This window comes from Notamacropus eugenii, chromosome 2 (assembly GCF_028372415.1).
Source record: "Notamacropus eugenii isolate mMacEug1 chromosome 2, mMacEug1.pri_v2, whole genome shotgun sequence".
Taxonomy (NCBI): Eukaryota; Metazoa; Chordata; class Mammalia; order Diprotodontia; family Macropodidae; genus Notamacropus; species Notamacropus eugenii.
Genome location: NC_092873.1, coordinates 107,825,202 through 107,969,380, shown reverse-complemented (window position 1 = coordinate 107,969,380; position 144,179 = coordinate 107,825,202). Strand labels below are relative to the sequence as shown.

The 144,179-nt window shown below is 39.2% G+C and overlaps 2 protein-coding genes and 1 long non-coding RNA gene across 4 annotated transcripts; 1 reads left to right on the top strand and 2 right to left on the bottom strand.

Moving 5' to 3' along the window:
• Positions 1 to 34,571: 34,571 nt before the first annotated feature.
• Positions 34,572 to 86,647, bottom strand: CDC5L (cell division cycle 5 like). The gene is made up of 16 exons (XM_072642318.1): positions 86,315 to 86,647; positions 83,814 to 83,917; positions 81,262 to 81,423; positions 73,429 to 73,556; positions 72,358 to 72,457; positions 70,798 to 71,016; positions 67,569 to 67,713; positions 63,005 to 63,193; positions 60,435 to 60,583; positions 58,882 to 59,044; positions 55,103 to 55,267; positions 54,270 to 54,350; positions 52,772 to 53,017; positions 47,562 to 47,759; positions 35,720 to 35,932; positions 34,572 to 35,030 (listed from the first exon to the last, which is right to left on the bottom strand). Exons 1-16 carry the CDS (start codon positions 86,357 to 86,359, stop codon positions 34,926 to 34,928), a joined length of 2,412 nt encoding a protein of 803 aa, XP_072498419.1. The 5' UTR covers positions 86,360 to 86,647; the 3' UTR covers positions 34,572 to 34,925.
• Positions 86,372 to 99,730, top strand: LOC140526254 (uncharacterized). Its single transcript, XR_011974296.1, has 2 exons — positions 86,372 to 86,505; positions 99,512 to 99,730. It is a non-coding gene; the product is annotated as an uncharacterized lncRNA (long non-coding RNA).
• Positions 95,517 to 120,114, bottom strand: SPATS1 (spermatogenesis associated serine rich 1). Of its 2 annotated transcripts, XM_072642319.1 has the most exons (7): positions 119,943 to 120,081; positions 115,417 to 115,564; positions 108,754 to 108,872; positions 107,118 to 107,273; positions 101,767 to 101,887; positions 97,861 to 97,923; positions 95,517 to 95,820 (listed from the first exon to the last, which is right to left on the bottom strand). In XM_072642319.1, exons 1-7 carry the CDS (start codon positions 119,986 to 119,988, stop codon positions 95,670 to 95,672), a joined length of 804 nt encoding a protein of 267 aa, XP_072498420.1. In that variant the 5' UTR covers positions 119,989 to 120,081; the 3' UTR covers positions 95,517 to 95,669. The 2 variants fall into 2 exon arrangements, with proteins under 2 accessions (XP_072498420.1, XP_072498421.1); XM_072642320.1 differs by lacking the exon at positions 97,861 to 97,923 and having other exon boundaries at positions 119,943 to 120,114.
• Between the last annotated feature and the right edge of the window lie 24,065 nt (positions 120,115 to 144,179).

The window sequence follows — 144,179 nt, the reverse complement described above, 5'->3', positions numbered from 1 at the left end:
GATGCAAAAAGAGACAAAAGGCAGTCAGTCCCTACCATCAAGGAGATTATAATCTAGTGGGAAAGATGACATGCAAACAAATACACACAAAGTAAGTTGGTATTCAATCATGTCCAACTCTTCATGACCCCATGGACCATAATGGTATACCAGACCCTTTTGTGCTCCACTATCTCCCAAAGTCTGTCCCAAGCTCTTCTATGACACTATATATCCATCTCATCTTCTGTCATCCCCTTTTCCTTTTGTTTTCAATCCTTCCCAACATATAGGATAAATAGGAAATATTTAATAGAGGAAAGGCACTAGAATTAAAAGGCATTGGGGAAGCCTTCCAGAAAAAAATGGGATTTTAGTTGGGACTTAAAGGAAGCCAGTAAAGTCAGTAGTCAGAGTATAGGAGGAAGAGTGTTCTAGGCATGGGGGCCTGGATGAATTGTCTTGTTCCTGGAACAGCCAGGAAGTGAATGTCCCTGGATCGAAGTGACATGAATAAGGTGTAAAAAGACTGGGCTTTGAATGACAACATATTTTATACATGATCCTGCAGGTAATAGGGAGCCACTGGAGTTAATTAAGGGAATGATGTGGTCACACCTGCACTTTAGGAAAATAGCTTTAGTGGCTGAATGTAGTATGATTTAGAATGAGGAGAAAAAGCTAGTAGCAAGACCTACAAGTCATCACAAGTGCTTAAGTCAAGGAGAGAGCAGACTGGAACAGAAGGGAAAGAGTCATCACATGGCAGGACACAGAGGTGTCAGGACACCAAGGGCACTGGGCCAGGAAAAGGGAGGGGCTGGTCCCGCCTTGGCCAAAAGCATCTGCCAAGCTATATGATAATGGTCTTGTCCACAGGCAAATCCAGATCCTGGATCACAATCACTGGAGGAGGAAGGGGATTAAGCTTATTTCACTCAAAGAAGAAATAACAGCTCACCTTTCCACAGTAACTTATTCACCATAACCTGGTCCACGAGGTGAGTATGGCCACTGTTTTTATTCACAAGAAGTGAAAATTACCTGGAGAGGTTTGAAATGACATATCCAAGGTTGTAAATCCAGGAGGGATTCCAGGGGCCATCAATCCAAACCACCACCACTGCCATTTTATAGAAAAGGAAATTGAGGAAAGAAATAAGCGTATAATAAGTGCTTGCTATGTGCCAGGCACTGGATTAAGAACTTTGCAAATATTATCTCATTTGATCCTCACAACAGCCCTGGCCGATTGATACTATTATTATCCGCATGTTTACAGTTGAGGAAACTGAGGCAGGCAGAGATTAAATGACTTGCCCAGCTAGTAAGTATGTGAGGCAGGATTCCAACTCAAGTCTTCCTGATTCCAGGCCCAACACTCTGTTCACAGTATCACACTGAGGGCCAGGGAGGCTAAGGGATTTCAACCTAGAAATGAAGAGTGAGGGCCAAGATTCAAGGTCCTGTTGCACTACAGCCCACCAGCACACTGTCAGAGAGAATGAGACAGGCAAAGAGACAAAGACAGAAACACACAAAGAAAGAGAGACAGAGATAGAGATAGATACAGATAGAAGCAGAGAGAAACAGACACCTAAAAATGGAGACAGAAAGAGACAGAGATAGCCACAGACAGGCAGAAACAGAAAGAAACAAAGAGAGAGAGAAAGGCAGAGAGAGAGACAGGGAGACAGAAACAGAGACAGAGAGAACCAGAGACCAAGAAACAGAGAGAGACAGAAAGACAGAAAGAAACAGATACTGAGAGATAGAGAGAAAGACAGAGAGAAACAAACAGCAACAAATACAGAGACACAGAGACAGAGGGATAGAGACAGAGAAAGAGACAGAGATGCAGGAAGAGACAGAGAAACAGTTGCATAAGAGAAAGAGGACAAGAATGAAAAAAATAAATAAAAGAGGAAAATAGATGAGAAAGAGAAAGAAATGGAGATAAAGAGAGGGAGAGAACAAAGGAAAGAGAAGAGAGAAGGGATTTTTTCATCACTGTAATGTTGGTAAAGCAAACCACAGTGTTATGGAACAAGTTAGCTCCCTTTGTTACTGGGCCAAAGACGGCCCCTCTGGTGCAGCAGGGGCACAGCCTACTGGCCAAAGCTGGACTTGTCCTTCAGATCGTTGCATGCAAGCTCTTCCTTCCAAAGCTGTGCTCGCTGGAGGTCTCCTGTCATGTGTGTTCGTCCATCTTTGCCGAAGAAGACCATGCCATCAGAGAAATAATGACATGACTTGCTCCTGTCATCTACAAAGGCAGAAATGGCCCTTCGATTCATCAGTTTGCTAACGTGCCCTGGGTCATCAAGCAGAGGACCTTATGTCTAAGGCTGAGACTCACTGGCAAGGGAGTTACAAGAATGAAGTCTGACAGGTCAGGGTCTAGACTGGCCCTGAAAGTAATTCTGAGGAGTTACTTTCCAGAGATCATGCTGCCATAAGTCATGGAGCAGGAGTGATTGGCATGCTGGAAGGAAGGAAATGAGTCTATTAAGTGCCTACTATGTGTCGGCATTGTGCTAAGTGTCTTTTACCAGTATCATCTCACTGGACTCCTGCAATAACCCTGGAAGGTAGATGCTATAAACATCTCCATTTAGCAGCTGAGAAAATTGAGAGAATCAGAGGCTAAATGATTTGCCCAGGGTCACAAGATTAGAAAATGCCTAAGGCTTGAATAGTGCAGTGGAGAGAGTACTGGGTCTGGAGTCAGGACTCACATCTTTGTGAGTTCAAATCTAACCTCAGACGCTTAGTAGCTGTATGACCCTGGGCAAGTCATGTCACCGTTTGCCTCAGTTTCCTTCTCTGTAAAATGAGCAGGAGAAAGAAATGGCGAAACCATTCCAGTATCTTTGCCAAGAAAACTCCCAAAAAGGGTCACAAAAGTCAGACACAACCGTAACGACTGATAATGACAACAATAACTTCCTGACTCTAACCCCAGCACTCTGTCCATGATGAATATGAATGCTGACACACTCACACACCCTCAGCAGCACAGTTATATGTGTTGAATGAATAGTGACAGTCATGAAAACCACGGGACATGGTCCAGACGAGTCCATTTGGACTCCTGGAGTTCAATCACATAGGAATCTCAATTTCCTTACTTGTAAAAATGAGGTTACATTGTTGCTCTGTAGATTTAGGCCTGGAAATAAATCAGATGTTACAAGTATGTATTAAGGACTTGCTATGTGCTAGGCGCTGGAGACACAAAGTAAAGAAGATATGTTTGGCAGTTGAATGGGGGAGGAATTAGAGTAGGGACAGGCTTGAGATGGGAGACCCATGAAGAAGTTATTGAGATAGCCCAAGTGATGAGGGGCTGCAGAAAGGTGGTGGTTGTGTGAATAAAGAGAAAGGAAGATGTATATGTGTGTATATATACATACATACATACATACATATATAAAACTGGGGTGCGCCCTTACCAATAATAGGAAAGTGAGGAAGAGGTGAGGGTTTGGGGGGAAAGAGAATGAGTTTTGGAAGGGATCTTAGAGGTCACCTGGTTCTACCCAGGTGATAAGAAATATATACATGTGTATATATACATATATATATATACATAATGTGTGTATGAGTATTCTCATCTTATAAATGAGAAAACTGTGGCCAGAGAGAAGTTAAGTGACTTACCAAAGGTCACAAGTGTAGTGCCAGATTTGAATTTCAGTCCTCTGTCTCCAAACCATTCTGTTTTTCATTCTAGTATATTGTCTCCCTACAGTATTAGATGACTGCCAAGGTCTCCTCCAGCTCTAAATCCTCCTGCCTATTACATAGATGTTGTTCTTGTTCATGTTTCAGTCATGTCTGACTCTTCATGACCCTGTTTGGGGTTTTCTTGGCAAAAAATACTGGAGTGGTTTGCCACTCCAGTGACTTACCCAGGGTGACACAGCTAGTAAGGGTCAGAGGCTGGATTTGAACTCAGGTCCTCCTGACTCCAGACCCAGCACTCTATCCAATATGCCACCTAGCTACTTATTTACATACATATAAAAAACATTAGTCAGTCAGGGAAAACCTTGGTCAATATGATGATGCTTCGCACTCCCCAGTCTTGGACTTCCAGACTGAAACACAGCACAACTGACAGACTTTTGATCTGGGGAGGGGGAAGGAGATGTGTTCCTTTTCCTGTGAGCCATGATCAGTTAATGATGTCTTGCAGGAGAGACCCAGGCTGAGCCACATGTGTTTGCCCTAAGGTTTTTAGACCTCAAGTTCCTCATGTTTTCTTTCTGAACACAGGGCAGATAACTAGAGCTTCCTAAGGATGAATTTCCCCTGCCTAGCTTTCTGGGGATTGACAAGAGTTCTTGCTCAAGCTTATGGCATAGATAGACATGAAGGGAAAAATGCTGAGAGTGGGCTTCTCAGTCTTGAGAGTCACCTGGTGGGGAAACCAGTGGTGTGTTTGCCGTTGTTTAGTCATTTTATAGTCAGGTCTGACTCTCCATGATCCCATTTGGGGTTTTCTTGGCAGAGATACTGGAGTGGTTTGCCAATTCTTTCTCCAGCTCATTTTACAGATGAGGAAACTGAGGCAAACAGGATTAAGTGACTTGTCCAAGGTCACACAGCCAGTAAGTGTCTGGAGTCACATTTGAACTCAGGAAGATGAGTCTTCCTGTCTCCAGGCCCAACACCACCTAGCTGCCATTTAGTGGTATGCTGTTAAGTGTTTAAAAATTAACTCTTAGGGGGGAGGAATGTATGGAGGATACATAAACTTAATCTGCATTATTAGCATTTTTTCCATCACTTTCTTCAGTCTAGAAGATCTAGAACCAATAAAAATAAATCAAGCCCTGATTCATAGCATTTGCCAATCTCCAAGATGTAAATGCTCACAATTAAAATTTAATCACTGGTTCTCTCAAGCTAGTTTGAGCTGGTTCCAATACACCCAAATTTAAAAGTCTGGGCACACATACACACACACACACACATACACACACACGTGTATACACGCATTCTTCTTAGGGGGCAGCTAGGTGGTACAGTGGGTAGAGCACTGGCCCTGGAATGAGGAGAGCCTTAGTTCAAATTCAGCCTCAGATCCTTACTAACTGTGTGACCGATTGCCCCCAAAAATAAAACAACAAAAATGCTTCCTACACAAAGAATAGACTCACTCTACAGCCAAAGAATTCGAGCTGTGCCATTAGATACCAGGAGACTCGGACCTGCCAACTTGCCTGACTATTGCCTTGAGCTGCTCACATAATGCAGGCCCAAGGAAAGGGCAGTGTCCTAAAGTATGTAGGTGTCCTCTGGGAGTGCTTTTTGTCTTTCTGGACCTGTCCATGGGCCTCGGTGAGCCCTTTGCATGGTAAGTAGCTTTTGTGAAAGTGAAACAAAGGCTTTCCCATACCCAGATTATATATTGAGAGCCTAAACTAGGAGTGGAAAACCTGCAGCCCCCGGGCCACACGTGGCCCTCTAAGTCCTCATGTGTGGCCCTTTGACTGAATCTAAATTAGTTTGTTCAAGTGACTTACCCAGGATTACACAGCTAGTAAGTGTCTGAGGCCACATTTGAACTCTGATCTCCCCAACTCCAGGCCAGAGTTTTATCCACTGCACCACCTAGCTGCCTCAGGGGAGAAGTATTCAAATTCCAGTTTGTCCACTTACAGCTCCTGTGACCTTGGGCAAGACAAAAGCCCTCTGAGACTCAGTTTTCGCTCTAAAGAAGGTAATATCTTGGCTGAGCTGCCTGCCTTCCGGAAATGAAGTAGAGTACCACGCAACGGGACTTTTGTTGGCTACCATTTCCCATGGAAATACTTCAAAACTTTTTCCCTTGGAACATTTTTCCTTGTAGACAGTGGTATAGACAATACTACTATCAAAGAAAGCTTGTGACTTTTTCTTTCTAGCCCTAAGTGGGCAGAAAGGAACCAGATATTACATTGTCATGCCCTAGTAGGTAGAGAATGAGATGGGAGATGGTGGACATGACCACGTCATCTTGCCTGGGTCTCTGTGAATGGGCTCAGATAGTGTGTTTGCTAATGCCTCTGTCTCCAAGTCAGTATGGCCACAGAGGGAGCCCTGTCTTGAGACAAAAACAGAAGAAGAGGTGATGATATAGTAGAAAAATAACTAGATTTGTCACCCCAAAGCATGGGTTCAAATCCCAGTTCTCTCATCTACTCTCTTGTGTGACCTTGGATAAAACATATCCCCAGTCTGAGCCTTGGTTTCCTCCTTTGCAAAATCAAGGGATAGCTAAGGTCTGACCTAGTTCTAACACTCTGTGATCCTACAAAGCCATCAGAGAGCAAATTGCTTATTTGCACTTTTGAGGTCAGCTTTACATTTAAGGGGAGTAAGTCCAGATTAAAAGAATGGAGAGAAGATCACTGGCTTAAAAATGTCTCCCACAGATGCCCAAAATTCCACCATTATTAAACTAATTCTATCATTCTAATTTTTATTGTTTGTAAAGTACTTAGCACGGTGCCTAGTGGATAGTAGGAGCTTAATAAATACAGGTTCCCTTCTCCTCCCCCACCTTTTGCAGTGCCAAGCAGATTTAGAAAGTCCTCATGCTCTTTAAAAAACAACCTCTCAGTTTCCTTTCTGAGCTGCCACTATCAGCAGTTTCTGCTCCCTTGAACCTTTTTACTTTTATCACCTTTCAAAGACTCCTGAAATCCAAAAGCTGACCCAAACTTCTTCAGATATTTCTATATATTTTTGTTGTTGTTGTTTCTAACATAGAATGTTAAATCTAGAAATTACCTTAAAGATCATCTAATCCCTTCACTTTACACTTGAGAAAGATGGGGCCTAAAGAGATTAAGCCCAAGGGTGGGGAACCTGCAGCCTCAAGGCTCCATGTGACCCTCTAGATCCTCAAGTGTGGCCCCTTGAATCTGAACTTCACAGAATAAATTCCCATAATAAAAGGATCTAGAAGACCACAAGTGGCCTCAGGGCTGCAGGTTCCCCACCCCTGGATTAACCCTTAGGTCAACAGATGATAGAGTTGATAGACTTGAACCCAGATCCCAATTCAAAATCCAGTTCTTGTATGATTACATTTGCCATACAAGCAAAAGAAAAAGGCACTAAAGATAGAAGCTGCCCACATCCAGAGCTAAGCTCAAATATGGTAAATGTAGGGAAGAGAGCAGAGAGGGAGGCGGAAAAGGACCAGGGAGCAAGTAGGGGCCACATTATTCCGTGGTTCACTGACTCACATGCAGTTGGTCTCTATTTATAACGTAGCAAGTGGATGTGGTCATTAATTTTCTCTGGTGAGCCAGAATTGGAACCAAAGTATGTGGCCCTGTGCTTAAGAACAGTAATGATCAGGAAGGCGGGAACTGTGGTGTTTAAGAGGGAGAACCCAACCGGAAGAGCAAAGTGTGGGGAGATGATTTTTGGTATTTTGGTCTGAGTTTTCCAACCATGAAGACACATGCTTTGAAAGCCCGCCTGGCAGCATGGCACAGTTCATCAGGCAATCATTTTCTGGAGTGGAACAGATCCTGTAAGGCTGGACAGATAGTGGTGTTTGCCAGGCCAGATCAGACCTAGAGAACTGGGCTGATTCTTTCTTGTAGGCACCTTGACTATAATTCCAGTAGCTGCCTCTGGATGGATAAGGGCACATCATTTCAGTCATGTGCAAATCTCCATGACTCCATTTTGGATTTTCTTGCTTATTCTTCCTCTAGTTCATTTTACAGATGAGGAAGCTGAGGCAAACAGGGTGAAGTGACTTGCCCAAGGTCACACAGCTAGGAAGTGTCTGAGGAAGAATTTTAATTCAGGTCTTCCTGACTCCAGGTCCATCACTCTAACCTCTGTATCACCTAGCTGCCTCCAGGAGCAGAGATCCTAAATCTGGGGGATATAAGCAAATATGTCTTCTGTACCAGTTGGGGCTGGTAATGCTCTCTGAGAAGCCTCTTCCTGCATCATCAACATCTTCCCTCAAAGTTCAGATTTTTCTCTCTCCAAAATCTTTGATGTTTTGCCAAATTTCATTTTTCTTTCTTTTTAAAAATTCTTTGTTACAAGAGATAACTTGCTGAATAGGAGGAGGGATGAGGGATACCTTTGAAGTAAAGGTGATATAAAATAAAAGATAAAAATAGAACTAAAAAAGAAAAAAATCAAGTACCACCTGGGAAACGCACAACCAAATGAAAAAAGAACATGAGTTCTTATCTCTGTCACCATACACAGTGTAGACCACTGCTAAAATAATCTTGACCAATTCAGGTTGGGCCAACATTTGTTACAAGAGCTAATCTGTATCACAAGGTAATGCTATGAGACAAAAACCTTGAATCCTATCCTTAACAATGCCTACTGTCATTTTCCTAAGCATTTCTTGGCATATTTCATTTTTACTGGTTTTACACACCTGGCAATCACCGTCTCTACAGTAACACTCTCCACTTGGGGACCAGTCCACAATGTGATTTTGCTTCCATAGGTCCTGCTCTCACATTCCCTCCCTGGAAGTAAAACATTCAGGGGAAGGATACTCTGCTCAATTATTCATAAACGCTCAAGAGAAAAGGACCCTACTCAATTATCCAAGCATGCTCACTAGACTTCACCTATACCAACAGATCCAAATCCCCCTTCTAAAGCTTCTTCCTGTCCTATATGGAACCACTCTGCTCATACCAAGGCCTGAATTGGTCCAGTTTCCCTTACGTTTTCTCACCTTCTTTCGTTAATCCGCATAAGGATATAGGGCATAGGCACCTCACTGTGTACCTCACAGGGGTTTCCACAGCAAATTTTACTAGGGCTCCACAGGACATTTAAAATTTCCAACCTCACCACTTAATAAATGGAACTATTCTGTATCTCTTCTGATGTATAAGTGCCATGAAAACACACTACAGGCACCCTGAACCAAAAAAGTTTGGAATTCTCTGGTACAGACTCATAAGGAGAGGACAGTATCCATTAATACCAACAGTCCTCTATTTACTCTGTCCTACTATTTTCCACCATAACTGTCTTTTTGCTGTTTTTGACAAGGAAATCCCTGCCCAAAAACCTGATCTCCAAGACTCTTTACACAATTTGCTGTCAGAGTCTCACAACCTCTGATTGGCAGGGTGTTCCAATTGCCAATAGAGGCATACGCAGGAAAATAGAGATGGGCTTAGAAGGTGTTAACAATGGACCTGGTAGCATAGAGTAATCCAAGACATCAGGCAATTTACAATCTAGCCCAGTGCACAAGACTCTTTAGAAATACACACAGCACAAGGACACACAGAGAAAGCCTACAACAAAGCTAACCTATAACAATTATCATTCTAGCTCTCTTAAGTTTTTATATGGCGTTGGCAGATATATTCAGAGTGGGAGAAGGCCTGGTGCTCCATCATTAGCAGATACTATCTTCCCAACCTCACAACTCAACCACCCTCTCTCCCTAATTGTTTAGAATGTGAGGGGGACAGCTAGGTGGGGCAGTGGATAGAGCACTAGTGCAGGAGTCAGGAAGACCTGAGTTCAAATCTCACCTCAGACACTTGACACTCACTAGCTGTGTGACCTTGGGCAAGTCACTTAACCCCAACTGCCTCATCCTGGGTCATCTCCAGTCATCCTGATGAATATCTGGTCACTGGATTCAGATGGTTCTGGAGGAGAAGCGAGGCTGCTGACCTGCACAGCACTCCCTCACTCAAAGCAAAGTCAAGTGCAAGTCGTGTCATTGTTTCTCTGTTGACATGGTCTTCTTCGGCAATGAAGGATGAACACACACAGAATGTGAGGACAGGGGCTGTTTCACTATTTTTCTGTGTGTGTCCTTAGCACTTAGCACAGGGCCTTGCACATAGTATGCACTTAATAAATGCTTTATTCATCTATGTATTAATTGATTAATCCATGTATTAACGAATTCATGTATTCATTTATCAACACAGCTAATGAATATCTACTATATATCCATCATTGTTCTAAAGACCTTAATTTAGAAAGGCCAAGGTGACCCATTACATCCCAGGCTATCTGAAGTCATTTTGACTTTTCTTGGCACTGGACTTTGATGAATCTGGAAGAGAGAATGAGGCTGCCTCACTCAAATCCACTTCATGTGCATGTCAAAACATTACCATCATGATGTCATTGGTGCTCTTTGGAAACAAAGGGTAAGCAAAAATAAAGCAGCACACAAAAGGTATGATATGGTCCCTACCTCAGTGAGCTTATAAAATTTAAGTGAGAAAATCAGATGCATGTATGCATGAAAGAACTGTAGAGGGAAAAGACCACAAATGGTTGTTGATAATCCAGAGGGAACCCTCTGTATTCTTTAGGATTTCAGAGAAGAGAAGGATCAGTGAAGGCTGGACTAGTCATGAAAAGATTCCCAATGATGCAATAGATAAGGTTCTGGTATCTGCCAACCTACCCATACTCCACATTCATCATTACAAGGTCATGCTGCAGGATTGTGAGTATCACAATTGGGAGTATTATAGAGGGCATGGTGGCAAAGTCAGAAGATGTGAGTTCTAGTCTCACCTTGTTTCATCATTGTCTGATCTCAGTTCATCCACCTCATCTTTCCAAGTCCTAATTCCCTCATCTATAAAAATGGGAACATTGATACCAGCTTGCCCATCTTCCAAAGCTATTTGTGAGGAGCAACTAAGAGCATAAAAACCTGTTCTGAAAATGTGTAGGGGCCATCCCCAGTCACCTAGACCTATGTCTTGCCACTGGACTCTGATGTCTGGAGGAGGGAGTGAGGCTGATGATTCTACACAGTTCTGCCTCACTTAAATCCAATTCACTTGCAAATCAAGACATCACCCTCCTGATGTCATTAGTTTTCTTTGGGAACAGAGGACAAATAGTAACAACAAATCTGAAAAACATAATATGCTGTATAAATAAGAGACTTTGAATGCTTCACAGCAGGGACAAGTTGGAGATACCCTTCATTCTCTCTTGTCACCGTCTCTTAAGATGAAAGCAAGACCTAGTAAGAGAAGGTTCATAGGACCATAAGTCTACAATTGGAAGGAACCTCAGAAGTAATCTAGTAAATACACACACACACACACACACACACATCTTAAATTTACAGATGAGGAAACTGAGGTCCAGGAAAGTGAAGATGACTTAACCACAGTCACACAGGTAGTAAACATCAAAGGTAGAACTTGAAGCCAAGGTCTTTGGACCTCAAAGTTATCTCTACAGGGCTTCTCACCATCCTCCCTGTATCACTCCTCCAATCCTGCCATCCCCCGCCTCCAGATTGCTTAGTCTGCAAGTTAGCCTGGCTCCCCCTGACATCCTTCTCAGACAATTAGTCACACTAGTGGCCCAACTCAGCTCAGAAGCCAAAAGCAAAACTCTTTCCAGCTGTTAGCTGCAGTGAGCACTCCTCCACCTCCACAGATGTGGCCAGCCAGTTCTTCCTCCTTACTCCTGTGGCCACAGAGAGAGAAGAGAGAAAGGAAAGAAGGAAGGACTGGTGGTCAGGGGACATAATTCCGTGGTGACTCTGGCTATGCCTTGCAGTTCCTTTGGAGAGTCAGGGGAAAGACAGATGGTCAGGTACCAAGCATTTTTGATAGTGGAGTGGACCATGACTCAGACTAGGGAGGATGGTTGGTGGGGGTGGAGAATGAGAGCAAGAGGATGCTGAGTTAAATGAGTCAGTATGGTGATATTAGGTGCCTGTAGACAGGCAGGCAACTAGTCAGTGTGGGAAGATCACTGTTGCCTGACCTTGGACCTCTGAACTCTAATACAGAGAAGCAAGAACACTGCTTTGGAGCCAGAGAAATCAGGTTTGAATTGTGACTCCATTACTTTGCACCTTGTACATTTGAGCACGTCACTTTCCTTCTTTAAAGCCTCAGTTCCCTTCTCTGTAAAATGAGGGGCAGGTGGAGCTAGATGAGCTCTGAAGTCCCTTAGGGCTCTGAATCATAATATGATCCTCTTGTCCCTCAAACTGTGCCCAGGACAGGTGCCACCGACCACTGAATCCTCAAATCCTTGGAATAGAAAAAACTTCAGAGGTTCCCTACTACTAGTTACCCCTGTGGACATAATCTAAAATTGGAAGTAGCATTGGGAAAAGAAAAAGCAGACCAAGAATCTAGAAATCTGGGGTAGCCCATATTAAGTTCTGGGTTATCCTTATCCAAACTCCCAGTCCCATTCTACATCCTTTCATATGGTCCTAGGCATATGTCTGAGAGGTCAGAGGTCTATTACTATTAGGGGCTTGAGGGTCCACTGGGGCACTTCCTCCAAAGACTACCAGTTGAAAATCAGTTTTGGTCAGCCAACCTTAAGTAGCTTTTAGAAAAGAGTATATACTAAGATGGTGCATGAAGAATAATTAGTACAAATCGCCCTTCCCCCAACACACACACATACACACACACACACACACACACACACACCTACACACCCCTACACCTGTAACACTCCCCTGTAAGTATATACAAAATTCAGAAGAAAGTGGGTTCAACTTTAAAGACTACATGTGGCAAAAGAGTAGCCCACATGGGAGTATTTTCTCCCATTCGTGAGGTGTGCAAGAAGTTCCCCTTAAAAATTATTTCTTTTCTATGCTTTTTGTACAACCATCAGTCTAGTTTGTCCTTGGTTCCTGAAATGGAGACATTCTAACCAGCTAATGTGAGGATTAGTCTAAGACACTGAATAGAAGATGGAAGATATAGAATTCTCTGGTGCCTTTGAGACTGATAAAGTCCTTCTCCCATAAAGCAGTGAGGAAGAACTGGGAAAGGCTAAGAAGCTGAGACCTCTTCTTCTCCTGGGTAGTTCCTCTCCAGAGATATGCTCTTGCTTTAATTTCTTGAAATCCCGTCTCTTCTCTACTTGCCTGATAATCTATAGACTCTGCCTGGGAAATGGTCAAGTTTCCTCTATCTAAACACAAAGTTGTTCCTGTTCAAAGGCCTTCTAACATTTCATCTCAGGCCTGCCTATGAGTGATAGATTGAGACCACCTTTACCCTGGATTCCAGCACCCACTTGATCTTGTATTACGTTGAATAAGTAACTTCATCTTTTCTGGCCTTCATTTTCTCATTTGGTAAATGAGGACAACGATGCCCCATAATTGGACTTAGTTATGAGGATTCCCTGAGAAGTATAAAATGTAATGCCTCAGAAGTTAGAGAAATTTCCTCTTTGTCTACCAAAAGGTTGGCACACCTCCTACCCCCACCCCCATTTCTCCTCCTTGGTTTTGATCCAGATAGAGGAGAGGCCAAAGTTGCAACTAGAAACCCTCTCAGTCTTCCATTATGGAAGAGAGATTTTGCAAGTGGTGCTCTTGAAGAAAAGAGAACTGTGTTCTATTTACAACAAATGTTTAACCTTGAGCTACTCATGGTATTGGAGCATTTAGAACTAGAAGATACCTCAAAGACTAGCTCAAACTCTTCATTCTAGAGATGAAGGAAATGACCTACTAGTCATTTGCCTGAGGTTAAATAGAGATCAGCTGGAATCCAAACCTAGGACCTCTGATGTTAAACCCAAACCCAGAACTCCCACGTTGCCTCTTTAATGCTTCAGAACTTTAGGTTTGCCCTTCTGTTAAATAAAGACAACATCTGACTTGAGTATCTCACCCAGTTGTTGGAAGGATCCAGTAAGATAAAACATGTTAAAATGTTTTGCAAACTCAAAAGGTATCAGATTTTATAAGGTTAGAGTAATGGTAGTGTTGGACTGGAAGCTCAATTCCGTGTGGACAGTCTCGGGCAGGTAAAAGTGGGACTTCTAAATCTTAGAGTCTTACGAGGCCCTCCATGAACAGCGGGGGTTCGAGAAGGTCAGACCGAGCTAGCTCGGCTAGCTCGGGTATTTCCGCCTCTCCCCCGGAGATACCTGATGGGTGGAGTCTCCCTGCCCTCGAGGTCGTCCCGGATTGGAGCACACCTAGTTACCTAACAGCACGGTATTGAGATGCAAACTGTGTGGCTGAAGATTAAGTAGGATTGAGGAAGCCTAAAAGCTCTTTTAGCACGTGTGGAGCCAAAGAGAAAAGTAGGGCTCCGCTTCTTTTCTTTCCTCTCTCCCCTCCCCCTCTCTCCCCGCTTGTACTTCTACTTCCAATCCCTTAAGCTTAGCCTTCTTAGGAAATCTCCCCCTCTTCATCCTAAGAAAGAAGACTCCCTGCAGTTGTAACCGAAACCCTGTAATAAAGCTCAACCCCTGTTTGACTCTGGAACGTCCTTTCTCTCATACGTGCATCCGGCGTGGCCAGCCGAAGACCTCGGGAGGTGAGGTAAGAAAGACTCGGGTAGCCCAATACAGGCCTCTAGGCTTGGCATGGTAGTACTGGTCATAGTTTCTCACTTCATTCACCTGCTTCCCATTTCCCACTTCCCCTGCTCTCTCCCCTTACCATCACTCAGACCCTGCCCTGTGGTGATAACCTCCAGTGCTAGCCACCCTCTAACCCACTACCACTCAGACCTAGGCCCGAACCCCATGACAACATGAAAAAATGGAGAGAAACCCAGTTCTTCCAAAGTGCTCAAGACAACACCAGATGAAGTTAGAAAAAATCACAAGTAAGCATCTCCATCCAATCTAAAGCTTGAAAATGAAAATATACCCAGAGATAAACAGCAGAGATGCAAAGAGTTACAAAACAGATACCTGCCTAAACCCTAGTATAGGGATCTGAAGCCTACACCCTCAGGAAGAGGAGCTGCACAAGAAAACACATGAGCAATCAGAAGAAAAAGACCAACTGACAAATGTGATAAAGAAATACTATGGATTAAGAGGAACCCAGGAGACAGAGAGAGATAAAAAGAGTAGAACTCTACAATATATACTAGTGGGGCCACAGGGAAAGAAATTACATCAGCCACAAGGGCAACATGAATGACTGGAGGAACTAAGCTGAATGATTTTAAAATGAAACTAGAATTAAAATAAGAACTCTGGATGAAACAATTGGAAAGATAGTAAATAGTTAGAAGAGAAGGCAGAGATCCTTACCCAAGCCATAGATTTCCTGAAAACCAAAGAATGGGACAATCAAACCTAAATGGTTTTATAAGATGATAAGAGCTATTCAAGCAACTAAAACATTGGAAAAATAGAGGAAAATGAAAGATATCTACTAACAAAAACAATGACCTGGAAAATAGGCCCAGGAGAGAGAATTTAAGAATCAATGGACTTCCTGAAAACCATGACCAAACAAAAACCCTGGATACCATTTTTCAAGAAATAATAAAACTGCCAAGATCTGTTAGAACTAGAGAACAAAATGAAAATAGAAAGAACTCATTGATAACCTCCTGAAAGAAACCATAGTCTGAAAACATACAGGAATATAATAGCCAAAATCCAAAACTCTTAAGTTAAAGAAGAAAAATAAAAATACTGCAAGTAGCCAGAAGAAAACTGCTAGTTTGATTTTAAGTTAATTACCAACATTAAAAATTAAAGAGCAGAACTTATGACAAATGAAAAGGAAAAAAGGAAGTCTTTAGAAATTGTTTTGTCCAAGTATATGCCAGGTTTTTTTTTTTACAAATTTTTATTTGTATTTTTTTACAGAATATTTACAAAATGGAATATTTACAAAAATGGAAAATGCCCAGGTTAATGAAATAAAATAGAAAATGTAAATAGAAAAAGATAATGAGCAGAAAGAATTCTTCAAAACAAAGACACTTACTAAGATGACATAGTAAGAACAGTTTTTATATAAACATATAAACATATAAACCTGGAGCACATACCCTCACATGGTATCATTAAAAGAGTGAACACAAATTTAAAGTACACACTGGTACCTGTGAGACACATACATAGACACATATGGCCAAAGAAACTCTTGACTCTGGTACTCCTGGCTTACTTTCTTTTCTTGTGGAGTCCTCCTGCTGCTCTCCCCTAGGCACTATATCTCTGCTGGGGAAGTTGTTCAGCTCAGTTCCCTTGCCCTCTGCCTCTCTACAGCTCTACTCCCTACTGCCAGGGCTCATTCTCCCTTGAATTCAGGTTTGGCTGTCTTCTCTACTGTGAGGGGCAACATTCCTTGAAGCTGCTTCCTGACCCAACTATCTCTCAACTAACTATCTCTCTCTGCTCTACACTGGATGCTGTGCTTCTTACAAAGTCATACATTGCGTCCCAGTATCAGAGAGTTGGAGCTGGAAAGGGCCTTTGCTCCACTTCAAAATACCATGGCAATGGTGGGAAAAGTGAGAGATCCATGCTTCCCTCTGATAGAGTTGGAAGGGTCATATGCTTCAAAGTTGCTTCCTACCTGGATTATGTGTCGAGACTGTCAAACTCAGTTTTTAAAGACCACCAGGGGAATGGCCTATGTTTGGGAAGCAAGTCAGTCAACAAATACTTACAAGTTCCTCCTGTGTGCTAGGCACTGTACTAAGAATTGAAGATACAAATAAAAACCAAATTTAGACCCTGCCTTCAAAGAGTTTACAATCTAATAGGAAAAGACAACTCACAACACGAAGATGAAAAGCAGCAGAAAAGGAGTTGGGTACCTAGTGTGGGAGAAGGACGAAGGGGTGTAGCCTGACTCAAGAAATGGAGAGATGGCTGGTCTAGGAACTCTCCTTAAATGGCATTTTTGGGAGGAATTCTCCACTCTCCACCCTCCAGTCAAAGGAAAGGAGATGCCTCTTTAATTCCATCAGAAAAACTTCACATTTTGCAAGGGCATAGACATCTTTGTTCTTCATTTAGCACATTAATAGCTCATCTTTGTTATCTGCCCCTAACTTTCTATGATACATTAGTAGGGTTGGAGAGAAATCAGAGGGTCAGGGACCAACTTCTCCCCCACCCCACATGCACACACACACATACACACATACACAAACACACACACACATGTAAAGTATAAACAGCCAGAAATGGGGCTTCTGAATTAAAACCCATTATTCTCTCCAGTCAACTAGATAGCTTCAACCCTATAGCAAGTTTCCAGTATAGTTCAGAAGATGCAACATCCACATATTAACAAAGGGATAACAGATTTCTTCCATCCTTTATAATAATAACTCACATTTCTTTAGCATTCCAGGACTTGCAAAGCATTTTCCTCAAACAACCCTAGGCAATGCAAGTATTATTAGTACTCATTTTACAGGTCAGAAAACCTAGACCCAAAGAGGCTTGGCCAAGATTAAGTAGCAGAGGAAGGATGTAAACCTAAGTGTCCTCTGATTCCAAATCCATTTTTCTTAATGTTACATTTACCGTGGTCACCTCATTGATGGAAAATGTCCATTTCCATGCAATGCTAACTGCCCATGTGTTTCCAGAGTCATCTATCATCTCACTGTGCTGCCATAGCTGGAGATAGGTTTCTTGTGTTAGAGAACTGGCAACATGGAATATTCTGGAGCGGGCTAAATGCCAAAACAATTCTAACAATGTCTGATGTTTGAATTCCATTTAAAATTAAACACACCTGCCTCTGGAGTCTTTCCCTCAATCTATCTTCTCTTAAAGGGTGGCAGAACCTATTGTCTTAGAAAAGGGAGGGGTATTTATTTGACTTGCTTTGGTAATTCATCAAACAAGTATCAGCAATGTCTCTGGGTAGCCCTTTAAAGGACAGGTAGATGGCACTGTGGATCAAGCACAATCAGGAACACTCATCTTCATGAGTTCAAATCTGGCCTCACACACTTACTAGTTGTATGACCCTGGGCAAGTCACTTCACACTGTTTGCCTCAGTTTCCTCATCTGGAAAAAGAGCTGGAGAAGGAAATGGCAAACCACTCCAGTATCTCAACCAAGAAACCCCTAAATGCGGTCACAACTGAAATAACTCAACAACAACAACAAAAAGTCCTTCAAATCCATAGGTAAGCTTCAGAAACAAAAACACTCTTTTAAGATTTGTAAAAAGGAGTGGTACCCAACACTACAAACATACTAGGGATGCTGTATTTACCACTACAAAGGGGTGAGGACCCAAGGAAGGACCAAGCTAAATGGCAGCATTTAAATTCCCTATCTTCTTCCCCTCTTTCCATTCTTCCAGAACCCATGATTTAATCAATGTGGATACTCCCTCCACTACTCAGACTACAACTTCTCTGTACCTCAGCAGGACAAACCTTGCCAATATCCCAGGAAATCAGTGTTGGAAGGGACCTACAACAGTGGAAACCATTTAGTCCAAACCAAAGCTATACACACTGATGAGAGAGAGAGAGAGAGAGAGAGAGAGAGAGAGAGAGAGACAGAGAGAGAGAGAGACAGAGAGACAGAGAGACAGAGAGAGAGAGACAGAGAGACAGAGAGAGAGAGAGAGAGAGAGAGAGAGAGAGAGAGACAGAGAGAGACAGAGAGAGAGAGAGAGAGAGAGAGCTGGAAGGGACTTTAGAGGTCATTTAGTCCAACTGCCTCATCCTATAGATGAGGAAACTGAAGTCCAAAGAAGTAAAGCAATTTGCCCAAGATCATACAGATTATAACTATTATCACCAGGGTTCAAATCTAGACATATGACTGCCATGTCTCACTCTTTACTCAGAGTGAATCACAAACACTCAGCCCCTTTCCATATGAATTTGTGTATGGACATAATTTCCTAATTTTATAAGTTGCTGTGGCTGAAGTATTAATCCAGGATCCAACTTGGTAATGAGCCCTCTAAACTTATCCAAGCTGGTCTTGGACAACAGCTATGAAATCCATCACTAGATTCATATCTGAAGTTTCTCCATCTTGGTAGAACTTTCCAGATCTTGAGTTCTACTAGCTTTAGCTTAGAGAGCACCAGATCACTTCTAGACCATAATGAGGCATCAGAGGAGGATGTGTCCTCCTCTACACAGCTATCAAAGTGATCGTTTTAAAGCATAATTTTGACCATGTAATTCTCCTCGTCAAGAAGTTTCAGTGGCTTCTGGCTGTCTGGAGGTGAAAAAGCAAGCTCCTCATTTAAAGCCTTTCACAATTCAAGTCCAAGTTGTCTTTCTACACCAATGGTGTCAAACTCAAATGAAAAGGGATCCCTGCCAGTTGTATATGACTTAGAAAACCTTAAATTAACACTATCTAAACTGTTGCATTTGTATTTATTTTGTTAAATATTTCCCAATTACATTTTAATATGGTTTGTATATAGACTAATTTTACATGACTCTTCTGTTGCAGAAGCAATCCACATTTTTATGGTAACTAGCCCAGAATATATATGTTAAGAGAGTCAGCATGGACAGAGATCAAGTATCTTGTGGTAATTGTGGTAGTGTGAGGGTGACTCTGTCAAGAAATTGGGGAATTTCCCCCTACTGTGAATACTAAAAGTTCCATAAGAGGCCCAGAAGAAAATGCATGGTAAGATAGTTTATGATGCACCTGTCTTTATGCACCAGCATCAGTGCCCTTAGCAGGTGTATTCTATACAGCATGGTGGGAGCAATATCCTAACCTCTACCACCATGCAAGTTGAGGTAGTTTTTCCTTAAAAAATATTGCAGGGGGCAGAGCCAAGATGACAGAGTAGAAGGACAGATATGCTCTAGTTCTCCCCCCATAACCCATAAAATCCTTGTGAAAAATGACTCTAGAGCAGCAGAAGCTACAAAATGACAGAGTGAAACAGATTTCCAGCCCGAGACAGCCTGGAAGACTGATAGGAAAGGTCTATCACACCAGGCTCAGAGTAGAGCACAGTCCAGCCTGGACCACGTAACACAGATAGGACTGGAGCAAGTTTCAGGGCACAGAATCACAGGTAGCAGCGATGGTTCCCAGATTTCTCAACCCACAATGCCAAAGACAACTTCAAAGGTCAGTAAGAAAGCTCTTTAACCTGGGTGAGAGGGTGGCCCCAGTCTTGGATCCAGAGCAAAAGCAGTCACTGCAACTGCAGCAGCAGCATTCACATTTGAAGCCCTTGGCCTAAAGATCCTGGGAGAATTAAGCAGCTGATATGGATATCAGCCCTGAGTGGCAGTCCTGGGTTGAGGAGGAGCCCTGGCGTGGTGGAGCTGGTGGTGGCTGTGGAGAGGGAAACCTACTTGTAGTTCCAGTACAAAAAAAAAAATGCTTATGGGTTGCTCACAGACAAGAATTCAGGCCAGGAGAGAAGTAAACTCATCTCCCTTGATTGTGCCACCTTGGAGAAACTGAGAAATTACAGGTCCCTAGAGATATCTCAGAGAACAGCTGCACAAAACCTCTGAAGCCTATGGTAGTATACCCTCCACTTGACAAAGGACTCAAAAATCAAGTAACTGACTGGGAAAATGCCCCAAAAGGGGGAAAAAAATAAGACTATAGAAGGTTACTTTCTTGGTGAAAAGGTATTTTCTTCCATCCTTTCAGATGAGGAAGAACAAAACATACCATCAGAGGAAGATATCAAAGTCAAGGCTTCTCCATCCAAAACCTCCAAAAAATATGCAATGGCCTCAGGCCATGTAAGAGCTCAAAAAGAATTTTGGAAATCAAATAAGAGAGATGGAGGAAAAATTTGGAAGAGAAATGAGAGAGATGCAAGAAAATCATGAAAAGTGAGTCAACAGCTTGCTAAAGGAGACTCAAAGAAATGCTGAAGAAAATAACACCTTTAAAAATAGACTAACCCAAATGGCAAAAGAAGTCCAAAAAGCCAACGAGGAGAAGAATACTTTAAAAAGCAGAATAGGCCAAATGGAAAAGGAGGTTCAAAAGCTCACTGAATAAAATAGTTCTTTAAAAATTAGAATGGAGCAGTTGGAAGCTAATGACTTTATGAAAAATCAAGAAACAATAAAACAAAGCCAAAAGAATGAAAAAATAGGAAACAATGTGAAATACCTCATTGGAAAGACAACTGACTGGGATAATAGATCCAGAAGAGATAATTTGAAAATTATTGGTCTACCTGAAAACTATGACAAAAAAAAAGAGCCTAGACATCATCTTGCATGAAATTATCAAGAAAAACTGCCCTGATATTTTAGAACCAGAGGATAAAATAGAAATAGAAAGAATTCATCAACCACCTCCTGAAAGAGATACCCAAAGTAAAACTCCTAAGAATATTGTAGCCAAATTCCAGAGTTCCCAGATCAAGGAGAAAATATTACAAGGAGCCAGAAAAAACAATTGAAGTATTGTGGAAATACAATCACAATAACATGGGATTTAGCAGCTTCTACACTAAGGGATCAAAGGACTTGGAATATGATATTCCAGAGGTCAAAGGAGATAGGATTAAAACCAAGGATCACCTACCCAGCAAAACTGAGTATAATACTTCAGGGGAAAAAGTGGAATTTCAATGAAACAGAGAACTTCCAAGCATTCTTGTTGAAAAGACCAGAGCTGAATAGAAAATTTGACTTTCAAATACAAGAATCAAGAGAAACATGAAAAGGTAAACAGGAAAGAGAAGTCTTAAGGAATTCATTAAAGTTGAGCTGTTTACATTCCTACATGGAAAGATGTGACTTGTAACTCATGAGACCATTTCCAGTATGAGGGTAGATAGAGGGAATAGAAATGTAGGCATGTTTGGATATGTATGTGTTTATTATACATGTGTAGGTATGTATATGTACATGGATGTATGCATGTATGTATACATGTGTGTGGTTGTATACATTATACATATGTATATTATATGTATTATATACATAACATATATACATAGACAGAGGGCACAAGGTGAGCTGAATATGAAAGGAGAATACCTAAAAAAAATAAAATTTACTGTTGAATAGAATGTACTAGGAGTAAGAAAAAGGGAGAGATAGAATGTAACAAATCATCTCACATAAAAGCAGCAAGAAAGAGCTTTTACAATGGAGGGAAAGAGTGGGGAGATGAAAGGAAATAATTGAGCCTTACTCTCATGGGATTTGGTTTAAAGAGGAATAATGCACATTCAATTGGATATGGAAATCTATTTTACCCTGCAGGTAAGTAAGGGGGAAGGGAATAGGAGAGGGAACGTAATAGAAGGGACAGCAAATTGGGGAAAGGAATAATCAGAAGCAAACACCATTGTGGGAGGACAGGTCAAGGGAGAGAATGGAATAAATGAAGGGCAGGATAGGACAGAGGGAAATGTGGTTAGTTTTTTACAGTGTAACTATTATGGAAGTGCCTTGCATTGTTATACTTGTATGACCTGTACTGAATGGCTTGTTTTCTCAATGAAGGTGGGTGGGGAGGGAGGGAGAGAATATGGAACTCAAAGCTTTAATAATGAATGCTAAGAATTGTTTTAGCATGCAACTGGAAATTAAGATATACAGGCAATGGACTATAGATATCTATTTTGCCCTACAGGAAAATAGAGGGGAAGGGGGATGGAAGAAGGGAGGACAAACTGGAGGAAGGGGTGGATGGGGTGCATGCTTTCCTGGGGTGGGGATTGGGGAGAGATGGGGAGAAAATTTTGAATTCAAATTCTTGTGGAAGTAAATGTTGAGAACTAAAAAGCAAATAAATTTAAAATTTTAAAAAAATTTAAAAGGTATTACAGCCATCTTTGAGATTTGATTGGTTCAGGGCATTAAAGGCTCAGACTGTAAGCATCACTTTCTGGTCAGATGAGGAAACAAAATAACCACAAGGAGCCACAAGCAAGGTTCTGATGCTTGACTGGCAGACCACAAAGCACAAATCATGCTGGGAATTTTACTCAGCTGTGGATACGTAAATCTTTTTTTGTTAGCTGTTGAATCACCTACATGTTTCTCATTTCATTCCAATATCAAGCATAAACTATCAGTGAGATGGCCTGAGTGGGGCCCAGCCAAGAACACGGAAGAAAACCATTTATAACTGATCTTTTATATCAGAGTTTTTAAACAGTAAGATCAATCCAATGATGGAATGGATGCCTAGTGACGTAGTAAATTCCTACTCAATGAATGTTACAGAAAACATTCCTACGTGAGATGGGATGTTGGGTCCCTCCAAATCTAAGATTTTACTATTTCTGTTGTCTCCTCATTGATGTTTAAAGAAAAATCATAGGACTTCCCTGCCTGCAAATTATCCATGTTTTCCCTCTAAGATTAGTTAGTTATTCTTGACTGTAAGCTATATCTTTTGCTTTTGGAATAGAATATCCCAAAATCTTCCTTAGGTTATAGTAAAAGTTGTTAAGTCTTGTTTACTATTCACTTTGGTTAATCAGTGCTTGAAACTGCTTCTTTCTTGGATGCTTGCAGCATTTTTTCTTTAACATAGGAGCTCTGTATTTTGGTTATACTATTGTTGGGACTTTTCCTTTTGGAGTTTCTTTCAGGAAGTGGTCAGTGGATTCTTTCTTCACTTTGCCTTCTAATTATAAGAGATCTGGAAAGTTTTCACTTGTGATTTATTGAAATATAATGTCCAGATTTTTTTAAAATCAAGGCTTTTAGGAAATCCAGTGATTCTTAAATGATCTCTTCTTGATCGGTTTTACAAGTCACTTGTTCTTGATATTAAATATCTTATATTTGAAAATATTTTTTCAATTTTTTTTATTTTGTTCTGCTGTCTCCAAGAGTCATTGATTTCTGTTTGGTCTATTCTAGTTTTTAGGAAGCTTATTACTTGACTGAATCAAGATAAAAAATGAAATAAAAGTTCTGGAGGAAAGAATTGGAAGGAGAATAAACAGCTTAGAAGAGAAATTATTACATTTCCTATGGTGAATTGTGGTCAGTGATCTTTGATGCTAACATTGTAATTGTTTTGGGTGCCACAAATCAAATCCATATAAAATTGCAAACAATCAATAAATGTTGCATGCGTTCTGACTGCTCCACCAACAACAATACTGAAATTGGGCAAAACTGATAACTCTCCAATGGCCTCTAAGTGTTCAAATGAAAGGAAGAGCCAATCAATGCTGCAAACTTCATTGTCATCTTATTTTAAAAAACTGCCACAGTCACCTCAACCTTCAGCAACCACTACCTTGATCAGTCAGCAGCATCAACATCAAGGCAAGACCCTCCATGAACTAAAAGGTTACTCCTTACTGAAGACCCAGATGATAGTTAGCATTTTTAGCAACAATATTTTAGATATATTATTGCATACTTAATAGACTACAATATAGTGTAAACGTAACTTTTATATGCACTAGCAAACCAAAATATTTGTACACAATATTGACTTTATCGTGGTGGTCTAGAACCAAACCCTCAATATCTCCTTGGTATGCCTGTATACACACATTTTGGTGAATAAATACATCAACCTCAACAGAGAAATATACAGGAATGAGGGTGGGAGAATGAGGGAAAATAATACTGAGTAGTGAATAGTTAAAAGCAAAACAAATCTCCTGATCCTCCATTAAAATGGAGGAAGAAAATAAAAGAATTGAATCTAAGGCGGTACTTAGTTTGCCTCGTAGACAACTGAGAAATGACTACATGAATTATGATAAAAGAATGTAATGGAACATCATTGTGTCATAAGAAATGATGAAAGAGATGACTTTAGAGAATCCGCAGTACTGTCAACTGATGAAGAGTGAAGTGAACAGAACCAGGAAACCAATTTATATAAGAATAGCAACTAAAGAAAACTAGCTTTGAAAGACTTCAGATCTCTGATCAACACAGTGACCAACCATATCTCAAAAGAGCACCTATGCTGAACCTCTTGACAGAGAGCTTAGGACACAAGGAACACAAAGAGGCACATCTTTCTGTAAATGACCACTGTGTAGATGGATTAGTTTTGCTTGACTTGTATTTATTTGTTACAAAATATTTTTGTTGTTTCTTTCTCATGATTTTTAATAGGATGGGGAAGGGTAGCAATAATGATGCCAACCTCCCCTTCCCCCCAAAAAAGCCATTGAAACATTTTTAATGAACAAAAGAGAACAGAAAGAAGTTCAGAAAGTAACACAGACAACTAAGACAGTTTTAAAAAGTAACATATAGAATTCATTATATACCCTTTTTTAAGGAGAAAAGGAAATAAGCATTACTAAGTGCCTTCTCTGTGCCAGGCACTGTGCTAAGCGCTTTACAGATATTATTTCATTTAATCATCACAACAACCCTCCAACGTAGGGGCTATTATTATCTCCATTTCAGTGGAGAAAACCAAAGCAGACAGAGGTTAAATGACTTGCCCAGGGTCACACAGCTAGTAAATGTCCAAGGCTGGATCTGAACTGAAGTCTTCCTGCCTCCAGCTTTCTATCCACTGTACCACTTATGTTTATGTGCCTCTAAAAGGCAAGCAGTATTAAATGGAGATTTACTGTTTCTTAGAGAACATTTTTGAGTGTGTTCTGCTGTGTTTATAGAACTGCTCTTTCTTTTGGTGTTCAAGTTCAGAATAAAAAATAAAAATGAAGAAAAAATGAATATTAAGTGGTTTTGAGAAGGAGAACACTAGCAGCTGGTGGGAACACGGAAGCCTTCATGTAAAAGGTGGTACCTGAGCTCAGTCTTGAAGGAAGCTAGGGGTTCCAAGAAATGTCAGTGAGGAGGGAGGGCATTACAGGAACGGGAGACAGCCCCTGCCAAGCCATGGAAACCAATGATGGAGTGGCCTGTGCTCAGAACAGTTAGTAAGCCAGCATAACTAAATTGCATGGCACAGCGTGCAGAGGAATATATAAGCAAATTGGAAAGCTAGAAAAAAGCCAGATTGTAAAGAGTTAACAAAGCCAACAGAAGGAGTTTATGTTTGATCCTAGTCTAGGCAATAGCCATCTTTTCTTCTCTTCTTCTTACTCATCTCTCCCTCCCAATCTGTTGCCAATAGAATTTATTAAACATGTATTTTACACATGGCACTATTCTTATGTGAAGATCTTAGTTACTCTAAAAACATGCTATAGATGTTAGTACAGGTGTACACAGATCACAGGTCACTATCCTGAAGAATCATTTACACTACATACAACTATGTTCACATCTACATCATGTTTTAGAGTCCTTTACATAGCTACAGCATCAGGTATACAACAGGTGCTTAATAAATGCTTCTTGACTGAATGAATTTATATAAATTATCTCATGCGTCCTCACAATGAGCTTGGAAGGACAAAGCTCCTATTTAAAAAATACAAAGATTCATTGCTGCTTTTTGTTTTTATGTTAGTAATTTCTCCTTCTCCTTCTCCTCTTCCCTCTCTCAAATGAACTTTCCCATGTAACAAAGTGAAGCAAGGACAGCTGATATTGTGATGGAGTCTGACCAGACATCCAGTATACTGAAGGGTGAAAATTAACATTCCCATTTCACAGATGAGGAAACTGACATTTAGGTCTATTTTATAATTCTCTAAGCTGTATTACAGTAGCCTAGGTTCAATTGAACTCAATATTTTTTAAGTGACTATTGTATACCAAACACTGTTCTGGTTGCTCGAGATAAAGAGACAAAATACTACACATTTCAAAGAACTTACCAAGTGAATGATATAAGGTAATATATTTATATATAAATTATATATAATATATAAATATGTAAAATATATTTACATAATAATTATAAGGTAATAAGGACAAAAGAGGGGTCCAGACAGAATGTTCTAGACAAATCTGAAAAGGAGAAAATGGATTTCAAATGGGGGTGAAGGGTGGAAAGAGAGGGTAGAGACAGAATGGGGGAGAGAAAATGATAGAAAGCAATAATGCCAGTTTTAGAGTTCAGAAGACCCAGATTCAAGTCCTGGCTTGAGAAACTTTCCATGGAAGAAATTCTTCACACCAATAAAAACCACTGGATTAGAATCCATACACACAGGGGATAAACTAGAAGTCTTCCCAGTAAGAACAGGTATGAAAGGATGTCCATTGTCACCATTGTTATTCCATATTGTATGGGAAATCCTAGCAACAGCAATAATAAAAAGAAATTAAAAGGATCAGAATACAGAATGAGGTGATAAAACTATCTCTTTTTGCATTTTATATAATGATACTTTTAGAAAATCCCAAAGATCCAACTTAAAAGTTAGTTGAAGAAATTAATAATTTTAGCAAAATAGCAGAATAGAAAATAAATCCACATAAATCATCTGCATTCCTATATATCACAAACAAAATTCTTCAAGAAGAGATAGTAAAAAAAAAAATACTCCATTTAAAATAACTCTAGGCAGCATAAAATACCTGGGAGTACACCTGCCAAAACAAACCCAGGAACCATATAAACAAAATTATTTTTTTAAAAACTTTTCATACAAATAAAATCAGATTTAAATAATTGGAAAAAAATGAATTGTTCATGGGTAAGCAGGGCCAATATAACAAAAATGAGTCTTACCCAAACTAATTTATATACTCAATGCCATCTCAATTAAATTACTAAAAAATATTTTACTAAATTAGAACAAATAATAACAAAATTCATTTGGAAAAAACAAATAGTCAAGAATATCAAAGGAAATTTTAAAAATGGAAAGGAAGGGGGTTTGGTAGTAGTACCAAATCTTAAATTATATTATAAGGCAGTAATTATCAAACCTATCTGTTACCGGCTAAGAAATAAAAAGGTAGATCAATATAATAGAGCAGACATACAATTTACAGCAGCAAATAAACATAATGACCTTGTATTTGACAAATAAAAAGACTTAAGATTTTAGGATAAGAATTTATTATTTGGTAAAAATTACTGGGAAAACTGGAAAGCAGTCTGACTAAAACTAGGCATGGACCAAAATCTCACACTATTTACCAAGATGAGGTCAAAATGGATATATAGATATAAAGAGAGATTTTGCAAGAAAATTAGAACATGGAACAATTATTTATCAGACTTATGGAGTGGCAAATAATTTATGAACAAACAAGAGACAGAGCAAAGTGAAGTATAAAAATAGATAATTCTGATTACTGAAAAGGTTTTGTACAAATAAAACAAATGTATCCAAGATCAGAAGAAAGGCAGAAAATTTGGGGGGGTGGGGATTATAGACAATTTATCAGATAAAGGTATCACATCTAAAATATTTAAGGAACCTTGCCAAATCTATAAAAATATGTCATTCCCCCATTAAGAATATGAACGGGCAGTTTTCCAATGAAAAAAATCAAAACAATTTACTGTCATATAAAAAAATACTCTAAATCATTAGAAATACATATTAAAATGACTTTGAGCTATCATTTTTATACCTACAAGATTGGTGAAAAGGATAGAAAGGGAAAATAACAAATGTTGGAGAGAATATGGGGGGAAAAAATGAGCCACTAATTCATTGGTGGTGGAATTGTGAACTGATCCAACCATTTTGGAAAGCAATCTGGAATTATACCCAAAGAGTTAATAAACTATCTATAGCAGGGGTGAGGAGCCTGCAGCCTCAAAGCCACATGTGGTCCTCAGCTCCTCAAGTGCAGCCCTTTGAATGCATCCAAATTTCACAGAACAAATCCGCTTAATAAAAGGATTTGTTCTGTAAAACTTGGACTCAGTCAAAAGCCCACATCCAGGGACCTAGAAGGCCACAGGTTCCCTGACCCAGAAATACCACTACTTAGTCTATTTTCAAAGATGACTAGGGAAAAAGGAAAAGAATCTATATGTTCTAAAATGTTTATAACAGCTTTTTCTTTGTGGTGGCAAAGAAATGGAAATTTCAGGGATGCCCATCAATTGGGGAATGGCTGAACAAATTGTGGTATAGGATTGTGATGGTAGACAGTAACAGCAATATTGTTTTAAGAACGACTTTGAGTAAGTTATTTTGTCTACTATAAATACCCAAATTAACTAGAAAAGACATATGAAGATACTATATGCAGCCAGAAAAAGAACTGATAAATAGAAGTGTGTATAGAATAATTTTACATATCTATCTATCTAGATAGATATACACACACACCTATTTGTGTCTAATGGTAGCCATGGGGGGAGGGGGGGGAGAAAAAAGGAAAAAAAAAGAAATTTACATGACAATTTTGCTTTTTATTTATAGCAAATTTGTGCATAGTAGCTTTGCAGTTTCATGCACAATCTTTTTTTATTATATTCTGTTATGGAAATGCTTGTTTTATTCCATAAATTAAAAATAAAATAAACTTTTAAAAAAGAATACATACACATGCGTATACAAATATATATTTATATATATGACATATAAATGTACACATGCATCTACATTAAACATGTGAATATACAGACAGACATACTTATGCATTTCTATATTTGGAAGAATCTGGCAGTGCTGAGAATCTTAATTGGCACATTAGAAAACCCTGTGTCTTTGGAGGCATAGAGCTAATATTTTCCCCTGCCTCTCCATCAAAATGCCAAATGAATTGCACTCTGTCTGTCAGACCAGTAACAGGGAATGACTGTGCGAGCTGGTTGGCAATCCCCCTGCCCGCCCCAAACTTCTCCCAAGTTTTCCAGGCCCAAATATTTCTAATAGTGGTGCTTTCTCATTCTAGGTTATAATCACAAGGCCCTCTGGGGAAAAAAAAGCTTCCAGTATAACAAATAGTCTACGGAGAGGTTTCATAAAATCGCCTTTAAAGACTCTTTGCAGTCAACTATGCAGCAAAATGAAGTAAGTATCATGTTGATTTGAATAAGTTATCACGTGTGCCCCACCCCCAAATCCTGGGCGGGCTGTGAAAAGACACGTTTCACTGGTTCCAAATAACGGACAAATTGTGAAAATAATGAGGGGTCTAAAGCAAAGAGCTCAGTGGCAAAATAAGAGGCAGGAAGAGCTCTGCAGTGAGCAGAATATTAATCCTCAAACCTTCCCATAGCAATGGAGAGAGGAAGCTAGAAAAGCAGCTCTCCTTCATTCTGACACTCACCTCTTGGAGAAGGCTCTCGAGGCCACTGAAGTCTGCGGTGAACTCAAGCTTCAGAAAGCCACATCTGGCAACAGCCAGCACAATCCCTGACTCTCAGGACCAACCTTTGCCTATCCAAGATGAGGTTGTCTTGAAAGACTATCCTTTTTGGCCCCCACCTTGTGAATAAATGGTAGCCTCTAACACCTCTGAAATCTAGCTTCATTCAACTGAAACTGCCCTCTCTGAAGTTAACGATAGTCTCTTAATTGTCAAATCGAAGACTTGTTTCAACCCTCACTTACCTGCTTGACATTTCCCCCATTTAATATTGGTTGCCACTCTCTCCTCTCTGGGCTCTTTGACCTAACCATACTTTCTGTCTCCTTTGCTGATTCATGATCTGTATCATGCTCATTAACTGTGTATACCAAGGGTCTGTCTTTTCTGTCTACACTCTAAAGTTGGGATCTCTTCAGCTTCCGAAGGTCCAATTTTCCTGAGGCAGATGACTCCCACTTCTATATAGTCTGCCCTGGTCTCTGAGAGACTCAACATAAAACTGAATGCACTGTCTTTCCTTCAAAACTACTGCGTTTTTAGACAACCCTATTACTTTCTATTTTTCTCAATAAGCATTAATTTTGTCCCTCACTCGTACCCAACTTAAAACAAAACGCTCCTTTTAACATACATAATTAAGTAAAACAAGTTCTCAAGTTGTCCATGTCCAAAAATGTCTCATTCCGCATCTTGAATGCATCAGGTCTCTGTCAAGTCTTTGCTTGCTGTTAACCAGTTTCTTAGCTTCATCATTAGTGTTTTCCTATTCCCATCATCCCCCATTCCCCCCTGCTTCTCAACCTTGGTGTCATCCATACCATTCCTACAGAAAAGGCTGATAAGAAATCCCTCTCATAGGGATCTTCTTTGGATGCTGTTGCGCAGGTTCCCAGCCTTCTCTTGTAGCCTAGCAAGTATTGGATACCTCTCCACCGGCTGATTTCACATCTTCCTTAAAAAAAATCAATTTGGGAAGTAAATTCCTTCAACCTATTTAGACTTTCAACTTATGCCAGCTCTCATGGTAATGCGCTAAACTTGCTGCTTTCCGTTTCTTCAAACATGTAACTGGCCTGGAACCCCACTTCTTAACTGGAAATTGCACTCCAAGGCTGCCAACAATTTCTCAGTTGCTGAAACTGAAAGCCTTTTCTCAGTTCCCTCCAGGTGCTTTTAAACTGTCAGACACACCTCCTTTAAAGTGCTCCTTGTCCTGGTTTTCATTTGATCCATCCTCAGTCACCTTTGTTAAATTGTCATCTATCTTTTTGCCCTTAAGTGTATTTCTGATGAGAGTTGGAGAGATAGGGGTAGAGGAACTCCAAAGCTGGAGTTCCCTGCATGGGCCATCTGGAGAATTCATGTACTCAAGCATTCCTGAGGTCAAGGTAAAGATTTATTATGCTTTTCAGCAGGCAAGAGTTCTTAGGGAACCTGCAACCTTAGAGGGGTACAGTTAAAGTTTATATAGGATATTCCATAGTAAAACATGTGCCAAATACGCTAACTAGGTGATTCAGGGTGGGATTAGGGAGTGGTTAAGGAGTGGTTTGTTCTTAAAAAACATGTTCTTAAAAAAACATGCACTTTTAGTATCTACTGTGGAGGTATTTTACCCAGAGCTCATCAGGAAATAGCTCAGGGCGGGAGGGGGGGGAGGGGGGAGGGAGCACGACATGGAGGTGTGGTTTTAGGCCTGAAACATCACTAAGTCAACTAGCAGTCAGGGCTGGCTCAGAAGTACCAGGTTGCTCTCATCAGCGTCTTGCTGGACAAGATAAATGTAAGGGAGTATACATACATCTAAGTCTAGGATACATATGATTGGTCAATGAGTAGTAAATGTCATTATGATCCAGTGCACAGCCCATTCAGTTAGTACACAGCTGGTTCAGACTAATAATTCTATAGATGCAACTGGCTGTTCTATCAGTAACGGAGATAATAGTTGTTGCTGGGGCAGGCTGTGTTTTTGGGTTGGGAAGAAACTGCCTGGGACAGTGTTTTGAGGCTAAGGAGAAATGTGATTTTTAAAGAGAAATGTGACTTTAGAATTGGGGTTCAAGCACATGCACCCAAGCACCCCATCACTTCCAGGCTCTGTCCTCAGTATTTTAAAATATGTATTTTACCTCCTTATCACTTCCTCTTCCATATACACTAAGACAACTGAAACACTGCCCCCATACAAAGCAAAATTCAATTAATCAACGTAATAGCCATGCCGGACAACGTATGGCTCAGTCTATACCCATCTGATGAGAGGAAAAAGGTCTGTTTCAGAAAGAAATTGCCTGGGATAGCGTTTTGAGGCTAGGCACTGATCTGGTGGTGTATATCAATCACTGTCACAATTTGGACATATTTCAAAGTTGTTTTCCTTTACACTATGGTCATTGTGTATTATTAGATCTGCTTCTTTTGCTGTACATCAGTTCATACATGTCATTTCAAGTTTCTTTGAATTCTTCCTACTCATCATTCCTTAAATAGCACAATGTTCCCATTGTATTCATACACCAGAATTTGTCCAGCCACTCCCTAATCAATTGGCACATGCTTTGCTTCCAATTTTTTAATACAAAAAGTGCTTACATCAATATTTTTGTATATCTAGGATGTTTCCCTCATTCCCTGACCTTGAGGTATATGCTCAATAGTGGGACAAATTCTACCTACAGCTCAGTGAATTTTCTAGTATAGTTTCAAACTGCTTTCAAGTTAACAAGTATTTATTAAGCACCTGCTATGTGGCAGCACATGGCTCAGAAGCAAAAAGTGAGGCTGGTGACCTTGCAGCCCTCCCTCACTCAAAACAAACTGCAAGTCATGTCATCACTTCTCTGATGTCATGGCCTTTTTCGAAAACGAAGGATGAGCACAACCTGTGAGTAGAGGGAGCTGCCTGAGTGGAGACCCAGCTAGCTGGGTAACCCAGCTCATCCTCTCCCTTCTGTCTCCCTCTTCTCCTTCCTTTGGGGTTTACTGGCTTGATGTCCTTTTTTCCATCCCTTCTTTTCTCCTTTTTTCCTTCTTTCTTTCCCTCCCTCCCTCCTTCCTTCCTTTCTTCCTTCTTTGTCTTCCCAAAATCTTAAATCCAGTGCACTCTTTGAAACTCATAGGTTGGACAATAGGTCCCTGCCCAAGCTCCACTTAGATAGCTATCTTAGAGTGATTATCAATAGTAACAGTTTCTCTTTTCCTCCCAGTTTGATTTACTTATTTTTGCTTTGGCTCATTAAAAGGGCCATTCCCTGGCTACTTCTGAAAGAGGCTTACTCATTCAATGGGCATTACCTCCCTCTAAGTGAGTACCTGAAAAGGCCTAGCCAAAAAAGGCCAAAGTCTCCATTGCATCCTGGGCCATCTCCAGTCATCCTGATGAATATCTGGTCACTGGATCCAGATGGCTCTGGAGGAGAAAGTGAGGCTGGTGACTTTGCACAGCCCTCCCTCACTCAAAACAAAATCAAGTGCAAGTCATGTCATCATTTCTCTGATGCCACAGTCTTCTTCAAAAATGAAAGATGAACACACAACTAAGCGCCATGCATTGTGCTAAATACTGAGAATACAAAAAAAGGAAAAAATTGCATCCCACCCCCCAAGGAGTTCACAATCTAACTGGGGAAGACAAAATAAAAGCAAATACATACACACAAGATATACAAGATAAATTGGGGGTAATCAGAGGAAAAACACTAGTCAATTAGCACTTATTAAGCATATACTACGTGTTAGTATGTGCCATAGGCACAGTACCAAGTGCTGCAGATACAAAGAAAGGTCAGACAGTCCCTATTCTTAATGAGCTCACAATCTAATTTGAGTGTAATATCACCTATTCTAACACTAGTATTAACGAGCACTGGGAAAGGCTTCCTGCAGAACGTGTGATTTTAGCTAAATTTGAAAGAAGCCAGGGAAGTCAAAGGGTAGAGATGAGAGAAAAAAAATTCTAGGCATAAGGGACAGACCATTGAAAATCGATGTAATCAGGAGATAGTGTGAATGAGAAACAGCAAGGAGACCAGCGACATGGATCATTGAATATGTGGAAGAGAGTGGAAGTATTAGGTTGGACGGCTTTAAAATCCAAACTGTTTTCCATAACAACTGGACTAATTCAAACACCTCCACAGTGCCCTGGTGTTCCTCCATTCCCATAGGCTCTCCAACATTTACTGTTTTCACTTTTTCTGTCATCTTTAGCAATCTGATAAGCATGAAGTAAAACCACAGAACTGCTTTAATTACTTTAATCTATTGGGGAATGGATCTCGTTCTCAATCTTTTTCTTGTTCTCTATCCTCCCTTGGTAATCTTATCAGCCCCCAAAGAATTACATCTCTGCACAGATGACAGCCAATTCTATGAATCCAGGCTTAATCTCTACTCTGAACTCCACTTGCACATTATCTACGGACTTGTAGGCATCTCCACCTGGATATCACACTGGCATCTCAAGTTAATATGTCAAAAACAGAACTCATCATTCCCCCTCACACCTCCCTCTCTCCATTTCTGTTGGCACCAGATTTGTAAACTTGGAATCCCCCTTGACTTCCCTCTCTCTCAGAACCACCCAATATCCAAGTCTTATTTGATCTGCCTCCACAACCCCTCTCTCTCCCATTCATCACCCTTTTCTCTCCTCACCACACCAACTCCAAACAACTAGAATGGCACAGAGTATTTAATAAACATTATTTTTAAAAATTAATGAATATCTGACATCAATGAAGGCACAATAATTCTCAAAAACTTTACAGTTAATTTTTATTCAAGAATTTACTCACAGGCAACACATTTAAGAATACTTAAAAATAAAAAATATGATTTTTAAAGGTCAAAACTAAAAAAAAAAAATTTAGCAATATTGCTAAAAAAAAATGATGATTCTCTTAATAAATTAACCTCCAAAAATGCTTGTGAAGTCAGAGTTTATACACAGAGAATCAGATGATAGAATCCATTCAAAACAAATAACAAATGAAAAGTCACAGACAACAGGCAAATGGGTTTGATGAACATAAACATCAGCATCATTCTTCCAGAGGATGGAAACCAGCATCTAACTCTTTCTATAACAAAATGCAAATGATGTTTCAATATTTTGACTTTAAAGTCTCTTTCTCCAGCAGCAAATCTGCATATCTTTGCTGAAGTTCCTTTTCTCTTTCTTGCTGTCGCTGGACATCTTCTTTTAGACACTTAGAAAATAAAAACATGAAATAATTGTTTAAGATTTAAACTATCTTGTGAAATATTTCAAAGCACCACCCAATATCAATAGTTGATATAGTTGAACAACTTACAAAGGAAAAAACACAAATTAATAATCACTTGTCAAAATGCTCAGCCTTCCTCAATAATCAAAGAAATTTATACTACTCTCAACCATTTAATTTTTAAGTCCCTGTTTCTTCAAATGTCTGAGACACTATCTCATACCCACAAAATGTAAGAAGGAAGAAAAAAGGAAGATAAGAAAGATGGAGGAGGAGAAAATGTTAATTTCTTAAAGATTTTTACAGCAGTATTATTCATGACTGCCCAAACTGTAAATAATCCAACGTCCAATAAGGGAATAGCTAGATAAATTGTGGTATGTTAATACAACAGAATATAATAAGAGATGTGAATGATACACAGAAATCTGGGAAGACACTTAAGAAATAGTACAAAGCAAAAAAGCAGAATTAGAACAATGGAGTACACATTAACCACAACCATATAAAAGGAAAATAAATATAGGCAAGGAAAGCTGACAAAGTCTCAGAATGCCTGGTTTTTAAGGAAATTTTATGGGCTGAAATTCATTTACTCAAATATAAATAGTTATAGTTTAATTCATTTCAACACTCTTCAAGATTAAGGTAATCATAATGAACAATATTACCTCCAGCCTCCTTGGAATTGCTGAATCCTCGTGTTTCTTTAGCTCCTCAAAAGTACGAAGCTCCAAGTGAGCTTGCTCAATTTGGTCCCATAAATCATTCAACTGTTTCATTAGTCCCATTGCTCGAGACTGGTAACCACCAAGCAAAATTTTCATCTTCTTTTCCATTTTTGCAGCTCTCTTAGCTTCTGTGGTCATGTGACCCCTATTTATCTGAAAAGAGACCATCACATCAACAAGTGAGAATAACTGACTAGGAAGATTCTTGAGATCACTCCATCTTAGGTCCATCCTAGATTTCATATCACTCATGGAAGTTTACACATAAATTTTAAACAATCTTATTTATCATGACCTTACCATTCACCATGACATGGACAATGTAAAGAGTTTTAGGGGATGCAATATACATGAAAATTCTTGGACAGATGGGTAACAATCCTATTCTAAAAAGACCCTTCGGCTGATATCCTAAAACCTACATAACTAACAGTTATCTGCTCAAGACACCTATCTCCAATGAGGACTGTGAACTATCAATTTATTCAAAATGGCCTCACTTCACAACCAGGTTTCAAGGGTTCTAGCATAATGGTCTTCACTACTGATAAGAGTAACCAACAGGTGAAGGTACTGAAGACATCATCAACACCCTCCCAAACAACAGCTAAACTGAAAACCACGTGTCAATTGTTAATATTACAAAACTTGTTATTCCTTGACTTGGGAGGAAAATGGCAGAAGACAGAGACACACTGCTCACTAAAATTATTTTAAAGTGAATTTTTAAAGTGAAAAAATCTGCCTTTCTTACATCACAGGTTTACTATGATGATCAAATAATTGAGATGTGACTATAAAAGTAATGAAAACAATTTTTGCACACCAAGATTTTTACACACTCAGATAAATGCTCTCCACTTCAAAGTTCCATTTACTTATTCCAATAAAACTATCATAATTCAAAACATTTTGAAACTTTTTTTTATAGAATTACTTTCAGAGCCTACACTATATTATTTTGAAGATCATCATTAATGGCACATCTGAGGAAGGATTTCATTTCTAGAACTAAAGTGTCAGAGGAGTTTGTACTTTATTCTAGCAGCAACAGTGAGACACTAAAGTTTCTTGAGAAGGAGCACAGCATAGTCAGACCTCAATTTGGCAGCTGTGGAAGATGGAATGGAAAGAGAACATCACTAGATGCAGGAAGACCAATTAGGGAGCTAATCAAGAAATATTAATTTGATTAGGGTCGTTAAAGGGGTAGAACCAAAATGTTTCCTTTTAGGGTTTTGACTAACATCAAGAGACTGTAGGTGTTGACTCTACAACTTGACTAACCTATGTTCAGCACCATGAAGTGCCCCTGGAAAAATTCTTTTCAATACTTGAGCCCACAGAAGAGGCTTTCTTCTTACTCTTTTCCTTTAGAACAGCATGAAATAAGGCAGCAAAGGAAATCTGCTTATTTTCGTAATACTAGAAGTCAAAACTGGAAAATTATGATCAGTAAGTCCAATTCAGGCCACCCTGATCCCCAAACCACTGCAATATGATGACAACAAACTGAATTATGCTTTCTAAAAAATTCCTTATTCTCAGATATCCTATGGCTTAGATAGATGTAGCATTTAACATGTTGATGTATCTGTTTTAGTGGACATATGGATTTGCTTGTTGTTTTAGGCTATTTTCATGGAAAATATCAAGGAGTGTTTTCCCAGAGAGCATAGCACAACAGATGCCAAATTAAATAAAGGGTAAAAGTTCACCTCCCCAGATTCTGGCTTTTCAGTACTAAAGGTATATTAGAAGTTGGAGAGCCAGGAATAAATGCTTCGATATAGCTGCCAAGACAACTCAGTGGTGCTCAATTACAACCACTGCCACCTCCATTTGAGAACAGTTAGACACCAGTAGGGTGTATTTTCTTTTGAGTAATCAAGTGCTTCATCAAGCAAAAGTACAAACAGCTACCAAAACCAGTGCTTGGTCTGCTAAGGACAAGGGAGTGCTGTGTTACTACCTAAGAGCTAAATTTGTAAAGTGGGCTAGATTTTCCTCTACATTATCACTTAATCTATTTAGGTAAAATATTTTAGCTTCAAAAAATAAAGGTTTGGAAGATTATGTCTGCCAAAAAAATTACTAAATATATTAGCAAATGATGAATTCTATAAATAAAGGATAGTAAACATGAAAAAATGTTTAGACATTTAAGACTGCCTATATCTTTAAAACTTTAAGCACTTCTGAAGTCATTTAATGGATGCTTTTGTGAGCCAGGCCCACCTAAACAAAAGCCACTCCTAGAAACAGCAGTAGTAGGTGAAAGTCTTGGCATCTGAGACATAGCTATGGATGCCTATATTGTTAAAGGAAAACATGTTCTGACTTTCATCCATGCTACACTTACAGAATTCATCATTTGCTAACACATTCAGTAATATATGTACACAAATAAATGTGTTCTATAAGCAAGGCAAGACAGACAGACAGACAGACAGACAGACACACACACACACACAAACAGAGGAGCTGTTATTTTATTTTGGAGGCAATGGTGATCTGTTGAAGCATCTTGAGCAAGAGAGCAGCATAGTCAGACCCTGCCTTTAAGAATATCAATTTGGCAGCTGGACTAGAAAAATAGAGAATACATAAGCTATTCTACTTTCGAAGCCACTTAAAAGGTCCAAATGTAACTCAATGAGAGAACTATTAATTTTGGACAAGCTGTTTTCTATCAGAAATTCTAAAAACTCACATTCAATTGTTTTGGTTTTTTTTTCTGATTTCTTTCACCATCTACCCATTCTCTATCCCAGAATGGAGGATGCTGTGCAACTTAAAGACAAATCAGGGAAAGGTTATTACAGGTAAGTTTGTAGAGAGAGGGTGGGGGTGTGTGTGTGGGTGTGTGTGTGTGTGTGTGTGTGTGTGTGTGTGTGTGTGTGTGTGTGTGTGTGTGTGTATGAAAATTAATGACTGGAAAGGAGAACGGGAGCGTGTTGCTTAGCACCCCCATGTTGGATAGTCATAATGTACCTCAATTATTCCACCTGACTAATGGGTACATTCTTTTTTAAAGTGAATACCATGACAAAACGGCTCTGTATTTTGAAACAATGGGCCATAGTAAATTACAACAAACTCTCTACAATTAATACCATACAAATGCTTTCTATAGTCCCTGTCAACAGCTGTCTCACTTTAGCAATTTTGTGAACTGTGTACTTCACTGAAGGAAAGATGTATCCACTTAAAAATATATGGACCATCATTTGGTTTCAAAGGGTAAACCAAAATTTAAAATGTGTTTTACATATTGCATATTTATAAGTTACTTCTGTAGTGTGCCACAAAATTGCTTCAAATTACTTAATTGCTTCTAAAGTTATAACATAAGGCAAATACAATTCTTCAAGTTAAGAGAACTTATTTCAACTAATGAACATACAGGTAGACTTTAAATAACCAGAAACTTTAAAAATTTGGTCATCCTGGATGAGGGGGTTGCCATTTTACAAACCAAAACATTTTTATTTTATTTCAGCTGTTTCAGGACTGAGTTTGAAAAAGTTATTTTCTATCATCCAGTTCTTTCAGTCATGTCTCATTCTTCAAGATTCCACTGGAGGTTTTCTTGGCAAGATACTAAGGTGGCTTACCATTTCCTTCTCCAGCTCATTTTACAGATGAGGAAACTGAGGCAAACAGGTTACATAACTTGCTGAGAGTCACACAGCTACTACTAAGTGTTTGAGGCTGGATTTGAACTCAGGTCTTCCTGACTCCAGGCCTAGCACTATATCCATTGGGTCACCTAGCTACCCATATAATTCAAATGACACTCCCCTATTTCCCTAATCAACGTTATTTTGCAAAAATATTCACAATATATTATCACCAAGCCTCACCAAAAGGGGGCTGCTGGCTAAAACCTGAATGCTGTCTGGCTCTGGGAAAGCTAGATAGAATAAATTCCTAGTGCTCTATACTTGGCAAAAATAAAAACAAAAACAAGAACACCAGGAAACAAACCCCAGTTCTAAACCAGAATAAATTCTGATGAGCAAGAAACATTCCAAAGGTGATTTTTTAAAATAAAGATAACTGATAGATTGACTGGGAACCTCAGAACCAGAGACCGGGCTGCCACCAGCATGGAGAAGTCAGGAAAGGCTCCTTATGGTACCCATGGAATTAATTGCTTCCTATATACCTTCATTTGTAAAACAAGGAGGCTGGACTAAAATGGTCTCAAAGGTTCATCTGGGCTCTAAATCTATCTTATAATCTATGTTGAAGTACCCCAAACTGTTTTCTCACAACCAACAAACATTAGGTATAAGTATGCCTGGGTTTCCCCTGCCTTTGTAAAAAGAGAATTTCATTTTTCCTCAGTGACTAAGGGTAATCATTATGAAGACCAACTGTTAAGACTGTCCTATACCACTATGGATTATCTGCATTCACCAGGCCCAAGCTACTGTGCTTCAAAGGATCTTGTGCCTGCTTCCTGAAGTCTCCCTGGCTCCCAGCTGCTATCAGCATGCCTTGTCAGTCAGTCGAAACAAACAATAGGAGCCTGCTGTCAGAACTGCAAAGAGAAGTCACCATGGTTTTTATTCTGCCACCAAAGGGCAATCACACTTGGAATATCCAACCCTCACTCTTCCCAAGTCAAATGTCTCAACCTCCAAAAACAAAACCTTTAACTCATCTACCAAAAAAATAAAATAATAATGTACACACACAATTTCTTTTTTAAATAGTGGGAGTTTGAGGAAGAAAAAAGTCTGAGCCCATGTCTTCTTTTCCTCACCCATCTAAAGAGATTCTGAAGTCATAACAGACTCCCATTTCATTAATAGCTCTTCTAACTCAGAAGCATGATTTCTGATGAAGTCCTCATTCATTATGTCCAGTTATGAGCCAACACTAGACATGTCAAACTCACCATCTGGCTGCAAAACTCTTCAGTGCAAGAAGCAGATATAAACATAAATGGGGAATGTTTAATAAAATAAATAAAAATATGAAACCATATAATGTTCATTTGTATTTTTCTAAGTCAGTATGTAGCTGCAGGGATCTGTTTCTATTTGAATTTGACACCAATGATCTACACCTCAAACTGGGTACCCCATGGAGGTTTCTTAATCTGCAAGTAAACCTGCACTGCGAATCATCACCATATTTGAAATGCTTGCATATTACTTCCAAAATATGTATATGTTATTTTACCTGTATTCAAAATACAAATAAACATTCTAAATCAAACATGTAACTTCTGGCTTGACTGTATTGTGATCTGTTTCATAGTAAATTAGTTCTCCAGAACTGTACGATTCTGTCCTAGTCAGAGGCATCGTCACCTCACACACTTAAGAGTGCACATTCATTAAATGCCAAATGAAAAGATTATGTGCTTGCAAGTTTATCATTACTTCTTGAACTGAGAGGGAGAAGGAGAGGGAGGGAGAGAGTAGGCAGGAGGGAAAGAGGGAGAGAAGGAAGAAGGGAAAGAGAGTGTGTACATGCTATAGTCTATAGCAGATCTGGGTTATTGGACCACAGCAGGAAGTCCTTTCTTCAGGTCCTCCTACTTACTCTTCCAACCTGTTCAGGAAAGAGATTCATAGGAAGGGGGCTGCTAGGCCTCCTGGCACAGTAGTTTTTATGAGCACTAAGCAGAGGAAATATCACAATGACCCATTCATACAAGAGGAAAACTTGGGGAATACTACATAATATTAAGGATAACCCTCATGCTCAATAACTGCTCATGAGTAATTAGGGCAGCTTTTTATATTCTGGTAACTTCTACCTGTAAGAGTTAACTCACCTATACTGTTGAGTCATTTAACAATTCCCAAATCACCAGTGATTTTAATAATTTCTAAACTACTACCATACATTTAATGCCAAAAATTACACCTAATTTAGCTTGAGCTTTGTAAAAAAATCTCTGGCTCAAAACACTGAGCTATGGGTTCCAAGAAACTACAAAAATAATTTCTGGAAGATAAATTTTGAAAGGAAGGAAAAATAAAGAGTAGACAACTAAAATGGTCAAATACAAGGAAAGAAGAACAAATTGTCTTTAAGAGTCAATTCCAAAAGTTTTTTCATTATCTTCCTGTTTGTCCAATTTAATTAAAATAAAAAATTCTAGGGAACCATGGGTATTTTGTATGTAACGCCTAACCCACTATATGAAAGATCATGTCATGCTGAAAAGCAATATGGAGGAAAAAATTTAAGAAACTCATCTTTGCTAAATACAAGCTACATGACACAAACTACATGAAGACATTTACTGTGTCTCATTATCAATGCTACTACACTGAGGATATCAGTGTGCCAAGTCTTCACAGATGACACAAGTGGCAAATGGTCCTTGCAAGAATGGCCCCATCTAGCACACCACGAAGCTAACAACCATCTAAACGCTTTCCCTAGTTTTCAGCTGCTCAGTGGAATTTTTTCTGGAGAATGTTTCTGACTTTGTAATGAAAGCCAGAAGAGAAATAGGATTCTTTGTATTCTTTGTGCAGCTAATTTTGCTAGAGAAGATTCCACAAAGCAAGACGTGCCCATACAATTCAAAGACACCACAATGGACTGCTGCCTGCATTATCTGCAGTCTTACTTCTAAGAACTCAACGCTACATAATATGTCTTCTATAAATTGACCTTGACAGTAAAACTCTGGGAGAGGGATCACTTCTGGACCTATTTCCCACCTCTAAGGAATGACTTTCCATTTTTATAACTAACATGACAAAATTTACTTTTCAGCCAAACTCCTTCAAACAGCAATTCAGATTTTCTTTCAAGTCCTATTAAATTTAAGGACTAGACCTAAATTCTGACTATTAATCTCATTTTAGCATGTATTGGAAATTATTTCACTGAAAATTATGTTCAATGATACTTAAGAGTCATACTTTCACTTAAAGTGAACTTGCTTTTGACTGAAAATGGTCTAAATCTAATTTTAGTTTCCTTTCAAAAAAGGTAGCATTTTATATGAGAAAGTGTTAAATGTGAAAAGATTTTCCAGATAACTGACGTATTTACTAAGGTAAATGACATTTGGCAAAAAAACTTATAAAAATGTATTTATGTAGGCATTAAACATCTCAGATAAAAACATGACAACCAAAGTCTACAGGGAATTAACAATGTATTCGATTATCCAGCAGAAAAATGATAAAAGATTCATTTGTGTTTATAACAATGGATAAAACATAAAAGTGAAAAGTCACAAGCCGTTTTCAAAAAGACAAAATGCAAACTATACACTATCATCTGTAAAACTAGAGAAAATCACTAATAATTAGAGAAATGGAATTTGATAACTTTAGTTATCACCTATCAAATTAACAAAGCTGGAAAAAATTTGTCAGAAGGCCTATGGGAAAACAGGCAACACTCACAGCTACTGGATCTAAGAATTGATTCAACTGTTTCTGTAAGACAATTTGGAATTACTTAACAAAAAACCGTTAGTAGTTCATACCCTTGGACCCAAAGAGCTTACCAAAAATAATGAACAAAAGCTACTGAATAGCAATATTCATAGCAGCATAACAAAATAGCATTACTCTACTATAACAGACAATGAATGTGAATATTCCAGAGAAACAAGGGAAACCCTAAATAAAGAAATGCAGCATGAAGAAAACAGAGCTAAACTAAGAATATACACAATGCCTACTACAAAGAAAATGATTATAAACAACCCTAAAAGGCAGTCAAATAACACAATGATTACACATACTGTCGTGCTCAGTTGTTTCTGCTGAACTACATTTTTTTCCCTTAAAAAAAATTTTTTTTAACCGTGGCTAGAAGAGTAAGTATATATGGAGTAAGTATATATTTAGAAATCAATATATCAATACTGAATGTCAAAATAAGATCAAAAAGTAAACTTTTATTAGATCAAAGAATTTAATTTTAAAGATATCTGGTAGAGAAAATGGAAATTGTTCAAAAGTCAAGAAAAGGTCTTTTCCTGAAGATTTTTTTATACAGAATATTCTTCCAAAATTACTAACTCTATCAATAGTACAGTAATGGAAAATTTTAGCTCCTGGAAATATATACCTTTAAGGATTACCCACAAATGTTCATCATATCAACATCCAACTGGCAATTCTTTCTGTATCTTCCCTTCAAGATCGCAGTCATGTAGAAGTAAAATTGTCTATATTTAAAATTTCACAACTCATCATCTGAAATACTTATTTGCTACTATGAAATCAGTGTCTTAATAAATAAGATGAAGAATACTCGGCTATCTACTCGTGCATCACAAAATTACGTTTAGAATTCATATTGGGGGGAAGAAAGCACAGTAAATAAGACAGAGAGAGAAACACCACAGTCCTTTAAAAAAAGGACATAGTAGCTAAATGACTGTACCCACTGCCAAACTTACATGTAAACTACCTTAATGCACCCAAATTAACAGTAAAATGAAATCCACAGGAATACACTAGAAACTTTTCTAATAACAATGGGAATGAAGCAAAGATGTATACTCATCCCACAATTATTTGACAAAATTCTAGAAATGCTAGCAACAGTTAGGCAAGAGAAAGAAATTAAAGGCATAAAGATGGGTAAAAAGAATATAAAACTATCTCCACTTGCTGATTATTTGATGATATATATGGAAATCTAGGTAATCAGCAAAGATACTAATTAAGACAATTAACAGCTTCAGCAAACAAAATAAACCCTCAAAAATCAACAGCATTTCTACATAATGCTAACCAAAAGCAAAAATAGAAAGTGTAACCTCATTCCAAATAACTACAAAATGCACAAAATATCTGTGGACCAACCTACCGCAGACCACAAAAGACTGATTTGTATGGATCCAATTACAGAGCGCTCCTTAAAGAAATAAAGAGCAATTTAAATAGCGGGAGGAATATTTATTGCTCATGGCTAGGTTGTACCAATATGATAATAAATATAAATGTAATAAAAAGACAACAATATCCAAATTAAATTGTACCTTTAACGTCAGACCAGTCCAACTACTGAGAGGACACTTTACAGAACATGATAAAATAAGAAGATTCATTTAGAAAAACAAAAGAGCTAGAATATGAAGGGAAATGGTTGAAAAGAAATAGGGATGAAGAAGGAATAGCACTTCCAGACCTCAAATCATACTATAAAGCAGCAGTCATAAAAACCATGTGGTATTGGTTAAAGAACAGAGAGAAAGATCAATGGAACAGACTAGATAAGGGAGAATCACAAACAATGGAACTCAATAACTCAGTATTTGATAAAATGGAAAACAAAAGTTACTTAGGAATCTCCTTATTTGGTAAAAATTGCTGAGAAAACTAGAAAACAAACTGGCTGAAATTAGGCTTACACCAACATTCATACAATATTCCACAATACATTCTAAATGCATATGTAAAGTTAATATTAAAAGATCACACTATAAAAAAACTGAAAGTGAAACAGATCATATGCCTCTCATAGCTATAGGGTGGAGATATATCTTAACTAACCAAGAGATAGTGACAATCATGAAAAATAAAATATATAACTTTGGTTATATAAAACTGAAAACTTCTGCACAGACAACATCAATGCATCTCAGATAAGCAGGGAAGTGACTGAATGAGGAAAAATCTTTGTATCAAATTTCTCTGATAACAGTTTGGTATCCAAGATATGTAAATAATTAATAAATACATGTAAGATTAATGGACATTCTTCAACAAGTAGTCAAAGGATAAGAACAAATAGGATTCAACAGAATTGCAAAATATGCACAAACACATAAATGTTCCAAATCACTATGGGAAATGCAAATTAACCCTGAGGTTTTACTTCACACACTGAAAACTGGCAAAAATGACAAAATATGGCAATAGTCAATGTTAGAGAGGTAGGTACACTAATATATTACTGGGAGAGTTGTGAAATGTACAATCATTTTGGAAAGCAATTTGGAATTATACAAATAAAAATGACTAAAATGTTCAGAGCCTATTAAGCAGCGAGTCCATTACTGGGCTTACACCTCAAAGACACCACTGGTAGGAGGGAGGTCCCCATACACAACAAAGGTTTTGTTACAGTAAAGAACTGGAAATGATGTTAATGCTCATCAGTTGGGGAATAGATCAACAAATTGTGGCACATGAATGTTATGAAGTATTACTGTGCTACAAGAAATTATGTATGTGATTAATACAGAGAAGTATGGAGAGATCTATATGAATTGATGCAGAGTGAAGAAAGCAGAGCCAAGAAAATAATATACACAGTGACTACAGCAATGTAAATGAAAAAACTGTTACACACCAAAAAATCAAAAGTAAAAGTAATAAAATTACGAAGATCAAAAGGGAAATATAAATGAAGATATATGAGGGATCACCCCCAATGCACCCCTTTGTGGAGGTGGGAGGGACACAGGTATTAAACACTGCACATATTTTCAAACTTTTTCAATGTACTGATCAGTTGTGCTGATTTTTTTTCCTCTTTGAAAAATTACTCTTTGTTATATGGAATGGCTCTCTGGGAGGGAAACAAAGACAGGGAGGCATATGGGGGACAACGATGATGATGTTAAAAAACAAAAGATATCAATAAAAATTTATTTTTTGAAAATGAAGTGGAAACAATAGAAGATACAGTTCACAGATCAACCAACATTTTCCTATCACTCTCATTATAAAGTGAAAACAAACACAGAGCAACAGTACACCCTACTGGAAGATATTAAGTACAGCTAAAGTATTGAGTTAAACCTAAGCAATGAAGACCTCTAAAGCATGCTCTAAAGAGAATCCCTTCACGAGGAAACCAAACTCGTGCCTCCCCCACCCCCATACCCACCCTGCTGGATCAGAGCTCTCTAATTTTAAGTTTGGTGGTTGAACAGGCAACACCAAACAGGAGTCAATATACATGCTTTTATGGAAAACAGATCATTTAAGACTCAGAACAGTTTTCAAATGAAAAATACACTGCTGTGATTTTACTTCCAAGAAATAAAATTGTTAAACTTGCCCAGTGGAAAAAATAATAATCATCTCAGCCCAAAGAAGTAAATCCTGACGTTCTAATTGTGGAACACTTATTCCTTCCTGTGAGCAATCTGTGACTCTGAGGTCTCAGGAAGGCGCACCACTACGACCCTCACAAGCAGCCATTCTGCCATCCCGCAGTTGGCACACCCCTGGCAAAAAGCCTACGCAGCTTCCGGAATTCAAAACATTCAGCTTATATAAAGAAACCACATGCTGCTGAAATTCCAACTTATTTCACAGACATGTAAAACCATTAAGCCATAACCCAGGTAAAGCATCTCTGCCCTACCACTATACCCTAGAGTTTGTGTGAACCACTACTAGCAAGCGAAGGGAGCAGTTTTTCAACTGGCGCTGGGAAGCAAGCCCCCTAAGCACAGACATTTCCTGTAAGAGGAAGTACATGATCCTTGAGCCTAGAGGAGGGCTTTACATTGGCCCTCAGAGTGTCCAGAGTTAATTCCTCTCAAACCCAAATGCTACAGACTTATAATGGACCTGGGTAATACCCTGAGGTCCCATCAATTTCTCTGTATAATTACTAAGTAAGGCCAAGGAGGATTAGGAAACTATTCTGCTTATTTCTCTTTGGCATCTATTAGCGTATGGGCATGATAACCTGTTCTAAATTTAAAGCATACTAAATTCTCTTATTCTGAATCTTTCAGTAACACTAAGATCTGGCTTACTAGGGAAACAGCATTATAAAAAAGTCACATTTAAATAAGAGGAAAAAGGATACCAACCTCAAGTCTCTTTTCAAGTGATTCAATCCTGTCCTTTTTGCTCGCCAAGTTGGCTCGTGTGTATCGGCTCTGCCCAGGTAGATATAACACTTGACTGTAACACTCTTCCCACACCTGGTTATAAGCTTCATTTGACAGCTCACCATGGCCCATTCCTTGTTTTACTACTTCCATCTCCTGTGTCAGAAGGTCTTGAGCCTGTTTGTGGTAATAATTTAAATAAGAATGCCATGAATACTTGCCGTCACCAAGTTTATAATGAAAACTTTATTAAGGATTAGGTTTCTAAGGTAAGGCAAAACTTGGTAGAAGAAACTATGTAGCTAGACAAAGTGAACTAGGAGGTCTGTGAGGTCATACAGATTGGTGATCAAAAAGTTTAGTCAAATGCCAAATACTATCCATGTTCCCTTTTCTTCCCCTTTCTCCCAAATCCTTTCCCTTCATTTATGCCTCACAGACTCCAACAAATACTGTGAATCAGAGCCATGTTGTGGGGATTTTGTTACTGAAACACGGTTCCTTCTTTAGGAATACCCTCTAGGCTATCAGACAATTGAGTCAGGCACATAGAACAAATTTTAGTATGCTCAGGCTCTCCTATCAACTGTTCTGAGAGACTAAGGAAATCTGCCCAACTCCATCACGGTGCACTGCCAAAAGGGCAGTCCAGACTGATATATTCAAGTCTACCTTTGCCTCATGGCCTTTTGCCAGCACAATATATTCCTGATAATAAACTGGCAACTGTCCTTTGAATATTGTAATAGGCTTTAAATCTTGCTGGTAATGTAGGAAAATAAATACAAGCCAAAAAGATTTTGGATCAAGGGAAAGTGATAATCATATAAAACTCATATTTAAAGCAAAATAACAGAACACATTCAGAGTATGTCATTATTAAAAACATGGTCTATTTAGTTTTTCTAAAAGCCTACTTTTTCCTCATTACACTAGCTGAAAATTTTGCCACCATATTTTACAGGGCAAGACTCTCTGGACTAGGTCAGTTTTCCTCATCTGGAAAGTAAAGGAAGAGACCTGGATTCGATGATCTTGAAGGCTTCCAGGTTTAAAAATCTCTGCAGCTAAAAATAAGATTAAACAGCTAAGTGGGGGGAAATCTTTGCAGCCACAACCTCTGAGAAAGGCCATTTCCAAGATATATTAGGAATTGATTTAAATTTAAGAATAAGAACCATTCTTCAACTGATAAATGGTTCAAGGATAAGAAGAGATAGATAGTTTTCAAAGGAAGAATCTAAGCTATCAACAGCCATAGAAAAATGCTCCAAATGGCAGAACCAGAACTTTGTACACAGGAACAACCACAGTGTGTGAGGAATTTTTCTGGTAGACCAAGTACTTCATTGCAAAGCATGGACTTAAAAAATTTCCAATGGACTCAAGGCAAAACACCTTCCACGTCTAGAGAAGAATTATGGGATTGGATTGCAGATAGAAATAGACCGTTTTATTTTGTATTATGTTTTGTTTTGTTTTATGGTTTCTCCCATTTGTTTTAATTCTTCTATGCAACATGTATTTAATAGGAATGTACATGTAGAATCTATATAAAATTGTATGCCACGGGGAAGGAATGAGGGGAAGGGAGGGGAAAAAATCTAAGCTACACGGAAGTGACTGTTGAACACTGAAAACAAATAAAATAATTTAATTTGAAAAAAAATAAAAATAAAAATGTTCCAAATAATTAATGATTTTAAAAAACACAAATTAGCAACTTTGAGGTTTCACTTCATACCCATCAGACTGGCCAAGTTAACAAAAATGGAAAATGACAACTGGGAGAGCTGTGGGAAAACAGGCACATTAATACACAGTTGGAAAGAGTGAATTAATCCAGTCTATTCTGGAAACAATGGAATTATGACTAAAAAGGTTAGTCAATGGGGCATTCCCTTTGATCCAGAAATATCACCACTAGGCCAATACTAAAACAGATTAATGAAAGAGGAAAAGAACCACTGTATTCAAAAATATTCATAGCAGCCATTTTTGTAGTAGCAAAGAACTAGAAACCATGAGTTGGGGAAGGACTAACTACACCAAGTATGGTACATGAATGGAATAGAATGGAATGGATTACAGAATACCATAAAAAATGATGAAAGGGATGGTTTTGTTGAAATCTGGGAAGACTCTGTGAACTGATGCAGAGTAAAGTGAGAAGAACAAAGATAACAATTTATGCAATCACATCAGCACTCTAAAAACTCTGAAAGACTTAGGAACTCTTATCAACACAACGACTAGCTATGATTTCAGAGGACCAATGATGAAACATGCCATCTACCCTCCTGACAGAGAGGTGATGGATTCAGGGTAGGAGAATCTGTTCTGTTTGACTATGTATATCTGTTATAAGAGTTTGATTCTGTTTTTCTTTTTTCAATTAGAGACCATTCAATTAGGAACCATTTTTGTTCATTGCAAAAAATAAAATTTAACTGTCAAAAAAAAAAGACATACAAAAAAAATTGTTTCATTTTTAAAAGGCTCTTTCAGGTTTAGCTATTTTATAATGATATGATAAGGAGTCTTAAGATGTTAAGCTAGAAAGACCTTTAAGAGAGCATCTAATCCCAAACTCTCCTTTTATTTAAGAGAAAATGTCAAGAGTGATGTGGTTTACCCAAGGTCACACAAATAATGAAGAGCGCAGCCAGAACTCAAAGTTGGGTTTTCTGACCCCCAGGTGCAGTGTTCTTTTCTCCTACACCTCACTACTACTAGCCTACCTGCCATTTACCCAGACTTGATCCTACCCGCACTGTTTCCTTCCCTAGCTTTCACCACTGTATCCTTACCCATCCTTTTGAAGGCCTGCTCAACCACCATCTCTGCCAAAAAGCTCATCTGATCCTTCAGATTAAAGTCATTATTCTCTTCTTTGAATTATTTTGTACTTTATACAACACTTTTACAAATAAAACTTTCTCAAATTTTGTGCTGTAGCTATCTGTGCTCATGTGGTTCTCAAAGAGCTGTGGAGTCAGAGGAACTGGATCCAAATCATACCCCTGATCCTTCCCAATTTCCTCATCCATAAAATAAGGGTAAGGAGGGCTGCTGGGGGAAGGTTAGACTAAATGACCTCCAAGGCCCCTTTGAGCTCTAAATTGTTTTTCACAGCATTACTAGACTAGTGGATTATGGAACTGTTAGAGACACTTGGAAGTCTCATGAAAGCACAAAATGGAGAGGTGCGGGCTAGAGGATAATACACTTTGGTAAATTGGAAACCAAACAATAGTGTTGCTTAATGACTGATGTTATCAAGAAGATTCCTGTTCAAGATGGTCTAGGAGTCCTATGAAGTGACTTTTTAACTCTTAGATTCCATGTATATTAAAACTGTGTTCAATATCACATGTGGTAAAAACTCATAATTCAGCTTTTCTGATAACTAAAGCAGAGGCTCAAATTTACTACTACATAATCTATATAGAATGAGTTTACTAAAGAAATATAAGCAAAGAGAAATTATTTTCTCAACTCTGAAAACAAAGGGCTTCTGAAACACTAGTGAAGTGGTACAGCAACAGCAAAAACAAAACACAAAGGATGCCAAGCCGTCAAAAATAGTTCAGAATAGTAGGTTCTCATCCTTGCTGTACCAATAAGTTGTGTGACCTTAAGTCAGTCACAACCTTTCTAACCTTCAATCTTCTTACCTAGAAAATTGGAAGGTTGGACTAGACAGTCCCAAAGATCCTTCCAATGTGAACATTCTATGTTCACTATATTACAACTAAATTATACTATTGAAAAATGTATTAAAAATATAAGTCCTCCCCCCAAGAACCTTTACTAGTCGACACTATTAGCCAAAGTTGTATTAATTTACACAATTCATTTCTTCTCCTCACTTCTCTCTCTTCCCCCTTTATGATCTTTACTCTAAAAGGAGGTAATAATTACGTAAGCCCTGGATCCCTGATCCAACTCTCATCCCCGTTTATCACAAAACAATGACTTAGAGTAAAACAGCAATCAGACCAAAATTAACTAGAATCTATTTCTCATAAAATTTCTCCCTTCCTTGGTCCAAATCTATGCTAAAAATGCATCTGAAACAAATTTTAAGCAATTATAAAGACTCTATGACAGGATGTTTCCAGCTGAAGAGAAAAGAAAGATTATCTGCAGGGTGAGTAAAAAAAGGAAGTGTTTAAAATTCAGAATTTCTTTCCAAGTTGCAAATAGGCCCTAAATCTTAAATACTCTGGGACTAGGGAAAAAAAGGTTCAGGCCCAAATGCAGTTATCAACTAAATGGTCCACTGCTTCACCACAGAGTTGGGGAGCATTCTCAAAGACAACTACCACTACTAATCAGTAAACTACCAGTAAGCAACAAACATTAGAGAAAATGCTTTCTAACTACCATCCTTCTCCAACTGTGAAAACTGACTGGATTTTCTTGGGCACTCTGAGAGGTTGCCACGCCTAACAATGATTATTATGTCAAAATCAGGAAAAATAACTAAGGAAAAAAATATGGTTTGGGGGATTAGGAGGAAAGGGAAAGGAAGGAATAGAAAAGATTCATTCAAGGAAGACTGGATTTTTTAAATTTTCTCTTCAAAATGGATAGAGAGAAGAAATTTTAGAAAGCAAAATTACAAAAGCTCTGAATTAGTGAGGAATATGCTAAAGAATATTTCTATGTACTTACCTTCCCTATCACTCTGAATTAATAATATTTTATTGAAAGCCAAACAGCAGCACTATTAAAGCCCAATAACCAATGGCAGCTGTAATTAAGATGACAACTATACCATCATGATGAGTCATGCCAACAAAGTCATTATTTTATCTGATAAAACTGCTGTTCTCAAAGACAGAAAATTTTCTTAAATTTTGTGACATGCATAAGCTTTCTCATCTCCTTGGTCAAAAGCACCTAGTTAAAAAAAAAGTTTTAACAAACTCATGAGCCCAATTCTGTTGTCTTTGTTTGTTCTAACAAGGGGTAGGACAACAACAACTGGACCAAAAAAGGTCCTAAATGGGATAATAACAAGCAGTCTACATCATAAAACAACTTTCTCTTTATGCTTATAAGAACACATAGGTTCTGAATTTTTCAGTTGTTGGTCATTGTGTGAAATGATCAAAATTCATCCATGAGACACAGGACATAATTTATATCCCTGATATAAAAATATTCCAGTTAAACCATACCTTCTTCAGTTCATCTTTGGAGAATTTCTCATAGGGGTTGTGTTCCAAGTAAGTTATGTGCTCAGTACTGTTACTTCCAAATCCCAGAGTTTTCCCCTTTTTATTTCCAGCTTGTTCTCCATAAGGATGATGCAGAAGATCATAATGAAGCATGGTGATCATCTCTTTTTTAATTAGTTCTTCACTTTTCTGTAGGTCTGTTAATGGTGGTTCTACATTTAAGGGTCTTAGGATAGTTTCATTTACCTAAAATTTTAAAAATAAAGGAACTGACTAAACAAGTCAAATACTATTCAAGTTTATAAAGAAAATTAATGCTGTTATTATTCTAGTGTAAATCAAGCAACAAATTCTTTCCAATTTTAAAGTATTTCTTCACTTGTATAATTTCTGAATGTCAATGAAATATATTAGACTAAGTTGATAAGTACTGTCAAAATTGCCTAAACCTCTAATACAAAAATATAATAATGTATATGAAAGTAGATAAAATTATATGGGCCAGGTAAAAGGATCAATCATGTGAAAAGGATGGATATTTACATTCAAAGACTTATTAATTCTTTCAACAAGCATTAAGAAATTACTATCCACCAAACACTGTGTAGACACTGGGATTACAAAGACATAAAATGAAACATTTCCTTTCCCTTGAGGAGCATATACTCTCTTAGGAGAAAACAACATGTATATGGAACATTTAACACAAAACAGATATAAAATAAATACCAAGTAATTTTCAGAGCTTATATATTCCCTTGCGAGAAAATAATATGCATAAAGCAAATTTATGACAAAACATATTCAAATTAAATATCATGTAATTTCCAGGGGAACAGAGAGTAGCAATTGCAGTGATCCTGTGAAAGGCAACATAAGAAGTGAGATGTGAAAGAAGCAGGGATGCTACAAAGCACAGATGAGGGAATCAGTCTGTGCAAAGGCAAAGAGATGAGAGAAAGCTGAGTATGAAAGCGCCTAGGCCAATTTGGCTAAAAAATAAAGCACATGAAAGAGAGCACTGTGCACCGAGCTAGAATATAAAGCACATGAAGGACAATACCATGCAAGGAGCCTGGAAAGGCAGGCTGGAGTCAGATTGTGAAGGGGAGTCTGTATTTGATCTCAGAGACAAGAGGGAACCATTGGAGCAGCCTGGGCTTAAGGAATATACATTTGGTAGTTGTGAAGAGAAGGACTAGAAAGGAGAGAGACTGGATTTAGGGAGACTAATTAGGAGGCCCCTGCAATAGTTCAGGAGAGGTGATGAAGGCCTAATCTAAGGTGGTTATAGAGAGAAAAGGGGACAGACATAAGATATGGTGGAGAAACAGAATAATAATTTGGAGACGGACTAGATAAGAGATGTGAGGGAAAGGAAAAGAATCAAAGATGACTCCAGGGTTAAGAATCTCAATAACTCAAAAGATGGTGGTGCTCTCAAAAGAAACAATTTATGTTAGGAAAAGAGAAAGATCAGGTACCATCAAAGTCTTACCTCTGAAGGTCTTGGCAGATTCTTCTGAACAGCTTTGTGCATTCGTTTTAATTCCTTAACACGTTCTGCATCTCTGATAGCCTAGAATATTTAAGAATACCCATTAATTCAAATACACAACAATCTGACATTTCCTAATAAAAGTGAATTTAAAAGAATCACCGGTTAAGAGATACGCTTACTTAGCTTCCAATCTCTAAAGTTATAGAAAGCATTCTAGGTTTGAAGAAAGGAAATCTCTGTCATGTTCTCTTAAGACAGTTAAGCCATAGACATAAAACCACATTTCCATATATGTTTCACATTTCTGAGACTAAGGATGTCCTTCCATTGCCTAGAACATTTCCCAAACTATTCTGAATCTTCCATCTATTAAACATTCTTTCCCTTCCTGAACAACAACCACAAAATTCTAATTTTTCAGGAAAGAGACTTGATAATTTCCATTGTCCTCTTCTCTTTCACCTCAAAAAAAAAAAAATCTTTAAACTGAATCACCATTTTCTCTTGAGTCAATAAAGACAGGAATCAAGCCACATCTCCAACCTCAACCCCAATCAAAATGCCATAAATGTGAGCAAAAGACCACTCATAAAGATTCATTTCAGTTTCTAAAATGAGAGGATATCCATCAAAGTAGACAGAGACATCATAAAACTATCCAAAATGCCACAAAATAGAAATAAGAAAAGATTTAAAGATAGGATTTTCTACTATTTTCACTCCCAAACAAACTCCCTGAGGAAAAGTCCAGTTTTCCAACATGAGGGCCAAGGGACTTCTTAACCTGGGGAACATAGGCCACAAACTTTATTTTCTTACAAAAATGTTACCTGTTTTCGAGCATCTACATCAGCAGCATCTTCTACATAAGTTTCATCAATCTCACGGTCTTCTAGCTCCTTCTCAGCATTTTCTGGTAGAACAATCTCAAAGTCATTCTTAGGAGCAGGAAGGCCCATCAACCCTAAACGGAGATGCTCACGAGATTCTCTCTCCTGTTGAAAATAAATGAGGCCTTTTGAAGTCTTACATGAATTAGTAAATAATCAAATTCAGTGTGAGTTTCTCCAAATAGTTATTAATTCAATGTTTACTTGATGAATAGGGATTTCCAACCTCTTAAGGATGTCCTTAATCAGAACATCCTGGATATCATCTATAAAGAGATGATAATGGAACTCATAGGAGCTGATGAGGTCAACAAGTAAAACTGCAGAGAGAGGAGAAAGCGAAAGAGATGGGAAAGGCTGAAGTCCAGGACAGCCTTGGGATACAATCCCAGTTGAGGGGCAGCATAGAGTACAAAGAATACCATGGAACAATATCCTCTAAAATACTACCACACCATGGAGGGCTACTATCAAATGTGAAACACATATCTGAATTTTGAATGAAAATCTGATATTATTGGATTATTCATAGGATAAAGCTAATGAATTATATTAGAAAAGGAAACCTACTTCCTATCTTTTAGATGAAAAGAACTCAACAAGACTAAAGCTATGGCATGGTAAGATTATAATTTAAAAAGTCTCACAGTTAGAACTGAAAACAAAGCAGAGACATAAAAGGAAAACTACTTTGATAAATTAATGCGATCAAAATTATGGGTAAACTAATAAGTACCCCAAAATTACTACATTTCTAAATTCATTCTGTGCCATCAGAAGTAATCACTTGATAAGCAAGTACAGGTAAGCTATAAGAGACTGCAAAGGGGACCCAACCAAAGAAATAATCAAGTGAACTTGGAAGGCAGAGTTGGAAACTATTTGTCTGTATGTGTGCGTGTATGTGTGCGTGTGTGTATGCGTGTGTGAGAGAGAGAAAATAAACATTTATTAATCACCTATTACATGCCAAGCACTATGCTAAGCACTGAGAATAGCAAGGCAAAAGACAGTCCCTGCCTTCAAGAAACTTACAATCTAACAGGAAAGACAACATGTAAACAACTATGTAGAAAAAAGCTATATACAGGATAAATTGGAAATAATCAACAGAATGAAGACATTAGAATTAAGGGGGATCAGAAAAGGCTTCCTGTAGAAAGTAAGATTTCATCCAATGTCATGAGGCCACTGCAGGGGGTTGGAGGATGGGTGGGGAGGAAGTAAATTATAAGGAAGGTGGGGGGCAGCAGGGAGGAGGAGTTGGGAGACACACTAGGTTATGAAGGGCTTTGAATGCCAGAGAATTTTATATTTGATCCTGGGAGTTCACTGCATGACATGGTTAAATCTACACTTTAGAAAGATCACTTTGACATCTGAATGGATGGACAAGGGAAGGGGGAGACTTGAGGCAGGCAGAGCTACTAGCAGGCTACTGCAATAGTCCAGGTGTGAGGCAATGAGGGCCTGTACCATGATGGTGGTAGTGTGAGAGAAGAGAAGGGGGCATATTTGAGAGATGTTAATAGGCCTTAGCCACAGACTGAATAGGAGAGGTAAGAGAGAATACGGAGTCAAGGATGATGCCTAGGTTGTGAACCTGGGCGACTGGGAACACCGTGGTACCTTCAACAGTAATCAGCAATTTGGGAAGAGGGGAGGCTTTAGGGGGAAAGATGAGTTCAGTTTTGGACATTATGAGTTTAACTTGTCCACAGGACATCCAGGTCAAGGTGTCCAAGATGCAGCAGGAAATGTGAGACTGGAAGTCAGCAGAGAGGTTAGGGCTGGATAAGTAGATTTGAGAATAAACAACACAGAAATGATCATTGGATCCACAGGAGTTGATAAAATCTCCAAGTGAAATAATATATAGGGCAAAGAGGTCCAGGGCAGCAGCCTGTGGAACACCCATGGTTAGTAGGTCCGACCTGGCTGAAGATCCAGCAAAGAAAACCAAGAAGGAATGACCATATAAGGAGAAAGAGAAGCAGGAGAGAGTGGTGTCCCAAAGATCTAGAGAAAAGAGAGGAGCAAGAAAAGAGCGGCTAACAATGTCAAAGGCTACAGAGACAGTTATATTTGACAATTAAAAGATCGTTAGTAACTTCTGAGAGAACAGCTTCAGTTGAATGATGAGAACAGAAGCCATACTGTAGAGTTAAGAAGAGAGTGAGAGGAGAGGAAATGAAAGCACTTACTGTAGATGGTGTTCTCAAATAGGTTATTCACAAAAGGCAGAAGAGAATATGGGACAAGAACCCAGGCACTGAGTAGGTGCTCTGACACCTTCAGCCCTGCCTGGCTCAACTGGGAAACAGTTTTAGCTGATGAGATCAGAATCTAAACTATAGATTGTTAAGAACAGGGTGAGAAGGAAATAAAGGTTTTCCCAAGAAATTTAACCATAAAAGGTAGGGGAAATGTGGATAATAGTTAGGGGAGATGGACCAAATGAGGGTTTTTTGAGCATGAAGGAGATGGAGATATGGGCATGTTGGTAGGTAGAAGAGGAGCAGCCAATAGACAGGGAGAGTTAAAAGATAAGTGAGAGAGAGGGGATGATGGAAGGGGGGATCTGCTGGAGAAGATGGGATATAATGAAATCACTTGTGCAAGTAGAGAAGCTTGATTTGACAAGGAGAAAGGCCACCTCCTTCCTGTGATTAGGGGTGAAGGAGATGATAGTGGCAGAAGTCATCTGAGTTATGTGAAATGAGACAGGTGAAGAAGAGGGAGCTCTTGGCAAATGGCCTCAAACAAAATATAAAACAAGGTTTTCAGCTGAAAGGGGAGGGGGAGGGAAACTATGGAGGGATCTGAAGAGGGAGGAAGATTTGAAAGAGCTCCTGCGATGAATTAGGGAAGCATAAAAGGATTACCTAACCATAGTGAATGCCCAGTTGAAGTCATATAACCTAAATTGTAATGGACACAGGCAGCAGGGTTGCATGATTTTCTCTGGCTTTGTTCAACAGCACATGTGTAGGATTGAAGGCAGAAGATGCTGAGAGTGATCCAAAGATGAGGCTTGGCAGGGCAAGTTGGCAATAAGGAAACAAGGTATGCAAAAGAAGACTCTGTGTGTGTGTGTGTCTGTGTGTGTTTGTTTGTGTGTGTGTGTGTGTGTGTGTGTGTTATTTTGCATCACAGAAACAGAGACTCTAGTTTTTAAAATTTCTGCATAGCATGTCACCAAAAAATATCACAGATCTTATTGGTAAATATTAAGATAATACAACCCATCATTTGAGGCAAAATTATGTCAAGATTAGGCCTCTCTTAAAATTATTAAATGCAGAAACCGAGAAAAAAGACAACTAAGCAATATAACACATAAGACAAGAAAACAACTTTAAACAAAACATAGCAGTCAAGAATGTAATGGACAAAAGGTAAAGTGAAACCCAAACAGAGAAGATATATCATTACCCATAAACAACTGGTATATACTACATTATACACTGCATACTTTAGTATACTAAAAAAAAAAAAAGATGGAGATGTTCCTGTTCCAATTCCTTCAAAACATTTTTCCTCTCTGGTTTCTAAGTGTAGATTTTGAAATATATGTGACAAGATTTGGGAAAGAGAAAAAAGTCGCATTTTATATGTTTATCCAAAACTTTACTACTCACAAGCACCAAATGATGAAAGATGAAAGATAAAAGATGAAAATTAAAAAGATGAAAATGGAATCTATGCTTGTTTCTTACCATCTGCTTCACATATGAGGGATCATTGTAATCCGCCAATCCCTCTTCAGGATTTATGTTTAGTTTGTCCCTTAGAGGGGTTCTGCCTGGGGTAGTGCCAACAACTGGTTTAGGAGTCATCCCACCGCGAGGAGTCAACCCCTCAGCTCCATGAGAAGGAGTCCTGACAAAATTAAAAAACACAAGTAATACCACAATCTCACACTGGTAGTGCTTTCAAAGTTCTTTCCCAGATATTATTTTGTAGGGAAAAGGAGAAGAAAGAAAAATCAGTATGTGCAAAATTCAAGTTTCCCTTCTCAGTGTGAAACCAGCCTACAGGAAAATAAAGGTTAGGTTATGTGATTAAAATTACTGTTTCCATTTTTAACTTCTAATTAACAACTTAAGGAAAGTTTTTAAAATAAAAATGAAGTAAGATTTACACTGTTACCCAAAAAAATGCAACATGTTATAAGTTTCTGGTAGCAAAATCTTATATTCCCTGAAAATGAGAAGATTATTCCCTGAAGAATATTATTTGCTGCCTTACAATCTTTAGCTGGGGAGGCAAAAGATCCACATATGAAAAGCGGGAGTAACAACTCTTCCAAAACCTTTCACAAAAGGTTGATGCCAGTTATCTGAGGGGGGACAAAGAACAGCTGATAAGAGAGCTGGCCTTGGAGCCATTACAAAGAACTGAGTTCAAGGATCACTTCTGCCACCAATGGACCGCATGATCAGGTCAAGTCACTTAAACTCTCAATGCTCTAAGCAACAATCTAAAACTATAGCAGAAAAGATGCTGGTCTTAATTAGGAGCTCATCTAGGAGCTCCTTGATTAACAAAATCATAGGTCTGATCCTTAATCCTGTAAGGTTGCAAGTGTCTTGTGTGCTTGCAGAATCTATCATCTTACTAAGTTGCAATAAATGGAAACACATTCCTTATGTCAGGTAGCCAGTAGCATAGCAAATACTTAAGTTGGGCAAAATAATCTCAAAAGCAACTCTAATGAAACACAAGTTCAAATTCCTTTTAAAACAACACACACTTATCTCTACAATCTTTCACTGAATTTTTCCTCCCTTAAAAGACAGTAACAACCTATGTTTTCAGAAACGTGCTGCCTCTTCTAATAATAAGTACCCCTGCACAATCCTGGACAGGATTTGAATCCTCTGAGATTCAAAATTCCCAATCTGTAAAATGGGAGCAATGATACTTGTACTACCTACCTCCTAGCTGTTGTAAGGGAAGCACTTTATCCACTGTAATGCACCAGAGATGTATAAGCATTTTTGGGTAATTCACTTAATATCTCTTCCACTTTAGAAAAAGGAAGTGGCTACCAGAATAGAATAAGACACTTCATAATTAAACTCTGGAGGCGTTATTTATTTATTTATGCATTCCGGTGTGTGCAGAAACTAGGAAGATGAAAGCTAAAGGGGATTTCATTTCATAGAATGTTTTCATTTTGTGTCTATCTCAATAAAACAAACTGTCTAATCCTCAGGATTCAGGGTTTTTCCCATTACAAACTTGTCCTGTGATGTGCTTACTGTACCTGAATGGGGTAGACAAGACTGTGTTTGGCGTCTGGATGATCTGTCGTTGAGGAGTCACACCAGAGAAGTCACTCTCATGCAATGGTGTATTAAGACCACCTTTCAGTGGGGTGTCCACATTAGTAAGAGCCATCAAGTTCTGTGCTTCCTGTTTAACAAGAAGGTTAAAGAAGCACGTTTCAAACAAACGTTTTAGGCAGTATGAAGACCCTTTAGAAGAGATATATTTATATGATGCATACCACCACGTTAACACTGTTATGGAAATGAACAATTCCATCAAAATCTTCTTACCTAAAACAAAGAGAAACTAAGAATCCTAGGATGTGACAGTGTTGAGTATTTAAGTATTTTCTTTCAATCTACTACATAGCACATCAGAAATTCTGCAAATATGTTTTACCTTTCAAGTCATGCCTTTGTGCCCTATTCTATAATAATTATAAGCCAAAACCTTTATTAGTTGCCAGTCCACTTTGTAAAGATGCAAACATATTAGCAATTCAAGTGTCCTCATGAATTTGAAAAATCAGAAGATCTACATTTTATTCCTCACTCTGGCTTCGTTTATTTTACCGCTCTTTTTTGACCACTGTCAAACAGGTGATATACTTACTACAGCCCAGTCAAAGTGGTCTCCTGGCTGCTCCTCCTTCCTAGAAGGCACACCCTGATCATATCTGCTCACTGGATACAGATGGCTCAGGAGGAGAAAGTGAAGCTCGTGACCTTGCACAGCCCTCCCTCACTCAAAACAAAGTCAAGTGCAAGTCATGTCATCATTTCTCTGATGTCATGGTCCTCATCGAAAAACAAAAATGAACACAACAACCCTGATCACTTCTACCACTCAGAATCCCTTGTTTCCTTCAAGACCGCCCTCAACATGAAGCCATTCCTGAATCTTTCAGTAATTAGTTCCTTCTCTCCCAAAATTACTTTCTTTCTTTGTATAGACTCTTTGTACACTTATGGACACGTCTCCTGATAGGATGTCAGTTCCTTCAGAACAAGGTTCGTATCATTTCTGTCTTCATATCCCTGCACTTACCAGTGACTGGAACATAGCAGACATTTAATAAATGCTGGTGGATTAATAAATTTTTAAAAATTTTGATGAACCTGGTAATTTTCTACCATCCTCACTTTACAGATAACCATGTTGGAGTTCAACTGCAATCTGTGTAAACTGTTAAATCAATTCAATTCAAATCAATAAGCATTTGTTGTCTACAGATACAGACACAAAAATCAAACTGTGTCTGCACTTAAGAAGCTTGCTTTTTATTAGGGAAAATAACATATATAGATAAAATTAAATACAAAACATGTACGAAGTAATGTCTGAGTACTAGCAAACAGGGAGATTGAGAGGGGCTTCCTTTATGTGGCAGTATTTGGGCTGGGCTTTAAGGGAAGCTAAAGAGTCTAGGAGGTCTGCAAACTTAAGAATCCCTAGACTAATCATTGCACTTTTAATTTTGTAAAAATAACCAAAACTCAACAGGCTGCCCACTGACAGTTTCCATAACGTAGGCAATATACATTCTTACTCCACTTGAGTTTTTCCTATGTTGATCATTAAAATAATCTCCTTTCGAGTGTCCATGGAACTCATTAAAAATTCAATGTAGTATTCAGAGTTCAATGAAATCACCATGAAATCATCTGCAAAGAGAAATATAACCAAAGCATATGTATGTGAGCCAACTGGCTACAGGAGGGCCTCTAAGGATGGAATCTGTTCTACTAAGTCTTGCTCTCAGTCAAATGTTTATTTGTAATAATAAGAATTTTTTGAAAACAAGAGACTCTTGTATTCTCTATACTTAATTCAACTACATGACTAAAGATCTGTTATAAACTGTCATCTATGAAACAATGACTTTTTTATGTTTTCATCAGAGATATCCTCAAAGTATACACATACCATTCATTACAATAACTAAAAGAAATTTCATTCCCAACTTTACAGATTCTTCTAAGATTCAAAATGGCTAAGTAACTTTGTAGAGGTTATCCTGCTAAAAAAAAATAATAAGTGGCCAGAGATTTGAATCTAGAGCTCCCTGACCCCTGGCCCATATTCCCAACACTCTACTGCCCCTCCTCAGCAAAGCCACAAATGCTACAAGTGGTGGGTCAAAAGTAATGGATAAAATCTATCAGTCTGTATATTTTTAAATTATTAAAATAAGTGTAATCATTCAAAAGACACAACAGAACAAAGACTTTAGTTCATTTACTTTAAGTAAAATGGATTAAAGGAACAGAAATCAAAGTGGTATTTTTCTTTTAGAAAGTGAAGTTGAAATAAAAATCATCTTTTTAAATTAAAATTAATATTTTAATTAATTAAAATTAAATCCTGAAATAAGTAACTTTCTAATTCTTAGCTTGAATTAGACAACAGGCAAATGTCTATTAAACTATGATCCCAAAAAACCAACTCCAAGCTACTTGTCCAAAAAGGATATTAGTTTTTTAAAAAGTATCATGCTCTATTTCATGATATAAAGCTATGTATCGTGTATTATTACGCTGCACAGAAAAGGATAAATGTACTTACCTGTAGAATTCGATCTTGGGCAGCTGGAGTTTTGGGTGTCCTCAGAGCAATACTATTGTTGGTAACATTATACTCAGACAAAAGAGTACTGGAAGCAGAATTCATTATGCCAGATTCCTCTGCTGTCTGACGTGCAATTTCACTTGCTTGGCCAACTTTCACAACTTCCTGAAGTTCTGCATCCGAAATCTGGAAGGAAGTAATCAACGATCTAAGTAATATTCTAATCCCAAAACTGATACAGCTTGAAATTTACAAGAAGGCAACATGAAAGCAAACAGGATGTTTTGTTATTATTTTACCATTACATCTTTCTAAAAAACTGTAAACAATTGAGAATTTATGGGTTTAGGCAGATTTTTATTTTATTTGAATATAAATTTTACTAATGGTTCTTATATCTACAATAAGTTTTTTTAAGTTTAGCTTTAAAAGTTTTTAAATGATACCCTCCTAAAAATGCTTAATACATTAATATGCTTCGACTTACACATAAAAGTTTTAAAGTTATCTAACCCACAAGCTCTTTCATTTCATAGATGGGGAAACTAAGACAGAGAAAAATAAAATGACTTGGCCATTCACTCAACTAGTTAATGGTAAAGACAGTATTAAAACCCAGGAGTCTTTATAATTAGTCTGAGTACTGCAAGAGAGTCTGAATGATGAAAACACAACTGAAGTATTATTAATTTGCCAAAACAGGATTTTTTCCTAAAATCCTGAGAATCAAGTAAAAATAAATATATACACAAGACAAGGTTAAGGAAACTTCAGAAATGGAAGTCTATTTTTCAGCAATTACAAAGGCATTTCATCAAAACTAAAATTCTAATGAATTCCAAGAAGAGAACTACAGGGAAAGCCTCATTACAATGAATGACACTACTAATAGTAATTCACTCTGTCTTCTGTTTTAAGAAGGAACACAGCATCACAGATTTAGAGTGGATGGAACCTTAGAGGTTATTTGGTACAAAAAGAACCGAGGCCCAAGAAAGGTGAAATGATTTGCCCCATATTGTCTAGATATTAAGAAGTAGCATCTGTATTCAAATCCATCTCCTCTAATGCCAAAGATAGCACTCTTTCCAATGTATCACACTAAAATATGTCAAAGCTAATTCATGTTCCTGCAGCCAGCTCAAAAAACTCAGTGTGGGGGCAGAGCCAAGATGGCGAAGTAACAGCACACTTTCTAGAGCGCTTGCCCCAAGCTCAGCCAAATACCTGTAAAAAATGGCTCTGAACAAATTCTGGAGCTGCAGAACCCACAGAATGATGGAATGAAGCAAATCTCCAGCCCAAGACAGCCTGAAAGGTCACCGGGAAGCATCTATTGCGCCACGCTGGGAGCAGAGCACAGCCCAGCATGAGCCATACCAGCGCATACAGGACCTGAGCAGACCTTGGAGAGACCGAATCTCTCACACCTGTGGCAGTTTGCAGACTTCAGGACCCCAAAACGCTGAGGACAAATTGGAAGGTCAGTGGGGAAAAAACCTGTGGGATCTGCGTGGGAGAGTGGAGTGGACCGGCTCCAGTCCCAGCGTAGCAGAGTGGGGAGGGGTGGGAGGAACCTGCTGCAGCCACAGCAGTAGCAGGGGCAGAAACAGCGACTGTTTCTAGAGCTCTAAGCCCACAGATTGGGGGGGAAATTGAGTAGCTGACAGTACACACCCACCTCCATTAGAGGCAGAGATCTACCTTCACAAAGGGCTCAAAAGGCAAGTAAATGGCTCAGGAAATGAGCAAAAAACTGAAAAAAGAATCAGACTACGGAATCTTACTTTGGTGACAAGGAAGAACAAAACATGCAAACAGAAGACAAAAAAGTCAAAGCTCCTCCATCAAAAGCCTCCACAAAAAATATTAATTGGTCTCAGGTCATGGAAGAGCTCAAAAAGGATTTTGAAAATCAAGTAAGAGAAGTAGGGGAAAAATTGGGAAGAGAAATGAGAGTGATGTAAAAAAATTATGAGAAACAAGTCAACTGCTTGCTAAAGGAGACCCAAAAAGTGCTGAAGAAAATAACACTGTCAAAAATAGACTAATCCAAATGACAAAAGAGATTCAAAAAGCCAATGAAAAGAATGGCCTAAAAAGCAGAATTGGCCAGATGGAAAAGGAGGTCCAAAAGCTCATTGAAGAAAATAATTCCTTAAAGATTAGAACAGAGAGGATGGAAGTTAATGACTTTATGAAAAAACAAGAAATTATAAAACAAAACCAAAGGAATGAAAAAATAGACAATGTGCAGTATCTCATTGGAAAAGCAATTGACCTGGAAAATACATCCAGGAGAGACAATTTAAAAATTATGGGACTACCTGAAAGTCATGATCAAAAAAAGAGCCTAGACATCATCTTTCATGAAATTATCAAGGAAAACTGCCCTGATATTCTAGAACCAGAGGGCAAAATAAATATTGAAGGAATACACCAATCCCCTCTTGATAGAGATCCAGGAATATTGTAGCCAAATTCCAGAGTTCCCAGGTCAAGGAGAAAATATTGCAAGCAGTCAGAAAGAAACAATTCAAGTATTGTGGAAATACAATCAAGATAACACAAGACCTAGCAGTTTCTACATTAAGGGATTGAAGGGCTTGGAATATGGTATTCCAGAAGTCAAAAGAGCTAGGATAAAAACCAAGAATCACATACCCAGCAAAACTGAGAATAATACTTCAGAGGAAAAAAATGGTTATTCAATGAAATAGAGCACTTTCAAGCATTCTTGATGAAAAGACCAGAGCTGAATAGAAAATCTGACTTTCAAACACAAGAATCAAGAGAAGCATGAAAAAGTAAACAGGAAAGAGAAATCATAAGGGACTTACTATAGTTGCACCGTTTACATTCCTAATGGAAAGATAATATTTGTAACTCTTGAGACTTTTCTCAGTATTTGGGTAGTTGGAGAGATTATATACATATAGACAGAGGGCACAGGGTGAATTGAATAGGAAGGGATGATAAATAAAAAAATAAAATTAAGGGGTGAGAGAGGAATATAGTAGGAGGAGAAAGGAAGAAATGGAATCGAGCAAATTATCTCTCATAAAAGAGGCAAGAAAAAGCTTTTTCAGTGGAGGGAAAAAGAGGGGAAGTGAGAGGGGAAAAAGTGAAGTTTATTCTCATATTTGGCTTAAGGAGGGAATAACATGCACACTCAATTTGGTATGAAAATCTATCTTACACTACAGGAAAGTAGGGAGAAGGGGACAAGTGGGGTGAGAGGAAGGATGATAGAAGGGAGGGCAAATGAGAGGAAGGGTAATTAGAAGCAAACACTTTTGGGGAAGGACAAGGTCAAAAGAGAGAATAGAATAAATGGCGAGCAGGATAGGATGGAGGGAAATGTAGTCTTTCACATGACTTTTATGGAAGTCTCTTGCATAACTACACATGTATAACATATATCAAATTACTTGCCTTCTCAGTGGGGATGGGTGGGGAGGGAGGAAGGGAGACAAGTTGGAACTCAAAGTTTTAAAAAACGAATGTTAAAAATTGTTTTTACATGCAACTGGGAAATAAGAAATACAGGTAATGGGGTAGAGAAATCTATCTTGTCCTACAAGAAAATGGAGGAGATGGGGATAAGGGAAGGAACAGGTGTGATAGAAAGGAGGGCAGATATGGGGAGGCGGTAATCAGAATGCATGGTGTGTTGGGGTAGGGGGAGGGGAGAGATGGGGAGAAAATTTGGAACTCAAAATCTTGTGGAAATGAATGTGGAAAAATATAAATAAATAAATAAAGTTTTAAAAACAGAAAAAACTCAGTGTGCCCTGCCGGTCCTTTCACTTGATTCTCAGAATTTATTTTTTTAAATCCTGCACTGACAAATTAATAGTACTTTAGTTTTCTTTCCACCATTCTAGACCATCTTCAAGCATTCCTCCATTTACTCTAGTTTCACCAATCACAATTAGGCTGAAAAGCTCCTGGTCCCTCTGCCTCATTCTAAACTGACCATGCAGAGAAGGAACTTTATAGGGTTGAAAGATGGCTGTATGGGGGTTGTTATTTTAAACAAAACAGGATTTTCCTTGGTGCTACGCTGCATTTCTAACCAATCAATCCCTCAGATGAAATACCTCAACCAGAGGCAGGAAGAATATGGGGGAAGTCAATAGAGCCAGCAGGCCCATACTCCAACAAAATGAAAGCACATATTCAGTTTCCTTTTCTGAAGGCAAAAGTAAGGCAAAACACTTTTCCAAGGATTCAAACCATGTTCTAAGGCAGTCATAGCATTAGCCAGGTTTGGATCTACTGTGTAGAAGTACCTAAAGTCAGAATAGACACTAGTCTTTCTAGGGATCTTAGCTAGAAACAAGTAAATGTGTTTCTAGGGCTGAGCAGACACCACAAGATTGTGTGGTATAATACAGGAAGTTCCACCACTCTTTGCAGGAGCCTCCAAATTTAATGAGACAATCCATAAGTAAAGAAAAATAGGTAAAATTCAGGGAGATTTCACTATGAATATCTATCATAAAGGATGCATACATGCAATGGTTAACATAACGAAAAAAATCATTTTGCAATTTACCTGAGGTGCAGGAAGTACTAATTTGCTTCTCTTTTTAGTAAATTCTGATACTCCACTGGTTTGAAGAATAGCTGATGGCAAATCAGATTCTTTTTTTCTTTTCAAATGTTGTTTGTCTTTCTTCCTATCTCTACTTTCTTTTTCACTGTCATGAAGTATAGCAGAGAGAAAAAAAGAGGGAGAAAAGGAGTTATATAATTTCCCAATTGAAGAGTGATACCAAAAGATTGGCTGCCAAAAATCAAAAAAGTCAGGAACAACTTTTCCTAAAATGCATTGTTCTCAAACATCTAGTCAAATCAAGTCAATGAGCATTTCTTAAGCACCTGCTACTTGCCATGCAGTGTACTAAGAGTTGGAGGTACAAAGGCAAAAAACAGTTCCTCCCAAGGAGCTCACAGTCTAATCCAGATAGAATAGTCTTCTACACTTATTTTAGAAAACAAAAATCAACCAAAACAGAAAATGAGCAAAACAAAAAAATTTTGTCACCAAAAAAAAAAATGTAATAGCACAAATGAACTGAAAAAGCTAAAATGCCACAAGGCAAGAATGTTCCCATAATATACTCTCAAATGGATTTTTTTTTTTTTTTAGGAGGGAAGAAGGTCTAGAGTTATGATTTAATTGGGCAATGCAATTCCTGAGGACAAAACTCCATTTACCAATTTGGCATTTCAACAACTATTCCAACTAACTCTTTTACAACATGGACTTAGATAAGTGACCAAAAAGGTAAATGACTTTCCCAGAGTTACAGCTGGAAGTAGGACTTGAACCCATGTCTTCTTGACTCCAAGGCCAGCTTTCTAGCCATTATTCAATACTGTCTCTCTTGATAATTTCTTTAAATGTGTCATTTTAGCAAGAACTATGCTGTCAAGAAACACATAAGACCAAATAAAAATAATGCTTGGGAAAAAAAGAACAGAGGAAGAACTCAAGCTAGAACTAAGAGATACTTAAAAAAGGGGGGATATTGGGGGTAGACTAAAGATGTATTGCTATTGCTCAGTTATCTCAACTATGTCTGACTCCTCATTACCCCACTAGGGTTACCTTGGCAAAGATACTGGAGTGGCTTGCCATTTCCTTCTCCAACTCATTTTACAGGCAAGGAAACTGAAGCAAACGGTGAAGTGACTTGCCCAGGGTCACACAGCTAGGAAGTGTCTGAGGCCTGACTTCAGGCCTATCCAGTGCACCACCTAGCTGCCCCAACTAGGGACATAGGAGATCACAAAAGATAAAAGAGACAACCCCAATGACATGAAATTGAAATGCTTTTGCAGGAACAAAATCAAGACAGCTAAGATATGAGGAAAACTGTCCAAAAACTTGAAAAGGAGAAAAATTTTTGCATGGAATATCTCTGAGGAAGGTCTAACAACCAAGATATATAGTTAACAGTATAGACATACATATACATACATATATTTCTTTATGTCACAATTATAAAAGAATAAGAGCCACTCCCCAATTGATAAGTGGTAGGATATGAACAAACATTTCTCAACAGAACTGAAAATTATTATCATATATATCATATAACCATATCAAAGACTGACTCAAATTACTAATAATGAGAATTTAGACTATTACAATAACCTTCTGATTGATCTTTCTGACTCAAGCCTCTCCCTTTTTCAATTCATCTTCCATTCAACTGCCTAAGTGATTTTCCTAAAGCAGAGATTGGACTAGGTCACCCCTAAATCTCATGGCTCCCTATGTCTTCATGATTAAGTAGAAAATGATCAATGTGGCATTTAAAACCATTCACAACCTGGCAGCTTTCCACCTTCCCAGTTTTCTTCCACTTTAATCTCCTCGATGTAGTCTATGATCCAGTGCAAGTGGCCTATCTGCTCTCCCTCAGAGAAGATATTCCATCTCCCAAATGTAAGCCTTCTCACTGGCTGTCCCCCCATGCATAGAATGCTTTCGTTCCTAACAACTGCCTCCTGACTTCCCTGCCTCCCTTCAAGACTCAGCAGGAGGCCTATGTCGGTGAGATTCCCCTCACTACTAATGACTACCCTCTAAGATTATCTTCCATTTACCCTCCATGTATCTTGAATATACATAGTTATTTGCATATTATCTCTCCCATTAGAAAGTGAGCCCCTTGAGGTCAGGAACATATTTTTGCCTTTCTTTATATCACGAATACTTTGTATCACCAACACAGTAAGTACCTGCTAACTAACTTCCTGACTGACATGCACATTAAAACAACTGTGAGATTTCACCTCACACCTAGAAAACTGACAAAAATGACAAAAGATTAAAATAGTGCCAGAAGGGTTGTGGGAAAAGGCACACTCTTTTGATGCAGTATTGGTGCACTATAAACTGGTACAAACATTCTAGATAACAATTTGGAAAACAGAACTAAGGTGAATAAAATGCCCGGGCCCTCAACACAGAGATCCCACTGCTGAGCATATACCTCAAGGTCATTAATGATAAAAAGAAAGGATCCATAAACACCAACATAAGAAGAACAGTGTTTCTATGCTAAATATAATGGAAATAAAGTGGGTAACCATAAATTGGGAATGGTTAAACAAACTGTGGTACATGAATTTAACAGAACATTGTTGTAGCATAAGAAATTATGACTGTGAGAAATTCAGAGAATAGGAAGACTTAGGGAAGTAAGCAGAACCAAGAAAACAACATATACCAGTACAACAAAGTAAACAGAAAGAACAAAAAAAATGCAATTGAATATTGTGTAATTATAGTGACCAAGACAGAGAAGTGAATTTAAGTCCTTCTCTTCCTTGCAGAGGTGGGAGAAAGGGGGTATAGAACATTGCCTGTGCAGCTAGGCTCAGGAGAAGTGTTAAACTGCTTTTGCATTCCTCTTTCCTTTATTCTTTGTTATAAAGAATGACCGGCTGGATACAGGGTTGGGGGGCAGGGGGAGATATGTTTGTAAATGAAGGTAATATGATAATAAAAGATAATTTAAAAAATTTTGAGAAAATGCAGAGGTACATAATTATGGATACAGAATGCTATATATGCTTTCAAAGATGAACAATTAAACTTGGAAAGGACAGAGAAAGAATGCTTTCTTGTTTATTGCTTGATTCATTTGGTTCTACTCTGTTAAATGGCTAAGAGTTTTATATAAGATTTTCCTCCTTATAGCTGACTATCTTTTGAGATGGTGCACTTTATAAAATGAAAATTTCAAAAAAAGATTCAGGCTACTCACGATCTTAACTCCCCATCAAGATCTTGTTGTCGCAACTTCTTAAAGTCAGCATCAAGGGCCTGATAATTTTCTTCAGATGTGTCATAAAAACCTGGAGCAGGCTTTTTTTCAAATGGAATTTCTGCATTATAATCTACTCCTCTCTTCTTTTTCCTTTTCTTCTGAATTTCTATGCCGGCTGCTCGAAGTTCTCTTCTCTTCTGGAGGGCAGCAAGGCGCCTGAGGAATGAAAAAAGGATTAAAATTAGAAAAAGAAAAGTGACGTGCAACTTTATAAGGTGAAGTAGACAGCTTACTGTTTACATTTATATCAGGCAATCTAACCTGCAGAAAAAACAAATGGATATATTTATATATTTGTCTATTTTAGTAGAGCTATTTTTGCCTTTGCTTAAAAAAAAATTTAAGAATCTTTAAAACACCAATTTTCAAACACATCAGGGAGTCTCAGGTTCACCTGCCAGACTCTAAATTGCACAGCTATGAGGATTTGTGTAGTTGGAGTCAAGAGACAGAGACACAGATAGAGAGACAAGTTCTTTGATCATACCTTCTTCCTAGTAGCTATCCCCAAAGATAGAAGTGACATGGGGCAGAGAATATGTCATCCCTGATCCTGCCACTATCTCAACCGGATGACAAAAAAATCAGGCAGCCTTTCCAGGTCTGGATAAATTATCCTGATAAAACTGAATAATGAGACTAGAAAGAGTGCAAAGTAGGTCCTGATACTGTATGTACTGAAACTATACGGCAAGCAGAAATTAAAAACTATAAAACCAACCCGAGCAGCTCTAATAACCTCGAGAGGGAGCTTTACATACTCTTAAACTTGGGGCAATTAAGGACTGATTATTCAACCATCTCGGCCCAGAGAGCAAATATGGGCAAACCTGTACAACAACTAAATACTTTGTCTTCAGTGGCTAGACAACTAAGCAAAAGAAACACAATAAGAAAAGAAAGCAATGAAAATAGAAGAAAAAGAAAAGACTTACTAGGATATAATCTCAAACACTCTAAACACCCTAAAAAAAAAAATAAGAGCAAATTTTCCTTCTAGAATTAAAATGGAAAGGCATTTCCATTAAGTTCAAGGAAAAAATCTAAAGTTTAGTTAGAGAAGACTCTCTTTTTAGTCAGAAGAGTGCCTCGTATGTCAAAAGTGCCTCCTACTATCAGTTAATTAGCAGTCATGTCAAAACATAGAGTATCAGTGAGCTTCTAGTCATAAAATTATGTTATAAATTATCCTCTTTGTTTATGAAACAATGTTAGGATATAATATTAATAACTAGTAAAAAGTAAATTCCAAGCAACAAAAAAAGCACTATTTTTGCTACAACTTCTAAAACCTACCATTTCTGCAACTATGTTGTTTATTTAACAGGAAAAAACTAGGACACCATTAAAGTATTAGGAAAATGAGACTAGGAAATAACAATAAGTAAAGATGAACAATTCTTTAATATTCACAAAATGGTGAAAAGAAGCACAATACTTTCATTGGGTTTGTAACTGTGTTGGTTAGCAAATGACTCTCAGTGAAGAAAATCAGACCTTGCTTCTTCCAGCTGTTTCTCTCTTGCTTTCCTCTTGGCCTTCTTTCCTTGCGTGTTTGCCAGACGTGCTCTAGCTTCCGAAAGCATTTCAAGTTCATCTGTGGGAGGGAAAAAAACCTTAATGCTTCTCTCAGAAAAATACTGTCAATCTATATAGTACAAATGATTCTTTCCTCTTGACATGAAACTTACTGAACTTCCTTTCTAAATAACCTTTTAAAAAAATATTGAAATTAAACACCCAATACTCATGTAGAGATCCAAAAGCCCTAATCTTTTCAATTTCATCATCAACTCAATATCTCTAACGAAATCCAACACACACTACAAAGGGAAGTTGTTCATATTCCAAGTAATTTTTTCCTTCAAGTGTATTTTTTCCCTTTAACACTATTCCCCTTAAGAGGTTTGCCGTCAGTAAAACAGCATTACTAACACGAGTCACTACTGCAAGTCAATTTGAGGATTTATATGTCTATGCAGAATTGAGTGCATTTGTATAGCCTTTTAAACTTTTTCAAAACATTCTCACATCTATCATCTCATTGACCTGAAGGTCAATAACCCTGTGAGGTAATAATAAGACAGAATTTACATAGCACTTACTATATGCCAGACACTGTGCTAAGGTGCTTTACAAATATCATCCCATCTGATCCTCACAACCACCCTGGGGTAAATGAGCTATTCCCAGTGTCATATGTATTTGCAAACTGGGGCTCAGAGACATTAAACTTCCCCAAGGCAATCTAAGTCACTCATAGCAGAATTAGGAGCAAGGTTCAGATGTCCTGGCTCCTCATCTTAACTTCTTTGTCGCAATAACTACATAGGTACTTTGCATTATTCATTTGATGAAAATTAGATAAAAGAACCACTGGTTAAAAGAGCAGCTATAATGTGTGAAAGGAAACAAAAAAAGGGGGAAAACCACTGAAGAGAAAGTATTAAGAAAAAGAATAATTGACAAAAGGTTTCCAAAAGTCAAGAAGAAACCCCAAAGAGGTAAAATGAAGAAGTGTCTGAGCAATTTAAAGTTAAAACAATTTCCCCATGGGAAAACACTTGCCCTCATCCATATCAATTGGATCAGGTCTGGCTGGTTTCGTTTCTGGATTTGGATCAATCTCTCCAGGTTTAAGCTTTCGTGGATCATCTGCTGTCTCTTCCTCATTGTCTCTTTGGGCAGCTTTATCCCTGGAAAGAGGGCATCAGATTACCTATACGATTAATTCTAAGAAATGTACATTTCTCCCACCTTTAGGTTTCTATCCATGAAAGAGTCAGAATTAAAAAGTCCTAAGAGAAAAAAAAAAATCACCTTCCTTTATGAGTTTCTTACTGCTTTTACTAAATAAAAGCTAGCAGAAAAAAAATTGTTATACAAAACATTTTACTTCACAGTTGACACTTAGTTTAAAAATTGTGACATTTAGCATCTTCTGTCCCCTTACTGCTACATTTATTCTACAAATGTCAAATTCCTTTGTTTTCTGGTTATCAGACTTTTGTCTAAGGACACAAGTATTTTCTGTACTCTGCGGTTTCTCTTCTAATACTGTCTTCATTGATTTCATACATGTAAAATGTTTTAAAATTTTATGAGGTCAAAATTTTCTAGTTTGTTTTTAATGTTCTATCTCTCTTTGTTTACATGAAAATCTCCCCTTACCCATAGTTGTGAATAATCCCTGATCTCATTCCTCCTAACATTTTCATGTGGTCCCATTTCCATTTTGAACTAGTAGTAGTTTCCCTTTCTTTTTGTCAAAAGTGTCTTGCAGGTGTATTTATACAAATGGTCCTCAGTCCATGGCATACCCCTTTCACTCCTGCAGGGCTGGTGGCAGAGGTGCAGGAAACCAAAGGGAGAAGATGCTAAGAATCACACAATTTTCAGACCATCATTAAACTCTGTTGATACTCTAAATGTGAGATCCTCATTCAGTGACTGAACCAATGGACATATGCCTAGAGGAGCTGAATCATATCAATCTTGGGATTCTTGCTACAAATTAAATCAGAAAAAGTAATTTGCAGCTAAATAGATGGATGGTAAAGAAATAAGCTGGCAGTGTAACTTATATCATATACCCACGAGCAGCAAGAAACATTGTTTCATGACATATCTGGTCATCAATTATTGCAAAACTAATAAGCCTTTGCAAAAAAAAATCATGAAAATAACTGCAGCTTATACATTAACACTGGTTACTGAGATTTAGTGGTAGGCAAATTCTACAAAGAACTTGATAGGTCCTCTGAATCAAATCAACATATGCTCTGACACTTGGTAATTTAAATGTAAAGGTGGGAAAAAGAAGGATAGGATAAATTTATGGGAGAGCATGGCTCAAGAAGAGAAATGAGAGAAGCCAATGACAAAATTTACAGAAAGTCTCACATTTCTATACTATGAATACACTCTCCAAAAAATGAATCTGCAGGTATCGGATTTGGTGAGTATCAAATAACACCATAAAGAACAAAATAAATTATATTTTAATAGAAAAAAATATACTGCAGATATGAATCAGCTCCCATCATAGCTGAATCATCTGTCTTTCTAGTCAGACCTTAAACTTGCCAGTTAAGATCAAAGTTAGTTTAAAAAAAAAAACCTCAAGAAAAGGAATTTAAAAAAATATATGACTGAAAACAACTTAACCCTGAGACTTATTTAAACAAGTTATTTAACATGAAAAATAAGAAATGGGCAACAGAAATTACAGAGAAACCAAATCTAATTATCTAAAACAAGTTCAACCCAATGTAAATTAACTGTCACAACAAAAAGACAAAAAAAATTACCTTAGAAAACTTCTGATTTATTTGCCAAACAGAAAGATAGCTGCCAAAAGCAACAGTAGGCAGGAATGTAAATAGGTAAAAGCTTACAAAAAAGAATGATGGACAATTATAACAGAATCATCTCATGAAGAAGTGGAAAGTAAAACAGTTCAAAGAAAGCTTGGCAAGACATCTAAATATGCCATGTCATCCCAAATTCATTCAAGAATGAAAGTGGAAGAAGAACAAGAAACATTAGAAAAATGGAAAATTACAAAAACCATTTCAACAAAGTGTTCTCTCTCCATCAAGGATAGTGTACTAAAGAGAACAAAATGGGGAAAAGGTGAGAGAGAAAGACAGAGAGTGCACTGAGGGACTCATATACAACATATAAGATATTTGAGTGAGCAGAATATGTAAAAGGCAGGGGAAAAAAATCTCAGACCTTATACCAAAAAAAGGGCAACTGAGAGAATATCAACTCCCTTCATCTATGTAAAATCTTTATGAGTCATTTATATATGAACCAAGTCATTTATATAAGAATCAAATATATACATATATGAATATATGTATATAAATAAATATTTATATATGATGAGGTAGGCTTATGTGAACAATTTTAAACAATGGACCATATATTTACCATTTCATAATTAATTGAAACCATAAAGAATGATTTCACTTTGTCGATTATGAAAATGCTTTTTGATTCGGCAAGATAGAATGCCACCTTACAGACTCTTTTACATGTCTCCCATCTATGTGTCAAAAACATTCAAAATTCATTAGGAGATATAACAGAAAGGAACCTGTTCGATAACCCCCAATTATAAACATCAGACAAGGCATAAAAAAGGGAGACATACGTTCTCCAAAGGTAATCATCACTTTGATGTTGAAGAGTCAACACAAAGTCCTTGTCCAAAAGGGATTCCTTGTGGATGGTGAGGTCTTGCAGATGACATTGAACAGATTATAATAAGTCCCAGATCCTGCAGAGCCTCCCAGAAGAGAACTGTAATCCCTTAATGAAATTTGGCTTGTCCATCCACACAGGAAAGACCAATTGCCAGGATTTCAACAAGATTTCAACAAATATCTGGATGGGCATGCTAGAGAGGTGGTCCAATGGTATGTTTATCTTGGATAGACAATACAGATGAACTAGTTAGGCCTAGAGTTAAACAGGAAAAGGAGAACAGGTTGGACTGCTTTCAAGAAATTACAAAGCTCTTTTAGCAACCCAGGAGTTCCATGAAAGCAAAAGCCAACCTTTTCAATATTAATATTCAACTGGGGTTATTATATAACAGCAGGAAAGATTGCAATTGCATTTGAAGCATTAAAAATGAGAAAACTAAAAAAAAAAAAAATCACAGAGAGCAATGGAAAGGCACATGGTGGGTGTGAGTAGGCTGTTGCCCATAACCAATAAGAAACTCTGGAGAAAAAGACACAACATGACGGGAAATGGAGATGAGTTGGTCACATAGCCAAGAGGCAGAGAGCCAGAAGACTCCACTAGTACCTTGGCAATGTTCAGACAAAATGAGGAAGGTCTCCAGCATGTTGGGAATAGCCCATATGGTGAACTTTTTGGAAGGACATGGACAAGAATCACGTAGGATGGGCAACCATGGATGGATTGTACAAGACAGGACTTGAATCCAGGTCTCCCTGCACTCTAAGGACAACTTACTATCTACTACTCCATACTGTCATTTGTAGTAATTTTGAACAAATTTCCACGTAAAGCACTCTGTAAACGTTAAAGCACTAGGTTAGCTTTTAGATATAATTATCATTTCTTGGTTTTTCTTAATACTGTACAGAAATGCTACTGAGTTTATGAATTTCTTTTATCCTGATAACATTACTGACATTGTCATCTCAATTAGTTTCTTCACCGATTCTCTGAGGTTTTCTACATAACCACAATGTCATCTGCAAAGGGTTGGTTTGACTCTTTCTGTGCCAGTGCCTTTATGCCTCTGACTTTGTTCTCCTAACTAGCATTTCTAGAACTATGTTTAATAATAAGTGGAGAAAGTTGATTTACTCCTCTTGGTGCCTGGAAACCTTCCAGCTCTGAGAAAGGCGAAATCACAGAATCAGAGAACGTGAGACTTGGAAAAGGCATCAACAGCTCTCTAGTCCAACCCATAATAGAAATGACAACTGGCCATCCCACCTATCCTGAAGACCTCCAAGGCAGGGGAAACAATACCTCTTTAGGCAGACCATTCTATTTCTGAACAGCTGTAATTGTTAGGAATTTCTACTTTATATCAAGCTTAGAAATGCCTTCTTTGCAACTTCTACCTCTTGCTCCAAGTTCTGCCTTCCGTGGCAAAACAGAACAATCTAACTCTCTTCCATGTAATGGCACTTCAGCAATCACGCCCCTGAGTCTCATCTTCTCTAGGCATCCAGAACTGGATACAGTACTTCAGATAAGGTCTAACAAAAGGCAGAATACAGTGGAACTATCACTTCTATTTCTTAGAAGCTTTGTCCTTCTTAAGATCACATCATCTTGGGGGCGGAGCCAAGATGGTGGACTAGAAAGACACACTTACGCAGGGTCTCCCCACAGCCCACAAAATACCTGTAAAGAGGGACTCTCAACAAATTCTGGAGCAGCAGAAGTGGAGAACAACAGAGCGGAGGAGATTTCCAGCCCACGGTGACCTGAAAGGCCCACGGAAATACCAGTTGCACCAGAAGTGGAGCGGAGCTCAGAGCCCAGCCCAGCCTTGGCCGCATGGCTGGACGAGACTCTGGGAGGAGGACACCTCAGGGGCGGAATCTCCAGTCACAGCATCGGGTCCTCAGATCCTTCAACCCACAGGTGCCAAAGGTCAGTGACAGGGATTTATCAGCTGGCCCGGAAGGGAGAAGGGCCTTCCCATAGCTCCAGCAGCAGGCAGCAGCCATAGAGGCTGCACAGCAGGCCGTAGTCCGCCCCATTGTTGGAGCGTAAAAACCCGTGGGGGCACTGAAGAGCTGAGTCTTACTTCAGCCCTGTGTGAGCTAGTCTTTGTCTCACACTGAATGGCGGCCCTGCCCATCCAGCTTATCTGAAAATCAGCCCCCAGTGCTGACTTGGCAGAACTGGAGGACAGGTAGCTGTGGAGAGGTAACTGCTAAGATTCTGGGCATATAAATCCCTCTCTGCGTCCAGACCAGTACATGCTTGATCATGCCACCTTGCCACCTTGGAGGAACTGAGATCTCACAGATTCCCAGGGTATACCCTACTCTTGACAAAGGACCCAAAAGTCAAGTAACTGGTTGGGAAAATGCCCAAAAGAGGGACAAAAAATAAGACCATAGAAGGTTACTTTCTTAGTGAACAGATATCTCCTCCCATCTTTTCAGATGAGGAAGAACAATGCTTATCATCAGGGAAAGACATAAAAGTCAACGCTTCTGTATCCCAAACATCCAAAATAAATATTCAATGGGCTCAGGCCATCGAAGAGCTCAAAAAGGATTTTGAAAATCAAGTTAGAGAGGTGGAGGAAAAACTGGGAAGAGAAATGAGAGAGATGCAAGAAAAGCATGAAAAGCAGGTCAACACCTTGCTAAAGGAGACCCAAAAAAATGCTGAAGAAAATAACACCTTGAAAAATAGGTTAACTCAATTGGCAAAAGTGGTTCACAAAGACAATGAGAAGAATGCTTTAAAAAGCAGAATTAGTCAAATGAAAAAGGAGGCCCAAAAGCTCACTGAAGAAAATAGTTCTTTCAAAATTAGAATGGAACAGATGGAGGCTAATGACTTTATGAGAAACCAAGAAATCATAAAACAAAACCAAAAGAATGAAAAAATGGAAGATAATGTGAAATATCTCACTGGAAAAACAACTGACCTGGAAAATATATCCAGGAGAGACAATTTAAAAATTATGGACTGCCTGAAAGCCATGATCAAAAAAAGAGCCTAGACATCATCTTTCATGAAATTATCAAGGAAAACTCCCCTGAGATTCTAGAACCAGAGGGGAAAATAAATATTGAAAGAATCCACCGATTACCACCTGAAACAGATCCAAAAAGAGAAACTCCTAGGAACATTGTGGCCAAATTCCAGAGTTCCCTGGTCAAGGAGAAAATATTGCAAGCAGCTAGAAAGAAACAATTCAAGTATTGTGGAAATACAATCAGGATAACACAAGATCTAGCAGCTTCTACATTAAGGGATCGAAGGGCATGGAATATCATATTCCAGAAGTCAAAGGAACTAGGACTAAAACCAAGAATCACCTACCCAGCAAAACTGAGTATAATACTTCAGGGGAAAAAATGGTCTTTCAATGAAATAGAGGACTTTCAAGCATTCTTAATGAAAAGACCAGAGTTGAAAAGAAAATTTGACTTTCAAACACAAGAATGAAGAGAAGCATGAAAAGGTAAACAGCAAAGAGAAGTCATAGGGGACTTACAAAAGTTGAACTCTTTACATTCCTACATGGAAAGACAATATTTGTAACTCTTGAAACTTTTCAGTATCTGGGTAGTTGGTGGGATTACACACACACAGAGACAGAGAGCACAGAGTGAATTGAATAGGATGGGATCATATCTTAAAAAAATGAAATTAAGCAGTGAGATAGAAACATAATGGGAGGAGAAAGGGAAAAATGGAATGGGGCAAATTATCTCTCATAAAAGAGGCAAGCAAAAGACTTTTTAGTGGAAGGAAAAAGAGGGGAGGTGAGAGAAAAACATGAAGTTTACTCTCATCACATTCGACTAAAGGAAGGAATAAAATGCACACTCATTTTGATATGAAAACCTATCTTACAATACAGGAAAGTGGGGGATAAGAGTTAAGCAGGGTGGGGCGAAGGATGGAAGGGAGGGCAGTGGGAGGAGAGAGCAATTTAAAGTCAACACTCTTGGGGAGGGACAGGATCAAAAGAGAGAACAGAAGCAATGGGGGGCAGGATAGGATGGAGGGAAATATGGTTAGTCTGACACAACGCAACTATTATGGAAGTCATTTGCAAAACTACACAGATATGGTCTATGTTGAATTGCTTGCCTTCACAAAGGGAATGGGTGGGGAGGGAGGGATGAAGAAAAGTGGGAAGTCAAAGTTTTAGGAACAACTGTCGAGTATTGTTCTTGCTACTAGGAAATAAGAAATACAGGTAATGGGGCATAGGAAGTTATCTGGCCCTACAGGACAAAAGAAAAGCTGGGGACAAGGGAAGGGAGGGATGTTAGAAGAGAGGGCAGATTGGTGATAGGGGCAATTAGAATGCTCAGCATTTTGGGGTGGGGGGAGGGGAGAAATGGAGAGAAAAATTTGGAACCCAAAATTTTGTGAAAATGAATGTTAAAAGTTAAATAAATAAAATTTAAAAAAAAAAAGGATCACATCATCTTTTCTGGCTGCCACATCACTCTGCTGACTCACATTGAGCTTTCAGTCTCCTAAAATGTCCAGATCTTTTTCAGAACTGTTATTTAGCCATGCCTTTACCACCCTGGACTTGTAAAGCTGACTTCTGTGTACCCAAGTTAAAGACTTTACATTTGTTCCTAATAAATTTTCTTTTATTAGATTCATAGAAATCTGATTTTATCATCTAGTGTGTGAGCTATTCCTTAACAACTTTGTGTCCTCTACAAATTTGATGATCATACATCTATCCCTTTTTCCAAATCAGAGATAATGACTGAACAGGACAGAGTCAAAAACACATCCCAAGAACACTCCTTCTGCCATGCTGATAATGAGTCCTAAACAACTATTCTTTGAGTCTAGCCATTCAACTAGTTCTGAATCCTAGTTCTAATTATATGAACATCTAATGCATATCTCTCCATCTTCCCTGTGACTAGTAACCTTCTTCAATTTAATTGAAATTTGAGACAATTCACACTCCTGATCAATCCATGTTAGCAGATGGCAGGCTTAAAGCTAAACAACATAAGGCTACCGATACTGATTTTAACCATTAAAGAATTTTCTTTTAAATTAGCTCCTTTACTTTTATTTAGATCTGCAACTGTTTAAAATCAAAAGAAGTAATCCAAAGTTTTCTTCAACATTGTGTACAATTTGAATTTTTTATGCCAAAGACTCACTCACAGGAGAAATTCATAGTGCTCCAAGCACTGTGCAGCAGTACGACCAATGATCGGGGCAATGGTTCTCCACTGGGTTGGCATCAATTTGGCCAGATGCAAAAGCTTTTCTTCCTCCTCTCTAGACCATTCTGTTTTTTTAATGCTTGGGTCCAGCCATTCATACCTGTAACAAAGAAATGGGTTATCCCATAAGTGGCAACATCAACTGATTCTTTTGTATCTTGCATGGCCCCCTTATCAGTTTCTCGTCCTAAAAGCATACCGAAGATTATCTTGTTCCCTTCCTTTCAAAGTTACCTTCCTCCTCCTTTTTATTATCACATTCCTGCCTCTAATCACTCCCTATCTGCCCAGTATTCCTAGTAAGTTTTTCTCTTCCCTTCCCACTATCACTGTTGAAGCCACTCTGCCCAAAGACCCATCCCCACTTAGGGTCAGGTTTCTCCATTCACCACGAACACTCCCAAATGTATTTAGGATGATATTTTGGGCTATTTAGGTTTAAATGCATTTTTATTTATTTAAACATATTATATAAAGGTAAATCCACAGATTGGGTTTGGTTTTCTTACTATTTCCTAATGCAAATAGGAGAGACTTCTGTTAAATACTAAGTTAAATCAATTTTTGTAGTCTGGGGGTATAACCGTCACAATACATCAAATATATCAAGGGTACATCAAGGGTCTGGGAGGCAACTTCCTTTAAAACACTTTAACAAAAATTTATACTCTTAGAAAGTTGCCTGAAACCTAGAACAGCTAGGTGAATTACCCATAATCAAAAAGCTTACAAGTATCAGAGACAAGATTTGCATCAATCAATCAAGTATTTCTGAAGACCTGAGAAAGAATCCTATCTCAATCTTTTACTAGCTATATGACTCATGGCAAACCACTTAAATCTCTCTTAACATTCGTTTCCTCATCTGTAAAATGAGGATAATATAAATACCTACTTCACAGGGTCGTTGTGAGGATCATGAGATGACACAGGTGAAACCCTCTAAACATTTACTTAAAGAATTATATATTACTAATTTATAATAGTAACTATCATTACTATCATTGTCGTTATTAAGCATCTACTCCATGTTAGGCACTCAACTCAGTGCTAAGGATACAAATTCAGTGAATGAAACCAGACCTATTACCAAGAACCAAGTCCAACACTTTATCCACTTCACCATACTACCTCTCTAACTTTAGTAATGACAATAATAATAATTGCAATCATTTATTTCAAGGCATACAAAGCTCTATGTGTGTTTGGAAGGCTCTGAAGAAAAGTATGGGAAAGAAGAGGTATTAGACTGACTATCAAACTGAAGGTCTACAGAGCCGTTGTGCTGACCTCATTGTTACCTGCCTGTGAAATCTGGACAGTCTATCAGAACCATGCCAGAAAACTGACTCTCTTCCATTTGAACTGTCTTAGGAAGATTCTGAAGATCACCTGGCAGGATAAGGTACCAAACACTGACATCTTTCTTGAACTAAACTGCCAAGCATTCAAACTACGCTTCAGAGAGCACTACTCCGATGGGCTGGCCACGTTGGTTAAATGCAAAACGTACACTGCCAAAAAGACTATCTTACAGAGAACTCACACAGGGCAAGCAATCACATGGTGGTCAGAAGAAGCAATACAAGGACACTCTCAAGGTTTCTCTCAAGAACTTTGGCTTTGTGCGACATGGGAGACACGGGCACAGGACCACTCAGTATGGCGTTCCCACATCAAAGAAGGCACTGTGCTCTATGAGCAAAGCAAAACTGAAACAGCTCAAAGGAAATGCAGATGCACAAACTGATAGTATCCATCCCAAGTGTTCACATGAACTATTTGTGCCCCAACTGTGGTAGAGCACTCCAAGCTCATATTGGTCTGAATAGTCACAGTCAGACACATTGAAACTTGACTTTACCATGGTGATGTCATTTTCGTCCTCTTTGAAAACGAAGGACAACAACCATATACACATATCTCATTCGATATTCATCAACTATAGGCACAACAAATATTATTATCCCCTTTTTACGGATGAGGAAACTGAATCTCACAAAAGGTAAGGGGCTTGACCTTGGTCACAGAGCTTGTATTTCAAATTTATGTCTTACCTGACTCAAAATCCACTGTTCTTTCCACTAAACACACTATTTTTCACTGCAACAGTGGGAATGAAGAGGATATTTTCCCAATGTCAAACATGAATTTTTAGTTCAGAATCTATTCCTAAGCTTCTTGTAACTTCTATTTATGCTTTAGAATTTCCAAAGTTCTGATGCATTTCTTCCACCCATGCCATAGAGCAAGTGTGCTTATTCCAATTTGCCAGGAAACTGAGGCCCAAATGTGTGAAGTGACTTGCTCAAAGTCAAACAAGTTCACAAGAGAACCAGGACTAGGACCTAGTTTTCCTGACTCTCAGATCTTTACACTACACTCTTAATTCCTGTTCTTAACTAAATTCAAAGAACTACCACACTTCCCCTATTACCATTAAGTACACATTAAGTTTTTCCAAGGTTCCCTTTGCTGACTTGCACATACCATCTGGCCTTGCACTGCTTTGCTGATTTCCTATGCAACAGTGAAGCAATCCGAGACCACTGGTTCTTTCCATATTTCATTACCGCTGCTTTGAGAATTTCATCCTAAGAAAATGAACAAGAAAAAGATTTAACAAACAAAAATTATTTTTCACCAGAAAGAATCAATCTAGCTTAGTTCTGATAAGGTTTCTGTAGTCTTCCAAGCAAGGTTAGGGAACACCCCTTCCTGTCCCCCTCCAAAAAGAGGATGGGAAATTGTGCAGCTGTAAGAGACCTTAAAAAGTTATGTGATTCAATGGTTTCACTCCATCAATGAAGAAACTGAGGCCAACGGAAGTAAGGTGATTCCCAAAGCAGCCTGGCTGACACCTGACAGATCTGGTACTAACTCATCTGACTCTTCCATTGAGTCCCTTTCCACTATACCATGACAGACAGAAAGCTGGACATGTAGTCCCAAAGGCTGTTTTGAATTCTACCACTGATATTCACTCCCTTAATATTGACAAGAAACTTGACTTCTCTACATTTCATTTTCTTCAATGGTAAAACAGGGATAACTAATATAGTACCCACCTCACAGAGGAGTAAATATATATGTAAACTACTGGGCAAACTTGAAAACATTATGTAAAGTTTACCTACTGCTATTATTACACTGGCTTAATATCTCTATAGGAGGCTTGGGCCTGGAAATTCATGGGTAAATCTAGGTCTATCTTCAAAGAGTGTTGACAGTACATTAATTGTCAAAAAATTGTCAAAATTGTCAAAAAACATTTAAATAAAGGAGGGTCACTGGTCCAAGGAGTGCCCCTCCAGGGCGCCCGCCCCCCCAGAGGGAGCCCCAGGAATCAATGCCTATGGAACTGTGCACATGTGACCAGAAGGGACATTGGAGGAAAGATTGTCCCCAAGGTTGGAAAAGTGGTGCAGCCTCCCCCAGTAACTAGTCTTCTCAAGACTTCGTGTTTTTGTCCTTCATTGTCGAAGAGGACCATGGCATCAGAGAAATGATGACATGACTTGCACTTGACTTTGTTTTGAGTGAGGGAGGGCTGTGCAGGTCACCAGCCTCACTTTTCCTCCAGAGCCATCTGAATCCAGTACCAGATATTCATCAGGATGACTGCAGATGGCCCAGGATGCAATGGGAGACCTTGGCCTTTTTAGGCTAGGCCTTTTCAGGTACTCACTTAGAAGGAGGTAACACCCATTGAGTTGAATAGGCCTCTTCCAGAAGTAATCAGGGAATGGCCCTTTTAATGAACCAATGAAAAAAATAAGTAAATCAAACTGGGAGGGAAAAAGAAACTGTTACTATTGATAATCACTCTAAGCCAGCCATTAAGCGGAGCTTGGGCAAGGACCTATAGTTGTCCAACTTCAGAGTGCACTGGGTTTAAGGTTTTGGGAAAAGAAAGGAAAGAAAGAAGGAAGATCACTGAAGAACTAAAAAAGTACAGAAAAAAGGACAAAGAACCTTCTCCAGAAGGTTCAGAGGTTAGATATAAAGGAACAAGACAGCTCTGAAACTAACAAACTGAATTTATTCTATTCTTTTAAAAACAAGCAATATTTTTATTTTTATACGTAATCTTTTTTCTATTTGTTGAATATGGAAGGTCACATTTATGGGTGTTTGTAAAGTTCAGAGTAACAAAAAATAGAAATTACTGAAGCATGAAAAAAGGGTATCATTTGGAAGGAGGATTAGATGTGTTCAGAGAACAGAATCCAGTACAATCAGTGGAAGTACAAGAAGCAGCTAGATGGCACAATACGTAGAATGCTGCACTTAGAGTCAGGAAGACCTAAATTCAAAACCTGCCTCACACGTTTAATATTCACGGGACCCTGTCTGCCTTAGTTTCTTCATCTGTTTGATGCGAATAATAACAGTACCTTCCTCCCAGAGGGGTGGTGAGGATCCCAGGAGATTTGTAAAGCACTTTGCAGACCCTATAACGGTGTATAAAGGCTAGCTATTATTGTATCATTATTATTATTTCTGAGTCGGCAGAAAACCAATTTTGATTTGGCCCAAGGAAAAACTCCCTAGAAACGAGACCCATCCGAAAGGACCACTCTTGATTCCGTAAACGGCTCCCTGGAGGAGGTGTGCCAACTGGGCTTTAGAGGATAAAGGGAAGTGCAGCATTCTGGGGCAGATAGGAACGGCATTCCAGCCCCGAGGGGCAGTAGGAGCCAAAGCACCGGGGGCGGGAGAATGGAGCGCTGCCCACCGGCCCAGCCTTGCCCGCATCACAGAGTGCGTGGAATGCATGAGAGAAGCCTGGAAAGGCAGGGGGTGGCGCCAAATTAAAGCGCAGGTGGAGGGCGAGGAAAAGCACCCGGGGGCCAGGTCCGCTCCAACTTTACGTACTCCAGGATTCTAACCCCCTACTCCCCGCCCCCATAACTGCTCTACCATCAGATGGCGCATGCGCACACACCACCGCAGGGGGCCAGGGAGAGTGACAGGAAGACGACGCTCACCTCCGTATTCCTCCATACGCCCCCCTTGATCATAATCCGAGGCATCTTGGCGGAAGGGTGAGTGATTCGGCAAATAGCCGAGACGATCGGGCGAACACTGAAATGGCGTAGCGGCCTCCGAACCCAAAGCCGACCCTTCTTCCCAGCACGACCTTCGGCTTCCGAATGCTGTGCGCAGGCGCAGAGAGAAGGTTAGTCACGCGAGATTACCGGGTCGCGGGGAGTAACCCAAACTAGATAGCTAGATTCCCGGTCAAAGCGCCCGGCCTCGCTTGTAGTGGCACGCATGCGCATAAAAAGCTGACAGCTGCGTCTTCGTTCCCGGGTCGATCTGCGGCTGCGTCGATGGTGGGAGGCGGGGATAGAGAGGAGTGGGAGCTCATAGCGCCACCTGAGGGTCGGAGGTGTGTCACACACGGGAACAGTTCTATGGCTGGTGGTTTTGCCTTGCGCGTGGACGGGTAACTCTAAATTCCTAAGTTAAAAGCTTTGGACGGGAACTAGGGAATTCGATTCCATTCCATTCCATAAGTATTTATTAGGCGTCTGTAATATGAATGACTGAACTAGGCTAGAAATTCAAAGACGGAAAGAAAAGAAAGGACACCATTCCTGCCCCCTAGGACCTTATATAGTCTCCTGGGGGAACAATACTAATAAGTAATTATCATAAAGCAGGTGTAGACGGCCAGGTGTGACTTAGGACCGTACACTGGGAGCTGGAAGGGACTTTAGACGTGATTCCCCCACGTGCCTCTCCCCCCCCCAGCCCCAACACCCCGTACTGAAGGATTCATTGCCTTTCCCAGTTGGCATGGGAGTGTGGGGAGTGGGAGGTGGGAGACGGCTATTTTCTGTTGCTTTAGGAGAGGTTAAGAATTTTTCTGCAAGGTGTTTTTCCCCCTGTTCTATTTTGTTCATATGCTTCAATTAACTGCTTTATTATTTTATTTTTTATGTTTTGCCTGGTCAGTGAGTGGAATCTCAGTCAACCAATACACATTTGTTGTTTCTAGAATACAGATATTTGTTCTTATGATTGTGTACTGTCATTATTTATCGTTATATGTGATTTATTTTTATAAATACTAGGATAGACTATTTAGTATTTATAAACTACAAAAAAGAGGCAAAAGGCAGTTTCCGCACCTGGAGCTCACCATCTACTAGAGACAACAAGGAAACAAATACGTACAAACAAGGTATATATAGGGAAAAGAGGAAATAATTAAAAATGGGAAGACATTAAAATTAGAGGAATTAGGAAAGGCTTTCTGTAAAAGATAAGAATCCACGCTGGATTGAGGTTGGAACCAAGTATATAATTCTCTTCACCTTGGCATAGCATAGGTGACCTTCAGGGTGACTTGGAGGAGAACTGACACAACTACAGAACGCTTAGCTTGAGATGGAACTGAGTTACGTCATACCACCAGCATCCATAAATACAACTGGTTGGCAGAAAACAGCCAAAAAAGAGGACAGATTTGTCAGCATTTCTCTACAAATCTATTTTCATCATCAGTGACAAAGGCACCGCTGAATTCCAACCCTAAGTCTTCAGTCCCAATACGCCACATGAAGAAGTTGAATGGCACTTCAAAAGAAAAGGCTAGGAATAGTAGCTGACCCAGATATGATACATCCGGAGTGCCATTCCCATTAGAAGAGAATGGGAAGAAATGCCTTTCACAACTACGGCTTAGTGAAAAAGTCTTAACCAAACAAGGGATAGAAATGATCATAAAACAGATCACTTAAATTACCTAAAATTTAAAAGCTTTTGCAGAAACAAAATTAATACAGCTGGAATAAGATGTGAAATTATCACGAAGATAAGGAGAAAAAAGGGACAAAGAATTAGAAATTGAGGCAATGCCCATCAATTGGGGAATGGCTGAACAAGCTGTGTTATGTGATTATGACAGAATAGTTGTATTATAAGAAATGATGAGCAGAATGCTCTCAAAATAACCTGGAAAGATTTGCATGAGCTGATGCAAAGTGGAATGTACTGTGTACAAAGTAACAGCAATATTGTAAGATGATCAGCTGTGAATGACTTAACTATTCTCCGCAATACAATGATCAACTCTGATACAATGATACAACTCTGAAGGACTTAACGATGAAAAATGTTATCCATCCCTGAAAAAAGAACTGATGGTTTCTGAACACAGGTTGAAGCATACCTTTTTACTTTATTTTTCTTGAGTGTTTTTGTCTATATTTTCTTTTACAGCATGACTATTATAGATATCTTTTGCATGACTACACCCGTATAACCTATATTGAACTGCTTGCCTTCTCATTGGGAGGTGTGGGTGGGGAGGAAGGGAGAGGATTTGGAACTCAAGTTTTAAAAATGAATATTTAAAATTGTTTTCACATGTAATTGGGAGAATATAAAAAGATTTTTTAAAAGACTTCCAGATTTTTAAAAAAAGAGGAAGAAAAAACTGCATCAAATATTTACAATAAAATTGTTAAACCCAAGATATGTAGGGAACAGACCCAAAATATGCTACCAAGATCCATTACCCAAGAGATGAGTGGGCAAAGGATATAAACAAAAGAAGAAATGCAAACTATCAAGAATTAGGTGAAAGAATGATCCAAGTAACTAATAATGAGAAATGCAAATTAAATAACTCTGAAACTTGCTCTATATCCCCTCAAAATTACAGTTACATAAGATGGGAATAGTTAATGTTGGAAGCAATGCAGGAGCACCATCACACTAATATAGCAACAACAATAACAACAAAGTCATGAAATTATTCCTACTTTTGCCCGAGGCAATTCCAACATGGTTGGGTCCCAAGGAGTTCAAAGACAGAAAGCAAGGTCCCACATATACCAAAATATTCTTGGCAACTCTTTGTGGTAGAAAAAAAATGAGAAACTAGAAAAAAGATGCCCATTGACTAAAGAAAAACTGAACTGGTTATGGCATATGAATGCAATGGAAAGCTATTGAACTGTAAGAAGATAGGAATATGAGGAATTCAGAAAAATGAGAAAACTTGTATGAGCTGATACAAAGTAGAGTGTAAGTATAAAGTAGTGAAGTAGGTAATTCTAGGGGAGGGTACAACTAATTGCCCTGATCCTCAGAAGCAGTAAGGAGGACCCAAGTACGTATTTGGTGTCAGTCATCCACTAGCTTCATCTTCTACCTTATACAAGTATCCCAAAGTTTTATTGTGCTTCGGAGATGCTGCGTTTTGTTTTTCAAATTGGAGATTTGTGGCAATCCTGTGTCAAGCAAGTCTGTCAATGCCATTTTTCCAGTAGCACGTAGCTCACATCATGTCTCTTTGTCACATTGTGGTAATTCTTGCAATATTCCAAACTTTTTCATTATTATTGTAGAATCATTATAATAACTCTGTGTTCTGTGAAAACCGTCTACAACTTCAGTGGGCCATGACCACCAGCATCAGCTTAAACTCTGTAGGGTTTTTTGCCTGAACCAAAAATCAATCCTCAACCCAGAATTTTAGAGTGAAAAATGTTAACAGCAATGGCTTATAATATTGGCCTGGCATACTTTGAACTAACCTAATAATAACAATTGTGAATCTAAACTGGTAGAGCTGCTTATATATTTCCTAATACTGTTAATATAAAATAAAGTGCATGCTTATGCTGTGAAATTTGCTAATATCAACATAGTTAGAAAAATTACTTCTCTTGCAATCTGGATACTGCTAGGTTGTTAGGTTATAAACCCAGTTGTTAAAGAGTTGTCCAAAAACTGCTATTTTTGTTCAGTGTGTTTTATTTCATTACAATTATAATAGGGGGCAGAGCCAAGATGGCAGAGTAAAAGCAAGATTATATTATAGTTTTAAAATATTTCTTCCTTGTTTTATCTGATAAGATATTTAAAACTTATTATTTGACACAGTTATAAGTTTTTTTTTCAGCCTTGCTGGTGATATGGTCTAAGTTCTATAATGTTTAAACCTGAGAGCTTCGAGATTCAGAGGTGGAAGGGCTAATTAGTTTCACACCTACCTCGAAGGGGAAAGTTTACAAATCAGCTGACATAAAGGACCTAAGTTCCACTTAAATTTATTTAGCTGTATTAAAGGTACATTTAAATTTAGTAACAAATTATCTTCTGGAATTATGGATATATCCACCAGGTGATTTTTAAAAGTGCCCTTCAGCCAGCATTAGCAGGCCTTTCATTATTAGGACAGAGAGGAAGGGTAACCTCAGGGATTTTAACCCAACCTTTTAACCCATCCCATAACTTACTGCTCTGCCTGAGATGACTGCTGCTACCAGGCCCCTTATCTTGGACAACTCCAGAATGTGATTACTGAGAGAATGGAATGCCTAATACTCCTTTACTAAGGTTACATTATAATAATAGTTTATGGGTGATTTATGATTATGAAATTTATGAAGTTATACTTGGAATGCTGTATTTTGAAGTTACATCTTGAGTCAACCAGTTTTAGCAGGTTCCAAGCTTAAGGACTTAATGAAGAGATCAATCTACAGGAAGTTAGGTGGCACAGAGGATAACGCACAGGCCTTGGAGTAAGGAGCACCTGAGTTCAAATCTGTTCTCAGACAACTTCCTAAGCTTGGGCAAGTTACTTAAGCCCAATTGACTCCAAAACAAAAAAGAGGTCAGTCTACAGTATGAGTAATAATAACGGAATCTAACCCTAAACTCAATGTTTAAAACCAAATGTTGCTTGGGGCGAAGCCAAGATGGCGGAGTGAAAGCAACGACTCACCTAAGCTCCTGGAAAAACTCCTCTGGATATATCTGGGGGGAGAGTCTGACTAGACTTTGGAGGTGTAGAATCCAGTGGGAGACGGACTTTGACAGATTCGGAGCCCAGGCTGGACTGGAAGGTCCACGGGAGGGATCTGTTCCGCGGGGGTAAGACCCCGGCGCACAGCGCAGCGGGGTCGGCGCGGCAGGGCGGAGGCGACCCGAGGGGCCCGAGAGTGGCGGGCGAGACCAGCGGAGCAGGAGATAAGCCAGGCCGAGCCAACGATATCAGCGCAACAGCCTTTGAAATCTTCAGCCTAAAGACGGGACTTCAGTGGGTCACTACTTGAACATCCAGGAGCTGGGATGCCGGAGTGATCAGTAAGTGCTCTCCCCTCCCCGCCGATGACCGTGAGGGAACCATAAAATTCTTCCCCAGATTGATCCTGGATCAGTGGGAGCAGCAGAAGGGGGGCGGGTGGTCTCATAACACCAGAGGCTGGAGAGGTGGCAAAGGGGGATTCTTCCTACCGTGGTGGAGGCTATCTGGAGGGACAGACGACCCAGGGCAGAGAAAAATTCGCACTGAGACCCAAGCAAGCCTCAGCCCGGGAGACGAGCCCCAGGAGGGGCGGGAACACACATTAGCCTCTAGGCGTGCCCCAGCCCTCCAGGGGAAAGGGAAGACAATAGGGAAGCTGGGATCACCATCCCCGGACCTTGCCTTTGCCTCAGGCCAGCTGAGGAGATATCCTGAGACCAGACCACACCTCCCACACACCTATCAAGCTAACCCCAGCGTTGATCTGGGAAACAACAACAACAAAAAACAAAAGCCTGCTTTTAGCCTAGACAAACATCAACTCAACTTAAAAGATCTGTATCTTCTGACTGAAAGAACCAAAAGTTACAACACTCAGCCAACATCATGAATCGGAAAAAGCAGACGAAAAGTGAAAAAACCATAGAATCTTTCTATGGGGATAAGGACCAAAACACAAACACCAAAGAGGTCAGAGCTGAGACTGTACTTCCATCTGAAACCTCAGATGGGACTATGAATTTCTCGCAAGCACAACTAGATTACCTGGAACGTCTGAAGAAGGATATAAAAGAAAAACTGGCCAATGATTTTAAAACCATAAAAAAAGAATTCATTGATGAGAACATCAATCTGAAAAAGAAAATTGAAGAAATGGAAAAGGAAGTTCAAAAATTAACTGGAGAGAATAATTCCCTAAAAGGAAGAGTTAATCAAACGGAAAAGGAAACTCAAAACCTAATAGGGAAAATTGATCAGATGGAAAAGGAAACCCAAAACCAAATGTTAAGGGACCATAATTTATAGTATTCAGGTATGACTGTTGAGGAATGCCATTGTCAAAGATCCATAATGCCGGCAGTCTTATAGGGCTGACGTATATGAACTAAGGTGGAGCGTTGTCTCAGGGAAAAATGGGGAGAGCATCCTTTGGCATGGGCAGAGGTTTGTTGTTCAGTTGTGTCTGATTCTTTAGGTCCCATTTCAGGTTTTCTTGGCAAAGATACTGGAGTGGTTCGCCATTTCCTTCTCCAGCTCATTTTTCAGATGAGAAAACCAGGATTAAATGACATGCCCAGGATTACTTAGCCAGTAAGTGTCTGAGGCCAGAATTGAACTTAGCTCTTCCTGACTTCAGGGCTGGTGCTTTATCCACTGCACCATTTAACTGCCCCAGAGGTAGGAAATGGTGTGACATTTCCTCTTGAATGAAAAAATTTTCCCACCTGGCTAAAATTCTAAGCCTGGCTGTGACATTCTATCAATACAATTGGCTGCCTATATGACTCTTGCCTGGAATTGTCATCAAGGTAGGGGAGCATTTCCCCTTATCATGGCGATGTCCCTCTTTTTCCTTTTATGGCCAATTTTCTAGCATAGCTAGACACTCTATATCTTTAATCTTTATAATCACTTCTATATGATGACCTATGTGTCCAGGTAGAACAAATTCAGGAACCAATCAATCAACAATATTTATTAAGCACCTGACATGTGCCAGGCATTATGCTAGGTCCCAGGGATAGAAAAACAAAAAATAAAAGTCTTTGCTCAGAAGGAGTTTGCATTCTAGTCGGGGAGAGAATATATACGTCTAAGTAGATACAGTCCATATGTATAAAATGGAAGAGCACTATGACCTCCTTCTAGGCTTTGTCATCAGGCAAGGCTTCATGTACAAGGTGGCATCTGAGCTGAGTTTTGAAGGAAATGAAAAATCCCATGAGCTAAAAGAAAAGAAGTCCAGGTATAGAAGGCAGCCAGTACAAAGTCTTAAAAAATGGGAGATGGCACACCATAGATGAGTAACAAAGGGAAGACCATTCTGGCCAGATTGTAGAATTTGGAAAGCTCAATAATGTAAAATGAGACTGGAAAGACCATATTGTAAAATTCTTTAAAAGTCAAAGTAGGCAGTTTATATGTAATCCTAGAAGCACTGGGGAACCACTTGAGTATCTTGAAAAGGGTTTTGACATGGCCAGATCTTTACTTAAGGAAAAATCATATCAACTGTGTGGTGCATGGATTGAGGTGGAAAGAAATTAGAGAAAGAGAAACTAATGAAGAGGCCATGGTAGTAGTCCAGACAAAACGTGATGAATGTTTGAATTAAGATAATGGTGAGTAATGAGAAAAAAACAGAGATGGGGGGATGTTTGTTGGTGTGGATCTTTAGGGTCTAGGTCAGCTTCTGCCTGAAAAGTGTTAAAGAAGAGAGGGAGAAGGAGGAAGTGGAGGAAAAGGAAAGGAAGGAGGAGGGAGAGGAAGAGGAAGGAGGAGGAGGAGGAAAAGAAGGAGGAGGAGAAGGAGAAAGAGAAGAAGGAGAAGAACAAGAAGGTGGTGGTGATAGCGGTGGCAATGGCGATGGTGAAGATGAAGATGTTCAGCGAAAAGGAAACTCTTTAAACTAAACTAAATAGATTCACAAAAACAACTTTGAGAGAAAAACATTTTCTGTGACCACTGGGTGGCACACTGGGAACATAAAGACTGACGAAGCCCTTTAAAACTATCAGCAGGACTCAGATGTATGTGGATTGCCATTCACCCTCTGGCTCTGCTTACCTACATAATGTCTCCCAGATCCTTATGAAATTGAAAGGTATATATGTCAATCACTGTCTTGCCTTCAACAACTGACCAGTACTCTTCTTTTCTGGACAATGCACTTTTCCTAATTTCTTAAGCCTCCCATACAGAGTTAGAACAAACATTTAATATGATTTATAAAAGTAGAATAAAGCAAAATTCAAGTCATTCAGTCAGTAAACCTTTAAGTGCCTACTTTGTTCTGTGCATTGTGCTAAGCCCCGGGATACAAAGAAAGACAAAAGACATTCATTTTCATTTACCTACTCAAAATAATCACAAACAATTATTGGCCAACTCAAACGGGAGTGACCTACATAATTTACAACAGAGATGGCAGGGAGTGACTACAACTATAACATGGATAAATGTAGTTGCCCCCGCTTTACAGGAAACATTGCCTCTATATGGTGCGGAAGTCACTTTACCTTGTCACAAAAAGGCTCATATGCTTTAATCTATATAATCACTACAACAGGAGAACCTGTGTGTCTAATTAGAACAAATTCATGAACCAATCAGCAAACATTAATTAAACACCTAATATGTGCTACGTACTGTGCTAGGCCCCAGGGGTACACATATGAAGAATGAAGCAGTCCCTACTCTGAAGTAGTATAGACTACTCTGTACTCTGAGCAGACTACAATTATAGAACTATTTCTGGGTAGTTGATTTGGTTGATTTGACTGACAGCAGTACCCCTAATCCATGGACCCTTAGATGATTTGTATTGTACTGCAGCTGCTGCCTCCCAAATTGGCTAAGTCATCAACTCGGCTCACTGCCTAGTTCACCACCTACTCCTGGTTTCTTACTCAAGCCCAAAAAAGTGGTACTGCCTAGCTATTAAAGTCTTAGCACAGAAATGGAGAGAGAGAGAGAGAGAGAGAGAGAGAGAGAGAGAGAGAGAGAGAGAGAGAGAGAGAGAGAGAGAGAGAGAGAGAGAGAGAGGTGGTCTGGTTCTGTCTCCAACACCATGCTCCTCTACAAGACACCACACTTTCTGATACCTCTAGTCCCCTCCTTTTGTCCACCATCCATCCTCCTCGTGGAAAACCAGTCAAGTGAAACAAAAATTGACAGAACAAAGAAAGATAGATAATAATGTCTACAATAAGGTAAATAAAAATAACACTAAAACATAGCTGCACTCTGATGTCATAATAACCAGTCTCCAGAACAGGTGATTAAAAATACTTCTCTCCTCTTCATAAAGAGGTAAGGGACTTTGGAATGGGGCAGATGATCAACTGTGGTGAAGTGGAAAGGGAGAGGGAGAGGGAGGAAAGGGAGAGAATAAATAACTGTGGGGTAAAAACCAAAGGTTATCAAGAATACTTTAATAATTTTTTAAAAATAAAATCCATATTATTAAAAAAAGATAACCTAACTATAATAAACAAGCAACAAGAGTCTACTCTGCCATCTTATTCATATAACCTCCCAAGAAGCTTTATTCTTACAGAGTCCAATGTTTCTCAAATTGTGATCACTTTTTGTTTCGGCAGTGGTACAGGAGGGAACAACCAAACCAGTAAGGGAACTGCTGGCTTCCACTCATCGAGTTCTCTCACTTCCATTATTTCATTCATTTTTTGCGTTTTCTTCTCCCTCTCAGAAAAAGGCGCACTGGAGAAAGAATAAGCCACATGTTACATGACAGCAAAATTTATCTGTACAACTACAGGGAGGCATCATGATGATGGGGAAAGAGCCCTGGACTGGAAATCAGAAGACTTGAGTTTGAGTCCCATTCTTTGCTACTTAGTAGTGATGAGACTCTGAGCAAGTCATTTTTCCCTCTCAGAATCTCAATTTCCACACCTATGAAATGGGGCTGATAATACTTGGACTATAGTCAGGTCACCGATAGTGCAAATAATCAACTCCCTCAACTGGTCCCATGTATCTGAATTTGCACTTATTGGAGTAGGGCTGGCTATGACTGCTCAGGTCCTGTTTGAATCGATGCCCTCACTATCCCATACAGTTTCATGGAGTTAGCTTCTAGATCTCTCCTTTGCTCCTTATCAAACTTAACCCTGTAATATACTTGTGTGTGCATGTCACATTCTGCACCAGCACCACCACCCAGTAGAATGTCAGTACCCAGAGGGCAGGGACTGGGTGGTTGTTTGTTTGTTTTTTTAATCTTTATGTCCCAGTGAGTAGCCTATGGCCTTGAATACGACACTTGCTTGTGTTTGTCCTTCATATTTGAAGATGACCATGACATCAGGGAAATGATGACATGATTTGCAGGTGGGTTTGATTTGAGTGATGGAGGGCTGTGCAAGGTCACCAACCTCACTTTTTCCTCAAGAGCTATCTGGGTCCAGATATTCATCAAGAGGACTGCAGATGACCCAGGATACAATGGGAGACCCTGGCCCTTTTAGGCTAAGGTCATTTCAGATTCTCATTTTGAGTGAGGTAATGCCCATTCAGTGAATAGGCCTCTTTAAGAAGGGACTTGAGGTTTACTGACTAGATTCCTTTCTTCCTTCCTTCTTTCCTTTCCTTTCCTTTTCTATTCTTTTCTCTTCCTTTCCTTTCCCCACTTTACTGATGAGGAAACGGAGGCAGGCAGTAAGTAAGGGACTCGTCTAGAGTCACACAGCTAATAATTGTCTAAGAAGTCAGGATTTGAACTCAGATCTTCCTGACTGCATTCAGCAATCTATCCATTGTGTCACCTATCTTCAAAAATACTATCCTGAATTTTGTATTTTAATTAAAGACACTTCTAGTGACCTAGAATTAAAACCTGTGAAGCATCTTTGTCTGTCCTTTCTCTCTAGGCAGTGTAGTACAGTGGAAAGAATACTGTGTTTGGAGTTGGATTCACATCACCTTTTTATTGTTCAGTCATATCCAACTCTTCGTGACCCCATTTTGGGTTTTCTTGGCAAAGCTACTGGACTGGTTTGCCATTTCCTTCTCCAGTTCATTTTACAGCTGAGGAAATTGAGGCAAAGTAGGTGAAGTGACTTGGCCAGGGTCACACAGCTAGTCTGAGGCCAGATTTGTAGTCAGTCCTGACTACCCACTAGGTCATCTAGCTGCTGCTAGCTGTCACCTTGTGGAATCTCAAGAAAATCACAACTTTTCTGGGCCTTGGTTTCCTCATTTGTGCTTGGACTAGATGACCGTTAAGTCCCACTTCTAAATCTATGATCCTAATTGATAAAGTGTTATGTTGTAGTCTTATCAATCTCTAAAGTTAATTTTTCATCTACCAAACTACATCTCATCAGTAAGATTCAGTCATCTGGAAAATGAAGTTTAAATGATTTAGCAGGTGAATGTGAAAATGAGGATAAAGCCTCACTAATGATATTGTGTCTGATCCACCCAAAGCCTAGTGAATCACAGGAGCACTAATTATGAGCTGACCGAGACCTCCAAGATCATTTAGTCCATCCTCTGTTTTACAGATGAGAAAACTGAATTCTTGAGAAGTGAAATGACTTCCTTAAGGTCACACACAATGGAAGAACTAGAATTTAAAAAAACAACAGCAATAAAACATCATCTAACTCAAAATTTAACTCTCCTTTAACTCCTCTGCCTTCTCAACAAAGATTGAAAAAATGAAAATTCATTGGGCAGATTCTGGGCGTGCATCCTGGTCTACCTATATAAATTATATAACATAACAATACTCACTGATATTCTTTTGACAGAGGTTCCAGAGGAATAAATGTGTCTACGTTCTTTACATATGGGACTCTGAAAACAATGGGAGGCAATCATAAAACTAGCAAAGATTGGCACTGCACCCAGATCAACATTTGTTTTCACTGAAATAGAAATTCCTTCTATTCTATTATAGGTGTTACTTTGTTGCATTTTTATAAATGTAACCCTGGGTTCCAGCCTGGTACATTTATATAAGACTATCTTGACGGAGAGACTGATTATTTGGTACACTGTGTTTCTTGAAGGGCTAGGGAGAAAAGAGATTTCTTCTTGCCTCAAGCACATAAGGTGGTTCTAGGCTCTCTTCAAGGAGGGAGAGACGTTGGGAAGAAGGTATGAAGAGGAGCCAGGGTCTCAATATGTCTCTGATTTCCAGATTGCTAGACTGAAAATTGCTGGGAATTTCCCCTTGGATAAAGTAGGGTGTTCTTGTTCCCTCTCTCATCTCTCCTTTCTCTCTCTCTCTCTCTCTCTCTCTCTCTCTCTCTCTCTCTCTCTCTCTCTCTCTCTCTCTGTCTGTCTCTCTCTCTCTCACACACACACACACACATACACACATACATACATACACACATCTTACACTGCATTTACACTATGTTGTCTGATATATCTTAATCTGGATAAATGGGTTTGTTCACTATTCACTATTTGTGATGATTTTCCTGTAACTATCATTTGGTACAAAGACAGTCAAGCCTTTGTGCAGTCCTCTCCCCTAAGGCATAGCAACCAGAAAAGCAACTTAAACTTAAATCAGTTCCCCCTAAACTAACAATATTTAATTCTGGTTTGATATCCCTGATTTGAGGAGAACAGAACTAGTCAGCCTCAATGCTCCATTCTCCTGCTCCCCTCCAGACAGGAATCAAAATTTCCCTTGGAGAAGGTGAAAGAGATTCCAGAGATATCTCTTTATACCTCCCTGCAAGCTGCATTTAGTCAAACCCATGTGAATATACACGTGACCTACATGGGCAAACACACACACACACGCACACAAACACGCACGCACACCTTACATAAAGATCTTGAAATCATACATAAATAAAAGAAAAACATTTTTAAACAAAGCCTGTATGCTGGTATATGGAAAGAACAACGACCACAACTGGAATATCGTACTAAATATTTGATCTTTTTTTAATGTATTGGTTAGTTTTGCTAGACTAATTTATTTCCCCTTCGGAATTCTTTGTTAGAAGAAATGGCTGGGAATGAGGGGCAGGAGTAGGAGGAGGAGGAATACATTCAGAAATGTAGGTAATACAAAGCCTAAAACTATTAGTAAATTTATTTTTCTTAAAAGAAAACACACAGCACCTCACTTTGCCATGTTCTTCCAAAATAAATCCTCATTAATTTCCTCTTTTTTTTCACCTGTGATTAGCTAGATCTCTTCATTCCAATGGATTTGGGGTCAGGTTGAAGCTCAGATTATTTGTGATGGAAATCAAAGGTCAATAGTCTGAGTCTATCTAGAAATTTAAGGGACTTGGGGGTCTGGGGCAGAGATTGACCATGGGAACAAAATAAATATACTTTTGTCCAAATGATAAAGATCCACACATATATATCTTCAATGGTATATTAATATATTTCCAAAATGCTTATTTCATAGAATCCTATACCCTCAGAGATGTGGAAGGAAGTTCAGAGGCATCTCTTCCAATCCACAACTGAGCAGGCATCCCCTCTACAACTTCCCTGACAAAGAGTTATCCACCTCCTGCTCTTCAGCAAAGAGGAACTCCCTGTCTCCCAAAGGAACCCACCCCACTTTTGGACAATGCTAATTGTTAAGATTTTGATTGCTAATTAAACTTGATCAAAGTCAAAATCTTTTTGATGAATTTTTTTTCTTTTGGTCTCCTTGCCTCAAGTCCCTCACTACTGCAGCCCATCCTCCACTCAACTGTCAAATTGAACATTATAATGAAGGTCTCACTTCAGTGAATATCTGATATTCAGTAAACTCCAGTGACTCCCTTTACCACGGGTGGGGAAGCTTCAGTCTCAAGGCCACAGAATTTGTTCTGTGAAGTTTGGATTCAGTGAAAGGGCCATACTTGAGGACCTGCACGGCCATATGTGGCCTCAATGCCACAGGTTCCCCACCCCTGCCTTATAACCTTGAGGGTCAAATATAAAATCTCCTGTTTGTCATTCAAAGACCTTCCTGCATTGGACCCTACCTATCTTTCTAGTCTTACACCTTGCCTCCAGGTACTCTGTGATTCAGTAACACTGGCCTTCTTGCTGTTCCTTTAACAAGACATTCAAACTCCTGTCAAGATATTAGGAGACACTATTTTTCAGAACTAAGGCTCAACAAGCAAGCTGTGTGCCCTGAGTTTGGCATGACAACAATCCTTTGCACTCACCCTTGGGGTGATTTAGGTCACAACAAAATCCTAGAATTGTTTCTGGTCATGAAGCCCTGCTATGAATCAAACTTGTTTCATTGTTGCTGATACCCCCTCATTGTCAGGGATACAGCCCACTGCACAACCACTGGTATAAGTATTGAGATCTCCCCACACTGAAGGAGGCCCCTCCCCACCAGGGGCACATGTGTCCCTGCTTGCAAGCCATTTTCCTCACTCTGAAATTAAACTTCTGTTTGATTCCTCACTCTTCTGTCTTTAGCCTGCTTTATGGGGCTCCGGCCACCCATAGGTTAGAGACTTGTTCTAGTCTGGCTGACTCTCCCAACTCTGAGCATTTTTACTGGCCATCCCTCATGCCTAGAATTTTCTTCATTTGTGCCCCCTGGCTTCCCTTGTCCAGTCATTTCAGTCATATCCAACTCTTTAAGATCCCATTTGGGGTTTTTCTTGGCAAAGACACTGGATTGGTTTGTCATTTCCTTCTCCATCTCATTTAGTAAAGGAGGACACTGAGGCAAACAGGGTGAAGTGACTTGCCCAGGGTCACAGTAAGTGCCTGAGGCCCGATTTGAACTCAGGTCCTCCTGACTCCAGGCCCAGTGCTTTATCCACTACATCACCTGACTGCCCTGGCTTCCTTCATCTCCCAGCTAACATCTCACCTTCTACAAGAGGTCTTTCCAGGTCCCTCTTAAAGCTCATGCCCACCCTCACGTAACCTGTCTATATCTTGTTTGTACACAGATGTTTACATGTGGTGTCCCCTCATTAGATTGTGAGAGCTCCTTAAGAGTGGGGAGTATCTTTTGTCAATCTTTGTATTCTCAGCACTAAGCCTAGAGCCTAGTACATAGTAGGGTCTTCATAAATGCTTACTGACTAAAGTTTTGATGACGATTACCCCCTCTTACCTGTTTTGTATTGATACCAATACAAGTCATTAACCTATTCATAAAGGATCCCTAGATTCCTCCCTTCTTTAGGATCAAACACAAACTTCAGTGACCGGCTTTAAAAGCCCTTTATTCTGACTCTTTTTTTCTCCTTCACACACCCAATGTTACCACCAATATTGGGTCTCCTGCCTCTGTGATTTTGCATAACCTTCCTCTAAGCCTGGAATACACTTCCTCCTCCTCTTCTAGAATCCTTAGCTTCCTTCAAAGTCCAGCTCCAGTGTCCCTTCCTATACATGAAGCCTATGTTGATAGCCACCACCACTCCCACCACAACCCCACAATTGCTAGTGTCCTCTCCCAGAATTTACACTTCGTACATATTTTGTACTTAATCTCCTGTTTACATGTTGCTTTGCACTAATAGACTCTAAACTTCTAAAAGGCAGGAACTGTTCATTCTTTGTCTATATAAATCCACCGGCCACCACCATCACCACCCCCTGCCTAGCACACAGCTGACACCCAAAAAAAGGCAAGAATAACAAGAGGCAACCAAACCAACCAAACATTACAGTACTAGAACTCACCTTGAAAAGTTCACTGGTGGTATCGTTGCTCCATGTTTGTGAAAGTCTGAACATTCCTCTGGATGTAAATATGCCTTGTCCCCAGGAGTCAGTTCTGGGAGTCCATTCCTGACATCAATGTCTATTAGTAATGTGCCCCAAATAAAATTACATAAAGTTAAAGATAGGCCACTGGTCAGCTCAGAGCAATTGAATGCGAACTGAAAATGCAAAATTGATATTTTTCCACTGGACACAAAAAAATATATGAAGGTCATTGCTTCTCCCTTTGTTCTCCTCAAACGTCTTTTAAGCAGGTAAAATTTTTAATGAGCTGAATCATGATCCACAACAAATACTGAATATTTACAAAGTGCATGCGTGCTTCTAAGTACAGGAGGAAGATAAAAAGAAGTCATAGATTTTTCCCTCAAAGGGCTCACAGTCTTAGTGGAGAAATTAATCTGTTCATGTATTCAACCAACATTTATTAAGCAATGCACTGTGCTGCATGGAGATGGAAGGAACCTCAAAGACCAATTAATCCAATTCCTTTATTTTTACAGATGAAGAAAGCAGGGCCCAGAGAAGCTAAATGTCTTGTCCAAAATCATATAGGCAGTAAGTGGCAGAATTAGGATTTAAACCGATGATCTCTGACTGACATCAAGTGCCTTCTCCACTGTACACTTTGCCTCCCTAATGGTAGAACTGGGAGAAACCTTTGGGATAATCTATTTCAACCCCTTCATTTTGCAGATCAAGAAACAAGCCCAAAGAGCTCAACTATATAACCCAAAGTCTAAGGTTTTTTTTTTAATTTTCATACTCTACATCACCTACATTTACTCACATATCCTTCCATGCTCTTCCCAAAGTCCTATCTCTTGTATCAATTGCTACAAAAGCAGAAAAATGAAGAAAAAGTTTGGCAAAGCTAAGCAATTCATCGACTAAGTCTTACATTCCATTCAGTATATGCTCTGCACCCCTGCTACAGAGGGGAGGTGCTTTTTCATGTCTCTTCTATGGGACCAAATGTGGTCGTTATAATTTGTCTTTCAAAACAAAATTGACCACCATTTTGTTTTTACAATGTCTTTATTTCCCACTACATTTCCTCACCCTCCCAGCTTTGAGAGAGGAGATATGTGGTTCTCCTCAAGGAAAGGTCTCTAAAGAGAGAGAAAGACTCTGGAAAGTAGCCAACATTTAAAGGACCTAGCACCTCAATCATGTCCCTAGCTTACTACCCCAGAGACTTTGGGGAATTTCCCCTTGAGTAAGATCTAGGATTTTCTCAGTTGAACTGAGATATCTCTGAGTGGAAAGTTCATTCACTCTTTGTACTATCTGTAATATTCTCATCTGCATGTCTTATTTGATATCTGTTTGCTATCAGCTTAGATACATGGGTTTATTTGCTATTCACTACTTATAGTCTGTGAAACTGGAATTGTTGAGAAAAGGAGTCAAACCTTGATATGCTTGAGGCACTCCTTCCCTGTTAAGGAACAGTGATTAGGAGCACAGCTTGAACCTAAAAGTTATTTCCCCTAGCCTAACAAATACTTAGGGAGGGCAGAGAGTTAAAATTCTAGACTGGTACCCTTTCCATGAGGAAAGCCCAATGGCCAGCCTCTGGCACTGATTTCCTGTTTCTCATTCCAGGAATCAAAATCTCCCTTGGAGGAGGGTAGGGATAGGATGCTCTTTTCATGCCTCCCTAGGAATCATACCTAGCACTATGTGGACACACATAATAGACCTGGGCAACACACACACACACACACACACATATACACACACCCTATATATGTTAACAATTAATTATACATTACATACATAATATAAATTAGTATATAGTATATAGCAATTAATAATTCATTTGTTTTGAACCTTCTATCCTTTAGGCATAGACTTTTAACTTAGAGTCAATTTATTTATCTTTCTAATATTCTGATAAGTGAATTTCAATATAATTGGCTTCCTTTGTTATTCTATATTATTTTATTTTATGCATTTAGAACATTATTCTGAGAAAAGGTCTATGAGTTTTACCCTAGGTTAAAAGCATCCATAATTTTTTTAAAAAGGTTAAGAACATTTTCCCTAAGATGATGTTATCACTTCTAAGATAAGTAGTAAAATAAAATCATCTAATAAAATAAAAATGCTATAGTCATGATGACTAAGCAGGCCAGTTTGATACTGGGAAGCCAAACCACAGATCAGAAGGCTATGGAATTAATGCAAAGCTATGCCCACAGGGCTCCAAGTCTGCCAAATCCACCTATAGCCTTCCCATGGGTTAGGCTGGGCACACTCTTTCCTTAATTAGAGCCCCAAATCCACTGACTCAATTTCTTTCCAACCTTTTCATCCAATATTTCAAGCTTCCTTTTAAGCTAGCCTTTGATTTTTTAAAGAGTGCCTCTAGCAAGAGCTAATCTCCCCTTCATACTCTGTGACTTTTCTCTACTGATCAAGTGTGAGCTTCTGTTTACCACAGGGATGGACTTTTAAAAATGTAAGCTAAATTCTAAAAACAGCTAAAATCTCTTTTAACAGGAATGAAAACACCAAGGACAGCTCCACCCCATTGGTTACTTAACCCCTTGTTGCTACCAGGCAGAAAAAGCCATTACACTCCCCAAGAGATAAATGGTCAAAAAAGTTCAACAGTTCATTCACAAAAGACTTGAAAAGTGTTAACAATATGGAGAACTAGGTGGCAAGTGGAGAGAGCACTAGTGGCCTGGTGGATAATCCACTAGGAAAACTCATCTGTCTAAGTTCAAAGTCAAATACTATCTGTATGACCCTGGGCAAGTCATTTAAGCCTGTTTACCTCAGTTTCCTCATCTGTAAAAATGAGCTGCAGAAGGAAATGGCAAACCAAGCCATTACTTTTGCCAAGAAAACCCCAAATGGGGTCACCAAGAGTCTGACACAACTGAACAAAAATTAATTCAAGCTGTGGAAAGGAAAATGCATTTTTAATGATTGTAGCTAGTAGAATATAAGTGAAGTAGAAATACTTTTCTTTGGACCTCAGTAAGGTTTTCTATTAATACCCAACAAAAAAGCACACATATGCGATGATTTCAATGCCACATTACCATATTATAAAACTCAGAGGTAAGTAAAAATATGTCTCTACATATGTGCTGTGATTTCCAAGTTGAAAGTAATCCATACTGAGCCTGATTTTCTCCTTCATATAAAAGGGTAATGTTCCAGTAGAACACCAACAGGTCTATAATGGAATTTATCTTCTCCTCCTCTATGACCTACTCCTGCTCCCATCTTCCCTACTTCCGTTATAGCACAGCTATTATCTAGTTCACCCAATCTCAAAACCTCAGGGTCATCCCCTTCCTAATGTGATAAATTCACCAAGTCTCACCAATTTTATCTCTGCAAATCTCTTGCATATGTCCTCTCCTTTATTGTTTTTTTAAGACATCATTTTATAGCTAAAACTTTAGTACTTTTATGATCTTCAAGGCATTTAATAAATTTTATCTCATTTTATCCTCACAACAATCCTGGAAGGTAAGTGCTATAATTATCTCTATTTTACAATTGAGGAAACTGAGGCAAGGTGACTTGCCAGGGTCACATAGCTACGAAGTATATGAGGTTGGATTTGAACTCATATCTTTTTAAACCCAAGTCCATGACCCCCCCTTTCTAATTTCATCAGCCCAAGTGAGAAATTTTCTGTAAAGCAGATTGATTGTTGCCTTCAGTGCAATGTATGGTACCACAAAGTTAACCAAAGTAATAGAGCCTTAAGAGTCAGAACTTGAACTGAGGTCTTCCTGACTCTGAGGTCAGCTCCACTAGACCATGTTGCCTCTCCTTCCCTTCCCTAGATGCACCTAACTGGTCATCCTGCCACTTGCTTCCCTTCCTGGCCCTGTCCATTTCAAACATGGCTGCAAGATTAATCTTCCTGCACAATTAGTTCTCACTATGTTCTTCCCTCCAGCTCCTTATTGCTCCCTATTGCCTACCAAACTCCATGTTGGTAGTCAAAGATCTCCACAAATTGGCCTCACCCTACCTTTCTAGCATTGTCTTCCATGTACACAGTCATTTTTATATTATTTTCCCCCATTAGACTATGAGCTCTTTGAGGGCAGGAACTATCCTTTGCCTTTGTTTGCATCTCAAGTACTTAGCATAGAATCTTGCAAAAAACAAAAAATAGGTGCTTAATAAATGCTTACTGACTGATTACTAACCTTCATTCAATTCCAGAGAACCTGGACTAATCATCATTTGTCGTGTCTTGACTCATGCCATTCTTATATCTGGAACCCCCCCATCTCTGCCCTTTAAAATTCTCCCCATCTTTCAGGGCCCAGTCCCTCATCACTTTTTTGTTTGTATATCTTTTAAGCATTTATGTCATTCCACTTTATATTATACTGATTTGTATACATACCTTACCTTCTTTACTAGACTATAAACTCCTTGAGATCAGGAGTTCTGTCTTCTGTTCATGTCTCTCTTGGCATCTAGCATAGCCCTTTGTATACAATAGAAGTTTATTAAATTGAAATGCTCTGATATTTGTCCTTTTCTTGATGGAAGGAGGTGGGAAAGAGGGAAAATAGATTTTTTTCTTCATTAAAAAAATAAAATTTCATTGAGAAATAATTGAATTACATTGATTTGCAATGCCTTCCTACATGAAGCAGTATTGGGCTGGGAAGTAACATCCTCTGACCTTTTAGCACATTGATAGTTCAGTACATCAAGGAGTTCAGATTTCATCCGCAGATAGTCATCCCACTGACAGAAGCTTAAAGCCTCCTATTACTCAGTGGACTGTCTTTAAGAGTTATTATGACCCCAGAATGCATCCCTCACCCCTCACCCCCACCCCATGGCCAACTGGGTGATGAGCCTACCCAGACTTAGCTATGCTTGCCATGATATGACAGACACACAGCCCAACATCACTCAGTCAATCCACCATAGTGGAAAGAACCCTGGCCTTGGACTAGGACTCAGAAAGACCCAAGTTCTAATCCTGCCTCAGACACTTACTAATTATATGGCCCTAGTCAATTCCTTGAATCTCAGCTGTGGTTTTCCCTTCTGTCAAAATGAAGATAAAGAGCACCTATCTCACGGGAATATTGTGAGGATCAAATGAGATAGGATACGTAAAATGCCTTGAAAACCTGAAAGCTATTATTTTCAACATGCCTATACTAAAAGTCTTTCCAGTTTGGTAGAACTTGCCAAAGCTTAACATTGCCTTCCAGGATCTTCCTCCAGACTTACATAGAAGTTTTCATTGGAGGAGGAGACTGAAGAACTGAGAAAAAGGGGAGTGTGGGGGAGAGAATTACCATATTTTTTTCTCCCGAAGCATTTGTCCAATGTTATCTCTGTTGAACATCTCTGGTATGCACGAAAGACACCACTGAAATGACACTTCTTTCCCTTATGATAGGTATGAAGATGCCCATGTCTTGGATAAAAACTCCATTCTGCATCCTTTTGATCTTCAGAAAGACATAAGAAAATTCAGCTATAAGCAGTGCTTAGGATATCATTAAACAAAAAAGAAAAATTTTCAAGAACTTTACTTGAGTGGGCATTCTTGACTGTGTTCAGTAATTTATACAGCTTTAGTAAGGAAGGTGATTACTTTCTTTGTCCTTCTCTCAGATCCTTATAAGCTTTAAGGCACAGGGAGGGAGGGAGGGGGAAGTTTGTTTCAGTTTTTGCATCTGTAAATAATTGCAATATAAAGACAAAACATCTTTTAAAAGAAGGAGAGAAAGAAAGAGGTAGGGAGAAAGGAAGGAAAAGAAAGAGAAGAAGGAGGAGGAGGAGGAATGGAAAGCCAAAATCTTTTTTTTTCCTTCTCACTTCAGACCAGCTACATGGCATGAAGGGATGCTCTGGAGTGGCAAAGGAAGCTGGGAACTCATCCCATATCAGGAGTTCTTAACCCGGGGATAGATTTCAGGGGGTCCAGGAACTAGGATGGGGAAAATAACATTTTATTGTAATTTTATTTTAAGTATTTATATCTTATGCTTATATCAATCTGGGAGGGAGAAATTCTCAAAGTTTCTGGCCAGAACCCAAAATATTGCTATTAAGCCATCTTTTGTCTCAATTCTTACCTAGCCCTGAGTCACTGACAGAGCACCGATTCAGACAAAGTAAGGCCTGGGAAAGACTTTGAGTTAGAAAGGCCACTGCACCCAGATCCATCTATAGACTCTGGAGGAAACAGTGAGGCTAATGATTCTGCCTCACTTAAATCCAATTCATTCAGAAGTCAAGACGTCATCCTTGTGATATCATTGATCCTTCTCAAGAAAGAAGAGTGAACAACAATATGTATAATATTTATTTTTACATAAGCTTATAAAAATGTGTTTTATATTGTACATATAAATACATAAGTGTATTTTTATATTAGATTTCCATATTTATATGTAAGTCTATTTGGCTCATTTACCTATAAATATGGGTATTTATATAAATATGTAAATTCACATAATATGTTGATATAAATTTATATATTACATGCCAATATTATATAAATTTATCTTTGTGTGTGGATATTACATAAATTGATGTTTATATATGATATTGCATATGACATACACATTTGTATTTAAATGTTATATACTTAAATCATGTATAAATTATTTATTTCAGCATAATTAGTTTTCTTTGTGATCCTATGTGTTTTGTTTAATAATTTTAAAAGCGTTCTTCTGGCTTTACCAGAGGGGCCCATGACACAAAAAAAGTTAAGACCCTCTGTAATTAGTGCCAGGGCTGCTCAGTGACATTTTTCCTTTGTCTTGTTTGGGGTTTTTTCTGAGGGATGGCGTTAGAAGGGGAGAGCATCAGGAAGGCTACACAGAAGAAATCCACCATGTGCCCTGCACTGGAGCTCCTCCCACAGTGTACTTTTCCAGGGACTTTCAGGGCACAGGCCCAGTCTCTGACTGCACTCACCAAGCAGGATGATTTCCTTTGAATATTCATTCTCTCTGACTTTTGTTACCAGACCATCATCAGTGGCTTGCATGGAAGGCGATGGGTGGGGCTGCAGCTTGGCATCAGCGGCAGGATGACTACAAGCGAAGCAGAAAGGATTCTGATCTGATTTGTGCTGGGACTGATTGGGAGGCGGTGAGCTCTAATGGGAAATAAACTAGAGCTAATGAATTCATTCCCTACTTAAGTGCCTGTCCCTGTGACTGGAGTAAGGTCAAACTCTACCACTTAGGAATTCACAGTTACATGATAATAAGAAGTACTCACATCTCTATGGCACTTCAAGTTTATAAGGTGCCCTTTCCCTAAGCCAACAACCCTTGGGGAAGAACTTTGTACATATACTTACTTAAATGTATATAATATTATATTATAATAATATAATAAATATAAATCATGCATACATTTATATAACAATATAACAAATATAGACATTGTATCCATTTATATAATGTCATATGTAAATTATGTAAAATTATAAGATAATATAAATATTCTATAAATTTGTGCCACACATTATAATATATGATATAATGTGTATATTTATATATTATATTATTATATAATATAAATGTATATATTGCATAAGCCTGTATTATTCAATAAAGTTCTGCTTGTGTATACATATTATATAATGATATACAATTATGCATGAAAATTATAGAATTACACAATATAAAACATTGTCCAGAACTCTTGCTAGGTTACCTTTGGATCCATTGCTTAACCTCTCTTACCTTCAGTTTCCCCAAAATGGAGTTTGAATAACTAATTCCACCTAATTCACAGGGTCCATTCTGAGGATTAAATTAGACAATGGATACAAAAGTGAGATGTGACAGCAAAATTAATTTAAAAAAAAAAAGATGAGCTATTTTCACTCATTTCATCAAGTATCTATTGAATGCCTATATGTACTGTCAGTTATTTCTACCTCCCTAGCCTCCTTTCCTCTCCTCTGACACTACCACTGCCCTGGGGCAGTCTCTCATCACCTCTTATCTGGACTTTTGCAATACTTGGTTAGGTGGTCTACCTGTCTCAAGTCTCTCCCCACTCCAGTCCATCCTCAACTCCACTGCCAAATTAATTTTCCTCTAGTGACCATCTATGTGTGTCTCTGTCTCTCTGTTGCTTAATTTTCTCATGTATGAAATGAATGTGTTAAACTAATTGATCTCTAAATTTCCTTCTACCTGTAAATCCCATCATCCTTTTATTATCACAGCATATGCTTTGGCAGACAGGAAATAAGGCAGGTGTTACTAAATCCAGAACTAACACAGATTAAACGATTTGGTTAAAACCTTGATCAATATTATCTTCTGATTTTAAGAAAATCAGAAGGAATGCATAAACTTCTAACTTGCCTAACTTTTTAAAATCGTGATCCTTTTACTTAAGAACCAAGCCTCCCTTATTCAATTCTAGCCTTCCAAAAAAAAAAAGGAGAGCCGTAAGCAGGGTGAGGCAGTCAGGACTATGCCCGGGACTCTAATAATATCTATGTGCCAAGCACTGTGCCATCTCATTGGATCCTCCCAATGACCCTGGAAAGTAGGTGATGTTCTCATCTCCATTTTACAGTTGAGGAAACTAAGGCAAACAGAGATTAAGTGTTAAAATTAATCCCAGGGTCACACAACTAATGTCTGAAGCCAGGCTTGATCTCCAGTCTTCCTGACTCCAGGCCCAGCACTCTATCTACCTGCAATATCAAGCTGCCTAATTTGAAAAGCACAAAAATATATTACACCTAGAAGCACCATAGTAATTTCCCTTTCCCTCATTCAAATGAATTTATTTTAATTACTCCATTTATTGTTTTTTTACATCATCAATTACAAAATTAATTTCAGGTTGGGTTTCCTACTGGCTCTCCCAAAAGAATCTCCCTAAGGAAGTGTCCATGAGTTTTTTCCTAATGAAAACAGAATACTTATTTGCAGATGTCACTAATTTAGCTATTTAACTAAGTTTGCACATGTGAGCTAGCCTGGTTTAGTAGACTTAAAGTTAGAGACAGTTAGCTCTCACCCTTCTCTCTGAGAAAAATTTTCCAAATAAACATTTCCCTTTAACGGGAAGTACATTATTTGGCAATATCAAAACCATCCAGGTGGAAACTATCACAGTCAATATTGGTTTGGCTTTCTCTGATTCTTCCCACTACAAATGGTCCCATCTTCATCTCATCTCCTAATATTTTGCCCTCTTCTCATGAATTTATTACATTCTATGTATCACAGTTATTTGTCTACATGGCTCATCATTACCTTCTACTAGATTTAGTTTTATTTAGCTTTGTGTTGTGCCTCCCTCCCCACCCAACTGAGAGTGCTTTAGCACAATTTGACACAACCTATTTAGGGAGTATTACTAATCATTCACAAAAAAATCTGTTGAATTAGTTAATGTTTGCATGAATGAGGAAACCTTAGAAATCACTTAGTCCAACTGCCTCATTTTATAGTTGAGAAAAATGAGTAAGATGACTTGTCTAAGGTCACATAGCCATTTGGAAGAGGTAACATGTCAACTCTGTTCACTTCAATAATAATTTACTTAAATAATAATTTATTAATAAGAGCTAGCATTTATATAGCACTTGAAGGTGTTCAAAGTACTTCACTACGTTAACTGATTTGATCCTCACAACAACCTAGCAAAGTAGGTGCTATTATTTTATAGATGAGGAAACTGAGGGTAAGTGACTTGCCCAGGATCATACAGCCAGTAAGATTCTACAGCAGGATGTTAACTCAGGTTTTCTTTTTTTCCTGCCAAAAAAAGGTTTTATTTTGAAAAGCACTTAAAAGACACTGAGGAACGAGGCATCAGACTTCACATTAGCAGGTTTCAAAATTCACATTCTCTCCACTCAGAGCTAGTTACCTTTACTAGACTTTAAATTCAGGTTTTCTTGACTATAAGTCCAGCATTATCCACTATATCACCTAGCTGACTCCACATTCAATATGTGTGGTATTACACTCAGTGTTAGACAAGATTTTTTTTTAAATGATAAATGACCCAGTCCCCACAAGAGCTGAAAGGCAGCAAAGTGTGAACCCCATGGAGGAAAGTTCATGATGGCCCTGGTATTGATGATTTCTACCCCCCACCCCCACCCTGGACCCTTCCCATCTCCATGGATATAAGAGTAGCATTAGGACACTTAATCTGATTCTAGTTTTTGAGAGTTAGGGTGTGGGAAGATGATCCAATCCCTGAGTATTTGTGAAAAAATTGTGAGTCCTGTTGAGTGTCATTATGGAAGCTGGGTGATTAAGAAGGGCAAAGAACACCCACCAAGTGTAGACTCTTGAGGTTTTGTCCTTGTCCTTGAATGTGGCTAATATTCTGGGATAGTGAGTCAGTGTCTTTCTCAAAAAATACTAACCAATTAGTCTTGAGGCAGAGAAAGAAAGAAAAGTTAAGTTCAAAGGAGAGCATGAATGAGTGCTGAGATAGAATGGGAGAGCAGATCCCTACTTGCTTTTCAGTACTTTAGGTCCAGGTTTCTCAATGGTTCTTGGATAATCAAAGCCAGCACTGGAGCTGGCAAAGGTCATCATACTCCTGTGAGCCTTCAAGACCAAAGAGAGTTTGTGCTTTGGGTCGCAGAGCCAATCCCCATGGGAGGGACCACAGCATTTTCATGGGCTGGAGGACAATCTGCCCTGGACAGATTTGATATCTGAGATGATACTTTCTGAGCCCTGTAGTTTCCAGAGGAAACAGAGAATGCTCAGGGAGAAGCCAGGTGATCCAGAGCTTGGTGAGTACTTGAGAGTAATGTTTATCTAGCCCCTGACAATCAACAATACATTCCACCCTCAGTATTCTTCAAGGCCATTATTTCCTCCCTGGTTTCACTTTCCTCCCTTCTCATACCTTGACCCTAGTCAGGGATGTGCTCATAAATGTTTAACAACTGGCTCTCCAAAACCATACCACAATAAAATAAGTTCATTCTGCATTATTAACATTGTCTCCAACACTGTCTTAATTCTACCAGGGTGGGGATACCTGCAGCCTCAACGTCTTGGGTCCTTGGGTGCAGCCTTTTGACTGAGTCCAATTTTACCAAACAAATCCTTTTATTAAGAGGATTTGTTCTGTGAAGTTTGGATTCAAATTAAATCTCAAAGTGCTATAGAAATAGTCTAGACTCTAGACAATCAATAAAACAATCAATCAGGTATTGATTTGTAAATTTGCTGATTTCTGAGGTGTAAAATGCTCACACTGAGAATTTACCAGAGTTGGCGCTCAGTTCACCCTGCACCCAGATGAACTTTACCCATATTACCCCACTTATTGACAACACAATCATCTTCATGGATAGGAAAGTAGCATCAAGAGACATGCCCCTGATTGTTGCTTTTGAGAGTTAGAGTGAGTATGGGAAGTTAGTTAAACCCCTGTGACACTGTACCTTCTCCTCCTACCTCCCTGCCTTCTTTTCTGACTCTTTCCCACTAATTTTGGCCTTTCTTCTTGCTCCTTTCCTGCTCCTTCTCTCTATGTTCTGTCTTCTAAAGGGCTCATCTACTCTCATAGCTTCAACTACATGCAGAGAGTTTAAATATATTTAAGATACATATATTAAGGATTAAAATACCTTCAATTTCCTCAACTCTAAGATGGGGAACATAATGCTTGCTTATACTAGATCAGGCCTGAGCAACATATGGCCCACAGGCTGCTTGTGGCCTGCCAAAAGATTTTGGGTGGCCTTTGAAAAATGTAGAGGATATAAAAGAAAGTAAAGATGTAACAAGTGCTTTGTCAGTGCCCCACTTGACCCACCTTCCACCAGTCACTATTGTGCCCATCGTGGAACTTGGCAAGTGGGTTGCCACTGTACAGTTTCTCCTGTTTGTCAAGTGACCCACAGCAACCAACCACTGTCAAGTCTGTCTCTAGTCTGGGAGGAGCGAGACACGTATCTTTTCATTGTTTTTGGTCATTACTGGCATTGAACGGGGACAAAGTGAGTGCAGCAAAATAATTTTTTAACTTTAATGTGATTTCATGATAAATAAAAATCTTAAGTAATAAGTAATAATTAATTGATATTAATTGAAATTTCCCTTTGTAAATGTGGTTCATTTGCAAAATAATTTAATCTTTAATGCTACCTTTACTTGAAAAGAGGGCCACTAAAAACCTAGCTGGGACCCAAAAAAGTTTAGCCTGTTTTAATTCTGGCCCCTACCTACTGCCAAGTTGTACAGGTCTGTTCTGGGTGTTGCAGTGGATAGAGAGCTGAGTCTGGAGTAAGGAAGATCTAATTTCAAATCTGGCCTCAGACACTTCCTAGCTGTATGACCCTGGGCTATTCACTTCACCCTGCTTGCTTCTGTTTCCTCATCTGTAAAGTGAGCTGGAGAAGGAAATGACAAGCCATTCCAGTATCTTTGCCAAAAAAAAAAAAAATCCCAAATGGGGTCACTCAGAGTCAGACACAACTGAAACAACTGAACAACAATGCTTATGCTACCTAAGTCACAGAGATGTTGTGAGGAAGGTGTTCTGTAAATCTCTAAATTCTATAGAAATAGGGTATTACTATGTAAAGGCAGGGGTGTGCTGGAGCCAATTTGAACTGGATCAACCAGTTCAGTTTTCAGTATGAGGATTTATATTGCAGAAATTGGCAAATAGTACAAATCGGGGTTTGATTTCTTTTTTTGTTGATTATCTCAACTTAAGAAAGTGATGGAAAAATATTAATAATGCATATTAAACTTAAAAGTGTTGTAAGGTTAAAGTAAGCTTGATGGTGGATGGGGGGAAGAGTTAAAGATCTTCCCCACCCCATTAATAGGTCTCAGACACCTTTTGTTAATTTCTAATGAGACACAAGGTCAGGAGGGTCCTGCCCTCCAGCTCTGAAAAGAGTATATATGCTATGAGGTGAGGTTTTACTTTGGGCTTTATTTTTTGGAAGAAGGTTTGTATGCCAGATGAGACTCTGGGCAGCTGTTTTAAGAAGCCCCCCAGCTTTGAAAGCCCAGATGTTGGTGCTTCTCTCTCTGATAATGATGTATGTAACGTCCATGGTCAGACAGTTGGAAGCCCTGTCTGTCGATCTTTCTGTTTGTAATTCCTGTTTGTATTTTCTCTGAAGTTGAGGGTGCTGACTTTTCCCCTTGAACTAAGTGAATGATATGTGTGCTTGATTAAAGTAGATTGATGACCCCTCAAAAGTTGTTTTCCTTTTAGAAAAACAGAGCTAAGAACCTGTACAGCAGGCCCTCCTGTCCATGCCAGGGTCCTTGCTGATACAAGTGTGTAGTGGGTACACTTTCCTCTCCAAGAGCCAGCTGTTAAATATTTGCCAGCCTATCTTTGTATGAATATGAGCTGTTTAGGCTTTTAGTTCTATTAGGCTAAAATGGTTCATAGATCTTTATCATAGTTAAGAAAGTGATGGGGAAAATGTTAATAATGCATATTAAAATTAAAAGTATGTGGTGGGTACATTTTTCCCCAAGAGCCAGTTGTTAAACATTTAACAGCCTACCTTTGCATATATATGAGTTGTGTAGGCTATTAGGCTAAAATAGCTATTAAGCTAAAATTGTTCATAGATCTTTATCAGACTCTTACTCAGTAGGAGCATCTCTTTTGAGGTGAAACAGAAGACAGCAGGGACAAGCATCACATTCAGCAGCCGACGAAGAAACAGGAAGTGGATGGACAGCTACTGCACTAGGGCCTTGTTCCTGAGGCTCCAGACTGCCTTTGCCGTTGATACCTGCCACAACATATTTCTAATCTTTTAATTACATTTTCAAAAACAGTATTCTATTTAGTATTGGAAGCACAACTAATGTGTAAAGGGTCAAGATCTAATTACAAAATATATTTTGCCTTTCCTTCTTTTCCTTCCACTAAACCACTTCTCAAAAGAGCAGCCTACACTGCCTCTGGATAGTGTAATAGATCGAATGCTGGGATTTCAGAGTCAGGAAGACCTGAGTTCAAATCCAGACTCAGTAGATGTGTGACTTTGGGCAAGTCACTTAGCATCTCTGTCTCAGTTTCCTCATCTATAAGATGGGAATAATAGTAACACTGACCTCACAAAATTGTTGTGAGATTCAAATATAAACATATATGTATGTTTGTTTATGTTATATGCACACATTTTTGTTGGGTTGTTTCAAATGTGTTTGACTACCTGTGACCCCATTTGGGGTTTTCTTGGCAAAGATACTGGAGTGGTTTGCCATTTCCTTATCTGGCTCATTTTACAGATGAGGAAACTGAGGCAAACAGGGTGAAGTGACTTGCCCAGGGTCACACAACTAGTAAGTGTCTGGAGCTGGATTTGAACTCAGGTGTTCCTGACCCCAGACCCAGTGCACCACCTATCTGCCCATGCATACATTTGCCTCTTTATTTTTATATATATTTTATCTTTATATATTATATAATCATATCCATATATTAAAAATCATTATATAAATCACTCAGTAAACCTTAAAGCACATATAAATGTTATCTATCATTACCATTATCACAGTCTCCACTTTGATTTCCCATGATTCTTCCATTCCTTTCCCCTCCCCCCAGTATCTATACTGGAGGGGCTCTCTCCAGAATTACAGACCTCCTCATGGGGAAATCTCAGTCTTGAACTCTCCACTCTGATACCTATCTTCTTTGATTTTTTTTCTTTCTTAAATAAAAAAGTGCACTTCTATCATGTCCCCCTCCCCACCCTCTTGTAACAAATACTGCCTTAACTTCTGCAGCTCTACACCTTCTCTTCCTATGTCTCTGCCTTCTTTTCTGACTCTTTTACTCACTTCTCTTCCTCCTCTTACGCCCTAACTTTGGTCTTTCTTCAAACTCCTTTCCTGGTTCTCTTTTCTCTATGTTCTGTCCTCTAATGGGCTCATCCACTCTCATGGTTCCTACTCTATGTAGATGGTTTAAGTGTATTTAAGAAAAGACTGTTCATGAGAGGTGGCATTGTGTACTGAGAATCAGAAAGACCTGGGTTCAGCTGAGGCAGAACTCACTTGAGCTCTCAATGCCCCAGGCAACTTTCTAAGGCTGTAAATTGTAGATAAGTTGCCATATGCATTCACAAATGGAGTTTCCTTGCTGGGTACCCCATATATCAATGAAATCATAGTTCTAGACCCCCCAAAAAAGTGTTTCTAGTGGCAATGTAGTAGAAAGATGACCTCGAGTCAGGTCCTTACTACCTGCTACCCATGTGATCATGATCAAGTCACACAGCATCTCTAAGCCTCAGTTTTTTCCTTTATAAAATTTTACTTCCAACGTCTTTCCAGTTCTAAATGACTATTACTCTATACCAGCTCTATATCTCTCCCCCAAACTCCAATACCAAATCCAAGATTCACATGTAGTCTTTGTAAAATGGACTGATGGTGGGGAGGAAGGATGGAGGGGCGAAAAGCTGGTAGATCAGTTAGAAAGCTTCTGCAATAGTACAAATGACAGGCAATGGGGGCTTCTTAGAATAATGACAATGGGTGTGGAAATGAAAGAATGAAATCAAAGTCACAGAATTTAAAAGTGAAAGAAACCATCAAGTCCACCACACTCATTTGACAGATGAGGAAAATGAGACACAGATGAAGTGAATTGTCAAGGGTCACATAGCTATTATCTGAGACAGGAACCCAAGTCTTCCTGACCCTGAGTCCAGTGCCCTGTGTATCAAAAGAGATGCTAAGACTGGTTTGGGGTGTGTGTGTGTGTGTGTGTGTGTGTGTGTGTGTGTGTGTGTGTGTGTGTGTGTGTGTGTGTGTGTGATTCTTAGTGACTTAGAAATGGATGCTATCACTGACAGAATTAGGAAGGTCAAGAGTGGCAGTTGATTGGGGTGGAGGGGATGAGCAGGATATGTGAGGAAAATAGCAAATTACTCCAATATCTTTACTAAGAAAACCCCATGGACAGTATGGTCCACAGGGTCATGAAGAGTTGGAAAGGACTGAACAATAACAGAGGTGTGTAACTAGGGCAGGGAACAGGGAGTTTGGTTTTAGAGAGAAGGGGTTTTAGTCAAAAACAGGACATTCAGATGCAGAGGTGCAGGTTGTAGCCGGAGAGGCAAACAAGAAAGAGATCAGGACTTGCAATTTAGATGTGGGATTCATCCCCCTCCACATAAAGGGGCTAGGTTATGAAAGCAAATGTCATTTCTGAGGGTTTGAGCAAAATGAAAGAGGACTGAAGACACAACCTTTGCTATGACATACTTAGGTATCCAATTTGACTTTGTCTTTTTGGAACTGGGTCTTCCTATCTCACTCATGCTAGAAGTGCATCCCCATTGGTATCATGAACTCATGGACCTGATTCTCTTGGGGGCTTACCATACTGGTGCTAACTTAGTACAGACACTTAACTGTCTTAGTCCTACTGCAACTCAGAACTCTTGAGCTCAAGAGATCCACAAGCTTCAGCCTTCCCCAAGTGGAAGGTATTATATGTGTGTGTGTGCATATATGTGTGTGCACATATATGTGTGTGTGCATATATGTATGTCTGTGTTATATATGTGCATGCGTATGTGTATATTTGTGTTATATGTGTGTGCATATATATGTGTGTGTGTGTGTGTGTGTGTGTGTATATATACCATCACTCCCGATTCAATTTCTTTAAAAAATTTTTTTTATTAAGCACTTTCTGAGTAAAGAGAAGGTAAAGATAACATAAAGCCCTGTTCTCAAGGAACTGAACATCTTATGTGCAGAAGGACTATAGATGCTCTTGCTTCAGTTTTCCCAACTAAGAAGAATGACATCTCATACCTACCTCCTCCCCATCTCTCTCAGGCTGCTGCCAGATTGAATAAATATAAGCCAAAGTGACTAGATTCCAACCTTTCAACCCTAGATCTTGCAGAGCTAAAGCCAATCATTCAATTTGCCCTCTCCGCCGATCAATAATGCAACATAAATGCTACCCTGGGGAGATTCGAATCGATTAACTAATCAACAAGCATTTATTAAGTACCTACTCTATATCTGTCACTATGCTTCTAAAAATACTGATGTTCCAGAAGTGAGACAGTCTGCATCTTTATTCCATTGCACCTTGCATTCCATTCCATTGATAAATGTTCACAGATAAATCAATACAGGCTGAAATAAATACACAGTGAAGAAGGCAGATGGAAACACTGGGGAAACAGGAAAGGCCTCCTACAGGAGGAAGTCTTTGAGCTGAGCCTTAAATGGAGCTGGTGGTTTGAAGAACAGGTGACATGGGAGAGCATTAGAGGAATGGGAAAGAGCCTGGGCAAAGACAGAAAGGCAAGGGAGAGTGTGAGCTGAGGACAGCAAATAGCACAATTTTTCTGGATCACAGAATATGAGGGAGAATAATGAGCAATCATCCTGGAAAGAAAGACCACCAGCAGATTCCTGAACAGGGGAGTGACACGATTATGTTCAGTCATATCTGAATCTTCGTAACCACATGGACCATAGCTCACCTGTCCTATCCATAGGGTTTTTTTGGCAAAGATTTTGGAGTGGTTTGCCATTTCCTTGTCCAGTGGGTTAAGGCAAATAGAGGATAAATGATTTCCCCAGGGTTACACAGCTAGTAAGTGTCTGAAGCTGGATTTGAACTCAGGTCTTCCTGACTTCAGGCCCAACACTCTAACCACTAAGCTACCTACCTGCCTCCAAGGTCACACAGCTAGTTAGCGTTTGAGGCTGGATTTGAACCAGTTCTTCTTGATTCTGGGTCCAGCCTTTCTATCCACTGAGCCATCTAGCTGCCTTGGGGACTTGACTAGACTTATGCCAAATATCCATTTGGCAGCTCTATGGAGGATGGATTAACAGGGAGAGAAGTCTCTCCATTGGAGCCCATACCTCACCTTCTTAGGCCTATCTGACAGGAACTTCCTCTTCATTCTCAAGAGGTTAGAAATGCACCCCCATGTATCCCTTACTTCCCTTAATAACCAGTTATGGATCTACTATCAATGAACGAATCAGCCAATAAAGATTTATTGACAATGTACTAAATGTACTAAATGCTGGAGTCCACATTAACCTATTGCTGACCTGTTCCCTAACACCCCTCATCCCCAACCAAGACCCCCAAATTCTCCTTCATAGTTTTCCTACCATTCTCCTTCTCCCCCTCCACAATGGCTGATCCATTGGACTCCATCACTTCATGGGGTCCGTGGAATCAGGGGACCCAGAGCTGCAATTGGTAAAATGCTCAGCCAGCCCAGCTTGAGGCTTGGAGGAAGGTGGAGAACCTCCGGGAAAGCAAACGACTTTCACATTCCCCTTCCTGGGTGGAAGAAGGCAGTGTTCTCTGGTCTCCGGGTTACGGGAAGTACTAACTACATTCTCAATGCTGAGGGGGGGAGCGTGGAGGATGGCAAGGAGACCCCGGCTCTTTCCCGAGGTATTTTCTCCTTTCCACTTGTAGTAGAAGCTCTCTTGGTCCGAGGTGGAATCGACCCTTTTGTTTCTCCCCAGTCTCATTCAGAATGTTTTGTCCCCTTCACATTCGTCCAGGTTTCTGTGCCCACTAGAGTGTGATACAGTTTGAGGACCCCGCTTAAGAGAAAAAGAAAAAATAGCATTGTAGGCGGTGACGATGAGATCTACTCAGAAAGAATAATTGGATTTCTCATCGGTAAAATGAGGATGAGAAAACTATTTGTATTACGGCCTGATTCACACTATCTGTCAGTCGTTGGGAGGACAGCCGACACTTCATAACCCTAAAAACTCTATTGGAGATTTTTTTTTTCATAATATTGCCATTTACTATTGTTCTGTTAAATTCAGAAAACATTTAATGAGCACCTACTGTGTACAGAATACTGTGTGCTACATGCTAGGGATTCATAGACAAAAATGAAGCAGTCCCTGTCTACCTTGCAGTCTCAAGTCAATTAAAAAAGAATCTATTAAGCACCTACTGTGTACCAGATACCGTTAGGCACTTAGAGAGAGAGAGAGAGAGAGAGAGAGAGAGAGAGAGAGAGAGAGAGAGAGAGTTTCTGCCCTCCAAGCCCTTACTACATTCTCCTGAGGGGATACAGTATGAATAGGGATAAACCTGGTCTATACAAAGTACTTGAGAATTACTAAAATAAAGGACAGGATAACTTCCAGGCTCTCCTCATTGCTCTGAAGTGCCAATAAAGTATAAGTTGGCTATTGTGTCACCTTACAAATGACTTCCCCACCCCATGGCAGTTCACGACAGTGATCCCATTAACAGACAGTCTTCCATTGAGAGCTCCAGGGGCAGCTTCACTCTACTATGAGTCCCTGGAGGAACTGGAGTAAGAAAAGGCACTTTCATATTGTTTTTGATTATACAGGTCTAACTGATATCTTCCTTGGTAACTCCTTTCTGCCTCTAATAACTCTTGCAGCTAAACATTTCACAAGATCTTAAAATGAAAGGAATTTCAGAGGTCCAACCCAAGCCTGAACCAGAACACAAAGGGTTATCCAGGCTCTGCTTGAAGACTTGCATTAATGGGGAGCTCACCACCTTTGGAGGCATCTTGTATCAGTAGAAAGTTCACTGGATGGTAGTCAGAAGGCCTTATTTCAATGTTACCCTTGTGTGATCTGGAACAAGAATTTCATTGCCCTAAGGTCTCAGTTTCCTCATCTACGAAATGAGCAGCTAGATTCGATGACCTCTAAGCTTTCTTTCAGCTCTAAACCTATGATCCACTTTTGAATAATCCCATTTGTTAGGACATTTCCCCTTCCATCAAGACAAACTCTTCTTTATAACTTTGTTGGGATCAGACTAAAAGCATAGAATCAGTCTCAGAGTTGGAAAAGACCTTAAAGACCATATAATTGCATTCATACCCTTCCACAAGAACCTAGACTTAAAGACCTCCAGTGTGGGGGTCCTGCTCAATACTTCAGGGTCATCTGGGGGCAACTCTGATTTTTGTTTTTTCAGTCATGTCCAACTCTTCATGACCCATTTGAAGTTTTCTTGGCAGAAATACTGGAGTGGCTTGCCATCTCCTTCTCCACTTCATTTTACAAATGAGGAAAATAAAGTAAACAGGGTGAAGTGATTTGCCCAGGGTCACACAGCTAGTAAGTGTGTGAGGCCAGATTTGAATTGAGAAAGATGTCTTCTTGACTCCAGGTCTAGTATTCTGTCGACTTTGCCACCTAGGTGCCCCTTCTGATTATCAGGCAAAGGGAATAAACATTTATAGAACACCTACTATGTGTCAGGCACTGTGCTAGGTGCTTTACAAATATTATCTCATTTGAGCTTCACAACAGCCCTGAGAGATAGGTACTGTTGCTATTCATACTTTATAGTTGAGGAAACTGAGGCAGATCAAGGTTAAATGACTTGTCCAGGGTCACACAGATACTGTGTCTAGGCAGGATTTGAACTCAAGTCTTCCTGATTCCAAGTCCAGGATTCTCTATCCATTACTTAGTTACCTCCAGGCAGCTCAATTTTGGAACAAAATGAATAGTTCATTGGTCACTTAATAATTAACAAAAGGAGATTCATTAAACCACAACAAGAGAAGGATAATCAACAAGGATGTACATAGAGGACACCCCTGGTTGAGCAAACTTCTCTTGCCTGAATTGCTTATCACTATTTGCCAAACATCATAGTTAAAGTTTCTTGTGACTGTTTTTTGCTTAATCATCAAGAAATGAGGTCAACAACCTGGACCTTTAGTCTCCTGAACCAATCAAGTCTAAAGGTTGTTTCAATTCCTTTTAAGGGAAAACCAGCCTAACTTGCATTGAGGCAGGGTTTAGGATACTACTCCTATCACACACCTCTGTAAGGAAAAAAAAATTGAGTGCATATCTCCAACGTTCAGATTTACTTTTTTATAAAATATATACAGATGCTAATAATTATGGATGTTATAAAACTTATGCAAAAAAACAGAAAATAAATAGGGATTAGATAAAGGTTAAATATCTTATGGTAGACTCGATAGGGAGTTTTTTGAGTAGGAAAGTGACATGGTCAGATTTGAATCACTTTGTTGTTTTGTGGAAGATGGATTGCACAGGGGAGAAACTCTGAGGCAGGGAAATCAATTAGGAAGCCATTCAAATAGTTCAGGAGAAGTGATGAAGGCCCAAACTGGGGTAATGGTCATGAGAATAAAAAGGAGGAGACAGTTGAAAGAGGTAGAAGCAAGTTTTGGCAACCAAGTGGATATATAGAATGAGACAAGGATAAAACCAAGGTTGTAAACCTGTGTGACTAGAAGAAAGATGATACCCAAACAGAAACAGGGAAGTTCAGAAAAGGGATGAGTTTGAGAGTGAAAGCTAAAATTATTACAGACCATCCATTCTGGCTCATCCTGTGCTATTCATTCTTTCCCATTAGGGAAAAAAAGATGCGTAAGGGAAGCTTACTCAGTAGCCATTGCCCCAGAGTACAAAGCCCCTTTCCCCCTCAAGTATGGAACCTCCACATTGTTTTTAACTTATTTCTCTGATTACTGGAAAGTTTGGGTAATTTTTCAAGTGATTAGTAACAATTGTCTTTGGCAATTGTTTGTTCATAACTTTTAGCCATTGGAGAATGAATATTTATGCTTGCATAATAACTCCTCTCAGCTTCTTCCCTAATTCCTGCTCACACAAGGAGGGGAGGTCCCAAAGGACAGTTGACTACTTTTCCCTTTAGTAATCACTCAGGAAACACTATCTGGTGCTCCCTAATCAATCAACCTGTTGACATCAATTAGCTTTTACAGAAGGTATTTACTGAGAAAGTATAGTTAGAGTAGCTGTAACAAAACAAATCTCCCAAAAGGGAATTTTTGGGGGAAGGGGGATACTCTACACACACACACACACACACACACACACACACACACACAGAGTCCCTTGGGAGAATGGTCTCAAACTTAAAACAAAATAGTAGTTAGGTACACAGGTAGAGATGGGGTACACATGGGACCAAGGGATATCTTGTGTGACTCCTGACCTGGAAAGTCCTTTTCTCCCTTTGAGGATTCCCTAGGAAATTTAGCTTCAGGGTGTGATCTCAGGGATGAGTGAATAGGTCCTTTGCTCAGCTGAACTGGCTTCTTCCAGGGCATGTGAGGCAATCCACTCCTGGGCTTGGCTAATACTGCTACCAGTTCTGGGATCCCAACTGTCTGTGGGACCCAGGATGGCTCTCGTCTCACTAAGTAATCACTTTGGCACTCATATCTTAGAGTATATATTTACCTAAGGTGAGGAAAGAAGAAACAGCAGAAACAGAGATTGCCTGTGTTCAAGGACTTGTGTTGGCAGAGTAAGAGGGAGGGCAGCCTGCCTCTCCTCTCCACCCCCAGCAGCTCCACAAAAATCCTTCTCTCTTGAAAAGCATTAGGCACACTCAGTTTCAAGTCAACCTTCTCTGTGCCATTAGTTCTTTCAGATTCTCAGCTAACCTGAAGACTCTTCATCACTCAAGATTGGAGGGAAGCTCACCAAGTCCCCACATGTTCTATTGAAATCAGTTGGGGAATATTATGCAAGTTCTGAAATAGAGAGAAAGGTCCCTTCATCATGCACGTCCAGAAGCAAGCCACATTCAACTTATCCTGTGCTTACCTGGAATGCCCCAGAATGAGAGGAGAAGAGGACCAAGGAGTCACCACATTTGAAAACGTACATCAATCTTTCATATGTTATATATGTTTGTTTTGGTCCGGATGCATTATAAACCTCTCCTTGATCTTTGCTTCTTCTCCTTGCTTTCTCTGCATGCATCTCAACCTCTCCTCTTTCCAGGCTCTGGACTCTAGGGAGTGCTGAGCTCAGCTTTTCCCATCAATAAATCTTTGCCTCAAAAGTAGAAAGTTAGATTATATTTTCTTACAGATTATATTTACCTCAGATATTTTTTTCCAAAATGAATTTTTTCTTTTTACATTGGACACATTGAAACAGTTCATAGATCTAGTTCACAGATGTACAAGTGAAAAGAATCTTAGAGGCTATCTTGCCCAAACCTTCATTTTTTATAGAAGAGGAAACTAAGGTCTAAGGTGGTAAAGTGACTTCCTTGAAGCCACATAGATAAGTATCAGAAGCAGAATTTGAACCCATGTCTTGTGATTCCAGAGGCCATACTTTTTTTCCATTCTCTACCACATTGCAACCCTTCTATCACTTTTTGGATGGAAAATATTATTGTTCTCATATAATCAAATCCATCTTTTTGATCTCTACTTTTAACTTCTTCCACTTCTTTGATAGATGCAAAATGTTTCTATCCCCACAACTGAGATGAACATATAAATAAATGAGATGCAGAAATTCTCTCTACAGAAGGGCTTGGCTTATGTGTTGTAGTTTGTCCTTTCTCAAAGAGGATTGTGAAATCAGGGAGATGATGCCATGACACAAATGAATTGAATTTAAGGGAGGGAGGGCTATACAGAATCACCAGGCTCACTTTCTCCTCCAGAGCCATCTGGGTCCAGTGGCTAGACACATATCAGGACTAGTAGAGATGGCCCTCCCTTACCTGTAGGCTGCAAGTAGAAAGGTAAGACTACCTACTTAGAGTGCAGTCTCTAGGTAAGCCACTAGGTGGTGATCTATGCTCAAGCTACTTCAGTTACTAGATTAGACCCACCCCACTTCCACTTCAGTGATTTTCACACAGGTACAGCAAGAACTCTCTCCCCGCTGCTCCCATGCTCATTCCCCCTACCTAGCTCTGTATCTATGCAGGCACAGACTGATCTTAGCTCCCCATAGCTCCTAGCCTCTTTGAAGTGCTTTAGAAATCAATTCCAGCTAGACCTCATCTCATTTAATCTAGGGCTTAAAATGTAAAAATTATAATAATCTATTTCATAACCTGATGAAGATAGTACAACCCTGATACCATTAAGATTTTTGTCTCCTTCCCAATTTTGCCTGATCCAAAGGGTTTGTGATTCTGGGGCTGAGATTTTGTCATGATGTCTTTTTCCCCATGACAATCATATGTGAAATTAGGACACCTATGGAAATCCAAATGTCAGTGGAGGCTCTATGGTGAATGATCTCATGAAAATGATCCAATAAAATAAAACCACCCTCTCTAAATGATTAGACATTCTTATTATTAATAGAGTAAAGTGCATACAGGTGGAAATAATAAATAGTTCTCCATGCCCTCCCTACACACTGAAATAACAAAGGCATCTATTTAAGAAGTCTTTCTCCATTCTCCTCAATGCTAGAGCCTTCCCTCTCTGATTATCTCTAATTCCTCAGGTATATATCTTCTTTGTACATAGTTGTCTACATGTTGTCTCCCTCATCACACTGTGAGCTTCTGAAAAGAAGAACTATTTTGCTTTGCTTTTGTTTCTTTGTATCCTCAGTGCCTTGCACATAGTAAGCATTTAACAAATGCCTGTTCGCTTGACTTGTTTTCTTCTTTCCGCCCTTTGGTGGTACAGCTGAGCCTCAAATGATTCATCTAACTTTCTACTTTTGAGGCAAAGATTAACTGATGGGAAAAGCTGAGCTCAGCACTCCCTAGAGTCCAGAGCCTGGAAAGAGGAGAGGTTGAGATGGATGCAGAGAAAGCAAGAAGAAGCAAAGATCAAGGAGAAGTTTATAATGCATCCGGACTAAAACAAAACCCATTTCCAACCACCCTGGGCTCTAGAGATTTTAAAGAGAGGGAGAAGGAAAGTGTGATTTTAATTGAGTAGAAATTTGAATCTGGGTATGAATTTCTTTACCTACTAAATCAGAAGGTTGGTAGCCCTGGTACAGTGGGGGTGAAAAACAGTAGAGGACCTGAATTTGAATACTGGTTCTACGGTTTATTAGCTACAGTATATGATGCTGATCGGGTCACTTCCTTCTCAGAGTCTCACTTTCCTGATCTGTAATATAACCTGGTTTGACTAGATGGTATTAAGGGGCTCCTTAAAAAGACTTCCAGGCTTCACTCATCCATGGCCTCAAATACTTTTAATAGCCCCCCATTGCTTACAGAATAGTTCAAGCTCCTCAGCCTGGCATTCAAGGCCCTCTCTAATTTACCTTTCTAGACTTACATCGTACTACTTTTGTGACCTTGAGTAAGTCACTTAAACTTACTAGGTCTTAGTTTCCCCATCTGTAAAATGAGGTTTGACTAGATGATCCCTGAGGTCCTCTCCAACTTCCAAGCTATGTGCCTGTGTTTCTATGAAATCTACATCTCATCACTGGTCTTATAAAGCAGGATCTACATCTCCCCCTCAGATCAGGAATTCCACAGGGGGAGGAATTATATCTATCCTTCCTACTTGGATTTCTGGATATTCTCATAAACCAAGGAATGTTCAAAATGCTAGTTATTTTTACAGGTAAATTTAGTCATGATATAAAGAAAAACCCCTTAATAATTAGAGGTAGGCAAAAGTGGAATGGCGTGTGTTAGGGAATAGTAGGTTTCCTCCAGGGTTGTGCCAGAGCCAGCCCACATTAGCTCCAGAGAGTGTATCATTTACACCTCAAAAGTTGGCAATCTCTACAAATTAGTGCTTGATTATGGTTGTGTTGATTGTCTAGACTCAAGAAAGTGATGGGGGAAAATGTTAATTCAGTGTGTTCAGTCATTTTTTCAGTCCTATCTGACTCTTCATGACCCTATTTGGGGTTTTCTTGACAAAGATACTGCAGTGGTTTGCCATTTCTTTCTCCAGCTTATTTTACAGATGAGGAAACTGACACAAACACGGGTAAGTGACTTGTCCATATCACACAGTTTCTAAGTGTCTGAGACTAGATTTGAACTCAGAAAGATAAGTCTTCTGACTCCAGGCACTTTATTCACTTCGCCACCTAGCTGCCCAAAATGTTAATAATGTAGATTAAATTTAAAGGTATGTCCTGCATGTTTTTTGTTTTTGTTTTTCAAAGTCTGTTGTTAAACACTTAACATCATACCCCAGTTTCCCTTCTGTTAGAGGCTTTCAAGCAGAGGCTGAATGACCCTTGAAGGGCATAATGTAGAGCAGATTCTTGGTCAGTTATGGGTTGGACTAGCTGGCCTCTGGGGTCCCTGCCAGTTCCAAGCCTGTGATTCTGTGATTCCACTCACATGTTATATTAGAGTACATTTACTGAATGGAATTGGAAATAAAAGATACAACATTAAAATTCCCAAGGGACTGAGCCTAGCCACACTGGCTGTTAGAGGCTTGCAAGCTACACTTCTCAGCATCAGTAAATGCTCCTAAGAAAATCCCCATCCACACCCTAACTTTGGCCAAGGAAAAAGTGTTGGCCCCAAAGGCTGTTTGTGGAGGAGGGTTGTTGTTGTTTAGTTGTTTCAGTCATATCTGACTCTCCATGACTCCATTTAGGGTTTTCTTGGCAAAGATATGGGAAGGGTATGCCATTTCCTTCTCATTATACAGAAGAGGAAACTGAAGCTAACAGAAGTTAAGTGACTTGCCCAGGGTAACACAGTTAGGAAATGTTTAAGGCCAGATTTGAACTCAGGTCTTTTTGACTCCGGGCCCAGCTTTCTATCCAGCGAGCCACCTAACTTCCCCCAATATCAAAGGCCCAAAGGAGGAAAAGAGAATAGAAGGGACTAGCTTTCACTTCCTAACAAATTACCAAGTAATACTTGGAGTCTGGCGGTCACTCGAGTTATTCTTTAACGTCACCCTGTGTTGCTCCAGGTCCCCACACCAATCGATCATGGGATCACAGATACAGAAGGGGCAGAGATTTTATCAGTCTTTTACTTAAGTCCAACCCACTCATTTTGCAGATGAAGAAACTGAAGCCCATCAAGGTTAACTAACTTGTCCAAAGTCACACAGATAATAAAGAACAGAGATGGGAGTTGTACCCAGGTCCTCTGACTCCAAATCCAACTCACTAATTCCCAATTGTACCATGCCACCATCCATGCTGGAAGCAGCTAGGTGGTACAATGGAAAGAGCACCAGAAGGAATCAGGAAGACCTGGGATCAAATTTGGTCACAGACATTTACTAGATGTGTGACTCTAGGCAAGTCATTTAACCCCATTTGCCTCAATTTCCTTCTCTGAGAAGGAAATGACAAACCACTCCAGTATCTTTGCCAAGAAAACTCCAAATGGGATCACACAGAATGGGATATGACTGAAAAACAACTAAGCAACAACATATCAGAGATACTGTCTTGAGTGAAGATAATCACAGACTTAACTAACACTAGAACACACGCACGCACGCACGCCTCCCTCCAGTCAAAGAGGAGGTTTTGAGCATAACCACAGCACAGGAGATGAGCTGGGTAACAGGAAGTTACACACACGTAGCTTCCCCCTTTTACAAAGGTCGGTAGTTCCCATGTCTCGCAGGAGTCCCCACAATCAATCAATCAACCAACAAACAAGTATAAAGTTCCTGCTATGTACCAAGCAACATACAAGGTGTTAGGGATACACAGACAGTGTATTTATATAGGGCTTTTCATTTTTCCAAAGCTACAACGTAATACCCAGGCTGTAATATTATATATGCATATATATATACATATACATATAATATATATATTCAATTTTAGCTCTTCTATTTGCAAAGGAATTTGCAAATTCCTCCTACTTATTGTTCCTTAATATCCCTTGTTAGGGCAGATGACCAAAGGCAAAACACTAACCTACTTTATGCGTCAGGTCACTGACACCCAGAGAAAAATAACTAGTCCAGTGTCTCTTAACAAGTCAGTGGTGAAAACAGGACGAAAAGGATGAGATAAGAAAAGTCACACTTCTGGGTCCGCTGCTAGTTCAATTCCCAGAGTCACCTCCAGCTATTTTTAACCACTTCTGAGGATCATGGAGAGAATACCAATTACCAAAGAAATGGAATTCTCTGTTTTTTGAGGGTTTTTTCTATCCAATGACAGGCTTCCATGACCCCTACAATGGTATTCCTGGAAGAAGCAAGATAGATCAGTGGAAAGATTATCAGAGGATTGGGGTTCAGGGCCCCAGCCCTGATGCTTCCTCTTTGGGATGACTCGGTTTCCTAGTTGGGCTTCACTTAGCTCTAAATTCTATGCTTATTTGAGCAATACCTTACCCACTCAGGTAAGAGGTGGGCAGGAAGAAGAGGAAAGGGATTCTTTCCTTCCCTGAGTTACCACTGGACATGTGCAGGAACATTGGATAGATAGCCCAAATTATGGCTATCTGGGTATCGGTTGTGGATGCTGGGATACATTGCCAAAGGAAAGGCTAAAGTCAGGTGACTGGACCACTCCTTTCCCATATTAATAGACGGAAAAGGACCTCTTTGATCTTGGTTTCCTCTGTTTGCCTTCATGCTCCTCTCCTCCTTGCTCCAGAGCCACCAAGAAAAAGGACAGGAAAGTAACTGAACCAAAAGCTGAAGCCAGGATTTGGCTTTATGCAACCTTGATTCTTTGGTGCTGTTCCCTGGATGTTGGCAAACTTACAGGTTGATGACCTTTGGCATAAGACATGAACTTTTACCACAGAATCAAAAAGCCGAAAGGGTCCTGAGAAATGTATTGAGTCCAACCCATATCTGGCCATGAATCCTTTCTACTACCCCTAGAAGGGATCATCCAGGCTCTACTTAAAGACCCCCAACCTGCCCCCTCTAGAGGCAGTCCCTTCCACTTTAAGACAATTGTAATTGTTAGAAATAGACCTCAAGTTTATGTTTCCCTTTGCAACTTCTACCCATTGCTCCTGGTTCTGCTCTCTGGGACCAAACAGAAAAAGTCTAATCTTTCCTTCACATGACAAGTCTTCAGATATTTGAAGACAGCTATCATGTTCCCCTTATCTTCTTTTTTCAAGCCCAGTTGATCCCCAGTTCCGTCAACTGATTTTCATACCTGAACTCAAGGTAGTAGGTTCAGTCATTTCAGTCATGTCCAACTCTTGGTGACCCCATTAGATATAATCTTTCAGTGAGTTAGGGGGATATCTATCTTAAACATCTGAAGACTTTCCCTGCCAGAATGGATGGATGAGAACAATTTGTCCCAATGTCCATGAAGACGACTGAAAGCAGACTCTGTTGGAGTGCTTAGAGCTTGGTCAAAGATGTCAAGGTCATCCACTTTGTCCTGGGCCTTTACCAGTCGTCTTGACTTTTGTTCTGCCACTGGACTTTCAATGACACAGGAAAAGAAAGTGAAGCTGATTACTTTGTGCAACTTGACCTCACAAATCCAATTGAGACACAAGTCAAGACATCACCCATGATCTCATTGGTCTTCTTGGAAAATGAAGGACAAACAACAAGTAGAGTGGTCTGTCATTTCCTTCTCCAGTGGATTAAGGCAAATAGAGGTTAAATGACTTGCCCAGGGTCACACAGATAGTTAAGTGTATGAGACCACATTTGAATTCAGGTCTCCCTGACTTCAGGCTCAGTGTTCCAACCACTGAGCCACCTAGCTACCTCCACTTCATTAGTCTTCAAATCTTTGGTCTTCAAAACCTAGATGACCATTTGCCAGATACGTCATCCTGAAATTCTTTTTCTGTATGAATTAGACTAGATAATAATAAGAGCTAGAATTTAAGACTTGCAAAGTACTTTACATTTTATTCTCACAACAACCCCAGGAGATGAGTGCTATTATTGACCCCATTTTTTGGATGAGGAAATTGAGACAGGCAGAGGTAAAATGATTTCCCCACAATAATACAACCAGTTAAGTGTCAAAGATCAGCTGAATCTATAGGCAACCTTCTATCACTGCACCACCCATATACCTACCACAGTCCTTTCCCACCTTCCAATTGTGTAATTCTGTGATTCCCTCCATCTTGGGTCACCAATAGCTAGCTATCTCTAAAGTCCCTTACAGGTGGAGATTCTATAAAACTTCTCTCTCAAGTCCAACTCCCCTTTTCTCCAGCCTTAAACCAGCTTTCCCCTCCCTCCTCCAACTTCTCCTAGGATTCACCAACATAATTCCAGGAGAGCTTAAATTACAATGTTCAAAGCAGACAAGGCTCCAAAATTGCTCCCCATCCCCAGCTCTAAATCCCATACACCTGCTTCTTGCCACCCCCACCCCGCATTGTTCTCAACAAAGCAGGTGCAGTTTAATATCAAAACCACAAGGTGGCAACTCTGACCACACACAGGGCTTCCAGGCATCAGTATTCAATCCAAGTATTCAGCGAATACTCATTAACAATCTACTCTGGGCAAAGTACCAGGAATGCAGAGATGAGAAATAATAATCTTTACCTTCAACGAATTTACAGACTTCTTAGAGCATACAGCATCTACACAATGTGACTGAGCTTCATGCTACTGGGCTGGTGAGGAGGGAGGCAGAACTGTCAGTCACTTTTATTCCCCTCCCACCTTTGTGTGGGACCAGCTACTCCTCCCTTGGGGGGAGTGGGGGGGGGGGAGACCTTTTCTTCAGGCTCTCCTGCAGCCCCCCTCCCCTTTGAGGAATGGTTCTTTTCATGTACCTGACTTACACAGCCAGTTAGCTACCTGCACTGTTCTGCCTCCTTGTGATGCCCAGAGAGACCCTCGGGAATATGTATTTCTGGCTCTGAGAAGCTGCTCAATGAATCAAAACTCTATCTTCCTCTGTCTCTATCCCCTTCTGTCTTTGTCCTTCTCTATTTCTGTCAGTCTCTATCTCTGTCTTCTTCTCTGACTCTATGTCTTTTTGTCTGTTTCTTTCTCTCTGTCTCTCCCTCCATCTCCCTCTCTATCCCCTTCTGTCTTTGTCCCTGTCTCTGTCCATCTCCATCTCTTGTCTCTTTTTCTGACTGTCTTTTTGTCTCTGTCTCTCCTCTGTCTCCTTCTTTCCCTCTCTCTCTCTCTGTCCCCTTCTATTTTTGTCCCTCTAGCTCTGTGTGTCTCTCTATCTCTGTCTCTCTCTGTCGTTTTTGTCTCTATCGCTTTCTTCCTCTGTCTCTCCTTCCATCTCCCTCTCTGTCCCCTTCTATCTTTGACCCTCTCTGTGTCTGTCCATCTCTATCTCTCTGTGTATCTCTTTCTAACTCTCCCTCTTCCCCGTCTCTTTTCTCTGTCTCTTTCATCTCTGTGTGTGTATATACATACATACATACATACATACATATATATATATATATAAAATCTGTCTCTGTCTCTCTTCCCCTTCTCTATTCCAGTAAAGGAAGAAGGGAGTGAAAGGGAACAAATAGGGGTTTTCTGGGGGACAACTTGCTAAGCAACTTTCCGGAAATTGTTATTGAGTAGAAAGGCAACCTTTCTTCAAGGACAGGGAAGAAAAGGAGGATTTACTATCAGTTTTATAACTGTGATTGGAGCCATCTGTTCTATGACACATGTTTATTGTTTTTCTCTTCACCTGATATAAAGGTTGTAATTCTGGGTAACTAGAAGTGTTATGGTGCCCTTGATAGCAATAGGAAAGTTCTGAAAAAAGAAGTCTTTGAGAGGGAAGATCATGAGTTCTGCTGCGGACACGTTGAGGTTGAGATGCCAATGGGACATCAGTTCAAGATGTCCAAAAGACAGTTGGTGGTGACAAGGCTGTAGCTTGTAACAGGCACTAGGGCTAGATATACAGATGTGCAGTAGGGAAAGAAGGACCAGGATTGTGGAGCCCAAAAAGCCTGAAGAGACTTGAGAAGCCTGGTTCTCCTCTCTCGTCTCAGCCAATTCTGCCCCATTCCTCATACAGGAGCAGAAAATTGATTTCCACCATAGTGGAAAGAGTCCCACAGCAATTGGCTTGGGAACTAGGATTACAAAAGGTTGAGAGACAATTAGCACTCTGTTTCTCTCCTCATGGCCACCCAACTCTGGCAGATGTCCTTCCTTTCGTCAAGAGCTTCCCTCAAAAATTGATTTCTTCCTCTCTGCAGCACCACTAGAGAAGAAGGCACCATTATCAGTTGGAAAAACCACTCTAAATGGGAAATAGCTGCAGACCAAAAATTCCTGTTCTTCTAACCACACCATTTCCAAACTTGTACCATAAGGAACTGTCCCTTTAAAGTTCTTTTCATATGGAGCAATTTACCTGAATAGGGAAGAAAAAGTATTTTGCACAAAGATAAATATTTAAATGAATTGTTAAAGGATATAAAACATTGCTCCTGCTATAGATGAATATTCTGGTGCCTGAAGGAGTAGTTTAAAAAAAAAATCCAGTTTAATAAAAACTGCTAAAATATATGCATGAAGAAACACAGCTTTCAGATAGGATTTGAGTTTTGAACAGAAAATGAACTATAGTATAATACAAAGGATGAACTCACCTTGTAAAAGATATAGGGTGATTCCTCAATTGTATGTTAAGAATTTGACAATTTAAAGGGAAAGGAAATGAGTTTTTATTAAAAACTGGAATAATATGAGTACTTAGAAACAGTTTCAAAGACATAAAATGAGATGTTGGATATTTGAGGACTTGAAATCTACAGGGCATTATAGTCTCTTATCTCACTTGTATTTAACGGGTTTATTATTTAAAAGAGTAAAACTAAAAAAAAGAGAAAGAAATCATATTTAAGGGTAAAGGTTAGCCTAGACCAGAGGTACTTAACTTTTTTGTGTCATGGACACTTTTGGCAGCCTACGGGCCTTTTTCAGAGTAAAGCTTTAAATTCACAAAATAAAATATATTGGAATTATGAAGGAAACCAGTTATATTGAAATAAAGATCTAATCTTCCCATTCATATTCATAGACCCCCTTAAATTAATCCATGTTAAGAATGCCTGACCTAGACAATCACCCAACCCCATTTAAAGCAAATGCCAAGATACTATGGCCTGATATCTTAGCAAGATAAGAACATGTCTCAGTCAATCAAAATCTTTAAACTAAGTGCAAGAAGTCTTTGAAAGACACGGAATAAGCTGGAGTCACTTTGCTAGGAAGGTTTTTCCAATTGAGTAAGGTACTTGATCATCTCCTGGCAGGGGGCAATGGTTGGGGTGTATCAAACCAGGAGCTAGTTCAGAGTCCAGTAGATTCAAACAATCATTGATCAAGGAGAGAGGACTCCAGTCAGATTTTTGAGAAGGAGCTATTTGAGAAATGGAGAATGGGAGTTAGAGAAATGGGAGTTAGAGAACCTCCATCTTAGCTTTGGCCTCTTTCCTCCTACTTTGGCTGTAGAAGTACTTTTCTAAATTTCAGATGACCCAGATGACTTGGACTACCTCATGTTCTCATTGGTATCCTCGCAGTGTCCTTGAACAATTCATGGCAGTTTCTGTATTAGAAGCCAAGGGCATGCTGGACTGTTGGGGGTGTAAACTCAGTTTTCACATGGACAGTCTTGGGCAGGTAAAGATGAGGACTTCTAAACCTCAGAGTTCTCATGAGGCCCCCCAGGGAACAGCTGGGACTCAAGGCGTGAAACACAGGCTATCTCATGCATTTCCACCTCTTCTCAGTGGGAAACTTGCTGGGGAGGGCATCCCACCCTTGAGATTGGTCCATGGTCTGAGCACACCTGTTGTTAATTAGCTAGGGGCTGAGGGCATGCACGGTATTCATGTGCAAACTATGCAGCAGGAGAGCTTAAGTAGGGACAGGAAAGCCTGAAGGCCCTCTTCTGGATGCGGAGTCCCCTCCGGGGGCTCTTCGTGCTGAGGGGCCCTTGGAGGGAAGAGGGTCCCCCCCCCCTTCCGCTCCCATCCTCTTGCTGTACGATCCTTGCCCCTTGGGAGGAGGAGGATTCCTCTCTCCTGAGGAAGAATTCACCCTGCACATGTAACTAAGACCCTGAATAAAGCCTAACCCTTGTTCGACTCTGGAAAGTCTCTTCTCTCAATATGTTTATCTGGTTGGCCTCCGAAGACCTGCGAAAGGTGAGTAGACTCGGGTAGCCCATTGGCCTCTAGGCCGAACACTGGACAACACCAGGAAAGAGCTCCAAGAGCTCAGCTGAAAAGCTGTACCATACCTAAAGGTAGCATCTTGAAGAAGCCATAAAAAGTACATCCAGCAACTGAGTTATCCCTTTGCCACATATACACTCTAATCTTAAGCCTACTTTCCCCCGGAATCTGTATGTACTAGTGGGTGAGATGGTTCATATGTCACTATAGTAAATGTTTGTTGAAACAAACAGGGCTCACAACCTACAGCATGTTAGGGAAGTAGAATCATAGATCTAGCTGTCATCTAGTCCAATCCAACTGCTTCATTTTACAAATGAGAAAACTGAAGAACAAAGAAGTTAATTGCCCAAAGTCACACAGGCTTTAAGTGGCAAGAGAACCAACTACCTAAAGTATGAGTCAAGTACAGACAGAATACCTTATCAATGTAGATTAGCTGCCTTTCATCCCATTATTTACTTTGTGAAGATTATTCCCATTTATGTTTCCATGAGTCAACACAGAACACAGCAAAGTCTAGCCAAAGGTTTTCTAATCTTTAGATGCAGAAAGGTAACCTCAATCCCTCAGGGCTACTTTAGAATTGTAAGGGGGAGATATAGTCAACTTTATTCTGGAGATGCAATTTGTCAGCGCATGTGGAAGTTGGGATAAGTCAATATGTGCCACATATATGAAAAGTTGGAGAATAAAATGTGATTTTTAAGAGAACTATCAATTTCATGGAAAAAATTCGATTATTACCTTGTAAATGAAAATTGAGACCAGGATGCTCAAATTTAAGATGTTTGCATATTTGTGTGTGTATGTATGTACACATAGATATGCACACACATATATGTATGTATATATGTGTGTCTTTGTGTGTATGTGTATGTCTTTATGGTAGGAGACAGATGCCAAAGCTGATGTGGTGGAGAAAAGAATCTAACAGCAGAATACAAAAAACAGCAGATTAAAAGCTGCTTGCCATAGCAGAAGGGACCAGAAGGAGGGTACCATTATTCTGAAATTCCCCCATTCAAGTATTAATCCAGCCCAATCTTGCTTAACTTTTGAGATCACACAAGATTAGGCACATTTGGTGTGGTATAGCAATTGTAGGGGCAATGGAAAGATCCAGAAAAAGTCTTCCTAGTTTGATGCTGCTATGAATATAAGAAAGGATGAATCTTCCTGCCAAACAATTGCATTCCACTTGGGTAAGGGGAAAAAGCAGAGGATTTTGGGACTACACTGTATATGCCATCACATAGTAGATAAAACCTCAGAAGAGAAGGTGGGGTAGAACTGCAGGTAGTCGGGGGGAAGGGATGGTACTAGAGAAACACCATTATTTGAGAAACCTCATACCCAACCAGAAAAGGCAAAAACACCTTGGTACTTTTGGTGGAGACCAAAGAGGTCAAATAATACACTTCACGATGAGTCATGTCCAAAGAAGCCCATCTGAATGGCTCAGGGGAAAGAACCCCCACCTCTTGCCCCTCTCCCATATAAACCCTCAAACAAAAATATGACAGCTGTACCTTTTGGGAAGAACTTCTAGAGTAATGTCATGGAAACGTTTTATCAGCCTATGGACACCACAAAACTATGATTTTATGGGATTTTATTTAATTTTTTTCAATTAAGAAAAATCTCTTTTATCTCCTTCTTTCATTCTCCCTCCCCTTGGAAAAAAAAGAAAATAAAAATCTTTAACAAATATTCATAGCCAACCAAAATAATTCCAGCATTAACCATGTCCAAAGAATGATCTCACTCTACATCAAAATAATGTTTTTAAAAGCACAAAATAAAATATATGGGATTACAAAGGAAACTGGTTATATTGAAATAGTTATCAATGATATATAGATATACACACATACACACATACACACACACACGTATATATATATATACTTTTTTTAAAGCCAAATTTGTGGAACCCAGTTTAAAAACTCCTATCCTAAATATTAATAAATCTGAAGAAATACCTCCTATTGTCTAACCCTACCACAAGAAGGGTGATTGTGTCCTTGGTCCATCTGTCCCACAGAAAATGAAGCCCTGGGCTACACAAGTCCTGTTGTGATGCTAGTAGGAGAATTAAAAAAAGGCAAAGTCCTTTCCCAAAGGCATAGCGTGATATCATTTGGGAATGGGGTTACAGCAAAGGACCATGGGACATCCCTATAAGGAAACTATCTGGACAGAGCAGAACAGAAGCTTCCTAGACTCTAGCAAGCTAGAACACTACAAAGTGAGCTAAGCTCTAGGTCAGAACCATCCCTCCCTACCTCCAGGGTATTACAGGACAGTGCTATAAATTCAATTCAACAAACACTTATTAAGCTCCTACTATATGCTAGGCCATTTTGCTGGAAATACAAAAACAAAAATGAAATCCTTGCTCTCAAGAAAAGAAAATAGTCCTTGCTCTGACACCATACTGGTGAGGAAGAGGAGACATTGCACACCTTTACAGCGAAGCACACCTGAAGTAGCTACAAAACATATACAAAGTATATGAACTCATCTTCCTGAGTTCAAATCTGAACTTAGGCACTTAGCAGCTGTGTAACCATGGGCAAGTCATTTAACCTTGTTTTCCTCAGTTAACCCATCTATAAGATGAGCTGGGAAAAGAAATGGTAAACCACTGCAGTATCGTTGCCAAGAAAACCTCAAATGAGGTCACAGAGCCAGACACAACTGAAAGCAATCAACCCAAGGTAATTTCAGGGTGGGTGTCAGTGCTAGTGGTTATATGGGGGTGATATGGGAGGTGGGGGAAATCAGGAAAGGCATCATGTAGAGCAGAGATGTCAAACACAATGGCTACATTCTTCACTCCTGAGCTCAGCCCAAACCAGATTAAGATGCAATTGGAAAATATTGAACAAAATAAATAAAGGTTAATTGGTTGTGCTTCAGTAGAGTCCAACTCTTCATGACCCCATCTGGGGTTTTCTTGGCAAAGATACTAGGGTGGTTTGCCATTTCCTTCTCCAGTTTATTTTACAGATGAGGAAACTGAGGTAAATGGGGTAAAATGGTTTACCCAGGGTCACATAACCAAGTAAGTGTCTGAGGTCAGCCTTGAACTCACATCTTCTTCATTCCAGGTCTGGCACTCCATCCACTGCACCACCTAACTACCCTAAAAATACAATGGAACAAAGATATTGTTAACATGTCATTTTCTAAGTGAATATGCCCTCAGCAGAGATCCTTCTGTAAGTCTTAGGGGCTCCATTTCTATTTGAGCTTGATACCTCTAATTTAGAGGCTGGCACTGCAGCTAAAAACAAGCCTTGACCAGAGCTAGGGATTCCAAGAGTAGGAGCTGAAGAGCCAAAGAATTCCAGACCTAGAGGACAGCCTATGCATGGGATGGGATATCATATATGGGGTATAGCATGTAAGACGTTGTGACTGGAATATAAGGTTTGCAAAGGGAGTAACAGGAAATAAATCTGAAAATATAAGTTAAATATCAAATAAAGGAGTCTGTATTTTGTCCTAGGGGCAGCCACTGAAGCTTTTGGGGGGATGCAACATGGTCGGATCTTTGCTTTAGGAATGTCAACTTAGCAGCTACATGGAAGCTGGATTGATGAGGGGAGATTGAGGAGGTAGAGAGACCAACTAAGAGGTTATTATAACTATCCAGGAGAGAGGTGATAAAGATTTATATGCAAATGATTCATACCCAAATGACTAGCACACTTGCTCTGAGATGAGAAAAGCACCTTAGAATCTATATCTACTAGAGAGACCAAATGATGCATCTCGTCTGGAACCAAATCAGATCATACCCTTGAGCCAAAACATGATGGATCCACCATGGTGGAGAGCAGTAGAAGGTGGAAGCTTGTACACTGAAAAGGAAATAACTGTTGTTGTTCCATTGTTTCAGTGGTATCTGACTCTTCATGACCCCTTGTAGGGTTTTCTTGGCAAAGATACCAGAATGATCTTCCTTTTCCAGCTCATTTTACAGCTGAGAAAACTGAGGCAAACAGCATTAAGTGACTTGCCCAGGGTCACACAGCTGTCTGTCTGAGGTTGGAATTGAACTCAGAAGAAAGAGTCTTCCTGACTCAGCACTCTATCCACCGTGCCAGCTAGCTGCCCTTTTCCTACTTTACCCAGAATCAGTCAGAATCCCTGATTTACGGACTACATCATCTTCCTTTTTAAACAAGAACAGGACTTTCTTCAGGTTGGCCATGCTTCTTCTATTCTCCATAACTTTTCAGATACCATTGATAGGGGCTCAGCATTGACATCATCAGTCCATTCTTTCTGTGCCCTAGGATGCAATTTATCTGGGTCAGGCACCTTGGATTTATCCAGGGCAGCTCATTGCTCTCCTACTGTCACCTTACTTATCTAGAGGAGCAAATCAACTCCCTAGTAGCTATTTTTGCTCTGTCCTTTTCAGTCCAAAAAATCACTCTTCCCCATGGCAGAGAAAACAGATGCAGAACAGGTCAGCTACTTTGCCTTCTCTCTGGCATCAGTTTTATTGCCTCATCTGCCCTGAGCAGCAGCCCCTTCCTTTCTTTGAGCCTCCTTTAAAAAAAAAAACAAACAGAAACCCAGTGTATCTATGGGATAGGGACCATACCTGTGATTTCATCAGTATAGGAAACTCCAAACTGAACAAACTCCCTCTACCAACTCAGGTCAGCATCATCTCAGTGTCTTAGGGAGGTGCCTAAAATACAGAGGTTAAGGAACTTAGCCACAGTCACACAGCCTGTATGTGTCAAAAGCAGGACTTAAACCCAACACAAGACACTATGCCATGCTGCCTCTATTACTCGATATGGACTAAAAAACAAAGAAAACAAACAAAAAACCCAAGCCCCACCCTTTTGTTATCCTTAGCTTTCCTTATCAGACTTGGTTCATTTTGAGTTTTAACACTCCTGATGTCATTTTTTCAAAGCTTTATTTATTTATTTATTTTTGTGGCATCTTAAGTTACAAACTGTCTCCCTTCCTCCCCACCAACACTAGAGGCCACCATTTGACAGATACACATACACACACACACACACACACACACACACACACATATGTAAAAGTATACTATGCCTACTTCTATTTATCAGTTCTTTCTCTGGAGGTGGATAGCATCTTCCTTTATAGGTCCTTTGTAGTTGATCTGAATATTTATAATACTCAGAACAGTTTAGTGGTTTACAGTTATTCTTCGAAAAATATTGCTGTTACTGTGTACAACATTCTTAGGTCTGCTCATTTCTCTCTTCATTACTTCATGCAAGTCTTCCCATATTTTTCTAAAATCTACCCATTCATCATTTCTTACGACATAGTACTATTCCATCACAATCATATAACACAATTTGTTCAGTCGTTCCCCAATTGATGGGCATCCCCGCAATTTCCAGTTCTTTGCCACCATAAAGAGAATTGCTATAAATATTTTAGGACATATAGATCCTTCTTACTTTATTCTTGATCACCCTGAGAAACCTCATAGTGGTACTGTTGGGCCAAAGGGTATATATACACAGTTTAATAATCCTTTGGGCATAATTCCAGACTGTTCTTCAAAATGGTTAGATCGGTTCACAGTTCCACCAACAGTGCATTAGTATCCCAATTTTTCCATATCCCCTCCACTGTTTGTCATTTTCCCGTTCAACCATTTTCACCAATCTGATAGGTGTGAGATGATATCTCAAAGTTGTTTTAATTTCCATTTCTCCAATCAATAATGATTTAGAACATTTTTTCATATGATTATATATAGTTTTGATTTCTTCATGAAAAAACTGCCTGTTCATATCTTTTGACTATTTATCAATTAGGGAATAACTCATATTCTTATAAATTTGACAAAGTTCTCTATGTATGTGAGATATGAGACCTTTATCCAAGAAGCTGTCTGTAAAATTTCACACACACACACACACACACACACACACACACACACACACACCAATTTTCTGCTTTCCTTCTAATCTTGGCAACATTGGTTTTATTTGTAGAAAACCTTTTTAATTTAATGTAATCAAAATGATCCATTTTACATCTCACAATGCTCTCTATCACTTGTTTATTCATAAATTCTTCTCCTATCCCTAAGTTTGATAAGTAATATGTTCTACATTCTTTTCATTTACTCAGACATTACTTGTGCAGGATTCTGATACATTGCTTGTTACATGTGCTTGCTTTTATCTTCTGTACATGCCTCTTTAAAAATGCAAGCTGGTTTATTACAAAGGTCTTGTCTTTCTTTAACAAACTGTTGTTGGTCTTTTGGATTTTTATTGTTGTTTAGTTGTTTTCAGTTGTGTCCAAGTCTTTGTGACCCCTTTTGGAGTTTTATTGGCAGAGAAACTGGAGTAGTTTGCCATTTCCTTTTCCAACTCATTTTACAGATGAGGAAATTGAGACAAGCAAAGTTAAGCAACTTGCCCAGGGTCACACAGCTAGTAAGTGCCTGAAGTCAAATTTGAACTCAGGTCTTCCTGACTCCAGGCCTGGCACTCTCTCCACTGTACCACCTAGCTGCCCTTTTGCTTCTTAAATCCCCCAAATTTTCCCTAGAATCCCTCTCCCTACACCTCTCAGAGAGCCAGGCCATATAACAAATACTTTTAAAGACAAAAAAAGAGAGAAAAAAATTAGCAGAATTAGCAATGTGATCAACACATTGAAAAAGCCTTAAAAATATGTGCCAGGTCTGCCTGTGTTCTTCCTTAGTTTTCAAAGAAGACCATGCCATCAGAGAAATGACAACATGGCTTGCATTTGACTTTGTTTTGAGTGAGGGAGGGCTGTGCAGGTCACCAGCCTCACTTCTCCTCCAGAGTCATCTGAATCCAGTGACCAGATATTCATCAGGATGACTGGAGATGACCCAGGATACACTGGGAGACCTTGGTCTATTCAGGTACTCACTTAAGAGTGAGACAATGCCCATTCAGTGAATAGGCCTGTTTAAGAAGTAAACAGGGAATGGCCCCTTTAATGAGCAAAAAACAAAGAAACAAACAAACAAAAAAACAGTAGGTAAATCCAGCTGGGAGGGAAAGAGCAACAGTTAGTATTGATAATCCCTCTGAAGCCAGAAGGGTCCCCAAAAGAGACATTAAGTAGAGTTTGGGCAAGGACCTATTGTTGTGGAAGGAAGGAAGGAAGGAAGGAAGGAAGGAAGGAAGGAAGGAAGGAAGGAAGGAAGGAAGGAAGGAAGGAAGGAAGGAAGGAAGGAAGGAAGGAACCAAGGAACCAAGGAACCAAGGAACCAAGGAACCAAGGAACCTGACTCATAAACTCCAAGTCAACTGAGTGTCCTGTGGTCATCCAAATTTACCTTCCTTTGCAGAGAAGAAGGAAGGGGGAAGGAGGCAAAAGGAGAGGATGAGCTGACTTATCCAGCTGGATGGGTCCTCATTCAGGCAGCTTGGTCTACTCACAGATCTGTGTTCTTCCTTAGTTTTCAAAGACCATGACATCAGAGAAATAATGACATGACTTGCAAGGTACCACACTTGTGGATTTCCTACCTCTGGAAAGAAGTGCATTGGGAGAGAGTGCCTTCTCATATCTCTTCTCTGAAGCCATGCTTGGTCTTTGTAATTTTGCAACATCAGTGTTGCTTTCTGGTACTTGTTCTTGCTCTTTACATCGTTTTAGTCGTTGTGTATGTCGTTTTCTTGGTTCTGGTTACTTCATTCTGCTTCATTTCTTATAGATCCTGCCATGCTTCTCAGTAGTCATCGTACATATCTTTTCTTACAGAACAGTAATATTCTATTACATTCATGTACCAGAATAAGGTTATTTATTATTCCCCAATCTGTGGGCAGCTACTTTGTTTCCAGTTCTTTGCAGTTGTTTTTGTCCTTCATTTTGGAAGAATAAAATGGCACTTTCTTTAGTATATATGGGGATTTCTTTTTATCAATGGCCTCCTTGGAGTATATGCCAAATAATAGAACATCTGGGCCACTTTATTTGCATAATTACAAATTGCTTTCCAAAATGGTTGTACTATTTTCTTACAATAGCTCCAGCATTGACTACTCCCATCTTTTGTCATTTTTGCCAACTTGCAGAGTGTGAAGTGGAACCTCAGAGTTGTTTTGATTTGCACTTATTATTAGTGATCTGGAATATTCTTTCATATAATTATTAATTAATAGTTTGTGGTTCTTCTTTTGAGAACTGTATGTTCATATCTTTTGTCCATTTATATATTAGGGATTCCTTTCTCCTCCAATGATGGTAGGGAGAGATGGGATGGATAGAAGATAGATTTTTGTTCACAAAAATTAACTTAAAATCAAAAATAAATCTTACTGAAAAAATCAGAATGAAATAAAATTTAAGACACTCCCCCTCGCTTGTTTTCCATCTTCAGTGAGGCCACTGTCTCAGGACCCAGATCTAACATTAATTTACCACTCACTGGGCAACAGGATGGAAGGGAGGGGAGCTCCAGGATGGGGAGCACTGAGCAAAGGGAGCAGGGGCTG

Excerpts from the sequence above, each read along its gene's own strand:
- CDC5L (XM_072642318.1), bottom strand. The coding sequence starts at position 86,359 with ATGCCTCGGATTATGATCAAGGGGGGCGTATGGAGGAATACGGAG. Across the intron at positions 60,584-63,004 it reads CCCAAGATCGAATTCTACAG|GAAGCACAGAACTTGATGGC; the intron begins GTAAGTACATTT and ends CTTGTTAAACAG. Across the intron at positions 47,760-52,771 it reads CCAAAGATGAACTGAAGAAG|GCTCAAGACCTTCTGACACA; the intron begins GTATGGTTTAAC and ends TACCACAAACAG.
- SPATS1 (XM_072642319.1), bottom strand. The coding sequence starts at position 119,988 with ATGGAGTCCAATGGATCAGCCATTGTGGAGGGGGAGAAGGAGAATG. Across the intron at positions 101,888-107,117 it reads CTTCGGGAGAAAAAAATATG|ACATTGATGTCAGGAATGGA; the intron begins GTAATTCTCTCC and ends CATTACTAATAG. Across the intron at positions 95,821-97,860 it reads CCTCTGTCAAAAGAATATCA|TGCGCCTTTTTCTGAGAGGG; the intron begins GTGAGTATTGTT and ends TTCTTTCTCCAG.